Source organism: Mirounga angustirostris, unplaced genomic scaffold (assembly GCF_029215605.1).
Source record: "Mirounga angustirostris isolate CCGP_5_RB_7025 unplaced genomic scaffold, mMirAng1.0.hap1 SCAF_4, whole genome shotgun sequence".
NCBI lineage: Eukaryota > Metazoa > Chordata > Mammalia > Carnivora > Phocidae > Mirounga > Mirounga angustirostris.
The window spans coordinates 75,373,777-75,517,955 of record NW_026991712.1 but is presented as its reverse complement, the minus strand read 5'-3'; the positions used below and the strand labels follow the sequence as shown (position 1 = coordinate 75,517,955).

Here is a 144,179-nt window from a genome sequence, read left to right as displayed (position 1 = left end):
CAAAACAGAACCCCCATAAAACACACGTAAAACAAGTTATGTATCCACCAGTTGATGAAAATGTGACCAGAGACTGGAAAGAAGCTAACCCTGCATTTCCCTAGGAGCAATCGCAGTATTCCCTATAGAACACAACTGCTGTGAATAGTGAGAACAGCCGTGTGTGTGTGTGCACGTGTGTGTGGCATAATACACACACACAAAACTATCTTCAAGGAAAATAAATCTCATTAAGAAGGTAAAATAAAAAAATAAATAAAGACAATACAAATGGAAGCATTTGAGCGACAGTGTAAGGCGACCAACTAAAACTGACAGCCCATTGGAGAATGAGTTAATCTAGGGAACTAATTCTTGGTATCCAAGTAGAACTCTCTCCCAACAAAATGAAGCAATGACACCCACTGCTTGGCTGCTTTCTGCTTATTTTTAAGTACAAACAAAGCTGTCTTTAAAATAAGAATAAATAGGGGTGCCTGGATGGCTCAGTAGGTTAAACGGCTGCCTTCAGTTCAGGTCATGATCCCGGGGTCCTGGGATCTAGTCCCACATCGGGCTCCCTGCTCAGCGGGGAGCCTGCTTCTCCCTCTCTCCCTCCCCCAGCTCACGCTCTCTGTCTCAAATAAATAAATAAAATCTTTAAAGAAATTAAAATAAAATAAGAATAAACGTATCCATGCTAATTTTATATAAGGCTCTCCCTGCTTGAGTAACTTCCCGTTTTCCTCAGGTAGCAAAGACCATGTTTCTTTGATCTCTTCCTGCCACATAGGCAGTGCCATGAAAACTGCTACTTAATGTCATTTGTGCTGGTTTATATGTTCCCTGAAAGTGACAGATGGTTCTGTTTGTAATCTACATCTAATCTGTTTTTCTGCCAAGTTTCAGTTCTTGCTTTTCATATTTAGCAGTGGACCAAAGTGTTCAAATGGAGTGTTTAAAACCAAAGTTTGTAATTATCAGATGAGAAAGTGAAGTTGAAATGGTCATTCTCCGAGAAGACAGACTTGTATCAGTTTGACTTTTTCGCTCATTTAACATAATCTTGAATGCTCAAAACGACTTCAGAAATTCTGGCCACATGTCAGCCAAGGACTGGTTTCCCCCATGACCCAGAGAAAACGGAGTCCTTAGGCTACATATGATGATGCAGTAAGTCTATTAATTCACGGTTTCCAGGACGAGATCAGTGACCCATATGCTTTGTTCACGGGGGAAACTATAAATTGTTTATTCTTTTTCCTTTCCTTTTCTTCTTCCGTATCTGGTGCTCTTATAGTATTTCCCCAGAAGCACATCTCAGGTCCCTTTGCTTTGTTGTCTCTTCTTCTTTTCAAGCCCCTCCCCTTTCTCTCCCCTTCAGGTGCATTGATCAATCCAGGGCTTTAAGACTGGAAATTAATCCCAGGTTTCCTTCAGGTTTTCTCTGTGCCCCCAATTTCTCTACTCAGACTCCTCAGCTCTTTCTAGTCAACTCCCAAAGTCATTTTTCTAAGTGAGACTCCATCTCATCTCATCTTAGCTAGGATCACCTTGTCTTAGCTTTTACCAGGGCATTTGTGTCTTAGGTGGTATAAGAGAATTTAGAACAGCTTATCTAAGTTCGGTTATTGTTAAATGCCCTTGGCTTCAGTAGGCACGCTGAGAAGAGGAAGTTCATTGGCCACAGAACAATGAGCAGGTGGCCTTGGCAAGAACAACCTACGCAATTGTACATTTTCTTGATGGTTGGCTGCCATTATGTGAATTTAGTGTTACAACAGTAGACTGATCCAGTTACTCTAGAAAGCACCAAAAACTGTGAAAAGAGTCTGTAAGTGGGAAAAAGATACATCCGTAAAAATATAAGGAGTGAAAGCACTATATCCAGCTATCACATTTTACAAATAATTTGTCATTAACAACCCAGGTGACCCTTGAATAATGTGGGCATTATGGGCATTGACCCCATGCACAGTCAAAAACCCATGTATAATTTTGACTCCCTCAAAAATTAACTACTAATAGCCTACTGTTGACTGGAAGCCTTACAGATAGCATAAATAGTCAATAATTAACACATGTTTTATATGTTCTATGTATTATGTACTGTATTTTTACAATAAAGTAAGCTAGAGAAAAGAAAATGCAATTAGGAAAACCATAACAAAGAGAATATACATGTGTAGTATTCTACTGTATTTACTGAAAAAAATCCACATATACGTGGACTCATGCAGTTCAAACCCACGTTCAAGGGTTAGCTGTATCCCATGGTATGGATATACCACCATTTTTTTGTCCCTTTACCTATTAGTGGACATTTGGGTTGCTCCGTTTTAGAGCTACAGACATTTTGGGCTGGATAATTGCTTGTTGTGAGGGACTGTCCTGTGCACTCTAGGATATTCAGCAGAATTTCTGGTCTTTACTCATTGTATGCCAATAGCACCACTCGTTATGACCGCCAAAATGTCTCCAGAGTCACCAAATATCCCCTGGGAAGCAAAATCACTTCCTGTTGCGAATCACTGGGGAGCAAGCACTACTGTGAACATTCAAGTCGAAGGCTTTGAGTTGAACACATGCTTTGATTTCTCTTGGACAAATATAGGAGTGGAATGGCTTGGTCATGGAGAAGTACGTTTGCCTTTTTAGAAAATCTGTTAAATGGTTTTCAAAGTGGTTGGAAGTCCCCACTAGCAGGGTAAGAGAGTTCAAGTTCCTCATCATCCTTGCCAGCCCTTATGTGGTCAGTCTTTTGCACTCTACACATTCTAGTAGGAGTGAAGTGCTTTCTTTTGTGGTTTTTAATTAGCATTTCCTTAATGACTAACAGTATGGGACATCTTGAGGTGCTTATCTTCTCTGGTGGAGTCTCTCAGGGATTATTATCCTCCGCTGCCTGATGGCCAATGTCTTGAGAAGCCTCGTTTCATATGTTTTGTCCAGTTTTTCAGTTGTTTCTGGTTGGAGAATAGATCTGGTCGCGGAGACTCCATCTTGGCTGGACGCAGGATTCTTAACACCTGCCCTTACATGTGTTTCTGGCTGTTTCTCAACAGAAACAAAACCCCCACTGGCATCATTCTCTCTTTTTCTTCAATTTCAAATCTTTAGACCTTTGATTCTTTTGCTTCTGACTTTGAAAGTTAGTTTGCTTAAGGAAGAGCTTATGTTGTGTGTTTCCTTTTCTCATCCTTCTGTAGTACCCTTTGCTACCGCATCTTTACACATTTCCATGGTGCCTAAATGATGCTCAGAAATTTTTGTTTAGCAATCAGGATGCCTAAAAGGATGAAGACGACACATGGGATGGATGGACCATTTCATTTCAAGCAGCGTTTCAATTCTGGTGTCCTTAGAAGTTAACTGCCATAAAATGAAACAGTTGATAAAATGGGCTTTATCAAAATTACAAACTGTTCTTCTCCTAAAGAATAAAAGTTAGGAAAACAACAAGGCCAGTCACGAACTGACAGAAAATATTGGCAACACATGCAACTTGATAATAAGGATGGTCAAAAGATTTGAGAGCGCTTCACAAAAGGAGATGTAGGAATGGCCACAGAGCCCATAAAAAGAGTCTCATTGTCCCTCGTCACTAAGAAAATGAATACTAAAACTACAGTGATACCTTCCTCTAGAACGGCTGTTATTAAAAGGATGGACAACGCCACGTATCGGATACGATGAGGAGGAACTGGAATTCCCGTGCAGTGCTGGTGGGAACGCAAAACTGTATAGCCACTTTGGAAAATATAATGTACAATTTAATTGATATGAAATCCCAGAAATGGCAAAAAAACTTCAGTGACAGAAGGCAGAGCAGTATATGATGGTGGTGACACAACTGTATGCAATTGTCAAAATTCATCATACTTTGCACTAAAAAAGGTGGGATTTTGCTGGATGTAAATTATACCTCTGTAAAGCGTGGCAGGAAAAGTGAGCTGGTGATGTTTACCTTTGAAAAGATAAGTGGGAATGACTATTTTCCCTAGGAAACGGTGTAGCGGTGTAGCTTCTGACCTGCCACCTAATTTCACATTTTGGCTCCTTTGTGCCCTGTTGGTATGTTTTTTTCAAAAGTAGTTTCAAGAAAACAATATAAAATCTTTGAAGTACCTTCAATTTTTAAATGAAAACTTTATAATATAAATACCACATAAATCACTGCGAACATGCTATAAATCCAAACCAAACTTGCAAATACGTGACTAACAGTTTGTGCTGGGAAATGAAGATAGACTATCGACTGTGTTTATTTCACCACCTTTGCTTTAAAAATGTGTGCTGTTGCACCGTGATTTAGTTGCCCTGCAAACATACTGAAAGAAAGAACGCTATTAAAAACATGTACTTTCCTCATGGAGGAATATTAAAATCAAAGCCTAATTTGACAGCTTAAATGCTGTTGGTCCAGCAATAAGTAGTCAATAGTGACCTTTTTTCCCTTGGGTCTTTGAAACCTGAGATCCACTTTGATTCTTTGAGCCAAAATATCCAGGAATGGAAATATCACCAGACTCATGCTTTCAAAACACAGGCGGTGAGACCATGGAAGCATATAGAGAAGGAAGGGCCCTAAATTGTAAATCCCAGTGGGCAGAGGGTTTTCTGGAATAGAAATTCTGGAAAATCCCTTGTGTTTCTAATCTGCAGTGTGTTGTATTAAGCCGGGCTCACAGATCTGATATCCAGTAATGGTACCCGCCCCCCCCACACCCCCTCTACCCCCCCAACCCTGGTGGAAACAGGGGGCACGTGCCTGCATTTGAATGTCAGAACAGTCTCTAACTTTTCCCTCTTATGCTTCATTTGGCTTCGGGGTCTCCTATCTCCTGATTTGAGTTTAGAACACATTTACCTTTCTTTCCCTTTTTTTCAGTAGATATTTTCTTATTTATATATTCTCATAATTGATGTTTTCTTATTTCTATAATCCTCCCAAATCAGATATTTTCTTATTTATATAGTCCCATAAGCAATAATAAGGTATCTGGTAAGAGCCAGTTTTTTTAGACATAAGTATGGTGTCCATGTGTCCTGAAGCATTTGCTGGATTGTAGATATGGGGGCTCACACGGGATGGATTCTCTGGAACGCAGGGCTCGGAAGTTAGACTGGGTTGGAATACTGGCTCTGTTGTTGCTTCTGTTCTTACTAGGTACGTGACTTTGAGGCAGTGCATTAACCCTTCTGAGTCTCCTTATCTTTAAAATGGGATGAATACCTTGCAAGATTGTTGAGGGATTAAAGGAAATATTGTACCTGAAGCCCAAATATCCCTTAAATTTGCCACTAAATCTATAACATCCGAGTCTCTCACCTGCCACGTGAAAAGATCTCCACCCTGTCTTTCTCTAGGGTTGCTGGGACCCCGTTGCACGTGTACACTGAGCAGTGGACTGACTTTCTGCCCTCAGCTCTGCCTTCTGTCCTTGCCCGCCCTGCTTGTCTGGGTTGAGGCTGAGCTGGGCCGGATGCCAAGCCTGCGTAGCGTCTGGAGGGGTACCTGGAGCTTCTGCTCGGCCCACTCCACTTCTCTGCTGCTCGGTGGAGTCTCTGGAGGGAGAGTATCTTCAGCAAGTTACCAGGAAAAATGCGTGGTCCCTGGTTCTGAATCTGGCCCCAGGGTTCCCAGCCTTTCCTCCTCTGTGGCAATTAGACTCTCAGGGGCTCTGCCATTCCTGTCACTGTTCCCTCCTCTCCAGCTCCTTGTGCCCATGAGACTGACTGGTGAATGCCGCGATCCAACGTGTGGAAGGCATCTAGGTACGTGCGTTCCCACGGGCTTCCTGTAAAAATAGGGAGATGAAATAGACGTGTTCATTTATCTGTCATTCAACAAACACTGATCACTGCACCGAGAGCTGAGGAATCAGTGGTGGACGAGATAGATTTGGTAAACACCCTTGCAGAACTTGCAGTCGAGTGGCAATAGATGCAATTAATACATAATCAGCCAGGCAAATAAAATAATGTTCCACAACATCTACATGGATTGGTGGGTTTGGCAAGGGGCTTCCTACAGGAATGGTGAGGAGGGCTACCTGATGGAGTGGGGATGGAGAAATCCAGACAGACAGAACAGTATGTGTGCAGCTTGAGAGATGAGAGAAATCAATGTGTTTAAGGAAGTGGAAAAGGACTGGGGTGGGGGCAATGGAGGCAGGGCTATCCTCTCAGTCTATGCAGAAGGGAGAATCTCCAGTGCAGGAGTTGGGGGGGCGGGTGGGTAGGAAGAAAAGCTCAGGCAGTTTGCTGTGGGCTGGGGTCGAGGGTGGAGAGCCTTGGGAGTGGGGTGATGGAGCAAAGCACAGCCTCCATCAGAGCGTGACTGCTGGGGCTGGGTTTCTGCTGATCCCTTGATGGTGCTGGGACACGGAGCCCATCCTACAGAGCAAGTGAAGTTTTCTATTGTTGCTCAAATTCAGCAGTCTTTTGCTTTCCTCCCTCAAAGTGTGCTGGATGGAGATGTTTCCTACCTTCACTAGTTCTTCTGCTATAGTTCGTCTGCCCTCAGATTTCTCTGCTGTAAAGTTATAAGGAAAGCACGTACAAAAGAAATGAGGGGAACATTCTGACAACATGTTGCATTTCCTGTGTGTTTGCCAGGTTAACAGGGTGCTTTTGGATGTAGAAAGTTTGACCTCACATGACAGAAGAAGATGAGCAACTTTAAATGAGGAGATGATGCGATCTCCCCTCCTGGCTCTCTGGACTCAGGGGCAGATCACACACACAGGTCTGGTGGACAGATTCCAGTGACATCTTACCTGGTTTTGACCTCTAGGGTGATTGCTTTTCATTTTGAATCCCATCATCTTTAAAAACCAAGTGCCATTCTATTTTTAAAGAACATTTCAATTGTACAATAGAACATAAATATTTAAAGTGCATAAAACATCCATGTGCAGGTTGACAAGTAATGAATTAAACAACACCCATAAAAGTATCACCTGGGCTGAGATGTGGGATGTTGTCTGTTCCCTGAAACCCTCACACACTGGAGGTAAAGACTGCACTGTATGCTCCTTGCTCCTTGCTCTTCTTCTTATAATTTTTACTACTTACAGTTGTAGCCTGAAATATGGCAGTTTCATTTGCCCTTTTCTGCAATTTAAATAAAGGAAGTTATTGTGCATGTATTTATTTATGTCTTTGCTACTTTTGCTTATTCTGTGTTAGTAGGATTCATCCATGTGGTCAGCAGCTATGGCTGTTCATTTTGATTGCTCTATTCTAGTCTATTGTGTAGCACACCACAATTTGTTCATCTGCTCTAGAGCCGATGCTAATTAGTTTTTGCCAATTTTTCAAAAAACTTTCAAAATTTTCCAAGAATTTCTGGGTTTGATGATTAGAAACAGGCTGTGATGAACCCTTATCCGTGGCCCTGTGCCCATGTGCAAGTTTCTCCAGGCCGTACCTGTAGGAGTGTCATTGACAGATCACGCTGTGTGCATATCTCCTCTAGTACAGGATAACGCCAAACTTTTTTCCAAAGAGGTTTTACCAATTTACACTCTCACTAAATGAATAAATATTCACTGATCACCTCCTGTGTGATTTAGGTCTGGAGGGAAAAAAACAATGAACAGAACAAAGTCCCTGACCTCATTATATTTACATTCCAGTGGATAGTGACAAATAATAAATAAGAATATAATATTTCCAGTGGCTAAAACAGTGAAACATTAACCCATAGCAAGGGCTCAGAGGGTGAGAGTGGGGTGCTCCTTTAAACATGGGGACTGATCAAAGTCCTAGAGGAGAACACAGGCAGCGACCTCTTCGACCTCAGCCACACCAACTTCTTCCTAGACACATTGTCAAAGGCAAAGGAAGCAAGGGCAAAAATGAACTATCGGGACTTCATCAAGCTGAAAAGCTTTTGCACAGCAAAGGAAACAGTCAACAAAACCAAAAGACACCAACAGAATGGGAGAAGATATTTGCAAATGACATATCAGATAAAGGGCTAGTCTCCAAAGTCTATAAATAACTTATCAAACTCAACACCCAAAGAACAAATAATCCAATCAAGAAATAGGCAGAAGACATGAACAGATATTTTTCCAAAGAAGACATCCAAATGGCCAACAGACACATGAAAAAGTGCTCAACATCGCTCGGCATCAGGGAAATCCAAATCAAAACCTCAATGAGATACCACCTCACACCAGTCAGAATGGCTAAAATTAACAAGTCAGGAAACAACAGATGTTGGCAGGGATGCGGAGAAAGGGGAACCCTCCTACACTGTTGGTGGGAATGCAAGCTGGTGCAGCCACTCTGGAAAACAGTATGGAGGTTCCTCAAAAAGTTGAAAATAGAGCTACCCTACGACCCAGCAATTGCACTACTGGGTATTTACCCCAAAGATACAAATGTAGTGATCCGAAGGGGTACATGCACCCCAATGTTTGTAGCAGCAATGTCCACAATAGCCAAACTATGGAAAGAGCCAAGATGTCCATCAACAGATGAATGGATAAAGAAGATGTGGTATATATATACAATGGAATATTATGCAGCCATCAAAAGGAATGAGATCTTGCCATTTGCAACGACGTGGATAGAACTGGAGGGTATTATGCTGAGCGAAATAAGTCAAACAGAGAAAAACGTGTATCATATGATCTCACTGATATGAGGAATTCTTAATCTCAGGAAACAAACTGAGGGTTGCTGGAGTGGTGGGGGGTGGGAGGGATGGGGTGGCTAGGTGATAGACATTGGGGAGGGTATGTGCTATGGTGAGTGCTGTGAATTGTGTAAGACTGTTGAATCACAGACCTGTACCTCTGAAACAAATAATACATTATATGTTAAAAAAAAGAAGAAGAAGAAGAAGATAGTAGGAGGGGAAAAATGAAGAGGGGAAAATCGGAGGGGGAGACAAACCATGAGAGACTATGGACTCTGAGAAACAAACTGAAGGTTCTAGAGGGGAGGAGGGTGGTGGGATGTGTTAGCCTGGTGATGGGTATTAAAGAGGGCATGTACTGAATGGAGCACTGGGTGTTATATGCAAACAGTGAATCATGGAACACTACATCAAAAAAATAAATAAATAGGGATGCCTGGGTGGCTCAGTCAGTTAAGTGGCTGCCTTCGGCTCAGGTCATGATCCCAGGGTCCTCGGATTGAGCCCTGCATCAGGCTCCCTGCTGGGCAGGAAGCCTGCTTCTCCCTCTCCCACTCCCCCGCTTGTGTTCCCTCTCTCACTGTGTCTCTCTCTGTCAAATAAATAAAATCTAAAAAAAAAAAATTTTAAAAATAAATAGGAAAGAAAAATAAAATAAACTTGGGGACTGGGGTGGAACTTCTGCCTCTCCAAGGAGGTCAGGGTGAGAGACTTCAAGGATTGTGACCTTATGCTGGTTTTAATTTACATTTCCCTGATGACAAATGACATGGATATCTTTTCCTATATTTTCTTGGCTATTTGAATTTTCCCTTTTGTGAAGGGCCTGACAAGCCTTTTGTCCATTTTTGTATCATATTCTCTTATTATTGATTCATTAGGAGCATTTCACTCTTAATGGTATCTTTTTTTCTTTCCTTTTTTTTTTTTTAGAGAGATTGTGCCCGCAAGCTGGGAGGGCCAGAGAAAGAAACAGAATCGGAAGCGGGCTCCACATGCAGCATAAAGCCCGTCGCGGGTCTTGATCCCATGACCCTGAGATTATGACCTGAGCCGAAATCAAGAGGCTGCTTAACCGACTGAGCCACCCAAGTGCCCCTCTTAATGGTATCTTTTGATGAACAAAATTAAAACGAGATTTACCCATATTTTCTGCATGAAGCTGTACTAATTGTTGAGTTTCTTTCCTTTGACTTGGTTTCCTTTTTGTAATTCCAGCGCTGGATGTATCAGCTTGCCCAGTAGGAGGTCCATGCTTTAGATGTCCGAGTGTGGGCTTCCAGGAATGGGCCGAGGCCACGAAGCTTATATCCTGATTTTTCCTCATTTTTCCAGGGAAAATGCCCAGTGGTGCATTCTTGCTTCCTGAGTAGTCGTGTGAAGGTGTCACACGCTAACTACACGCGTCTCTGGCTTCTAAGCCGCAGTGGAGGTTGCCCTGGGTCTGGGAATACGCTTCTCTTGTGCTCCGTTGTTTGTCTTCCTAACTTTAGGAGACGCCCACCTACCCTGGAGTCTCAGTGTCCATCCCTGATTTGAATTAGGGCCTCCTCAATGATCTTCCTTTTGTGCACATTCTATGCCTTTTGTCACTGCCCTCATCACAATGCAGACAAGCGTTAGTATCTTAGAATTGGAGTGACTGTATTAGCACCCTGTCCTATGTTCTCCACGAGGATCCGGGCAGCTGACCAAACCTCAGGAGCTTGATGCCCAGCACAGTAGTTAGCCTACTGCGGACACCCAGTCAGAGCTTACTGATCTGGAAATTAACTCTGTAAAGCATTGTCAAGGTCATCAGTCTAATGAGTTCTGTTGGCTGACTGCATTTTGGACAGGTCATGATTAAAGTGAGAACTTTCCTCTTAATAACATTAACCCAGAGTATAATTTCTTTCCCAGCAGACAGGGGCTGGTAGGAACTTGAGGGTGGGTGGGAGAAACGAGGGACATTTGGAAATCTGCTAGGATAACCAGAGGCCCTCAAAGCCAGCTGTGGATACTGGATAAAAGGCCACAGTCAAATCCTCTGAGCAATCTCTGCCCCGTATCCCAGGAGGAACAGTGACTTCACAGTTTGGGGAGACTTGCAAAGCCTGGCAAGGGCTAAGAGTGAGTCCCTTGTGTGGTTTGGATGAATTTGAAGCAGTCACTGTGCAGGTTCTGTGCTGTTCATGCTGTTTATCTTTTAAAAATAGGGCAGTGGTTACACAGCTGAAGCCCTGAGCCTACCCAGCTCCCTGCAGGACTCTGCCCGCTCCCAGGCTTGACAGCACTTCCTTCCTGACCTCGAGTGGCTTCCTGCTCTGGCCTTATCGCACACACAACTTGACACTGCACTGGAATGCACTTCAGGTCCATACATGGAAATCTCTTGCTTTCCACACTTACCAACAACTGTCATCTACAAAACGCTTTCCTTATTTCCAGACTTACACTTTCTTTGCTCTGGGAGGGTAGGATTAACACAACTCCAAAAGACATGAAACAAACAAACAAACAAAAAATCAATCCCCATCTCCATCCCTCGTTGTCACCTGAAACGTTAATCTTTTGTTTTATGAGCCAAGGAAATAAAGTAAGGATGGCATACATGTGTATGTTGGCAACAGAGACGTGCCAGGAAGCTACGGTGTTTACAGGGGTTTTGGAAAATGGCTTCCCACCTGTAGCAAATCACACTTTATCCAATTTCCTTCATTTTATTATGTCTCTAACTTAAAGAAGGAGGGTGGGTAATTTGCTTGTGAATATTGTTAAATGAATAAATAAACTGTCAGTCCTGCCCTCTTTGGCTTCCCTTGCAAATGTTAAGTGTTTTTAGTAATTACCAAGGCTTTACTGTTTCTCATCATCTGAGATCTTCTTGATGTACTACTTTTTTTCCCCCATAAAATTTCAAGGTGGATATGAGATAATCCTCACACAGAAAAGTAAAGTTGGGAATGTCAAATCCACCAAAGATGAATGGGGCTCATAATATGTTTAAAGCTTAATTTTCTGAGCTATTTCATACTGACGAAGATAGTGCACCAGAAAGAATATCAGGGAAGGAGAACATCGACGGCTCTCTACTTTGCAATGCATTAAATAAAAGCTATTTTGAAAATCATTGAGAATTTGGTGTGGTGCTGATCTGGAAAATTCGAGGGGTTAATGGAGGAGAAAAGGAGCTGAAGGAGGTGTTTGGGAGTGTCCTGGCATTCTAAATTCAACTGCTTTTCATGAGCTCATCAGCCTTCTTAAGATACTATGATCTTTTACCCAGGCTGGGGGAATTTCCTCAGCTGTGATTAAAGAATGGGCTGGGCTGTGTCCTCAGAAGTCAGAGCCTTAATATTGGAAACATGAGCTCTCTTGGAGCCCTTCCTGATTTCGCTTCAGAGGAATTCCCCTCCAGGGGCAGCTCTTGAGATGGAAGGCAGGGGATGGAGATGTTGAGATTTACTTATTCTTTATTTTGAAAGCTGAAGTCTTTCTTCCCCCACTTTGGAAACTACTTAAGTAAGAACCAGGGAAGATAGTTGGAAGTCTCTTCTTTAGGATGGGTAAATGAGACAAGTGAAGAATACTCAGGTGCACAGCCATCCTGAGTTATTTCCAAGTGAACACCACGTCAGTCACGTGAGGAACACGAGGCAGCCTGGTGGACCCCGTGGGGTGGGCTGATGGGGGCTTAGGGCTTTCACTGCTTCCTCAGGAACAAGGCAGCTTTAATTAAGACACTCGGTGTGAACTACCCTGTGGTATGTCATGAAGGGAGGAACAGGGACTGACTTAGGATGAGAGTGTGAGGGGAGGCTTCTCTGTGGAGGTGGTATTTACCCTGGGGCTGGTGGAAGAAATGCTGCCCACCTGGCTAGGGAGGAGGGAAAGGCTGAGGGAAGAAGGCCTGCGGGTTCATAGGGCCCTGAAAGTGTGGCCAGGGTGGGAATGAGAGGGAGAGTTGGCCAGTTGCTGGGCCCAGATCATGCAAGGCCTCCTGGGTCATGGTAAGGGTTTTGGATTTTTTCTTTTGGGTGGGGGACGGGGGAGGGGCAGTGGGTGAGGGAGAGAGAGAATCTCAAGCAGACTCCGGGCTGAGCCGGCAGCCTGATGCGGTGCTCCATCTCATGACCCTGAGATCGTGACCTGAGCCAAAATCAAGAGTTGGACGCTTAACCGACTGAGCCACCCAGGCGCCCCAAGTTTTGGACTTTTTAAAACAGTAAAATATGCATACCATATAATTTACCATTTTAACCATGCTCAAGTATATAGTTCTTTGGCATTAAAGAACTATTCCTGTTGTTGTGCAACCATCTTTTTAAAACAGTAAAATATGCATACCATATAATTTACCATTTTAACCATGCTCAAGTATATAGTTCTTTGGCATTAAAGAACTATTCCTGTTGTTGTGCAACCATCATGAGCATCCATCTCCAGAACTTTTTTCATCTTTTTAAACTGAAACTCTAAACCCGTCAGATAACACCTCCCCATGTCCCCCTCCCCCAGCGCCTGGCAGCCACCATTCTACTTCCTGTTTCTATGATGTTGACTACTCTAGGTATAAATCATGTAAGCAGATTCTGACAGTATTTGTCCTTTTGTGACTGGCATATTTCACTCAGTGTAAGTTCTCAGGATTCATCCATGTTGTGGCATGTGTCAGAATCTCCTTCCTTTTTAAAGCTGAATCATAGGCCACCTGGGTGGCTTAGTTGGTTAAGCAACTGTCTTGGGCTTGGGTCATGATCCTGGAGTCCCAGGGTGGAGTCCCGCATTGGGCTCCCTGTTCAGCGGGGTGTCTGTTTCTCCCTCTGACCCTGCCACCTCTCATGCTCTCTCTCATTCTCTCTCTCTCAAATAAATAAATAAAATCTTTAGAAAAAAAATAAAGCTGAATCATATACTCCATTGTATGTATATGTTACACATTTTGTTCATTCATCTGTTGATGGACATTTGGCTTTCTTGAGTAATGCTGCCATGAATAGCATTACAGTGTAATGAGGTAAAACAGTGTACAGCAAGATATGAATATCTGAGTCCCTGCTTTCAATTCTTTTGGGTATGCCCCAGAAGTGAAATTGCTGGACCATGTGGTATTCTATTTTTAATTTTTTGAGAAACTGCAATTCTGTTGTCCTCAGCAGCTGTAGCATTTTATGCTCCTGCCAGCATGCAGAAGGATTTTAGTTGTTCTACATCCTTGCCAACACTTGTTATTTTGTTTTTGTTATTTTGGTGTTTTTTTTCTTTTGTTTTGTTTTGGTTTTAATAATAGTCATCATAATGGGTGTGAAGAAAAGCTTGGAATTCTTAAGTTAGAAGCCATTGGATGATTTCAACAAGGAAGTAACACAATCTTCTTTCTTTTTATTTTTTACAATTTTTTTTTCATTTCCTTAAGTAATCTCTACGTCCAATGTAGCACTCGAACTCATGACCCCGAGATGAAGTGTCGCATGCTCTTCTGACTGAGCCAGCCGAGCCCCCTTTTTTCTTCTTAAAATGATCCCTCTGGCAGCTTGATAGGGAAGGGATCAGAACAGAAGGAGAGAGCAACTGGGCAGTCATTAAGGTAATGTTTTGGTGTCCAGAAAGGGGTGATGGTAGCATGGACTAGGATACAGTTTTGAAGAAGAGAGATAAAGAGATTCAAGATATATTTTAGAAGTAGTATTTATTGGTCTTGCATGTAGGGGTGGCTGACAGAAAGAGAGAGAGAGAGGAAAATCAACAATGGCTGGAGGTTTCTAGAATAACGGACTGGACGGGTGGTGGTACTGTTTTGAGAGATGAGGAAGACTGGGTGTATTGGGGGGAAGAACACCAGGATTAGAAATCAAATGTCCATTAAATATTCAATGGAAACATCCAGAGACAGAAAATTGGATCGGTAACATGGAGATGGGGAAACCAATTCAGAAAGGTTAAGTAAGTCACTTAAAGTGACACAGCACAAAATGCAAGTGGTAGAGTCAAGATGCAAACCCGGTCTGACTAAAAAGCCTGGTCTTATCCATTCTGTGTCACCACCTTCCAGTCAGAGCAGATCAGTCTCCAGAAATTTCCACCAATGACCACATTTATCTACTTTGGAAAATCTCTAGTAATATAAGGGAGACACTACATCCAGTAATAAGTTTGAAGTTTAGAATGCAAATCTTGAAGAGCTTTTGAGACTAAATAAAACAACATATTTGAAATGTGATTTAAAAAACAGTTGCACAGAAAAACTCTCTTAGAAATCGTATTAACAGAGTGTAATCAATCCAGTTTCCTATTGCTAGAAAACAAAGAACATATTTGATCTCTCCCAAAGACGCTGGAGTCAAGGTTGGTGTTTTTGTTTTTTAAAGTTTATGTATTTTTCTTAGTAATCTCTACACCTAACATGAAACTCAAACTCACAACACCGAGATCAAGAGTTGCATGCTCTACCAAATGAACCAGCCAAGGGCCTCTCAAGGCTGGTGTTTTAACCATGCTACACAAGAGGCCAAGTCTCTAGTAATTTATCATGGACTTGACATAGAGATATTTGTGCAGACGAAACAATGCTAACATGATAATCATGAACGACCAGAAAGGAAGAGCCTAAAGGTTAAGAACAGAGGTTCTGAAATTAGACAGAGATGAGTTTGAACCCATTTGCTAGTGGTGTGTCCTTGGGCTGGTTCTGGAACCTCTCTTACCTTCAGCTTCATCATCTGTACAAGGAAAAACATGACACCTGGATCTGAGGGGCACTGTGGAGGGTTAGATTAGACAGTGCATGTTAGGGACTTAGTTAATAAAAACTTTTAAAATCTACAGTGACTGGTGAGCATACTCTTTACCTCTGGAGAAAGGTCGAACACCCTGAGAGAGGCTGCTTTAGTAATTTAGTTTGTGGGGTCTGGGAGTGGATGGGGATGACCACATTTGTAGTTAGGCAACAAAATGGTACTTCATTCCTAAATGTCCAGTTTTCTTGACAATTTAGTGACTTTAGGCGGGGAAAGAATTTATTTATATATTTATTTATTTATTTATTTATTTATTTATTTATTTGGCTCCACACCCAGCCTAGAGCCCAACACAGGGCCCGATCTCATGACCCTGAGATCAAGACCTGAGCTGAGATCGAGAGTCAGAGGCCTAATGGACTGAGCCACCCAGGCACCCCTGAAAATTTTATTTTTAAGTAATCTCTACAACCCAATGTGGTACTCAAACACAGCCCCGAGATCAAGAGTCTCACATTCCACCTACTGAGTTAGCCAGGTGCCTCATCACAATTTAGTGACTTTTATCCATTGATATTTTATAAGATTAAATACGTAACATTGTGAACAAATCAGGAAACCTCTCTAAATATGTATCTACATATACTACCCAATTCTGCAGCATCAGCTAATAACTTTATAGTTTTAAAGACCTAGAATTATTTTAGTAAGGACAGATGACATGTTTTCTAGAATCCTCCTTTTGGGGATTGGAGAAGTATAGAGCAAAAAAGCACTGGATTTGGCCCCAGGTAGACCTTGGGTTGAACCCTAGCTCTATTTCTTGGTTAGCTGTGTGACCCTAGGGAAATTATTTAACCTCTCTGCACCTTTCTTCATTTGTAAAATGGGAATGATACTCTCTCTCATGGCATGTTGTGAGCCATGTAAATTGTTTAGTTATAACTGAGTTCCTTTTAGGCTAATGATAAATGGTAGCTATTATTAATAGTAGGTATCTTTAAGTTTTTTTCTTTTCTCTTTTCTTCTTGTGCTATAGAAGACGCTTTTCTATCAGGTGAAAGGATACAGAAAAAAATCATTACTTAACACAGGCCATGAAAGTTTCCTTGGAATTTCTGAGAAACCAGGGACGTCCTTCTTGCTGTTGCGTCCACGTCCTAAAGTGACTCCATGGTGATCTATAACCATTCCGGAGAGAGGCTACAGGTGGAAACAAATGAAGAGTTCAGCTTGTTTCTTAATCACTCCTGTGGTTGCTTTCTTGGCTCTTCTCAGCTTTTTAAGGGGTTTGCTTTTGAAAGACTATCACAACCACAAGGTTCCCCTCTGCTCCTACTGAAATCACTCCATAGCATAGAGAGACTTTTCCTGAAGAAAAGCATAAATGTTCTTTTGCTCAACAGGTAGCAGCTTGACCTTTTCTGACTCTCTTCTCTAGGTCTCAGCTCAGTGCCTGATTTTTTGGATTACAGAACAGAGGACCATGAAGCAGGAGTTGTGGTGTGGGTACTGATGGAGAGCAGCGTGGCTGGAAGGGAAAGGTCAATGCTGCCTTTGAGGGCCAGCAGCTGGAGAGAGTAGGCACTGGTCTTCAAAGCAAATGGCAAATTTGAAGTCACCAAGGGTGACTGGGTGGTTAGAAGTGGGGACAGGGCTTGTGGAGGTTCTCAGATTGGTTAGGCATCATGGTGGTAATTTGCATGGCGGTGGGAGGGAGGTGAGCATGGCTGGAGGTGGCAGAGTGTGGGTGGGCACTCAGAGAATGCTGGGGAAGAGCAATTTGAGACTGACTCCATTGTAGAGCTGGAGAAGAAAAAGGCAGCAGGGACGGTAGCAGATGAGTGTCCCTAGAAGGTACAAATTCAACCAGAAAGGGCCCAGAAAAGGGGCCTAGGGTTACCATGTCCAAGAGATGCCAGCTCTGGAGGTACCAAGAAATTAGGGGTGGAGGGCAGGCCATGCACTTGGTAGCTCCCAGTACCTGGTGGCTCTGAAGTACCTGCTTCAGAAACTGATGGAGAGTTTCATCCTCGAGTTCAAGGAAACAGGACATTAAGTTGATGGATTGGAGTGGTGAAGAAAACCTTTAGGATAGCCTTTTGTTTCAGTCTTTACCAGCAAATTAAATTTGATGAAATAATTATTTTTTGGACAATTGCTTCAAATTTAGATACTCTTGAGCAGATTATATAAATATGGAATTTTTATAAACCGCAGAGATGTGAAAATACTGCTTATGCCAAAAAGGTGTCAAAACTGTAAAATGTTTGAGAGTTAAATTTCTTCATTATGCTTTAACTTGACCTCACACACCTGAACTAAAACAATTTTCGACTGTTTCCAACCAACTTTTTGAGGTTTTTTGTATTTTTTGCTTTAAAATGTATTTTAGTTATTTCAAAATAAATTTTTCAAATTTATTTACTGAGTTTGTAGTGCCTCTTAATTTTGCTGCATCTGGTGAGTGTTAACTTTTCTGTTTACTGATAACTGACCTTTTTTTTTTTTTAATAGCTTCTTATGGAGTTTATGGAGATGCCTAATGAAACTACCTTGGATGACATGGAATCAAATTCTATTAGTATCAGTTTACTCTTTGATAGAAAACTAAACTTTTGGGGTAGCAAATTAATACTTAATAATTATGTATATAGTGTATATTAAAAGTTAAAATTAATATAATGGTCTGAAAATTATTTTGTCATTGTTTATTTTCTGGTTCTTGGACTCTCAAGTCCAACTTTTTGCACTGAAAGAGCCAAATACTCTAATTCACTGGTTCTCAGGTTTTTAGATTTCATGAACTAGTAAAATTTTAAAAAACCAAAACATGCTGAGTTGTGGAGTGGGTTTGGGTAATGGGATGTAATGTGCACAAGTAGAAACAGGGTGGCTGACTTTATTTCGCCAAGTGAGAGCATTTTTTCCCCTCAAAGCTCATTTATTATCAGCAATCACAAAGAAAGATCATAATTATACAAAACTATGGGAATATGTAAAATATATATGTGTGTATATAAAAATCTGCTCATACATTATTCATGATACATGAGAAACCAGTAATAATGGAGTCTGACCTAGAGGACCAGGAAAGGAGTCTCCTTTCCACTGAATACGTTTTTACGCTCTTTGAAGTTTACACCCTGTGCATTTAAAAAGAGATAAAGGTAATTTTTAAAACTAGCTTTGTGAAAAATTTATTCCAGTGCCCTTGTTTTTCATTTTGCCTTGGATCAGTGAGAACTGTGTCCTGAGACTGGCCCTTAGCTGCAAATTGGCTTTGGAGAATCTCCATCCTAATGCATTATCCAATCACCTTTAAACAAGTAAGTTCCCAGGCAGGAGGGCAGGAGCTTTGATGTACCTTAGTCCCTCCCTTTGAGAAAATGATGCATTACAGAAATTATTAGCTCTTCAGAGATGAGTTGTTATTTCCAAGATTGAAGAAGAGATACACTATTTCAAAAGATTCACCTCTTTCCCTTTTCTCTCTCCTTGTTTATATTGACGGTAAGGTTCATATAAGGAAACCCAGCCTCACAGCATTTTCCTTTTGAGGGTGTTTGTAATGTTCGTGTGAGCCAGAATGCCCGAGTTTATTAATATGCACTACACATTGTGTTTATTTCTGTTTCATCCAGATTTTGCCAGATTATGGCCTGTCTGTGCCTGATAGTGGCTGTGTTTGTGTATGAGCACAGGGTCATCTGATAACGAATTGTCGCATCATGCGATTAAATGATGTTTAAAATGGGTGTAAGCCAGAAGAGTTTGACTCCCCGCGTACTTTCAGAAGGTCCAATCAACAAAAGAGAGTTCAAGGTATCTTGGAAGAGGTCACTGATGACAACCAACGTCTTGATCATTCTGGACTTGTTCCTTCCTGCAGAGACACAATTAAAATAATGTTGTACAGTAGAAATTTTTCCTTGTTGGAGGAAGGATATTTTTTTTTTCAGAGGTAAATCAATGTAAAATCGATCTTCTTTTCTAGAAGAGAAAAACTACTTGTTCTGGAAATTCCCTCCAGGAATTGTAGAAGAGTTGATGCTCTACTGCGTCCATCAGTTCCCGAATGCTGTTTATCATGACTTTCCAGGTCACGTCCAAGGCCACGTGGGCAGGCGGCGCTGCACTGTGGGGGCAGGGGTTCTGCCACATTCACTTTTGTATCCCTGGTATACAAACTCATGTATCCCTGGGTTTGGTGGCACTCAGTAAGTGCCTAGTAAGAGTGGCTGAATGTTGCAAATAAACCCAGTTACTAGGCAGGAATATTAGCTAAAAGGTAAACGTTGACTTGTAATACTTTTACTATATATACATTTTTGTACTGATATCTAATCCATCTCATTGATGAGTGCTATAATCAGCTATAAAGCTCACGGAGTCTGGAAAGTATGGGAAGAAAGTTTTGTCTGACAGCTAATGCTCAGGAACAATTGTCGCCCCACCCCCACTATTGCTTTGTGCTCCAGGGAAAATTCCAAAATTAGTGTTTCTTTATTATTTTTTGGCCTAGGGTTCTATACCTCCTTGGGCTACTTTGAAACTTAAGAAAATGTGTGAAAGAAATGAATTTGTGTTCTCTTCCGTGAAGTCTGGTACTTTTAGTAATCCGTTGCCCTATGAGATACAAGGCAACTCTGTTTCCTCTGTGCTCTGTTTTTTCTTCCTTTCTTTCAAAATAACCTGCCATCTTTCCAAAATAAACATGAAGGGGAAATACATTAGTGGGTATGTAATCACCCAGATATCTGTAGCTGCATGCCTCTAAAAAAATAGTAAAAATAAGATAGCCATCAGAAGTTTATTCTGGTTTTACAAGACTTGTTAGCGTTCTTGTCTTTTCTTTATAAGATGTTTGAAAAAAACATTTATATTCATGGGAAAAGGTTGCCAAAGTGAACATTAAATAGCTGTCTTCCTAGAACTTATAGTCTCATAATCTTAGATTTCTAAGATTATAATTTTGGGTGAACATCACCAAAAGAATTATTTCACAGATTTTTAACATTCTAGGATGACAATATCGTGTTCTATTTCTATTCAATATTTATAAAAACTCATTCTGATGATCTTATGCAATAACTGTGTAATCATATAATTATGTTGTATGTTTTAATCATAAAATTCATATTTTACATTCATTTTTAGATATCCTGAACTTAAAGGTACTTTTAGGATTCCTTTTAATCCTGAAGGGTCTATGACATTTTTTAGAAAACTGTCTTGCTTGAAAGACTTCTTCCCATCCAAAGAGTCTGGTGAATAATTTTAGTACTTTCAATTTATGTTTTGAAAAATACAGTGATCATGCTCCTTTTCCTCCTCCTTTCTCCCGTTCTGCTCCTTTTCTTCTTCTTCCTCTTCTTTCTCTTCATCATTTTCATTATCAACAAGTATTTATTTAGCATCTACTCTCAATATTGCGCAGTGGGAACTCAGTTTTCAGCGACTGCCTTAGGTCTTGATGCAAGAATCTGAAGTAAGTGTCAAAGCCTGACTCCATCTTTATCATCACTGTCAGGGCCAGGACCAGACCATTAGAAGTATAATACATATTTTTAAATAAAGATCCGGTTCTTCTGGAGTCTGTGATAATTTGTGGGGAGCTAAGCAAAACTATCCGTGTACAACCTACCAATCTAAGGAGAGAGGGTTTGCCAAACAATTTAACAGCATGGTAAGATAACAATGCTTACCCCTCTTAGGCAGGTCAATTGCTTTCGCCCAGACACATGCTTATGAGGCCTGAGGATGCTAATTACAAATCATTTTTATCTTGCCTCTAAAGTCACAAGGAAGCTGACTTGCAAGCAGACTTTAGTAACCATGGGAATCCTAAAGTTAAAAACCAAATTAAAAAAAAAAATTCTTCAGGATAACCTGGCTAGACCCCCAAATTTCAAATTACCCTGACAGTAACACAAGGTGTGTATAGACTCTCCCTTCCCTTTGAATGTTGATTTATTTCTAAATGCTACAAAGGGCCACTGTTTACTCCTCTGTGAGTTAGTCCTCTGGCCAAGACTGGTGGGAGAGCCCATGAGGGAAATCATAGTCAAGCTCCTCTGTGGGTGAGGAGGGTCAGTTCTGGGGCTGGAGGCCTTGAGAATGGGATGGTGTTAGCCAACATTCCTAGTGGCTTTCTATCTGAAATGGATGATCCTTCCCACTATGGGGCTAGGGCTTGACTGGGCTAGAGATGGGGTGGGAGGAACAGGTATCCTCTGCCCAGGAACCAGGAATTCCACATCATAGTCTTTTTTTATGAAGAAGGAAAGAAAAAAAGAAAGAAAGAAAAAGAAAGAAAGAAAGCACAGCAGCACCTGTTTCTGTGTACGTAACAGTGTGGACCCAGAATCTGGAAGGTTTCCTGTGGATGGATGACCAGTTGGCTTCCAACTCCCCACGCTGGGGTTCCTTGGCTGCTCCTCGAGCCATCAGACTCAATCCCTAGGAAACGAGCTCATCCACAATCATCACTGCTTTAGTCCATGGATTCTGGCTAACGCTCTTGGAGATAAGGAGGAAAAGTTCAATCAAAACACGTAGCCACACTTCCTCAGGGCAGAGCTATGGAACATTTCTGACTGTACCTTGGACTGGGCAAGCCAAAATGCCTAATTTTAATTAGAGTAGGAGCGATGGTATCAATGGAGCTAATTCTTTCCCCCTTAAATTGCCAAGTAGGGAACTTTCAGTGTTGGAATCAAAATCCCAGACTGAAGAGTCAGCCTGTCAGCATGAGCACTAGCTCTGAGACTTTGAGCTGGTTCCTAACTGTGTGGCTCAGTGTTGGGAGACCCATAAAAATGGGGATGAGAATAGTGATACTTCAAAAGGTTCTTAGGATGTCCTTTGCAGGGTCAAATGAGTTAATATCTGTAAAGTGCTTACAACAGTATTTGTAACTACATGGTATTTTTTTTTTTTAAGATTTTATTTATTTACTTGACAGAGAGAGAGATAGTGAGATCAGGAACATAAGCAGGGGGAGTGGGAGAGGAAGAAGCAGGCTTACCATGGAGCAGGGAGTCCCATGTGGGGCTCCATCCCAGGACCCTGGGATCACGACCTGCCTTCTGAGCCGAAGGCAGGTGCTTAACGACTGAGCCACCCAGGCGCTCCTACATGGTATTTTTTTTTTTAATTCTCACAGTAACCTTGTGAAATAACTAACCAATATTTTATGACAATATTTTATGACAGCTGGGAAAGAACTGATTTTTTCCTAGCCTTATTGAGGTATGATTGACAAGTAAATGTATATATTTAGATTGTACAGTGTGAGTTTTTTAGCCTGTACAATGTGATGGTTTAATACACATTTACATATGAAATGGTTACCACAGTCAAGTTAATTAACATACTCCTCACCTCACCTAGTATCATTTCATTTGTGTGTGTGGAGAAAACACTTAAGATCTACTCTTTTAATAAATTTCAGGATACAATACAGTATTAGTAACTCTAGTCACCATGTTGTACGTTAGCTTCCTAGAACTTATTTTCCTTATAAATGAAAGTTTGTACCCTTTGACCAACATCTGTGCATAACCCCTGACCCAAGAACCCCCACCCCCACCCCTTGGTAACCACTCTTCTAATCTGTTTCTCTGAGTTAAACATTTTTAGAGTCCACATACAAGTTCAACATTTGTAGATCATACAGTATTTGTCTTTCTGTGTCTGCCTTATTTCACTTAGTGTAATGCCCTCCAGGTTCATCCATGTTGTGGTAAATGGCAGGAGATCCTTCTTCTTTATGACTGAGTAATATTCCATTGTAGCTATTACAGCATTTTCTTTACCATCCATCCATTGACAGACATTTAGGTTTTTTCCATATTTTGATTATTGTCAATAATGCTGTGATGAACATGGGGGACATATAACTATTTGAGAATCTGATTTCATTTCCTTGGGATAAATATCCAGAATTGGGATTGCTGGATCAGAGGGTAGTTCTATTTTGAATTTTTTGGAGAACTTCCATGCCGTTTTCCGTAGTGGCTGCACCAATTTACATCCCCATCAACAGTGTACAAGGGTTCCTTCTGGAAGAGAACTATTTTTTTTTTAAGATTTTATTTATTTATTTGAGAGAGAGAGAGAATGAGAGAGAGAGAGAGCGCGCACATGAGAGGGGGGAGGGTCAGAGGGAGAAGCAGACTCCCTGCCGAGCAGGGAGCCCGATGTGGGACTCGTTCCCGGGACTCCAGGATCATGACCTGAGCCGAAGGCAGTCGCTTAACCAACTGAGCCACCCAGGCACCCCCTGGAAGAGAACTATTTTTGAAAATGAGCTAACATTTTCCAGGCACTGTGCTAAGATAATTACGGATTTATCTGATTAAATCTTTGTAACTCTTAAAGACTTATTTTGTATATTTCTTATTACCTCATCAAAAAAGTATTTGAGCAGCTTACATAAATTCATAACATAAAATGATAGAAAAAATAAAGAAAGAAGGGCCAAGAAAAAGAAGAGCCCAGTGTAGTAGGAGGAACATAGCAAAGATGCAATATCCTCTTAGTAGATGATGATTTGAAGGCTCTGAGAAGTTTAAGTGCATTCTCGCGGGTGTCTGGCTGGTGAGGAGTTGAGCTGGGATAGAAGTCCTGTCTCTCTGAGTTCTCATGCAGTTCCAAGGGGTTTTGCCAGTCTAGATGGGATTGAAAGAAAGGGAAAAAAGGGTGTGTTGGCAGAATGGACATGTAAAACTAGCAGAAAAGGTGGAAAAGAGTAGGGAAAGTAAGTGGTAGAGAAGAGAGAAGAGAAGGGAGGGATTATAGGTGAGACTCAAATTCACTTGGTTTGTAATAGGAGGGGCGCATGGGAGTGGGGTGGGTGGGGGCTTGAGTGAGGAAAGGGTTAGTGAATCTCCATGGAGTGAGTCAGGGGACTTTCTTTTTCTTAGAGAAGGTATCACCAGGATCCTAAATGAACCCCCGTACTCACAGAGTACTCTCTAGTACTGGACATTGAAATACTGTGCCTCTTTGAAAATATTATTTCAAAGTCAAGGGCTGACAAGATTATACCAAAAGCACAGATATACCCCACAGGAAGCATCCATTCCACTTCTGGAGAAGCAGGATTCTGGGTCTCAGATATTCATGCTCATCTACATTCAACAAACTTAGCCGGTACTTACATTTTGGGGAGTCGGAGCTTAGTACAGGCTAGAAAACCATTTCCCAAGAACTCCAATTCCATTTTAAAATAATCCAGCTTAGCTTGTTTTCTAGAACATTGCATCACACTAACAAGCAACAGCACGCTGCTTCTGTCACTCATTAGCTATGTCAACTTGGGCAAATCATTCGCTTTCTGAGCCCCTATTTCCTTACCTATAAAACTTGGATAAAATCTACTCCCACAGAATTGGGAAGTCAACCGATCATTGATGTGAGTAATGTGGTCATGACCCCAAAGTTGGGGCTCACTACATGTTCGTTCCCTTTGCAGAGAAGAATTTTGACTAATGGAGAGAGATCCTGTTGGTGGGTAGCTGGGTCCTTCTCCCTCTCCTCCCTTCCTCTTCCTCTCCCTGCCCTTCCTCCTTCTCCTCCTCGTAGCCCTCCAGCCTTCCCCTCCCCTCCCCTTCATCTTCCTCTTCTTTCCATAGCTAGATTCTGCAATTCAGGGAAGCTGGATGTTTGTTTTCGTGTAAATAAAAAGAGACAAATTGACCACTTCTGGACTTCTACTTGTGGGTCCAGAATTTGGCTTACAGAACACACAGACATTTCAGTTTTAATATTTAAAATCCTTCTTCAAAAAAATAATCACTCACACTGGTTCTTTGTCTCAATAGATGTGAGTGTTTCCAGTTTCTAGCTCCTTATTAGTTTTCAGTCATTGGTTGGTCCTGCTTGGGAAGCGATGGCCCATGTGGCTGAGAGGACTTGTGTCCTCGTGTGTAAACACACGCAGAGGGATGCCTGGTGCCTTCTCACACCCACCCCTGCCAGGCATGCTGAGCTCAGGACGGCTCTCCCCCGCTCACTGGGCGTCTGTGCACTTCCAGATCATAGCGCCTCAAATCACATGACCATTTATATGCCTCCTTGCTTGCCTCTCTTCCATGTGAAACCTTGAACCTTAAAAGGAGGGACCTTGTTCCATTCACGGTTTCATATGTAACACAAGAGCAGGCATCAAGCGGTTAGTAACTGAAGGGAAAGTGCGTGTGTGTGAGTCTGTGTGTGTGAATGTGTGTGTGTGTTAGGGATGTGGGTGCTGATAAGTCTACCTCTACTCTGTCTCCAGACGAGACTCTGGACTGGGGAGAACTGGGGTTATTCATCAGACATGTGTATACAGGAAGCACAGCCTTGGGGAATTGGGTGCAGGATGAGGAGGATAAACTATGGGGCCTCCGGTCTTCCCCAGGCTGGTTTCCCAAGTCCTTTCTCATAAAACTGTGCAGAAATGCCATTTTGAGAATGGAGCTCTTTTAAGGTGGAAGGAGCATCAGGCTACCAGACGGTTCTCCAGGGTCAACCTGGACACAGCAGCATCCTCTTCTTTGCCTGCTTGATGGAGTCTAAGGTTACTGTATTTTAACAGGTGCATACAATAAGGAATGCTTGGGGCTGGATGGGCCGGAAGCTCTCCTGCCCTGCAGTCAAGGCTACGCAGTGCTCTGCCCCTTTTCTGTTGGCTTCTCAGCACTGAGTCTGCGTGGCTGGCTAGCCTCTCAGAAGCAGGAGAAAGGAGGGCATCGGTGCCTGCACTGATGTTGCTCCTCCTGGGAACGGCTTTATCTCTGTCCTTTCTAGCACGTAGGCTTTGTAAATAGACCGGGGTCTTGACTTCCCTGCTTTGTTACTGTGCGCTATCGTCAGGACCTGGAGCCACTTGGTCTTTCTGTCAAAGATACTTGTTTATGTGTCGTCTAGAAAGCCCACCGCTGCCCGGAGGGAGGGCCAGCTTGCCCGGGGAGATGTATGTCTGGAGTGTAAGCCAGAGAGTATCTTGTCTCCTTTTTTGACTTGCTGGCCTGGTGGGAGCTCGATGTTATTAAAAAAAGTGAATATTTGTTTGCCAAATTTCCACAAACAGAGAGATGGCAAATTGCTTCCAGTCTTCCGGTACATTACCATGTTTCCCGTTCCTCTTGAATGATATTCTAAACTATGCTCTATAATTAGGCTTTAAATTAGGTGTTATTCACCTCAGACCAGATCCCTCTACCAGAAAAAAAAAGAAAAAGAATAGGAACTATCAGGCTGAACAGAAGTGTCCTCTGTAAAATAAGATACCCCCTTTTTTATTGTGGTAAAATGCACAATATAAAAATTCATCATTTCGACTATTTCAAAGTGGCACTTAGTAAACTCACGAGGTTGTGCCACAGTCATCACCATCCCGTTCTAGAACATTTTCACTATTCCACTTACTCTCTCCTTTTTTAAAAGCTAAGATTCTGTCTGTCTAAGAAGCAAACTAAAACAATTTCAATCAACTAGTGATTGAGGCAGTCAGTTCATAAATATCATTATTATGATATCTTCTTTATTGACCATCCACAAGGGATTGATCTGATTGAATTCCCTGCATGGACCTTTATGAAGAGATTTAGCAAAATAAACACTGTGTAGTTATAGATATGGATAGATATATAGATATTTTAAAAAATTATTAGAGAAATGTTTGCGGTACCTGGCTGGCTCATGGAGCATGTGACTCTTGATCTCGGGGTTGTGAGTTTGAGCCCCACATTGTGTGTAGAGATTACTTAAAAATAAAATCTTAAAAAGAAGTTACTAGAGAAATGTGTATGTGAACAAAATATATTTGTAATAATATAGTGAAAATATGTATAGATTTTATTGACTATATTAAAATTTTCCTTAGTTGTAGGGAAAGTAAAAAATTTGACATGTAGAATATTTTAAAGAAACCTAATTTTATTCCTTTTCTGTTCATGGACTATCTCTGCTAATAGAAAAGGGCAAGTAGAAATATATTTGATTGTTTTGCTTAATAAATGCAAAGATGTAGATATAGAGATAGATACAGATTTATAGGAATATATTTATTATTATTACCCAATAATAAGAAGACAGAGAACCACTAGTGATTATCACAGTGATGGCTTAACAGCAATATTTGTGTATGATGATTTTTTTTAGGAGCTCTCCTTGCTTATTAATTCCACTTTTAAGCAGGCTACACCTTTCCTTTGGTAACTTCAAAAACTTTTTCTAACAAATACTCTCACAGGAAACTCAAATTTCAATTTCAGTGAATCATGAAAAACTGCTAGAACTGATAAGCAAATTCAGTAAAGTCACAGGATAAAAAATCAATCTACAGAAATCTGTTGCATTTCAACACACCAATAATGAAGCAGCAGAAAGAGAAATTAAGCAGACAATCCCATTTGCAATTGTACCCAAAATAATGAGATACCTGAGAATAAACCTAACTAAAGAGGTGTACTCTGAAAACTATAAAACGCTGATGAAAGAAATTCAAGATGACACAAGGAAATGGAAAGACAATCCATGCTCATGGATTAGAAGGATAAATATTGTTAAAATGCTTATGCCACCCAAAGCAATCTACACATTTAATGTAACCCCTATCAAAATACCAACAGCATTTTTCACAGAACTAGAACAAAAACAATCCTAAAATTTGTATGGAACCACAAAAGACTCCAAATAGCCAGAGAAATCTTGAAAAAGAAAAGCAAAGCTGGAGACCTCATAATTTCAGACTTCAAGTTATATTACAAAGATGTAATCATCAAAACAGTATAGTACTGGCACAAAAATAGACACATAGGTCAAGAGAACAGAATAGAAAACTCAGGGGGCACCTGGATGGCTCAGTTGGTTGAGGGTCTTCCTTCGGTTCAGGTCATGATCACAGGGTTCCTGGTTGGAGCCCAGCGTCTGGGCTCCCTGCTCAGCGGGGAGTCTGCTTCTCCCTCTCCCTCTGCCCCTCCCCCTGGTTCGTGCTCTCTCCCTCCCCCTCTCTCTGTCAAATAAATAAATAAATAAATAAATAAATAAATAAATAAAATCTAAAAAAATAAAAATAGAAAACCCAGAAATGAACCCACAACTATATGATCAATTAATCGTTGACAAAGCAGGAAAGAAAATGGAAACAATAATCTCTTCAGCAAATGATGTTGGGAAAACTGGACAGCAACATGCAACAGAATGAAATGTGACCTAAAAGAGAACACAGGCAGTAACTTCTTTGATATCAGCTGTAGCAACATCTTTCTAGATAGGTCTCCTGAGGCAAAGGAAACAAAAGCAAAAATAAACTGTTGGGACTATATCAAAATAAAAAGCTTCTGCACAGTGGAGGAAACAATCAACAAAACCAAAAGGCAACCTACGAAATGGGAGAAGATATTTGCAAATGACAGATAGGATAAAGGGTTAGTATCCAAAATATATAAAGAACTGATACAATTCAATACCAAAAAACAAATAATCCAATTAAAAGATGGGCAGAAGACCTGAGCAGACATTTCTCCAGAGAAGACGTATAGATGGCCTACAGACACATGAAAAGATGTTCATCATCACTTACGATCAGGGAAATGAAATCAAAACTACAGTGAGACATCACCTCACACCTGTCAGAATGGCTGAAATCAACAACATAAGAAACAACAGATGTTGCCAAGGATGTGGAAAATGGGGAACCTTCGTTTGCACTGTTGGTGGGAATGCAAACTGGTGCAGTCTCTGTGGAAAATAGTATGGAGTTTCCTCAAAAAGTTAAAAATAGAATTATCCTAAGATCTGGCAATTGCACCACTGGGTATTTAACCAAAGAATACAAAAACAGTAATTCAAAGGCATACATGCACCTCTATGTGTATAGCAGCGTTGTTTACAATAGTGAAGAATTGGAAGCAGCCCTAGTGTCCATTGATTGGTGAATGGATAAAGAAGATGTGGTATGTAGGGGCACCTGGCTGGCTCAGTCGGTGGAGCATGTGACTCTTGATCTTGGGGTAATGAGTTCAAGCCCCACATTGGGGGGTAGATTGTACTTAAAATAAATAAATAAGAGTGAAATCTTGCCATTTGCAATATTATGGATGGAGCTAGAGAGTAGAATGCTAAGCAAAAGAAGTCAGAGAAAGACAAATATCGTATGATTTTACTCCAGTGTGGAATTTAAAAAACAAACCATACAAGCAAAGAATAAGAAGGAGAGAGAGAGAGAGAGCAAACCAAGAAACAGACTCTTAACTCTAGGAAAAAACTGATGGTTACCAGAGGGGAGGTGGGTAGGGGGATGGGTGAAATAGGTGATGGGGTTTAAGGAGGGCACTTGTTGTGATGAGCACCGGGTGATGTATGGAAGTGCTGGATCACTATACTGTACACCTGAAACTAATATAACACTGTATGTTAACTAACTGGAATTTAAATAAAAGCTTAAGAATAAAAATTTTTTAAAATTCAGTGAATCATAAACAGTTACAAGTTATTAGAGCCTCAAAGTGTCACTAATCAGCAAATATTCTACAACCATTCTCATTAACTAGTAGCTTGGTAGCAAGAAAATCTCATTTGGCAGACACTGCACTTATTTCCCTCTTTATGGGCTAGTTACAGAGTTCTAGTGTGACATGAGTCAGTATCTCTAACAAAGTGACATCGGAGAGGAATTTTGTGTACATTAAATTCTGTTTTCTGGAATATTAGACATCTAATGTTAGGTATACCTTCGTAAATTAACCTTGCCTCCTTTGATGATCAGCTTTTCCCAAAATTCATGGAACACTTGATCACTTTTCCATCTTCTCCCTCCATACTCTTCTGAGTGGTAGGATCTTTTCTTCAAATTCTCGATCTTATTTTTGGGACTCTAAATTCACCTCTTTTCTTTGTCATTTACATGGTCTGATGCAATTGAACTGGAGCCCCATATTTTGTCGGAGGGGACTGACTACATGCTATATATGAAGTATCTATAGATAGAGACATACATTTATTGATAATCAAAACAAATGAGAGAATTGCCCAATCTCGGTAATGGATGCAAGAGTGTTTCTTATGTTATTCTGTCTATATTTCTCTGTGTTTATTTCATTATTTTAAAAATATGAAAAAAATGCAACTGATCTCAGTTCATGAGTCAGAGGCTTTAGATTTTTAGAATTAGAATGAGTACTCCACTTCATTCATTCTTTTTTTTTTTTAAAGATTTTATTTATTTATTTGACACAGAGAGCGTACAAGCGGGGGGAGCAGCAGAGGGAGAGGGAGAAGCAGGCTCCCCGCTGAGCAAGGATCCTGCTGCAGGGCTCGATCCTAGAATCCTAGGATCATGACCTGAGCTGAAGGCAGACCCTTAACCAACCGAGCCACCCAGGTGCTCCTCAACTTCATTATTTCTGAAGTTGAAGTTTTATCTCTGTTCCTGTTCATAGTTTCCTGGCAGCAGTATCATACAAAATGGTTTTCCCACAGCTCACAATTAGGTGAGGTTTTATTTAAGTGTGTCAAACATACACGTTTTCTTGTTTCCTGTCATTCCTTCTTGGAGTTTATACTCATCCCTTAAAATTCATCTCATTGAGGAAGACTTTTCCCACCACCTGAACATGTCTTACCTTTGCTCTCCATTCTCATTTGGCTCCAATGATTCCTTGCTCTGCGATCTTAAGCCCCTTACTTAAACTTTCTTAGGTGTGCCCTGAGTATGAAATGGAGATAATAGTACAACCTAGCTCCTAAAAGTATGTTGAGGATTAAAGGCACTAATGTACGTAAAGGGCTTAGTACAATTTCTGCCGAATGGCCAGCACGCCCTAATGTTGGCTTTTGTTACTTTTTGTCTGCCTTAGAGTGTGGGCATTTATCAACTTATATGCTATTAAACTGGCCAAGTGTGGAGGCATTATATTACTCTATGAAGAAGCTCTTCAGGGGAGACCTACTAACTAAATTGGTACATGGTTTCCTGAACCAGATCACAATGAAAGTGAGGGTTGGTGTGATTAGCAGATAAAGTCTGTGATTATCAACTCTTCATACTAAAACAGCCCTGAAAATACAAAAGCAGGACTTGAGTGAGAAGAGACAGAACGCTCTATGACAAGTTGCTATGATTTTGGCAAATTTGTTGTTGTTTTTTTTTCCAACTGTGGCAAAATAAAATGTAGCATTTCAACCATGGTGAGCTGTACAGGTTAGTGGCAAGCACATTCATATTGCTGTGCACCCATCACCACCGTCCATCACCAGACCTGCTTCATCTGCCCAAGCTGAACCTCTTCTACCCCTTAAAAACGAACTCCCACTCCTCCCCTGAGCCTGGCAACCACTGTTTCACTTTCTGTCTCTCTGCTCTAGGTACCTTATCTAAGTGGAATCGTACCGTGTTTGTCCTTTTTTGACCACCTTATTTCACTTAGCGTAACGTCTTCACGGTCCATCCATGTAGTAGTCTGTGTCAGAATTTCATGCCTACCTAAGGCCGAATAACATTCCGTTGCATGTACATACCACAGTCTGCTTATCCACTGATCCATCAATGGATACTTGAGTTGCTTCTATCTTTGGGTTATTGTGAATAATGCTGCTATGAACACTGATGTACAAGTGTCTCTTCAAGACCCTGCTTTCAGTTCTTTAGGGAATATACCTAAGAGTGGATTTGCTGGATAATGTGATAGTGTTTAACTTTTTCAGAAATCACCTAATTGTTTTCCAAAGCAACTGCACCAGTTTATATTCCCACCAGCAGAGCACAAAGGGTCCAAATTCTCCACATCCTCATCAACCCTTTTGGCAAATCTTTTGACTTCTAAATGTGTGATAATTGTTAAAGAAACAATGGTAATCAGGAGGTTATGGTGGTTCTAAACTGAGCTTTTAATTGAATCACACTCACCTTGAATTCTTGAATTCTAGCTTTGCATCTGGCAGCTGTGTAAATTTAGGCAAGTGATGTGACTTATCTGGTTGTCAGTCTACTTAAGTACAAACCGAGGATCACAATACTTAGTTCATGGGGTTGTTATGGGGCCTACTAGAGGTAATCATTGTGGAGTACTAACATAGTGCTGCTTATGTAAAAGCTAACAAATGCAACTTTTGTTACTTTTTTTTTTTTTTAATAGGCTCTACACTGCATGGAGCCCAACATGGGGCTTGAATTCACAACCCTGAGATCAAGACCTGAGCTGAAATCAAGAGTCAGAGGCTTAACCAACTGAGCCACCCAGGCACCCCTGTTACTATTTTTGAAAGAGTTTTTCTTCTTAAGAAAATGTTGATTATTGAAGAATGCCACCTTCAAGTAGTACATATTTTATTTCCATTTTCGAAACGTTCCTTCATTCTACAACTATACCCATACACACAGGTATTTCAAAGATCTAGTTTTGATCTGATCTGGAAGATGAGAATTTGATATAAGATCAGAGTAGGTCCTGGAAACAAGCTACCTTGAAAGAAACTATTTGCCTTGTTTTGAATGGTGGGAAGATGGGGCAGAAGTAAGTTGGATGACAAGTGGAGTACCCAGCGAGAAGGTGGGGTCTAGTGGAGGAAGACCTGGAGCTCAGGAAACCTAAATTCTATGCTAAGTAACAGCACAGGCTGGCTGGGTCCTTGGGGTCCTTTAGTTTCCTGGACCTCAATTTAACCACCTTTAGAATAGCCTTGGAAACATTCATTCCTCTTTCAAGTATCGCTGCTTTTCAAGTACTCCAGGAAGTGGATGAACAAAACTAATAGTACTTTGTGGCTGCTGAATGTGGCCACAAAACTGGTCAAAAAGTACTAACCCATGCTCAGTTTTCAATACTGCTTTTCACAATGACAGTAGGACATCAGTAAGGACTTGTACTGCTGAGTTTCATGCTATTCTCATTAATGCTTGGCAATGTCAAAGGACCTTTAGAGAGATACTAAATATTCTTAAAGTTTTTGGCAAAAGGTAGCCCTTAGCTTTTTCTCCACTTACTCTTCCCCTCCTCTTTTCCCCCAAATTTTCAAAAAATCAGATATCACCAAAAAATTAGGGTCGGGTATAGCCAGCCCCAGGACTATATCTTCAGGAAAGTCCTTATCAGGAAATACTCCATGCTGGCCTGTGTCTTTCACTCTCTGGAGAGGGAAATTCTGTTATTGCCTCTGGAGTTTTGTTTAGGTTCTTACTGGCAGCCAAGTTGGACTATGGCTTTTGTGTTCCAGTCTGTGGGACTTTAATATCATTTTAGGAAGAGTGGTAGTGGAGAGGGGCTTAGCCATTGGTGATGCTGAAGCTAAACATGGGCATTTCACTTTTTTTTTTAAAGATTTTATTTATTTATTTGACAGAGAGAGAGAGATAGTGAGAGCAGGAACACAAGCAGGGGGAGTGGGAGAGGGAGAAGCAGGCTTCCCTCCTGAGCAGGGAGCCCGACATGGGGCTCCATCCCAGGACCCGGGGATCACGACCTGAGCCAAAGACAGATGCTTAACGACTGGACCACCCAGGCGCCCCTGGGGGACTTCACTTTGAGACAAAATATTTCATCCCGTTTCTTGAGGTAGGCCTGTATCATTATATATCCCTTCACTGGTGGAAGAAGTCAAGATGGTCTAAAGACAGAAAAGATGACACACTCTAGGGAAGCCAGATAGATGGGATATTGCTCAACAACAATGATTTGGAAGCCAAGACAAAAATTTATGATGATCCTGGAAAAGAACCTGGATTTGGATGGGAAGAAGTATTCATGGAGGCAAGACACAAGGGAATTGATCCAGGGAAAGACACCTTAAAATAAAGTCCAATGGAAATAAAACTAAAAAAAAATTTTTTTAAAAGATTTTATTTATTTATTTGAGAGAGAGAGAATGAGAGAGAGAGAGCATGAGAGGGAGGAGGGTCAGAGGGAGAAGCAGACTCCCTGCCGAGCAGGGAGCCCGATGCGGGACTCGATCCCGGGACTCCAGGATCATGACCTGAGCCGAAAGCAGTCGCTTAACCAACTGAGCCACCCAGGCGCCCCAAAACTAAAAAATTTTTAATAGTGAGAAGAGAACATTAATTTTCCCTTTCTTAGGATCATTGTTAGTTTTCTATTCCTTAAAATAATTAATAGAGAACAGACATCTCCACCTGGAGAATTAGAGGTAATAATAACCTGAATTATACCTCTAAGCAGTAACTCGGAAGGGCGCCTGGGTGCCTCAGTTGGTCAAGCATCTGACTCTTAATTTCGGCTCAGGTCATGATCTCAGGGTCATGGGATCGAACCTTGCGTTGGGCTCTGTGCTTGGCAGAGAGTCTACTTGAGATTCTCTTCCTCCCTCTCTCCCTCAGCCCCTCCTCCTGCTTGTGTGTGTGTGCGCTCTCTCTCTCAAATAAATAAATAAGTCTTTTTAAAAAGCAGTAAATTGGAAACCTGGCAAAAGAAATAAAAATTTCAATTTCCAGTGTAAATTCAGTCTCATTTTTGCTATTGTCCTTTGGTCTGGAACAAGCATGTGATGTTTTTCTTTAATGTAGGACTTGATCATTATTATATTTTATATAATACATATGAATATTTTTACATAAGTAAAACAAAACTTTCTTTTCTAACTTAGGTAATATTGTGGAAAATGGTTATGGTATACCAATAGAAATTTTCTTAAAACTTCTTCACATAGGCATTGGCATTCAGGAAAGAAACATATAATAACATCCCTACAATGTCTATTTTTCTTCTTGAATTTTGGAAGTGATATGTTTCAAAGAGACATTGTTTTCTCCATTTTCTCTTTCTACTTAGAACAATGAAAGTAGGAAATTAAAAAAGTTGGAGGAAGATCTTACTCTGGAAAAGTAGAGATTGAAACTGATTTACTAGACACAAAAGTCATTTTTTGTTTTTTTATTTTGTTTGTTTGTTTGTGTTTGTGCTTATTTGGTCTTTAAAGCAGAATTCCCAGATCCAAAAGTTACCTGAACTTGTTGAAAAAGATCAAGACACAGAATTTTTATGAAATTCCTGAAAGGTACTTGAAGCAAAGTCAACGCCCAGCCTTGATAACATGAAGCATGCCTCCCATAAGTTGAGGTCTCACTGACCCAATGGAAAATTACAGATTGATACTTCTTTTGTTGAACAACCTGTGATTTCATTAGTTTCATTGACAGTAATTTTGAGTGAAATTTATGAAGGCCACAAAAGTAGAGTTAGTGAACCGCATGAAATGTCAGCATGCCCACTTTGGACCCTGCCATCTATATTTCTCTCCCTCTACTCCCACCCATACTGTTTGCTTTGGCAGGTGGCTTTTCCTAACCTAATTTGTAATGCTTCAACATTTAACCATGACCTCGCTTGAAGTTATTTGTCAGTAATGAATTACAGACAGCCCTGGAAGGACTCTCTATTCCATTGAGCACCATGGATGTTTTACTGTGGACATTTTGTTTTCCATGTAGGCACCACACTCACACATACCACATACACACTCAGGCCACACACACACCCTCCTTGCACATACACATACACAGCCCGCATCCCTCCCCCCATACACACACAATGTCTCAGAGATGAGACCTTCAGAACCACTTTCTAAGTTTTACACCAGAGGGACTCTTTCACACCTCATGATCATACTGAACAATTGTTTTTTTGCTCATGGGTTATTTCCCTGTCTTTAGTAAAGCCGGGTCCTATCTCAGTGCTGGCCCGTTGGCATAGTGCCTCTTTCTGGCCCCAGTACTGGGTATGGGGGTAGGCTCATCAAAGCTAAGGAGACTCAACTTCTGTTGGGGCTATTGAGAGAAAGGCACACTCACTTTTTCAGCTGGGTTTGGAGTTGTGGGTCATAATCTTGGAATTGTTTCAAGGGGTCCTGGCACCATGGGGGGAGTGCCTTTTTGAGAACAGAGCCATTGCAGAGGGCAGCAAGCAGGGATGTGATGTGGAGTCCAGGCCTGGGTCCCCTGCCAGGTCCCCCTCCTGGCACTTCCCACCCATGACCACAAAGCTTCGTTTTTCCTTAAATCACTTCCAGTTGGATTTTTCTCACTTGCCATCTGAAAAGTCCTGACTAATAGATGATCTTTAGAGAAAATTAGTTTGTTATCTTTCTGAGATAGTTTGAGTACACAGTATTCCTCCAGGGCTGACATCTTAATTTGTGTATTTAAAGGGAAAACTGGGGCGCCTCGGTGGCTCAGTCGTTAAGTATCTGCCTCCAGTTCAGGTCATGATCCCAAGGTCCTGGGATCGAGCCCTGCCCGTGTCTGTGGGGCTCCCTGTTCAGTGGGGAGCCTGCTTCTCCCTCTCCCACTCCCCCTGCTTGTGTTCCCTTTCTTGCTGTGTCTCTCTGTCAAATGAATAAAATCTTTAAAAAAAAAAAAAAGGGAAAATACCTTTTTCCATCAGTAAAACTTGTATTTATGAAGCAAGTGGCTTAAACTTAAATTATAGAAATCATAAAAGTGTATTATGAGCTGTGATATTAATAATGAACAGAAATATTTTTGTTTTGATGAATATAATTTTTGGTTAGGCATTTTAGATATTATGTCTAGATTAGATAAGCAAATAGCCATTAATAAAAATATTAAAGGAAATACTTAAATATTTGGGTTTATTTTATTTTATTTATTTGACAGAGAGAGACACAGCAAGAGAGGGAACACAAGCAGGGGGGAGTGGGAGAGGGAGAAGCAGGCTTCCTGCAGAGCTGGGAGCCCGATGTGGGCCTCGATCCCAGGACTCTGGGATCCTGACCTGAGCTGAAGGCAGACGCTTAACGACTGAGCCACCCAGGAGCGCCAATACTTAAATATTTTAATTAGAAAGATGGCTTATTAAAGACAAGAGGAGACAAATGCTATCTAACTGTAAACTAAACAATCAAACCTATTAACATAACAATGGGATAGCCAAAATATGGAAAAAGTGAAATATTTCTGTATTTAATCTCTCAGAGAGTTTTAAAAACAAACAATAATTACAATAAAGTACTACTGAGTATTTCAATCAATATTATTAAATCTGTACTTTTAGTATTTTAGTACTCTGTGGGGTGTTATGTATAAATGTTTATTTTGGGGGCGTCTGGGTGGCTCAGTTAGTTGGGCATCTGCCTTTGGCTCGGGTCATGATCCTGGGGTCCCAGGATCAAGCACCGCGTTGGGCTCCCTGCTCAGCAGAGAGTCTGCTTCTCCCTCTGCCTCTCACCCTGATCCTGCTCTTTCTCTCTCAAATAAATAAATAGAATCTTTAAAAAATGTTTATTTTGAATGAGAAAAGAAGCACCACAAATTACAAATTTAAAAAAGGTTAGCAATGCATCAGAAAAAGATCACCAAATCCAAAAAAACCCCACATAGTTTATTAATTATGTCTATTAAGTTATATATTATTGTATGTAATATAAGCTGCCCCATAGCCAGATGTACAACGTGTAAGGCCACTCCAACAAAATCTGATGAAATGTGATGGAGGGGAGACAGTTCAAAATTAAAAAAAAAAAAAGGGCCAACTGAACACAGTAAGACCCTTCCCAAGGTCTTGGAAGGGGCCACTTTTGTGGAGATCCTAAAACTTGACTTCACTAACTTCAGCTAAATTCACCTCTGGGAAACACTGAAAATATTAGAATGAGTTGGGCTAAATCTCAGAGCTACCTTGCCGGTTAGAGAAATGAGGCATACTTCTTGGCTAAAGTTTGCTTCTAGAATCTCTAAGAGAAAGACCATTATGCTTCTAGTTTGCATAATACAATAATGTAAGTAATTTCCTGGTCATTTGACTTGAACTCAGGTCAGTCCTTGAGGCTGAAATAGTACTGATACCATTTTAGTTCCATTGGTTGCATGAGTTGAAATTGGGAGATTACCTTTCTCTTCAGCTGTTGTGAAAGCTGACCCCAATATTCCAGGTGTTCCTGGGAGCATCTGGCTTTCTAAAGCCTCTTTTTGATGACTGCATCTACTGGAGGAGATCAGTCAGCCAATGTAGGACTCTTGATCTGCAATTGGGTCCTTAGGAAGAGAATATAAAGTTCAGAAAAAAGCAAAACAAAGCTATTTTATTTCAGTATAGATGAAAGAAGCACGCACTCAGGTGCACTCAGGTTTACTTTTTTTTTTTTAATTAAATTTGTTTTTAAACAAATGCAAAAAATTGAAAAGGCATAAAATAGTCCCCTCAGGAATCCAAAACAATGTGACCCATTTGTCAGAGGAGGAAGTCCAGGCTCTGTGGCCAGTCTTAGGTTTCCAGAACAGGACAACCCTGTGGAGAATAGAAGGAAGTATTCTATTTGAGCTGAATCTCTGACGGATCTTCCGTGTATAACAAAACCATTCTAGAGGGAACCCCGTGTCCATGTCCTTGCAACCCATCCACATTTGGTGTGGGGTGCCAGCAAGGTCCTTGCAGGGAATCAGGGAAGAGTATCTGATGGAGAAGTAGTTGCAGGGTCCCACGGAGCCCTTGTGTGTAAGGGAGGGAAAGCATGAACTGGAGAGTACAATAACCCACCTCCTAGTGGTGGTGGGCAGTGTGGTGCTGGAGAGCCCCGGGAAAGCAGGCCAGGTGAAAATGAGCAGCTAGAGCACTTTTGACCATTTGAGCTTTGTCTTTGATTAGGACATTTGTTCATTACCTCCCTTTAAAGATAGATGTGTCCGAGATGAAATTTCCACGTCTCTTGTTGGAAAGAGTATAGCAGACACTTAAATGAAGAATATTCTCTTATTAGAGACCCCATTGCCAGGTTCAGGGAATATTTGAAGTGACTTTAAAATACTTTTCCAGGAAATATCCTAGGTTCTACCTGCATTGGTGGATGGTAAGCAGGAGGGTCTCCACAAACCTCTCTATGTACGGGGTGAGAGGTGAACTTCCATATTTGGGCAGCATGCCTCTAGAAGGACCTTCAGTGTTTCTCCATGGTTCTAGTGGAGTTCTGGGCTGAGAAATGTGAGTACATGTAAAGAGAAGTCCTCGGGGTATCAGCAGTGCCTGCAGATCAGCACTGGGAGAAAACACCTCAAAATTTATCTGTAAAATTAGAGGATCAAATTAGATATACTGTACTGCTTTATCAGCTCTATGATTCTAGTAAGTTGGTTGATCCAAGCCAGGGCCAGCATTAAGAGCCAAACCCAAACCTGTTCTTTGGGGATTTATTTCTTTCCCCCTCTCTTACATATTTGCCTTGCCCACTAGTCTGTGAGCTTTTGAGAAGGATTATGTCCCTTCGTCTTTGAAGCCCTTGAAACTTGCACAGTGCATGGTATAAAATACATGCTCAATGAGTGTTCTTTGAATTTCAATTAAAAAAAAAAAGAACTGTTGGCGCCTGGGTGGCTCAGTTGGTTAGGCGACTGCCTTCGGCTCAGGTCATGATCCTGGAGTCCCGGGATCGAGTCCCACGTCGGGCTCCCGGCTCAGCGGGGAGCCTGCTTCTCCCTCTGACCCTCCCCCCTCTCATGCTGTTTCTCTCTCTCTCTCTCTCTCTCTCTCAAATAAATAAATAAATAAAATCTTTAAAAAAAAAAAAAAAGAACTGTGATTGGTTGCATCTTCCAATGAATCATCAAACCCATATATTCAGTTACCTCTCCCTGAGATGCCCCCAACAATCGCAGTCCCACAGATCAGAGACCAAACTGCCACCACCTCTCTTGGGAGGTTGGCCTGGCTTATTGTCTGGCTTCGCTTTAGGGCTCTGAGTTGAGCTATTAGGATCATCTCAGACCCCATGCGTCCCTCCACATCCTTCATTGCGCCCTAGCTCACCATTCCAGGTTCTACCGACTCAGTCCCCAAAGTGCCTAGTAGTACAGCGCCTGACACAATAGGTCCTCAACAGCTGTTTTTTTAAAAAGATTTTATTTAGTTATTTGAGACACAGGGAGAGAGAGAGAAAGTGAGTGAGAGAGAGCACGAGCAGGGGGAGTGAAGAGGGAGAGGGAAAAGCAGACTCCCCGATAAGCAGGGAGCCCGATATGGGACTTGATCCCAGGACCCTGGGATCATGACCCGAGCCAAAGGCAGATGCTTAACGACTGAGCCACCCACGTGCCTCCTCAGCAACTATTAGTTGAATAAAAGAATGACATTATTTGGGGCATTTACAGAATCTCATATGCTAACCATCCTCAGAAGTGCAATGAATTGTCATCTGTTTGAGATGGTCTTAGTCTACAGCAGGAAGTAGAGAGAATGCATGATGTAATTCTGCATTTCTTTCCAATGCTCTGACCTGATTTTCCAGAAGAGCAGTCTTTTCACTAGGGTCCATGTTTCCCTTCAGATATATGAAGAGTGTCCAGGAGGTGCTTGGCTTGGATGGTCCCAAAGAGTCAATTTTCTACCCTCAACTTGAATATTTGCTCTGACCTAAAGGTGCTTGGTGTCTTTTCCAACCTCTGCTTTCATATGAATCCCCACCCCGTTGACAATGGAACACCATTCCACTGTGATACATTATCTTGAGGTACAGTAAGCTCCTAGGCATAAAAAAAAAAAAAGTTGAAGTATTGTCTTGTTTAACCAAGCTAACATCTTCACCTTTGCATTTCATGAAGGGATACATCCAACAAAATTGTACCTTCATATTTAATAATTATTTATCAAAATTGGGAAATGTATTGTTTTGCTCAATTATATCTTAGCAAAAATTGCATTGATTATTCCATCCAGGATAAATTTTTTGGCATTTATTTTTTTTTAAGATTTTATTTATTTGAGAGAGAGAATGCAAGCGAGCACAAGCAGTGGAAGGGGAGAGGGAGAGGAAGAAGCAGGTTCCCCGCTGAGCAAGGAGCCCCACGTGGGGCTTGATCCCAGGACCCCAAGATCATGACCTGAGCCAAAGGCAGCAGCTTAACTGCCTGAGCCATCCAGGCTCTCCCTGGATAAATTTTTTTGGCATTTAGAGTCATCAGGTCACAAGAAATATTAAATATATTAGGTCTTCATTTTGTGTGTAGTTTTTTTAGGGACATATGGTGGGTGATCAGTAAAATAAATTCTCAAGCATATAAATATGTTGCGTTAGGATAAAATTCTGAAAGGAATGTGGAGCAGAAATACAGCTTTTGAGGAGAAAATGGATTGATAGCATATTTCTGACTTTCTGAAAATCTTGCTCTAGTATTTTAAACAGATGATGGTAGTTAACAAATGACGATGGCACTGGACGCATTTGACTGTGAGACGTTTTAATTACAAATTTAGATATTTCCAATACACTGGAAGTCACGTTCTTTGCAACTATTTAAATTTAGGATAAAAGTTTTTGTATGGCAAGGCATCAATAGGCAAAGGTGGGAGGTAGTTTTTCAGAGTTATTGAGGGGAACGCGTGTTTTCAATCACTTCGTAGATGAAGCCATAATGTTCATTAAAGGAAACCTCCCTTGACATTCAGTTTAACATAAAACTGTAGAAGGTTAGCATTGAAGAACTGAAAATAGCAGTGACCCTGCACGTCATGTTGCCATAACATAGGTGCTATTTAGAGCCAGGAAAAGTGAAGCTCGCTTGCCATACAAAAGACCTCCCCAATTGTGTATTGCTTATTTCCTCACATTGTGGGCCTTCAGGATCTGCTGGCAAATGTGGGGGTGAGTCAGGGCCTAGATAAGGCATCTGGAAATCTCTCCGTGAGCCCGAAGAAGTAACGAGGCAGCCACCCATTTTATCATGGTTGCTGAGGGCGGAGCCAAGGGCATGGTCCTGCCGGCTCGCGTGGCGCCTCGGCGAAGGGCAGGGTGAGCTGTGCTCTGGTGCATGTGCGCAGTCTGACACCCAGGCCGTGTGCTGCAGGATGAGAGAACTCAGCCCCAGGAAGGAGAGTCCCCACAGAGGGAAAGAGCCAGGGAAGTGCCCAGCACTTAGGAAGCACCGGTAAATTCTTCTGTGTATGAATTCCTTCAAAGCAGCCTTAAAGATACATCCCTAAGGCTACAACCCGGACAACATCTTAATAGCCTGTTATTTCTAGGAGAATGGAGACGAAGTCCCTGCCAGAGATTCAAGTGGAATATTCACGGGCACCTTCAAATCCATGTGTCCCGACAAACTGTGCATCTCAGCTACCCTCCGGACCTGTCTTTTCTGCCCTCCTGTGTTTATTCAAGTCCAAAACGCAGAACCATCTTCTATCTCTCACTTTTTTCTGTCCTGTGTCTAATAGTTTATTTATTAAAAAACCCAGTAACTTCCCCTTCCTCCCCACTCCCTCTAGACCCTGGTAACCTCTATTCCACTTTCTGTTTTGTGAATTGAACTACTCCAGGCACCTCACATAAACCAGATTGTACAGTATTTGTCCTTTTGTGGGTCTGCCTGGTGTATTTCACTCAGCATCATGCCTTCCGGGTTCATCCATGTTGCAGCCTGTGTTTGAATTCCCTTCCTTTTTAAGGCTGAATAATTTTCTATTGTATGTATATGTCATATTTTTTATCCATTCATCTGTCAATGTCTAATAGTTTATTAATCTTATTAATTACTATTTTATTATCACCCCATTACTCTACTTGACACAGATTTCCTTAGTTTCATGGTTTGTCTTAACATTCTTCTCTTTCCAATCCATCCTGTGTACCATCTGAATAATTTACCTAAATTTCCTAATAATTGCTCCTCCTCCTCCATCTCCCTAATCCTTGCCCCTCAGGAACATGGGCCCCACATTCTTCTACCTCATCTCCCTGCTTTCCATGGTGGTCCCCAGAGTCACCCTACTTATCAGAACAGGAGACATTCTTTGGATGCGCACTGTATTTTGGGCACACAGAGCAGCAGAACGTCAGGAAAGGCTCCAAAGGACAGGGCCTCCCTAGAAAGCTGGAGCATGGTCTGAGAACTCTTTCCCCCCACCTGTCCCACACCCTCCTCATGACTGTGCCATGTACCCCTTGCTCTCTGGACTATTCTTCACCCCCCACTCTGTGAGCCTCCTTGTCTCCCAGGGGGATTCCCACCCCATGGGTGACTAGATCACACGAGGTCATGAGAGCAGATGGTGGAGGTAGAGAGCCTGTCCTCAGACCCTAGCTCTGCCACTCACCCAGCTTATGTCTTGGGACAAATAGCTCCCCTGGGGATTGTGCTTTCAGTTGCACAACTGTAAGTGGGACTAATATTTGCATAGAACTTATAAGAGGACCACACCGTATAGTTATTATTACAATATCACTTTTTTGATTATTCTCAACTGGATTGTAAACTTTAACTCATTTGCTAAGTTTCTGCTCTCTCTTAAATAGCTCTGAATGTCTAGCTATGTGCTAGGCACACAGAGTGCCCTGGAAATAAAAAGACATTGCCTCTGCTTTTCAGTAACTCATAGTATGCATTTCTGCTTCTTTCTAGAACCCTGTGGTGATGACATAGTGTATTATTCTTCCTTCCGTCTTTTTCTTTCCTCATCTCCTCCCTTCCTTTTCTTCCTTCCTTCCTTCCTTCCTTCCTCCCTCCCTCTCTCCCTTTCCTTTCCTTTCCTTTCCTTTCCTTTCCTTTCCTTTCCTTTCCTTTCCTTTCCTTTCCTTTCCTTTCCTTTCCTTTCCTTTCCTTTCCTCCCTCCCTCCCTCCCTCCCTTCCTTCCTTCCTTCCTTCCTTCCCCCTTCTTTCCTTCCAACAAATACATATCAGGTGCTTACCCTGAGCTGGCTACTGTCCCAAATGCTGGAGTCCCTGCCACAGACAGAGCAGTCACTCATTCATGAAGTGTCCTAACTAATGGAGAAGACAAATAATAAATGCGTAAGATAAAGAAGAAGTAATATGATTCGACAGAGCAATAAATACTCTAGAAAAATCAGTAAGTGTTATAGGAACGGTGTGTGCTGCTTGACATAGTTCTGTCGGGGTGGCCCCCTGAAGAGACATCACTTGAGCAACCCCAGAAGGAAGAGAACATATCAGCTATGCTCAGATCTATAGGAGGAGCAATGCAGACCTTTTACTTTTTTGAAATCAAATAAGAGCTAAGGAGATATTGTGTTGTCAGAATCACACCCTCAGAATCTTAATCTTGTACATATTAGAAGAGTGATTTTATTAAATTTCTAAGTTCAATAGGAAAATATTTCAAATTTGGTAAAACATGTCCCCTAAGAAATAAGAGACAAACTCACTTCTTTCATCTCTATCTGATACAACATATGTGTTGTAATTTTAAATATCTCATGGGGTGAGTTTTTATTGTTTCTTAAGGGCAATTGTTTGCATATTTCAAACATCCTTCTATTAGGAATTTAAATTGTATTTTTTTTTTCTATTTTAAGCTAACAAAGAGCCAGCGAGTGTATATTCAATATACGAAGTAATAAAAGGGAGCTGACCTGGGGGGACAAAAGATTGTGGTACAGATACCTTTTGAATTAATTTCTTAGATCTATTCAATTATGTTGGCCAATTTGAAAGGAATTCCTCTCCTCCCATAAAATTATTTATTTCAGGTATTTGTAGATTACTAATCTTAATCCTTTACTCATCTCCTGTCCCCTAATCCTTGTCAAAAGGAAAAAAAAAAAAAAAGAAGCATTGATTAGCAGAGCTAAACATCAAAGGAATGATCTTCCCCATAAATCAATCCCTCCATTCTCTTAATTGCTTTGTTGATTCTCCCAAACTTCCCATTTATCTATTGAACTACTCATTCCTAAAGCCTTAGGTTTGTTGTCAGAAATTCTAACCTTTTATGTTTTTCTGCTACAAGTTATTGTCCAACTAGTGATGCTTGGAAAATCAAGGACTGCCTCCCCCATGAACAGCACAGAGAGCATCAGATCTCAGAAACTTGACAACATCTCATTTGGATATGAAATTGACTAAAATTCTTTAAAGTTTTGCCTCTTTAGACTCTTTTGACTGAAATTCTTTAGAAAGTGCACTCATTTCCCAATGAATGCAAAGGGAAGCAGTTTGCCTTTGTTGTTTTTACTTTTTTAGAAATGAAATTAATGTGACAACAACCTCCTTCTCACCAGACCTGAGTATTGATTTCTGCTTCATTTTCTGGCCCCTTTTCTAAATTCTGAAGACACTACCAAAGGGGGATATTGATCAGCAAGCTGCCTGTCACTTCCTTGGGCACAAAGGACACAAGCCCTGTCACCTCCATGCCCCAAAATAGACCTAAAGGTAAAGGGTCAGAGATGAAAGGCTTCTGATTAGTTCTTCTTTGTAATCAGCCTCCTAGGAAGAACTGAGCCTCTGTTTACACCTGTCCTTGGAGTTTAAGATGGAAAACTTTTACTCCCAGGTCCATGCATGGATGTAGGTGAAGCAGAACTCTTATCTTCCCCAGTTTCTGATTGGGAGAGATGGATTGTTTGTGGTTAAGTCAGTTTGCTTTTTTAGGCAAAAAGCTTATGCTTCCTGGGCCTTTCAATTGTTGCCTACACTGCTAAGACATCATCTGTTACAGGAATCTTAATGTTTTTAGGCATTGACTAAAGAACACCCAAATTAATTTCCTCTGAGACAAAGAATGTGCAGACCCCGAGGGACTCCTTTTTCTCTCCTCAAGTTGCAGCAATGCCATGGATCTCACTGTTAAACCAGAGCAGAGAGGGTCAGGGAGTTTCACGATGCTAAGAGAAAGAATGCAAGAAAGAAGTCATCACTTACCCACGCTCACAGAACGGCTGACAAAATTCAGGAGGGCAACTCTGAACCATCACCTGGGAAAGGGAAGTTTTCCAAAACGGCCTTCACTTCCCTCATCACTCTCATTGTTAACTCAATGACTGGCCTTTGAACATGAACATGAAATTCTGGTAATCCTTTGTGACTATTTCATATATATTCTCTTTTCCAGTTTTAGATTATTGTCTTAAAGCAGGCATGCATTTCTCATTTGAACTATGCCCATATTCTCCTTTCCTCTTCTTGTCCCCCATCATGCCCTACTCATTTATATTCTCACAGATCCAGTCAGAGAAGTTATTTTCATGCGGATTTCCTAAGTTCTCTCTAGGTTTAGAACTATGAACATATGACTAGCCAACATGTCTGATAAACCACAAAGAAGGAAGAAATTGGCAGCGTTTCACTTAACCATAAAAGTGACCCTTCATGCTTCGTAGGCATGCACCTCTCTTTCTTTCTCCCTACTCCCCTTCTCTGCTCTCTTCCTTGTCCCTTTTCCTGTGAGGAGGGAGAAAGAGAAGCAGGTTTGTCTGGTCTTGGGACAGTAGCTTTTAGTTCTCTGCCCTTCTAGAACCTGCAAAGCTGTCTCCCAAATCAGCCCAGCTTCCTTATTGTCTCCGTGAGGAGTCTTCTCTTCTTGTCCTCCCTTGTTCTAAAGTGGAAGCCAGGGAAGAAGCCATACCTGCCCCAATGTTAGCAGGGCGATGCTCACTGCATTCTCTACTCCCCAGTTAGAACCCTGGTGTGCAGAAAATATGATTGGCAATTATCATGTCTACAATAGGAGAGTAGAATTCATTATAAACACAAGGCACCTCTTTTTGTCAAGGCTCAGATGTGGACTAAGGTGGCCCTCTCACAGCTTTGGTGGGAGTAAGAATCACAGATTTGCTGAGAAGCAAGTGCTCATTTGTTCAATTTCCCTAAAAATGTATTTCATGTCTACATTGAACTTTCCTGAATATTTTAATCATTAATAAAATGTAACTCGCTTTTTGAAAAGTCCATATAGAAAGACTAATTCTGTGGGTCCCAATTTTAGACTGTGACAGTCAAACTTAGCCTAACCCAGGAACAACGGAAGTCCACAGACACGTGATTCACAGAGGCAACGTTCCCTTCTCCTTACTCCTCCAGTGTCAATTTAACTCCGTCATGAAAGAAATAGGGTGGTTTTAAGGGGCCTATTGGCAAATGCTAATCTTAGAGTGATAAGCAAGAAATCTCAGTGCTATTTGTTCTAGAGTATTTTCCATCAACATCAAGCCCAGTTGGTAACTCGACTTGTGTCATAGAACAATTCACATAGATACTGGGATTAGTAGACCTTTGAAGACAGTGTCAATCAAGATATGGTCACTTTGTACCCTACTGCTCCTAAATTCTGCTGAAGGTTGGCTCCTCCTACCTGTCTGGCAATTCTAGATCACTAATTAACAACACTTGGGCAAGTGAACTCTGCTTGCCCAATGAGGGTATGATGAAATTTAAGTTCATTCCATGAAACCATGTCACCAACCAGTAAAAGACGCTGTCAGAATTAACCTCATATGGTTGGGTTAAATCAATACCGTATTTATTGTTTGCTCATTTAATTCTTGTTTGATCTTCACTATGGATGAGAATTGGGTGGTTCCTTACACAACCCAACGACTGGAAGCCCAGCAAGGAAGACCTCCTTGGGGACGCTGAAGCAGGAAATAGAGAACGAGGTTTTAGAAGACATTGAATGATCACTCCCCATGTACAAACTCCCTGTGAATGTTTATTTAATGATGAGATCTAACTGGATATATTTTTTAGGACTCTTTCATTAATTAACCAATGCATTAATTAATCAACTAGCCTCCTGGCTATTCGTCTAGTCCCTAAGCTGGTCCCTGCCTAGTAAGTGCATGTACTGTCCTCCTAGGCTGGATGCTCACTCTGGATCTTCCCACAGCTCATTCTTTCCACCAAAAGGACTTACTCTGACGGCAGTGCTTCCCAGAGCCCAGGTGCCTATAGAGTTTCCTTGCCTCCCCTCTGCTCACTTGGTGTTGCACACATCCTCAACTGAACTCAGAGTGTATCCCACTGTGGGTCTTGCAGACTTGCGTTTGTTTCTCCCTTTCTCTCTTACTCATAGCCACATCCCCAGCACCAGAGAAACACCTGGCTCCCAGTGGAGCTCCGTAATCATTCACTGAATGAATGTTCAAAGGACAAAGGTGTCACTTCTGCATCATGCTGATTATTCACCTGTGTTATGACTCGCTATCTAGCTGTGCTGGTAGTTTTTCAGAATCCATAGATAGGCTTCGTTGAAGTGTAGACTTTGCTGTTGTTGTTGTTAAATTTTTTGTGGCAAAATAATGCCAAACTTAGAGAAAATGTCTTAGTACAAAAAGAACTCTTGTATACCTTTTACCCCAATCTGTCAGAAGTCATTTACTATAAACTAACATTGGTAATATCCTGAAAAGCTTCATATGCCTGAAAGGGTGAGTAATCCTCTTCGATGCGCTGAAAGTTCAATCTGTCAATTGCATTTATATTTTGAGACTCTGTTTACCAAACTGAAAGGGATAGACGCACAGAAATCTAAGTAGTTAATCAAGGAAGCTGGACTGGTTTCTCTGTTCTTCAGTAGCAAAGTACCCCCATCCCCACCCCCCATCTTAGACATATAATTTTGGGGCAGTTTCCTAAACTTTGTGTTGTACACTCCTGGCATTTGCCAGCAGTCCTGTCCTGCTTCTTCCTTGGTGTGTTTGCTTCCTTATAACCCCGTGTGAGCCTCTCTTCTACCCTGGCTCCTTTCTCTTCTAGCAGAGTCATGAGATGGAGGTAACCAGCAGACAGAATAATGAGAAAGCAACTGGCACATTTATTTTATTATTATTTTTAAAGATTTTATTTTTAGGTAATCTCTACACCCAAAGTGGGGCTCGAACTCACAGCCCAGGGATCAAAAGTCGCATGCTCTATGGACTGAACCAGCCAGGCGCCCCGCAATGGACACAATTAATTTCTAAACCCTCTGGGGAAATTTGAAATGTCACTGCAGTGATCTTGAAGTTCAGCTGTGCCAGGAGGTGGAGAGCAACAGAGTGCAGTGAAGAGCTGACATCCAGGGCAGAGAACAGACCTCTGCTCTTGCTGCTTGGAAGGTTGCAGCCGTGGAGTCTGGAGGTCACGGCCATCGGTAGCTCCCTTCTCTGAAGCTAACAGATAGCGTGTCACCATTGCACATTGCCATTGTTGGTTTCGCACTATTGACCCAGGGGGACGAGCTGCCTCATCACCTCCCTTGTACAAAAACCGCCATTTGCTCTCTCCTGTGTGGGCAAATATTTACCAGCTCTGCAGACATCCAGGTGTATCAGCATGAAGGAGGCAAATGGCAGTGTGGCCAAGTCAGCCTGGGGTCAGACGCCAAGGGGCACAGGCGCTGGGCTTCTCCTTTGCTGCCGTGGTGGCAACAGGAGCAGAAAGGGAGAGAGGCTTGAACTCTTTGGGACTCGGGTCGTTGTTGAAATACTGTTGTCATTTGAACAATCAGTCTTGAAAATAATCGTGGTCTCAGGTACAGATCTGTAGACTCTGTGAATCTTCTCATTGTCAAGATCAAAGCCTAGGAAAGAAAAAAAGGGAAAAAGGGGGAGAAAAGAGAGAGAGAGGAGATGAAGAAGGTAGAGAGAAAGGGAAGAAAGGTCTTGCAGGGGGTGGCTGGCTGAATGAAAGATGTGTTTCCTTTTGCTAACTGACATTCCTGGGCCTCTGCAACATGGTTTGCTTTCCTGATCCAAACTAAAATCCAGGAATGGCGGGGTCCTGTGGAGAGAATCAAACACCTAGATGAAGTGAATTATTAGACCGATTTTCCAAGCATAAACATACCTTTCAGTAAGGGTCTAGGATCCAGATAAAGCCCAGAGCCTGAAAAGATGTGAGATCAGAAATTAGGAATACATACAGCATTGACTGAACCATGAATTATGGCAGTCCTTGATTTGTGATCCTCACAGTAATTGTGCAAGGGTGGTCCTTTGACCCCCACTGCGTAAGAGAGGCTATCTCAGAGGGGCTCAGGGATCTGCCCAAGTCCCCCCAACCAGTAAATGACATGGCCATCCATCCATTATTGTTCTGACTCCAGATCCTATGCTCTTCTCTCCACCGAATCTTTACCGCCACCCAAACCCAGAGAACAACAGATGCGGGCTGGAAACAAATCTAAAAGCAAACAGCACTAGGTGAGGGAGCGCAGGGCCGAAGCCGCCCCAGGTGGCAGGTGGCGAGTCGAAAGGCCCGGGCCGGGGCGAGGCGGCCGGGGCGGAGGTAGCCGGGGCGGCGGGCCCCGGGCTCCCACACAGCCTGCCCGCCCCCGCCTGCGAGCAGCTGGTGGCGCGCGCTTCCTCAGATTTCACATCCATTGTTCTGCCTTTATGACAGGGCCTCACTGTCTATCGTGGACGGAAATGAAATTGGTCTGGAATGGTTTCCTCTTCCCACAGTCTTCTTGGGTCCATACTGATAGATGACTTTTAAATGTAATGTCCTTACAGATATGAAAATGAAGCTGATCTAGCCACTTAAGAGCCAGAACCGGTTTTCGTTTTTGTTTTTCTTATTTTAACACCAGAGACAACGCAATTGCCTTTTCCAGTCCTCCAAGCTTGCCTTATTATAACGTGGTCTGCAAAAGTGACCCGATTTCCCTGGGCCACCTAACTGCATCAGGGGCAGACGCGTGGTGTCAGCGCTCTTGATGTCGTCGCTGGTCCCCAGGCCCCGCCTGCGGCCCAGGGATCAGTCTTTGCCAAGGAGGGTGAAGAGGGGCAGGAGCCGGTCTCCCCCCGCGCATGTGCTCGCCTTCTCCTGCGGTCTTCCCCGCCGTTTTCTAGAACCCACGGATCTTTCCCCTGCTACTTTCCACGTATCCTAGAAGGCCCATCTCCCGCGGTGTTTCGGGTTTTGATTAGGACTCAGACGGACACCACGCGCTGTTTCTTTTTGTTTTCTTACCTGCAGCCCCCTGGGTCTTTCCGGCCCTGGACGGAGCGCGTTGCTATTTGGCTTTTGTCACTGTCTTCCTCTGTCAGTGTGATTAGTAATTTCGGTGGCCCTAGAAATGTCTGTTTCTAATATTTTAGAAACTCTGTCCCTGAGATTTTTCTTCTCATCAAGTTCTTTCTGCTCCCAACGCGTATCCAAGCACGCGCTCCTGACACTCCTGCCGATAATGCTTATTTTCCTTCACACCACGAATACTGTTATCTAAATGGCTGTTATTTTCACTGTAGGAAAGTTTTTAGAGGCCCTGTCTTGTGCTAGCTAGCATGCATGACCTCATCTAATCTCAGACAACCCATGAGGTAGATGCTGTGATCCTCCCGCATTTTACAGATGGGGAAACCAGATCTGAGACGTGCCCAATAATTTACTCGCATCCCACAGCTGGTGGCGGGCCACACTGGGATCGGGGCTGAGCCTGTCCCGCTGAGGAGCGTGGGGGCTGCCGGGGAGCTTCCCCTTGGGGCCTGTGGGGCCTTTGGGAGTGCACCCACCGGAGTCGCCCAGAAGAGCCCTCCCATCCACACCAAGTACTTAAATTCCCACCTCGAGGACCACTGATTTCATGAACAAATTCCACCACGGTCTCCTTGGCTTCCATTACGAAATTAAATTCCTTTCCATTGGCAAAAATGCAATCGAGGAGCTGACCCATCTGAAATGATTACTTCACCTTCTATATTAAGAAGTTGGAAAAATTATTTGCCCGAAAGCTTCTCTTTGCTTCTTAAAAGGCCTATTCTTTGTCGCCCTGAAGTACCTTTTCATGACAAGAACATAGCAACCCCATGTCATATTTGGAACATTTGAATTGGAACAGAATTTTTACACTGTTTATCATCTGGTGAGGGTTCTAAGGGGAAAGTGTCAACATAAATTTGGAATTTCCTGACTCTTGCAGATTTGAGTTATAATCTTGACATGACTAGAAAGGAAATCTTAAAAAAATATTTTAGAGTGTTTTATTGTGGAAATGTCCCCAAACATTTTCATCCCATTTTCCCAGAGAAACCTGACAGTTTGGGGAGGGGGGAAGGGGGGGGTAGAGAACAAAACCCAGCGCCACATCCTTGAACTCTTTTGTGTATTTAGAACAATGTCCAGTTAAAATCAAACAATATTGCTGCTAAATACGTCTAAAATAGTCCTTGGTAAGTGCTCCTGCCTAATGGGAAGAGCTCTGTGGGAAGGGCCGTGTGTCTAAGTGATGAGGGCAGGGGCCTCTCTGAAGGCCGGGCCCAGGGCTGAGCACCGAGGCCGCTAGGCATAGCCAGATACGGTATCTTTCCAATAACCCTGTCATCAGCTCATTTACTGCCTGCGACTTTAAATCCCCATCTGAGTGCACAGTGAATACCATCACTGCACCCAAGTGGAAAACAACCCCCCCCCCCCCCCCCCCAGCAAGGACTGGGGGTGGGTAAGGCTCATAAAGGAGAAGTCATGAAGTCTGGCTTTCTGGCCAGATTTCCTCTGGAAGGTGAGGTGTGGCCGGCACTGTGTGTGTGGACCGCCCGGGAGGGGACACACACCCTGCCTTCAGACGGCAGGACCTCAACCTGGCCCGCAGCCAAGGAGCCAGACGCCAGGCCCGGGCTCTCAGCAGTGGGAGCGGTCGCTGTGCCTGGTTATACAATGGTATTATCTCAAGCCAACCACGGCTGCAGAAACTCGCAATGCTTCCTGTCCTTGCACCGCAGCACAAATTGTCCGATTTCCAACAGCTTTCGGACACACTCACTGGCACTCGGTCGCCAAGCTCAGTATATAAATGTCTAAAGCCACTTCTTCCTTGGGAATTGCCGACACTGCAGTGCCGTAATCCATTGTATTTTTATCCCCTCTGGAAGGACTTGCAGGATCATGAGTCACATGGGGAAAGGGATTAACTCTCCAAACATGTATGTAATGTAGGCAGACGCCTGGAACTTCTTATAGCAGGGGAAGTATAGGAGGAGAAAAGTCCTGAAAGTAATATTAACACCACGGACAACACAATTTATTCGTGGTGGCCCATCATCTCATTCTCCTTTACGTTTTTGAATCCCTGGGCTCTTCTTGGATGAGGACAGCGAGGGGACTGCAATAGAAGAGCAAAATCTGGGTGAATGCGATGGGAAGAACTTCCTTTTGATATCTAGTAATTACCTTCCACATATTTCGGCTGAATTTGCTCTGAGTGGTTATGGTACTCTCGAACACAGCCCTTGGATGAAATTATAAAAATTTAAAAAGCCATTAAACCCTGGTACTACCCATGTGTCGAAAAGGACCAGGAAAACTTTTCTTTTCTTTTCTTTTTCTAAATTTGTTTGGTCTTCTTGGCTTTGGAATACTGCAGTGAGGTTACTAAATATGTGACCAGGTCTTTCAAATGGCAACCTATGCCAGAAATTTGAGAACTTTTAGCAACCTGCTCCCAGAAATCAGGAGTTTAATACAACTGTTACCAGAAATGCTCTTAAACCTTCTGCTTCCAGGTCAGGAAGTTTTTGGCAGGTCGTGGACTTTGCTATGGGCTGGGCTACTTAAGGAGCGTTGGCCCACGCTGGCTTTTGGCGGGGGGTGGGGTGGGGGGGCAGTGCCCTCTGCTTTGTGCTTACTGATATCTCTGCTATTGCAGCGAAACCCTGTTGCAGTCGACCTGGACACCAATAGCTCCGAGTCATGTGCCAGAGAGATTTTCTTCCTCATTTATGCATGACGATCCTTCTCTCTGGTCCTTGCTTTTGTGGAAACGGGCAGGTTTTTTTGGCCAGGACTCAGCAGAGTTCTGGGTATGTTTAACAACCAACAATGAACAGTGCTGCTGGGAGGCATGCATCATGGTCTTTAATGAGATGCGCCTAGAAATGTAGAATTTTTTAAGCTATGAAATGTTTCAAGCATCTAGAAATATATAGGGAATCATACAATAAACGTTCATGTACTCACCAACCACCTTTGATGACATCTGAACATTTCGTGATACTGACTTCAGAGTTTATTTATATATTTTTAAAAAGATTTATTTATTTGAGAGGGAGAGAAAGAGCACGCGTGTGAAGGCACGGGGAGCAGGGTTGGGGGGCAGAGGGAAACAATGTCCAGCAGACTCCCTGCTCAGCATGGAGCCTAACTTGGGGCTCGATCTCACAACCCAGGAGATCGTGACCTGAGCTGGACCCAGGAGTCGGTCACTTAACCATCCGAGCCACCCAGGTGCTCCCACAGTTTTCTTTTAAAGAAAGAGTGAGGATCACTCGGTGTCCTCTCTGACCTCCTCCTCTCTCTGCACGGGGATGATTGTTGTCTGAACTCTGGTGTTTACCTTCCCCCTGCGTGCAGGATCGATTACTCACGGCTGCGTAAAGGCTGGTATCTCTTCTTGATGAGTCAGTATGAGTTTTTCAATGTTTTGGATACCCTTGCCTGCATGTTTGCAAACATATGTTTGTATGTACAATATGTACTATTGCTTTGCATATTTTAAAATTTGAATATACATGGTGTTATAATGCACCTAATCTTTTGGATAAGTTTTCTTGAGTTGTAGTTCACATACCATACAATTCATCTATTTCAAGTGTACAGTTGATTCATTTTTAATGTCTCCACAGAACTGCACCACAATTAGTTTTAGAACACTTTCTTTACCCACCTCCGAAAAACCCTGCACCAGTTAGCAGCCACACCTCTTTCTCCCCACCACCCCCCAACCTCCCAGACCAAGCAACCATCAATCTGCTTTCTAGCTCTATGGATTTGCCTATGGCAGTCATTTCATATAAATGGCATTATATAATATGCGACCTTTTGTTTCTGACTTCTTTCATTTAACATATCTTTATAATTCATCCATGTTGTATCAGGTATTGGTATGTCATTCCTTTCTCTTGTCTGCTATTCTGTTCTATGGATGTATCACTATTTATTTATTTATTTATTTATTTATTTATTTATTTATTTATCAATGGATATCTGGGTTGTTTCCACTTTTTGGCTATTATGAATAATGCTGCTAATGAACATTTCTGGGGGCACCTCGGTGGCTCAGTTGGTTAAGCATCTGCCTTCGGCTCAGGTCAGGATTCTGGAGTCCCAGGATTGAGCCCCGCATTGGGCTCCCTGCTCAGCAGGGAGTCTGTTTCTCCCTCTGCCCCCCCCCCCCCCCCGCTCATGTGTTTTCTCTCTCTCTCAAATAAATAAATCAAATCTTAAAAAAAAATAATGAACATTTCTGTACAAGTTTTTGTGTGAACACATTTCAGTTTGGGAGGTTGGTATGTACCTAGAGCAGAATTGCTGGGTCATATTGTAACTCTATACTCAGTCTTTTGAGGAGCTGCCAGACTATTTCCCAGAGAAGCTGCATCATTTGACATTCCCACCAGCAGTGTGTGAGGGTTTCAGTGACTCCATATCCTTGTCAACCCTTGTTATTGTCTGACTTTTTGATTAAGGCCATCCTAATGGGTAGTGTGAACTGGTTTTGATTTGCATTTTCCTAATGACTAAGAATGTTGACATTTAGCTATGACATCTTTTCATGTGCTTGTTGGCTATTTGTGTATCTTTTTTTGAGAAATATTTGTTCAGATCCTTTGCCCATTTTAAAAACTGAATTACTTGTCTTTTTATGATTTAAGTATAAGAATTCTTCATATATTTTAGATATAAGTCCTTTCTAAAATAAGTGATTTGCAAATATTTTCTCCCATCTGTGGGCTGAGTTTTCATGTTCTTGATGGTGTTTGGTGTTCCTTGTTGTACATAATCTTCTGAAACTTTTAAGTTAATAAACTTGGATAAAACAGAACTATCCAATTAGAAACAGGAAACACTAGCACATAAATTTTAACCAATTCCAACCTTTGTATGGTACTCAAAGTGGTCCGAGTATTGTGTACTAAGTCGTTGATTCATTCTCTTGTCAGTGGATATTTGGGGCCATTTCCAGCACTTTGCTATGACAAAAAATGCCACCTTGAATGTTTTTGTCTATGTCTCCTGAGGCATGTTTTTTAGTGTTTGTTGGGTAAATACCTAGAAGCATAGTACCTGGGGTCTGAATGCATGTCTTAAGGTTTATTAGATATTGTCAAATGTTTTTCTTTCTTATAAACAGTGTATTAAAGATCTCAATTTGATAACAGTTGGCATTGTTTGACATTTAAATTGTAGGTATTTAGGTGAGTATGAAATTGAATCTTGCCACTGTTTTAAAATGTGGTCTTGGGGCGCCTGGATGGCTCAGTCATTAAGTGTCTGCCTTCGGCTCAGGTCATGATCCCAGGGTCCTGGGATCGAGTCCCACATTGGGCTCCCTGCTCGGCGGGAAGCCTGCTTCTCCCTCTTCTACTCCCCCTGCTGTGTTCCCTCTCTCGCTGTGTCTCTCTCTGTCAAATAAATAAAATCTTTAAAAATAAAACAAAATAAAATAAAATAAAATGTGGTCTTTACTGACTGTCGAACTATGGTGGCCTGTGAGGGACAGAAAAGCTGCTGGTGCTGTTTTATTATTAACACAGAGTTAAGAAATCGTGGCAATAATATGCCTTTGTGTGTTGACAGCTCTGGAGACCCTCATATAAGTAGAACCATATGAAAACTAGAATGTTTGTATAATAAGCAGACTGTAGGTTTCCTCTGCATAGGCTGTGTTATATCACTGACTATGTAGACTAGACTATATTTAGTGTGGAGCATATTGTAAAACTGCAATATGAACTTTTGCTGTTGATTAGCATAGAGTTCTAGAATTTACTAGTATGAGTTGTTTGCAGATTCTTTAGCCCCTGGAAGCCCTGTAAGAGCAAAATAGATTCCACTCCCATTCCTAGTCCCCAGTCTTTGTTTAGTCTTGTTGCTAATAATTCCAATTCCTTCAGTAACCCAACTATATAATAAGTTATATTTAAGTATAACTCAATATAACATAATATTTATGCAAATAGGAAAATTTTCATGGCAAATAAAGGTTTGTTTTTTCCTTACTAGAATTTGATTCAAAAGGAGACGAGGAATGGGGTGTCTGGGGGGGCTCAGTCTGTTAAGCATCCGATTCTTGACTTCGGCTCAGGTCATGATATCAGTGTTGTGAAATCAAGTCCTGCATTGGGCTCTGAGCTCAGTGGGGAGTCTGCTTGGGATTCTCTCTCTCCCTCTGCCCCTCTCCCTGTGCACTCTCTCTCTCTCCAGAATAAATAAATAAATCTTTAAAAAAAAAAAAAAAGGAGATGAAGAAGAAGTTTCAATTTGAATTGTGAGGGCTCTAGAATTTCAGTAGTGTTTTCAGCTGAGTCCTTGTATGAATGTTGATCTGTAGATTTATTTTATTTATTTTTTTTAAAGATTTTTATTTATTTGTCAGAGAGAGAGCGAGCACAAGCAGGGGGAGCAGAGGGAGAGGGAGAAGCAGGCTCCCTGCTGGGCAAGGAGCCTGATGTGGGGCTCGATCCCAGGACCTTGGGATCATGACCTGAGCGGAAGGCAGATGCTTAATTGACTGAGCCACCCGGGCGTCCCTGATCTGTAGTTTTAATATGCATACGTAGAACCTACAGATTAAAATGAGCAAACAAAAAACTAATAATAAAGTGAAGAACTTTCTCATGGGAAAAGCTTCACAAATGTTTAAAACATGCTCTTTTAAAGTGTATTTTAACAGACAGGTTCTCTTATAGAGGTTTATGGTAGCACTGTGTTCAGCTTTTCAAATATATTCATTTTATCATTTACCCCTCACCAAAAACCTAAGAGGTAGACATTACCCCACTCATCCTGGCTTTAACTATTTGCTAGAATCTTCCACAGATAAACATAGTGATATTAGGTTAGGCTCTGAAAATGAACTAAACTTTGGATATTTCCCTCCAGCAAATTTTCAAAAGCCAAGACAGTTCAAGGGTTTAATTAAAGATAGTTGATCCTTTTAGCAGTACCATGGAGCAGTCTCCTTCAGAGTAAAAGGTAAAGTCAGGAAATCCTGAGATGTTCTGTCTAAATTCTACTTCACTGAAGTGGTGAAAGATTAAAGTTCAGCTTCAAAGTTATTTTTCACTGAAGATTGGGTAGACTCCAGTTTGTACCAGATTTTTTGGCCAGACTCTTTTATCTCTCTGGGTGGAGCTCAGGGCTCTCTACGTAGTTGGTGGAATCTTGCCCATAAAAGCTCCTCAAATGAGGGCTGTAGGGTGTGGAGGGGAGAGGTGCTGACCCCGTCTCCAGGCCAGTGATGGTCCTGTGGTTTCATAGGCTTTGCATCTAAATGAGTGAGGATGTGCTGTTGGCCAGACATGGAACCGTCATGCCATGCAGGAAAGGACAAAGATGTCCTCCTTCACGGGCCCCGCAGGTGTTCAACCTCTGCTGGTGTTATCTGCCTCTTACATAGCTATTATGAAATTTAGGAGACGTCTATTTAGCATTTTATCCTTATCATACATTAGCTTTTTGCTTCAGATAGAACCATCTCATGTCAATTATACCTCAATAATAAAAATTTAAGAAATAGTACTATTCAACAGGGCCAATGTGAAGATGTGTATAGTGCAGGAATAGTGCCTGGAAAAAAGGAAATGCTCAGTAAATGTTAGATAGGACTATGTTTATATTATTGTTAATATATCAGCACATCCGATAAAGCCAGAGGAAAATAATGTACACAAAATATTTTTGGCTAAACCTTTAAACTTTTTAGAGATCACTTAAGTACATTCAGTTAGAGAGATAAACAGTGTAGGTCTTCTCAATGCATGATCATTCAACTTAAAAATAAAGAGTAATTTTATATACCATATAAAAATGTAGCTTTCGTAGGTGGTTTGTAAGTCTGAATAGTTTTTATGGTTTCAGGACATCCATAGTGACACAGTAATAGTCTGTGGATTTATTTTAATATTAAAAATCAGAAAGCACATATGCTACTATGTCAGCATGGCAAATATTTTTAAACATCATAAAAATTAAGTTTAAGATAAAAGCCACAAAAATACTATTTTACCAAATGCGCACTACAAAGGGAGTCCATTTTTAAACAGTCTGGGTTTTTAATTTCCTGGCTATTTTTTGACATACAGTTAAGAAATGGCCAAGTCAACATTTAAGTAAATAGGGTTTTAAACAATGTACGATTAATTTTCCCTATTTTTTATCAACAAAGAGAATTCAGAGTAAACACACACACACACACACACACACAGTGCCCCCAAATTAAAACTGGTTTGGATAGTGCTGTTTCAGAACATGATTGTAGCAAATCTAAGTTTTATCTAAATAAATAATTCTCTATAATTAGTGTAATTGTTACATAATTATGAACCTTCACCAAAACTCACGTTGTTTAAGAGCAAGTGATCTTTCTTTTCAAGAAGCGGCTCATGAATGTTTTCTTAAGTAAATCATAATGATAAATCACCAGTAATATCTTAAATAAATATCTTCTAACATTTTCCCCTTGATTTCCATGCCCAAAGTGAACAATTTATTTTAAGAGAATTATTTCTGCTGACAAGGAAGTTAAAAAAAAATCATTCAGCTGAAGAAGGTTTCCTGATAATCACAGAATCTTTGAAAGCTTGGCCCTGGACACCATTAGATGACAGTCTAACCCCAGGGTCCCCTCACCGGGAGGAAACCCGGGTGAGCACTCAGTCTCCTCATTACTGGAGGGCATGCCTGCCAGCCAGACCATTTGGGAAGAGGGGAAATCTAAAGAGAAGCATAAATAGCCACCGACAAATTTCAGGAAATAGCAGTAAGGGAGTCACCAAGGTTGTCAAATCCCGGGTTTTTTGATTTGGGAGGTGAGATGAAAAAGCAGGAACTATCCTTAAGTCCTTCGTGAGATGGGAATATTTGCCAGTCAACTAATGGAAAAACACCATGCTTCAAAAGTTTCCAGAGAGTAACAATTAAAACTATGATTTGATTAGGTTAAAAAAATTTTATATGTAGGAAAGTATACAAATCATAAATATATAGCTTGATTAATTTTTCTCTCTCAAGAAAATTGTAATGAAGGTATACATGGCACAAAATTTACCATTTTAACCATCTTTAAGTCTACAGTTCAGTGGCCTTAAGTGCATTCACATTTTTGGGCAACCACCACCACTGTCCACTTCCAGAAGCTTTTCCTCTTCCCCAAATGAAACCCCATACCCATTCAACACTAACTTCCCTTTTCCCCTCCCCCTAGTCCTACACAGCCAACATTCTACTTTCTGTCTCTCTGAATTTGACTACTATAGGTATAAGTCATATACTATTTTTTTGTGCCTAGCTTATTTCATTGATCATGTCTTCAAGGTGCAGCTTGATGAATTTTATCAGATTGAACACACCTGCATAACCAGCGTGCTGCTCGAGAAACATGGCTTTGCAGAACCAAGGGAGCCCCCCCTGCCCCGTGCCCCCTTCTATTCAGTACCCACTACCCTTGTGTGATCGTGAGGGTGAACATGTCCTTGGTCAATGACAGGAGTGAGGCAGAAGAGGGAAACCAAGGTTTCTGCCTTTCTTCTCCCCATTAGGAGAAACTGCATATATAATCTGTTTTATACATTAGTCTTTAGCCTACCCACCAAGAAAAAGCTTGGAAACTATTGGTTTAGGAAATGTTCATATTTCACATCCAGATTGTCTGGAAAAGTGCCTTGAGTTTGCCCTTAGTCTACTAATGCCCACTTTTGTGACTCTGTTCAGGTAGCATCTCTTGCAGGAAGCCCTTTCTAATTGTTCTTGGTCCTTCCTGCCAAAATTTGGCATACCCTTATAATGGAATATTATGCTGCCTTTAAAAATTAAAAAAAACCCCAACTTACATCACATGCTGAAACATGGATGAACCTCAAGGACGGTATGCTAAGCAAAATAAGCCAGTCAGGGAAGGACATACACTGTATCATTCCACTCATATGAGGTATCCAAGTTGTTAAATGCCAAGAAACAAAGAGCAGAGTAGTGTTGGCCAGGGGCTGTGGGGAAGGGAAATGAGGAGTTGGTGTTTAATGGGTACAGAGTTTCAGTTTTCTAAGATGAGAAAGTTCTGGAGATTTGTTGCACAACAATATGAATATACTTAACACTACTGACCTGCAGACTTAAAAATAGTTGAGATGGTAACTTTCATGTTCTGTGCTTTTTTTTTGAATCAAATAAAAAAGGTTTTAAAAAATGTTGAGGTTTGGGGCGCCTGGCTGGCTCAGTGGGTAGAGCATATGACTTTTTTTTTTTTTTAAGATTTTATTTATTTATTACAGAGAGAGAGAGAGCATGAGAGGGGGTAGAGTCAGAGGGAGAAGCAGACTACCTGCAGGGAGTCCGATGTGGGAGTCGATCCCAGGACCCTGGGATCATGATCTGAGCTGAAGGCAGATGCTTAACTGACTGAGTCACCCAGGCACCCAGAGCATTTGACTCTTGACCTCAGGGTTCTGAGTCCAAGCCCCATGTTAGGTGTAGAGATTACTTAAAAATAAAATGTTAGGGGCACCTGGGCGGCTCAGTTGTTAAGCGACTGCCTTCGACTCAGGTCATGATCCCAGGGTACTGGGATCGAGCCCTGCATTGGGCTCCCTGCTCCACGGGGAGGCTGTTTCTCCCTCTCCCACTCCCCCTGCTTGTGTTCCCTCTCTCGCTGTGTTTCTCTCTGTCAAATAAATAAATAAAATCTTTAAAAATATATATATATTAAAAAAGTTCTTAAAAAAAATGTTGAGCTTTCTGGGGCGCCTGGGTGGCTCAGTTGTTAAGCGTCTGCCTTCGGTTCAGGTCATGATCGTAGGGTCCTGGGATCGAGACCCATGTCGGGCTCCCTGCTCAGGCGGGAAGCTTGCTTCTCCCTCTTCCACCTCCCCTGCTTGTGTTCCTGCTCTCGCTATCTCTCTCTGTCAAATAAATAAATAAAACTCAAAAAAAAAGTGTTGAGGTTTCTAATTCTTGATCTGTTCACCCTTGGAGAAGTCATTTAACTCCTCTCTTTGGGACTCTGACAAAATGAGTGAAGTGTCCCAGTATTAACCTGCCAAAAGAGTTTCTATAAATAAATGCCTAGGCAACTCTTAATTAGAAGTATCATTACACCATTATCAAAGAGTTAGTATGCATACTTTATTTTCTTATTTATCTGAAAGAAATCACTTACAAATCTCTCACACTTACATTTTCTGATCTCTATACAAAAAAACTCATAGTTTAATTAGACAAAAGTGTACAATAAACATGAACATTTACAAAGAAATAAACCAAGTTTTTTTTTCTCCTTTTAAAGCTAAAATAAGTAATAATAGATAAAAACATAATTTTCTTATTCCTAGTATGTCTGACTTGTATTTGGAGGCCATTCTCTGATTTGTGGGCATTTACTATACGTTCTTTTAGTCTAGGTTGCAAGAAAATCTTGAAACACAGAAGCCAGCAGTAGGTGGAGTCAGAAGTTCCCCTTCGCCAATCCCCCAAATGTCTGCAAGTAAGTTATTCTCTGATGGTGTCCTCACATCCAACAAAGTGAGCATCTTTCCTTTTGTTATATAAGAAACTATCCACAAAGCCTGGAAAGCCCCCAAATCCACCTTTTCTTTAACTTTGGATTGCAAATCAACAGAAAAGTTATCAAGTTGGATGGACAGGCAAAAATATTGAATAGACTACTCATAACTATATTTACAAACACAACAAAAATTTTAATAAGTCACAATTTGAATAATAGATAACTTTGTGTGGCCTAATCACAAAACATTTTTAAAATTTAATTAGAGTTATGGGTGATTTTTGCTTTCTCCTTCATATTTGTCAGATTTTTTTAAAGATTCTATTTAGTTATTTGTCAGAGAGAAAGAGAGAGAGTGAGAGAGCACAAGCAGGGGAGTGGCAGGCAGAGAGAGAAGCAGGCTCCCCTGCTGAGCAAGCCTGATGCGGGGCTCGAACCCAGGACCCCGGGATCATGACCTGAGCCGAAGGCAGATGCCCAACTGACTGAGCCAACCAGGCAGGCGTCCCTGTATATGTCAGATTTTTTAATAAATACGTACTCTTTTTATAATCACCTTACACTATTTGAGAGTACGCTATAAACAAATGAACCCACTACATTTTGCTCATGTTCAGGAAGCTAAAGTCAAGCCAGTGGAAACAGAGCAGTGAGCTGGGTGTGCATGGTTTTATTGGCACCTACTGTTTACTCTGTAGATACCCTGGGATGAGCATGTATTTTCTCAGATACAAGAGCAAAGGAATTGACCCAGATTCACGTGGCTTCCAGGAAATTAGCAAATGCTTTGGTGAGAGGCAGGTACCAGGGAGACAGAACAAAAATAGGAACCAAGCAGATTAGGATTCAAATCTGATTTTCACCATGGTCTAATGGAGGAGAATGACAACCAAGTAGATTAATGCAGTATGATCGTAGTTGTGACCTAGGTAAGCACAGAGTGGTGGGTTCCAGAAAGGCACCTCACCCAGCCTTGGGTTTGGGAAATGGGGATTACAGAAACTTTGCTGGAAGAGAACATGCCCAGCCTGTGCAGGGGGGCAAGGGAACAGCACGCGAGAGTCTCAGAGGTAAAGGGAGGGAGTAAGTTGAGGGAATGCAAGTCATCCAGGAAGGTGGGAGGTAAGAACAGGGAGTGGCTAAGTGGAAGCGCCTAAGGCAGGAGGATAATCATGGATACATGATCATGGAGTATCTACTGGAGTCAGCAGTTGGACTTCATCCTAAGGCTATCAATGGTCCTTGCAATGCGTTAAGCAGAGAGAGAACATGATCAAGATGACTTTTGGGAAGAGTATCCTGTGGTGAGGAGGGGTGAGGACTGGGAGGCACGTGCAGCAGAAGGGAAGTGTGTCAGAAGTCAGGTGGTCCTCAAGCAGTCAATCCTGATGGCCCAATGATCAGAGCTGGACATTCCCTGTTTGTGGGGCAGCCACAAGGGTGATGTGTAGCACCTGTCCCCAGTTGCTTTTTCAAGGTGGATGAGCTGCCACCACCCAACCTGGGGAGAAGCAGGTCCACAGGGGGAGATGTTGGGTCTGGTTTGGATGTGTTGGCTTTGATGTGTCTGTGTTGTCTGGCCATAGGACAGATGGTCTAGAGCCACTAAGAAGGCTCTGAGAGAGAAAACAAAAATGGTGAGGCATGAGCTGTGGGCAGGAAGGGAAACTCTGGTGGAGAATGAGATCACTCAGAAATAGGCCACTGAGCGAGAAGCTGGCCCAGGACTGCACTCTTAGGAGCAAGGAATGTCTGAGGAGTGGGCAGAGGTGGGGTCAGTGACTAAAGCTGACACTGAGAACTCTCATCCAAGAGGCAGGAGAACAAGGAGCCAGTGCGGTCAAGGTGGGCCACAGGCAAGGAGCTTCCTGCCATTCCTGTCCCTCTTGGGAAGACCAAGCAGGTAAGCCTGAGCAAGGCCAGGGACTGTGGGTGAGGGTGAGGGCTGTGGTCCAGGGGCCTGCTGGGTTCACTGCAGTGCACCTGCCTGTGCAGCCCAGTGTGGTCAGCCCAGCGGGAGAGCAGTTCACTGCTCTATGCCCACCTGAGGCTTGGCTGTGAGGCTGCGGAGCATTAAGCCCTGGGAGCGCTTAGACCAGGGTCTGCCAGGCTCGCCTCTTCAGGAAGCCTTGGCTGGTTATATTAGCAGCACACATGGTTCTGTTTTAGGAGAGTATTTTATGACATTGGGCCTGGAATGTAAACTCCTAATTCTATGTGGCTTTAAAAGTAATTACGATGTTTATATTCGTTTATGAAACTACATTAAAATTAAATAGGGAAATTCACAATCTATTTCTTTCTCAAACACTAGAATTTGGCTTTCGAGAGTAAGAAATATGTCTATTTCTTCAAATACCATAGAATTTTTTTACTCTGCTGTTCAGAAGTGAGAATCTAATCACCCCTTATTTGACCCACTGAAACAAGAAAACATCGTAATCAGGTTATATTAAAATTCAGGGATTCTGAACTGAATAACTAGATTTTCTTCTTTTAGTGATTATGTAATATCTTCTGTTATAAGCAAGATAACTACTAAACTTTAAAACAGGGCACAGATACAATCTTATTTCTAAATAACACGGCATAAAAGAACTACATTTTAAAGAACTGGTCCGTAGGCCACCAGAAGGGAGGGGGTGGGGGATGGGCAAAACAGGTGAAGGGAATGAAGAGATACGGACTTCCAGTAATAAAATAAATAAGTCACAGAGATGAAAAGTACCGCGTGGGGAATATAGTCAATAATATTGTAATAATGTTGTTTAGTGACAGATGGGGACTACTTCATCATGATGAGCACTGAGTAATGTATAGAATTGTCCAATCACTATGTTGTACACCTAAAACTAATACAATATGTCAACTATGCTTCCATAATAAATAAATTAAATAAAGAGATGAACTATCAAATAACTTGGGAAATAGCTTTATTATTAGAATGGAAACATCTTACATATTACCATTGTCACAACATCACCTCTAACAGGCCGACCCAGAGAGATGTGTGGGCTATAAAATAGGCTTTAAAAAAAGAAATGGGGGGCACCTGGGTGGCTCTTGGTTTCGGCTCAGGTCATGATCTCAGGGTCTGGAGACTGAGCCCCTCCACTGGCTCTGTGCTCAGCAGGGAGTCTGCTTCCCCTCTTCCTCTCCTTCTGCCCCTCCCACCTCACCCTTCCCTCCCTCGTGTGCTCTCTCTCAAATATATAAATCTTAAAAAAAAAAAAAGAAAGAAATGAAAAGGGTTAGAACCACTGCAATGACAGTGACGTATTTAATCCTAGTCAACCTTTCTAGCAGTGTGGGAGGCGCCTGGCAGTTTGGGCAGAGTTGGAGAAATTTGGCCTCCTCAATTCACCAGACTTTTCCCTCACTCTGGTGGCAAAAGGTAGTGTTTTTTTTCTTTTTTTCTGAATGAATTAATAACTAAGACCCATAGGCAGAACTAGATTCCTACACATGCAAATAGGAAGGAGAAACATACAGACATCTATGCAAGCCAAAGCACCAGCTCAGAGGCACAGCACATTGAGTTTCTGCATAAAAGCTGAACTAAGGAAAACATCAGGTTGATAATGAAGAAAGACAGGGAGGAACTGTGATAGAGGTGAGTCCATCCTCCCTGAGGAGATTTCACAGCGGAGAGACTGGTGTGCAGGGCAACAGAAGGAGGGCATTTAAAAAAATTTTTGATTTACTTATTTTTTAAAGTAGACTACATGCTGGGCATGGAGCCCAATGTGGGCCTCGAACTCCCCACCCCAAGATCAAGACCTGAGCTGAAATCAAGAGTTGGATGCCCAACCGACTGAGCCACACAGGCACCCCAGGAGGGCATTTTTTATTGAGCAGCTACGATGTCCTGTGTGGTGCTCAGTGCTTTACACCTACTATCCCGTGACATCCTTACAAGAGAACGAGTAGAGCTTTTCCACTGCTGTAGTCCTATGGCTGGTAAACAGACATCCACATACAACAAAACATGGCATTAAAATTATTTGCACAAGGTATCCTAAAACTGCTTTTCTTTGTCTCCGATTTTCAGCAGGACCTTGAAGTTTAGTGACTGAGACCCAGATGCTTAATCTGTCCAAACTGGTCCTATGCCTGACTCACTGGATGGCCTTCATGAAATCATTTTCCATTTGTTGAATGTATTTCCTTGCTCTTGAGACAAACTAAAAATACATATTGTCTTCACGGGGTATGGTAAGAACTAGCTGAGTAATTTTTACTAAGATGTTGCAACTGTTACGAGTATAGAGGGGAGAAAAAGATGTATTTCATCACACAGGAAATCTTTTTGGGAGTTGCCTGATCCTAAAGTGATACAATATAAAATAAAAAACTTTCTTCCACCTCTAACCTCTAACCTTCATTGGACTAGGAGATAAAAAGTGCCTTCAATCTGGTGCTCTTTGATGCTGGCCAAGAAACGGGGCAGTTGCAATCAGCCACTCAATCCTTCAAGACACAGCGTGCTCGGGAGAGAGTAGTCTGTTCTTATGTGCTGCCTTCATACACAGGGCGGGTCCCCATGGACCTGATCCAGCCGGGCCAGAGATCTCATCTCCCTGTGCTCCCGAAGCTTACTCTTTTCCAGGTGCTACATCCACCAGCAATTTTTCTTTGTGACTCCAAGTTTGGGTTGCATTCAAACCTAGTTTTATAAGTGGTGGGTTTTCTCATTTTAAACAGGAAAATTCTGCCCCATGTGCTTTATTTCTTTTATAATTTTATTCATCTCCCTTTCATCGGCGTGACCAATTCTTGTGCCTAAGAAGGTTTTGAGAGGCAACTCAGGATAGTGGAAAAAGCCTAACTGTGGAAGCCAGGAGATGAATCCTGATTTTGCTATTAACCCTCTTACAGCCTTGGATGCATTACTCACCTCTTTGAACTTCAGGGGTTTTTTTGACTGTACAATGGGGAGAATGATATTGACCTTGTAGAGTTGTAAGGATTAGAGATCTTTTATATATTTGTTTTATGAAACAAACATATATTGAGTACCAAGTCCCTTACCTGCAGATAGGACAAACACCCAGCTCTTATGCAGCCAACGCTTCAGTGGGGAGCTTTATTTAAAGTTACTGGGTCTAGAACTTATGTAAACAATCTGTAGACACGATGGGCACCTCCATATTGGGTGCCAATGAGTTCTTCCTTTATCCTCCAAATACAGAACAAAGGAACACTTTGGGGGTCATTTGGTCTCATATTGCTTCCATTTTCACTACTTATGCGGACAACAGTTACTGAGCAGATGGTTCCCATGCGCACAGACTTCCGCTAGCCCTAGGAACACTGAGGTGAACAGGATGTGGCCTTGGCCTCAGGGCTGACGGTCGGGGAGGAGACAGACAGGGAGGTACCCTTCAGTGTGCTGGGGACTGTGGGGGCCTTGGTGGGGAGCACTTCTGAGCGGGGTCTAGCAATTGAGTCCTGAAAGATGAAGGGAATTTTGTACAACAAGGCAAGGGGGTGGCATGGTCGGGAAGGTGGAGAAGTTGTTCGAGGCCAAGAGGACTGAGGCAAAGGCTTGGAGGGGACAGAGTCCTTGCCATCTTTGGGGCGGTATAAAATAATTCAGTATGGTGCGTGGAGGGGGTGGAAGAGAGACAAGAGGTGAGAATAAAAGCTGGGAAAGTGAGGAGGGCTCAGCCTGGCATGTGTGCTAAGAAGTTGAAACCTCTCCTGTGAGCCTGGAATGTACCGAGAAGAGGACAAACCGGAGCCTCAGTGACACTGGCCAGAGCCTGGACTAGGGCGCTGGTCACAAGGAGAGTCAGGCGGCGATGTCGGAGGAGGTGGGCAGCACAGTGGAGAGCGGCTGGGGTGAGGAGAGATGAGCAGGAGAGAAGGTGAGGGTGGGACCTGGGCGCCCCAGGGAGGATGGCGGCGCCACTTACCCGGGGAGGCAGGAAGTGCCATCCTTGACCACAAATGCCACCTGAAGCTCCTGCTAGCCTCACGGCCCTGGAAAATTACTGAACTACCTGTGTCTCGGATTCTTCATCTAAGAGCAAGGATGATAATAATAGAACCTCACAGAGTGGTGCTTTGTTATGTGGATTAGATAAAATGAGGCAGGTAAAGCACTCAGAACAGTGCCTGGAGCATTGCCAAGTCCTCAGCACATGTTAGCTGTTCTTAGGGGACACAGCAAGAGAGAGACAGAAGGCTGGAGGAGAAAGAAGGCTCAGGAGGAGCAGGAGGGCTCATTCTGCTTCAAACTCTAAAAGGCTGCCGCAAGACTTTACAAACCCCACTTGTGCCACCTCGTCAAAAGGAGGTGAACTCCACAGTGAAGTGGTTCCCCACTGTCTGCTAGCTCCGCCAAAGCCAGGGCAACTCCCTTCTGGACAGATTTATGAACTCTGGGCCACGTGGGGCAGTGGACCCCACCTTTGCTTCAGGGTTGCGGCAAGAGAAATGTAAATGAAAATGTTGAGGCCATCGATCCCTCTAGGTTGTTCAGTCTTCGTAAGATGCTGGGGACCAAGTGGGATCCTGGTGAGATTGGGAAGTGAATGCCCTTTGTTTTACCAAAACTGCTACCAACTTCTCTGATATTTTACTTTTTTCCTTTTTTGGCGGGGAGGGGCAGAGGGAGAAGTGGGGAGAGAATCCCAAGCAGACTCTGCGCTGAGCATGGAGCAGGACGTGGGGCTCGATCTCTTGACCCTGAGATCACATCCTGAGCAGAAATCAAGAGTCAGATGCCTTTTTAAAAAAATTATTTTATTTATTTATTAAATTTTTTATTTTAAAGATTTTATTTATTTATTTGACAGAGAGAAACACAGCAAGAGCAGGAACACAAGCAGGGGGAGTGGGAGAGGGATAGGCAGGCTTCCTGGTGAGCAGGGAGACCGATGCAGGGCTCAATCCCAGGACCCTGGGGATCATGACCTGAGCCGAAGGCAGACGCTTAACAACTGAGCCACCGAGGCGCCCCTCTGATGTTTTTCTAAAGATCTATTTCTCCTAAGTTTTTTCATGGCACCAATAAATAATACATTTTTAGTGGATTGTTTAAAAGTACATGCACCTTAAATGGTAAATTGATGACCAAAGTATTTCAAAGTCAGCCTGTACCTCCTCTCACTCACTAAACAATTGAGCTTTTCAAGTTAGAAAGATAGAGAGCTTTACTAAGGCTTGTCCTAGACACCACTGTTCATTAAAGACTTAAATCTGATTCTTCCTCTCCATCCTTAGGTCTGCTTTCACTCTGGACACATCTGACCCTGTGACCTCCTTGACCCAATGACCTTATTCTCTGCTGGGCCACGGCTTCCCCTTCTCACGGGGCAGAATGTGAAGTCCGAACCACATTATCTCTTGAAACTGCTCCACCTCCCAAATCATAAATCGGACATCCTCCTTGCTAGTCACAGACCTGTCACTGCAGCTTCTTGCACAAAGATTCCCAGCATAAGTGTCCTTCTGCTTGTGGATGACGTGCACACCTCCCACTTTTTCCCTATCCATGGGCCCCTCCTCTCTTAACGTTCCCCATATCCAAGTTGGATTCCGGGACCCATGATTCAACCACTTTCCGCCAAGCACGCACACCTCCTGAGGCCCCCTTTGGCTGCATATGCCTGGGGAATTCAATTCTGAATGAACTCGACCACACTCACTAGCTTGCCTTGCACCAGGCAGCTGAGCGCCGCTGGAGGGAAGTTCCCCAGCTGGGCAGACGGTGATTGCTGGACACCTCTGAGCACCAACCATATGGGTGCTCCCTTTCACTGGCAATCTCACTATGCTTCTCTTGAAAAACTTTTCAAAAATTTTCTATCTCCTTCAATCTCAACTACGTCCCATCTCTCCCTCATTGACATTGCTTCCTATTTTCATGAAGAAATAGAAATAACAGACAAGACCTTTCTTGACTGCGTGCCACCAAATGTACACCGCAGTGGGCATCTGACTTAGGTTTCCTCTCCTCTCGGTAAAACCGAGGGGCCATTTCCCCTCGAAGAAAGACTTTTCCATCCTGCTCTGGACCTGAAGATACTGAGCAGTGGTTTATGGTTGCAGAAATGTGCAGGTCCTTGGCCATATTGAAGTGAGATAAGAAGGGACCAGAGGTTGAAGAAAGCAACAGGACGGCTATAAGACAACTCTTTGAGAAATGTGATGATGAAGAGAGGCACTCATTTAAGGGTTCTCTCCCCAACCTGAACTGACCTCATCTTTCCCCCGGTCCTCTTTACACATTCCCTTCTGCCCTCGAATACACCAAGGCCTCTGCATCCGAACACTAGTAGCAACAGCTAGACAAGCAAGAAACAGAAACCACCCTTGTACTTTGTAGACCTCAGCTACTGGCCTATCCCTTGCTTTGCTTCGTAATTAAATGTATCCAGTGGTTGTCTAAAGCTGTCTTGTTGCGAATCTCACCCTTCAATATGGCTTATAGTAGGGTCACCAGTGATTACCAGCTTACTGAAACCCAAAACCACTTCTCAGTCTCCTGAGGTGTTTCCCTGAGGCGAGTCCTCAGGGCAGAATCTTGCAGGTTTGGGATGATCTAATCAGTTTAACAAATCAACTTCCCACTTACTGACTGCATGTTCTATGTGAGGCACTTGCTTAAATCATGGGACTTCATAAAGACACACAGGACAAGGCCTGTTCTCAAGGGCCTACAGGCGGGCAGCCATAAAGAAACACTGGTGATACACCAAACTATAAGCAGTGAGGCAGATGGGGCCCTGGGAGCACATAGGAAGAAGGAGGATTAGCGTTCTCTGCAGTGGGCAGGAAAGGCAATGCCTACACTGGAGTTTGAGAGGTGACTGGTGCCTGAAACATGGGGGAGCACATTTTGGGAGGTGGAAGCAGGTGAAGCATGGGGACCCTCTTGCAGCATTGACATGCTGGGAACCTTGTGTCATGTGGGACACCAAAAACCTGGGGTGGAAGTGATAATAGGGGAAAGGCAGACAGGGCTGGTTGGATGGTGACCTCTGACCAGCACTTTACAGGTGCTCACAGCAAGGACACTGGCCTCCAGCCAGTCTCCATCCCAGTGACATCAGAATTACTGTATTTAATCTAGGTATGGTCCTAGGGGTAGCAGGTGCTGAATAAATGAAGAATGATTGAATATTTCAGCTCAGGAAACTTGCCACCTTATCAGAGTTGTTTTAATGAAAAGCGCTACTGCATCTGAACTGCTTAGAACACAATTAGGCACAGAGTTTAAGAGGCAGTGGGGCATAATGTTTGGGCACCAGTCTACAAGACTAGGCGGCCAGGGTTTATGTCCCGGCTTCAGTATTGACCATGATATTAGCCATGGTCAATCTCCTTCTACTTAGCCTCTTTCTATCATCTGTGGGAATTCTGATAGTACCTGATTCACAAGATTACCCTGAGATTAAATGAGTTTATATGTGTAAAACACTTAACTCAATGCTTTGCAACAACTGACAATTGTTCATATTACCATTAATAGTAAACATGATGAACTATTATTTTTAATCATTGAAATTGTGATTCAATAATTATTGACCGTTATGATGACATTTTCCAAGAGTTCTGATTACTAAAACTATGCTCCCACCCCTTACCGCTGCATTCTTTTCCTGGCCTATCCATATCTTTTGCCGACTTGGCATTCATGTCATTTGTCAGGTGTGTCTATTAGCAGATGGAAGAGGCATGGGAAATTGTAGCCACCATCCACAGACCTAACCATCACGATGTTCCAAAGTCTAGATAGCCCTTCTTCCTTCTTGAAAGTATGATGGAATCATTCATGTATGAGCCAGTATAAAATTAATGTTCTAGAAGGCTAATGAAAGAAAGAAGTGCTCAAGGTGTGCACTCTGGAAGGTTCACATGACATTCTCCCCATTTTGTTTATTGTCATGTCAGCTTTCAGATTTACTGGTCAACTAGTCCAAAGAGCATGTGTTTTTATATTTTGCAAAACTGTATCAACCAGCAGTGTAAAACAACAGAAACCAGTTGCAACGCTTTCACTTTTAAAGAGTTTCCAAGCACCCTGCCCTTTTCCTAAAGGACTCTTTTCCCTTTTATGGATGAGCACCAGGCTCCAAGACAGTGTAAATAGAGCTTCCTGTTCCAGGGAAGTGCTGGCTCCTGCAGGAGCCCAGGGGTCCTTTGGGAAAAGTTGATAGGAACTATGAGCTGTATGTGACCTGAGGCCCAGGAGTCAGCTGAGCCAGCAGGGAGGGAAACACATTTAACAGCCCCTTTGTGCAGACTGAGGTCCCAGAAGCACTTCTGGGAAAGTAAGTCTGGTGCCATACACACAGTCCTTGTGAAGAATGGCAGGGAAGCTGGCTGAGCTGGAGAAGGACATTCCCAGATTAGACGCCCAAATCTCCGACCTGGCTGCTTTGAAGAACCAAGAGATGTCTGGAATTCCCACCATTCGAGGATCCTGTGCTTCATATGAGTGCAGATGTAAAAATCAGAAGAAAAAAAAAAAAACCACCTTGATTTTGCACAACTTTAGCTCAACAGTAAATTTTTTTCAGGGTGCTTAGTGTTTACACCCTAAGGACATGCAAGCTAAAATCTTTTAGCCTATACTTTTAAATGGTAATAAAGCATTATTTATATGTGGTTGAGTTGATGTATCATCATCTGATAATTTTGCTCTTTGACTTTTGTGTGCTCCACAGTCTCATCAATGGTGGAAAGAAAGTAAACCAAGAAAGAATAACTAATCCTTTTAGACCTACTCATAATGATATTATGACAACTGTAAGTATCATTTTGATGATAGCTAACATTTACTGAGTACTCGCTATGTGTTAAGCAATGAATTAAGCCAATAGTCTCCATCAGTAAACAAAATGGTTTGAGCATGAACTGACAAATTGTGTTTGCTAATTTAATATAAAGTTTACAAATATACCACCATACAATTATGTTAGGTACACCTATAAATCATAAACAAAAATACAAATTAAAGGAGTTACATGAATAAACAAATAGAAGTTCTTACATTTTTGTTTTGCATGAACGGTAGTTTGTCTCTGGGCACCCCAGTTTGGAGACAGCTCTGCAAATGCCATATAAACTATCATTATTTCCATCTTAAAGACGAGAGAACTGAGGGGTACAGAGGTGAAGTCCTTGCCCAAGGTCACAGGGGTATCACCGTGGGACAGGTTATTGGCTGCTCTGCCCTCTCTGTGTCCTCATGACCTCACTCATTTCTGTAGCTACTCTAGCTGCACTTGTGGGAGGCGGTACAATCATGTTAGTGTATTCAAATTTCTGCTCCTTCTTAATCTGATTATTAGATGCATGTACCTTAACAGCATCTCCAGATGTGTTCTAGTCTTATCATCTGAGATCTTTAAAGCAGATAGGGTCTAATATCTGACATTGTCCTTGGGTCAGACATAAACATTTCAGAATGAAATGAGATTTTTTCATCTGAAGCTTTCCTTATTAATCAAGAAATGAAGCCCGGATATTTGGCTTACTATGGTTAAGAGTAAGCATGGAACTAAAATTGGAATTAAGAAAAACGATTCCATTTGGAATAACCTCGAAAAAGAACAAAATGCTGGGGCAGCTGGCTGGCTCAGTCAGTAGAGCATGTGACTCCTGATCTTGGGGTTGTGAGTTCAGGCACCACATTTGGGGTAGAGTTTACTTATAAAGAAACTTAAGGGTCACCTGGGTGGCTCAGTTGGTTAACTGTCTGACTCTTGGTTTTGGCTTGGGTCACGATCTCAGGGTCCTGGGATTGATGAGACCTATGTGGGGCTCCACATTCAGTGGGGAATCTGCTTGGGATTCTCTCCCTCTGCCCCTCCTCTCTCTCTCTCTCTCAAATAAATAAACCTTTAAAACAAAAAGAAACTTAAAAAAAGAATAAAATATTCAGGAATAATGAAAGCAGTGCAAAACTTATATTCTGAAAACTACAAAACATTGTTGAGAGAAAAAAAATTTTTTTAAAAGATTTTGTTTATTTATTTGACAGAGAGAGAGAGACAGCGAGAGAGGGAACACAAGCAGGGGGTGTGGGAGAGGGAGAAGCAGGCCTCCTGTTGAGCAGAGAGCCCGATGTGGGACTCCATCCCAGGACCCTGGGATCATGACCTGAGCTGAAGGCAGACGCTTAACTGACTGAGCCACCCAGGTGCCCCTTGTTGAGAGAAATTTAAAAGCTCTAAATAAAATGAAAAATAACCCATGTTCATGGATTGGAAGACTTACTATTGTTAAAATAGCAATACTCCCCAAATTGCTCTACAGATTCAACTCAATTCTTTTTTTTTTAAAGATTTAATTTATTTATTTGAGAGAGAGAATGAGAGAGAGAGAGCACGCATGAGAGGGCGGAGGGTCAGAGGAAGAAGCAGACTCCCTGCCAAGCAGGGAGCCCGATGCGGCACTCGATCCCGGGACTCCAGGATCATGACCTGAGCTGAAGGCAGTCGCCCAACCAACTGAGCCACCCAGGCACCCTCAACTCAATTCTTATCAAGTCCCAGCTGGCTTTACTAGAAGAAATTTACAAGCAGATCCTAAAATTCAATGGAAATTCAGGAGATCAAGAATAGCCCAAACAATATTGGATAAGAAGAACAAAGTTGGAAGGTCATTCATACCTGCCAATTTCAAAACTTACTACAGGACAACAGTAATCAAGACAGTGTAGTACTGATATAAGGCTCGACATATATCAATGGAATCACATTGAGACTCTAGCAATATGCCCTCACATTTATAGTCAGTTGATTTTTGATGTGTGCCAGGACAATTCAGTAGGGGAAGTATAGTATTTTCAACAAATGGTGCTGGGACAACTGGATATCCACATGCCAAAGAATGAAATTGGACCCTTACCTCATGCCCTATAGAAAAATTAATGCAAGATTTATCAAAAACTTAAATGTAAGAGCTAAAACTATAAGCACTTAGAAGAAAACAGGTGTACATCTTTATGATCTTAGATTATGCAATAGTTCCTATATATGGCACCAAAAGCACAAGCAAAGAATAAAAAAAAAGATAAATTGGACTTTGTCAAAATTGAAAACTTTTGTAGCTTGAAGGATACTATCAGGAATGTAAAAAAAGCAACCCAAAGAAAATTTTTGCAAATCACATATCTAATAAGGGACTTGACTCTAGAATATTTAAAGAACTCTCACCCCTCAATAGAAAGACAATTTAATAACAAAACTCCCAAATAACAGAATTTTAAAAATGGGCAAAGGGTTTGAATAGATATTTCTTCAAAGAAGATACACAAAAGTCTGGTAAGCACATGAAAAGATGCTCAACATCACTGATCATTAGGGAAATGCAATTCAAAACTATGAGATACCAATTTATACTCATTAGGATGGCTATTGTAACAAACAAAACAAAACCAGGAAACAACTAATGTTGGGAAGGATGTGGAGAATTTGGAACCCTTGTGCACTGTTGGTAGGAATATAAAATGGTGCAGCCACTGTGGAAAATGGCATAGTGATTCTTCAAAAACTTAAAGAATTGCAACATGATCCAGCAATTCCACTTCTGGGCATGTTCCCAAAAGAATTGAAAGTAGGGACTCAAACAGATATTTGTACAAAGGTGTCCATTCCAGCATTATTCACAACAGTCAAAAGGTGGAAGCTACCCAAGTGTTCATCGACGGGTGAGTGGAGGAACCGAATGTGTTATATACATACGGTAGGATATTATTCAGTCTTAAAAAGAAAATCCTGACAGATGTTTCAACATGGACGAACCTTGAAGATATCATGCTAAGTGAAATAAGCCAGTCACAAAAAGACAAACACTGTCTTATTACTGTATTATACATTTACACAAAGTACCTATAGTACTTACGCAAAGTACCAACAGTACTCAAATTCATGAAGGCATTCAGTAGAATTGTGGTTTCCAGGAGCAGGAGGAAGGGGAGGATGAGAAGTTATTTTTTAATGGATACAGAGTTTCAGTTGGGGAAGATGAAAAAGTCCCGGAGATGGATAGTGGTGACAGTCCCACAACACTTTATTTATTTATTTATTTATTTTTTATTTGAGAGAGAGAGAGCATGAGCCAAAGGGGCATAAGGAGAGGGAGAGAGAATCCCAAGCAGTCTCAGCGCTGAGCACAGGGCCCCATGTGGGGCTCGATCCCATCACCCTGAGAGCACGACCTGAGCCAAAACCAAGAGCTGGATGCTCAACTGACTGAGCCAGCCAGGCGCCCTAGTCCTACAACACTTTAAATGTACTTAATGCCACAGAACTGTATACTAAAAATGGTTAAAATGGTAAATTTTATGTTACATATATTATACCACGGTAAAAGAATAAAGTAAAAAAAATTAAAAGATGGCCCAATTAAAATATGGATAAAGAATCTGAATAAAAACTCCTTTAAAGAAGATATACAAATGGCCAACAAGTACATAAAAAGATACTCAGTATCATTAGTCATGAGGGAAATGGCAATCAAAACCACAATGAGATACCATCATAGCTCTAATCCAGAGACAGATAATAGATGTTGACAAAAATGTGGAGAAATTGAAACCCTCACACACTAACGGTGGAAATGTAAAATGGTGCCACCATTTCAGATACAGTTTGGCAGTTCCTCAAATAGTTAAACACAGAGTTAACATATGATTCAGCAATTCTACTCCTAGGTATATACCCATGAAAAAAATGAACACATATGTCCACACAAAACGTGCACACCAATGTTCATAGTAGCATTGCAGTAGCCAGAAAGGGGAAACAACCCAAATGTCCACCAAATGATGAATGAATAAATAAAATGTGGTATACAAATAATGAAATATTATTCTGCAATAAAAAGAAATAAAATACTGATACATGTTAAAACATGGATGGAACTTTGAAAACATTACAGGTAAGGGAAAGAAGCCATTCACTAAGGACTACAAATTGTATGATTCCATTTACATGAAATACCCAGAACAAGCAAATCATACCTCAACAAACATATTTTTTAAAAAGACAGGGAAAGGGTAATAAAATCCTATACTGTTAATTTTATTTATACAAGAAAAAGTAGGAAATCTTTTTCCAATGGTCCACACTTAACCCCAAGGAGAAGAGGCTCAATTTTTTTGTTTGTATTTATGTGTGTGTGTGTGTGTGTGTGTTTGAGAGTAGAGTGAGATTAAGTAATTAGTTTTACTAAAGTATTCAATAAGTATTTACCACTTGGTACTTTAATCATCCCATAAATATATATTAAGTACCCTGTGCTTTTACTCTTCATTTTTTAACCATTTTATTGAAATATAATTCACATACTATACAATTAATTCACCCATTTAGAGTGTAAAATGTGGGACGCCTGGGTGGCTCAGTTGGTTAAGCGTCTGCCTTTGGCTCAAGTCATGATCCCAGGGTCCTGGGATCGAGTCCCACATTAGGCTCCCTGCTCCGCGGGGAGCCTGCTTCTCCCTCTGCCTCTGTCTCTCTCTCTCTCTGTCTCTCATGAATAAATAAATAAAATCTTTAAAAAAAAAAGATATAGAGTGTAAAATATAACGGTTGTGAGTATTTTCACACAGTTGTGTTCATCACCACAATCCTTTTTAGAACATTTTCATTAAACCCAAAGAAGCTCCTATGTTTGGGAATATGTATTTTACACACAGACACACACACACAAATCCATGTTATTTTTGTTACCTAGAATAGATTTGTTGGTTTTCAATGGATTAATAACTACTTTGAAAAGTTCTGTTTTAATTTTTGCCATGGTTACTACTAATAGATCTAATCCACATATACAAAAACTTTTGGTGATTCTCAATAACCATGGAGTGTAAAGTGTTCTGAACACCAAAGAACTTGGAAAATGCTCTTCTATATACCCATCATCCCTGACTTCCTCAAATCACACATCTCTCAACTTTCCAGCAATGTTGCTTTCCTCTTCTACTACTTTTCTAAAGCTTGCCTTGGTAAGATTATACACAAATTCTGCCTTTCAAAATCCAATTCAGCGTTTGTTTCTTATTTTATGTGACCACCCTTAAGCCTCTGACATTGTATACTCTCCCTTCCTAAAAATATTTCTCCCCTTGATGTTTGAGACACCAATCCTTTCATTATCTCTTTCTACCTTTTTGCCTTCCTACTCCCCTTTGCTTGCTCCTTGCCCTTATGGATTGGTGATTCTCAGGGTTCCAACCAAATTTATTTCTTCAATTGCTCTATGTAGTTCCCCAGGGGTGTCTCATTCAAATCTTTGGCTTCAGTTGTTGCCAATAAGTCAATGATGTCCAAAACTGCATTGCTTTCCTGAGCTTGTGGGTCCTATTTCCAAAAGAGTGTTAATGTCCCACGAGCATCTCAAAGTGAACATATCCAACCGAACCTCAAGAACTTCCCTTTCCCAAACTCACTCTTTTGTTTCGGTTAATAATATTATTATCTATTTATTTGAAACAAGTTCAGAGGGGTGCCTGGGGGGCTCAGTCGGTTAAGTGTCTGCCTTCGGCTCAGGTCATGATCCCAGGGTTCTGGGATTGAGCCCTGCATTGGGCTCTCTGCTCTTCGGGGAGTCTGCTTCTCCCTCTCCCTCTGCCCCGCCCCCCAGCTCGTGCTTGCTCTCTCTCGTTCTATCTCAAATAAATAAATAAAATCTTTTTAAAAAATTAAACAAGTTTAGAAATCCTTAAAACAATGATTCAAAACTTATAAAGTTATCGAGTCCCTCTCTTCCGACACCCACCCCGACATACACAATCCATACATCCACAAATTCAGTTCTAGCTCCAGAACAGCTCTCCTATCTGTTCCTTGCTTTTCCTCCCCTTATTCACATTCACACCATCCCTTTCCTGAACTACCTCGGGCCTTGCCTTTCAGAGTTATCTTTCCAACAGTGTCCAACACCTGTCCATTGCCACTTCCACTTTTTAAAAACCTCCCATGCTTTCTCCTCATCTACAGAATTTGATGCTCTTAACCAGGCTATGGCACATGAAGTCCTTCATTATTTGGCCCTACTGACCTTTTCAGCTGGGTCTCTTGCTACCCCCAACCTAGACCCTATTTCTTGGCCATGCTTTGTGGTGCCTCTATGCCTTTGCTTGGGCAGTGCGCTCTGTCCAGAGCGTCCATACCCTCTCTGTCAGCACAACTTATCCTGTGTATCTTTTTTCTTCATTGTTTTTTCCAGGTTTCTTCTTAAAGGTCATGTCCTCTCTGGGATCTTCCCTCTCTCTCAGCCCAAGGCACATTTGCTTACTTTATCTTGCAAACTCAGAAATCCATTTGAATCAGTGCTTATCGCATCTCGCTGTATTGTGGATATTTGTTTACATGTCTATTTCCCCATGAGACTGTGAGTGTGGGGCTGAGCCTCCTCCATGCCTAGCACCTGTTCCAGCTCACCAACAGGGGGCAACTCGATTAGCTGGGTGTGGGGGGTGCATCAACACAGTGCTCCCTTGTTTCCCCACTGAACCAACAGCAGAGAAATCTGTTCCTCTTCAAGATGGGAACATGGAATTGCTTCCTCCTCGAGAAAAAGAAGCACAAAATACATAAATCGGGTGATGCAGATGAAATGAAGTTTCCTTCTCACTGAGGGATCTAAGATTGTTCCTGTGCCTTTGTTTGCCTCCCCTCCTAGATTAGCAATGTGGAACAGGATTCCAAGGGAAAAAGATCCTGGGATGAAAGAACTCATGGGGCAAGAGAAGGAAAACCAGGTGAGGTAGTTGGCGGAAACGGTCCGAGAGGCGGATGAGGGAGATAGAGAAATAAAAAGGGAAAGCATTGTGGGAAAGAGTGTATAGAAAACAGTACCGAAGAATAGTCAATTTGCTGCCAATAAGGAGCTACGGGGAAAAAGAAATACAGGAATGAGAGGAAACCCTGACAGGATGTGGCTTCGCGATTCTTCTCAGAGCCCACGCTCATGCCGCCTTCTTTATATTGTTTCTCAAGTGTGTGTCCACCCTGACTCCAGATCCATGCAGGCTTTCTCTGAAAGGCACTTCTGGGTCAAAAGGCCAGAGCCCCCACAGTACAATAGGAAACTGTCTTTTCTGGATGTATGCGTCTTCCTAGGAACAAAACCAGCCGACACCCCAATTGTTCCATGAAATAGTTCCAATAATTCTGAGTTTGGTTTAAGGTACTGATGAGATGTCTCTAGGACCACAGTTGTTACATTTAATTTCTTCCATCTGAGGCATTTATATAGGATTCTAATAAGATCCTATGCCAAACTTTAGCACTCTTTGGTGTAAAACATCAGAAAAAACTCTTGTTCAAAAAACATGTAAGAGATCAAGGCTACTGTTGGTAATGGCTTTGGTTAAAGAGCAATACAGCTTTACATTTAATCATAGTTTTAAATTGTAGCAGAACATAAGGGTTGAGCTTACAAATCCCTCAGTTTTTTTTAAATGAAGGCTTTCTCCAGAATTGGAGCTTGAAGTTGTTTTGTAATAAGCTACCTAGTGAGTGAAATAGATCCAAAGGTTGAGGAAAGTGTTACGTGATAATGTTTTACAAATAAGATATGCCTTCTCCCTGGACCCACTAGTAATACTTGCCTGGTTTTGGAAGATAACACCACACTGAATCATTTTAAAGTCAGCAGAACATGCAAGAAACGAAATGTTTTGCAAAGACATGATTATAATCACCTTTGTGTTCAAAGTACTCTCCCACCGATTCTTCAGGCCTGTAGAGAAATCTGCAGGTCTATATCCTCATGTCAGAACCAGGAGTGTCCATTTCTGTTTTTAGTCTTCTTCCAATCCAAACTATTAACTAAGCATTTAGAAAGAAGTAGTTTCGTAGGTTCTAACACTCCAATAAAGTTTGATCAGTTTTGGCCAATGACTGCCCCTCAGAAGGAGAGGGATTTGTGGGCAGGAAATGGGACACTTCTGTCAAACTTAGTGTTTAGGTTATTAACCTTCCTTAACTGCCACCTGCTTTCTTTACACGTTGTCAAATCCCTCAAGCCTTGTGCTACGGGATTATAGAGAGTTTGAGCCTGAAGGGAGTGGAGAATTCTCGTGGCCGGCTCTTTACTGGATGCACCAGGAAATCAGAGCCCAGCAGGGGCAGCGACGCCTCCGTGATCACTCAGCTGGCCTGGAAAAGAGCCAGGGGTGGAGTGCAGGTTTCCCAGATGAAGCACACCCCCTGTCCCATCATGTCACCTGCTTCTCTGCCCATCGGAAAGACTTTGGCATCTCCCAAAGTCCTGGACATATTTTCAGATCCATGAGCCCATCCAGTTCAAGATAACTGGGGTTGGCTCCCCATGTTAGAACAGGCTATTCAACCATCTTTTGTGTACATTTACAAATGGTGAAAGAAGGAAGCACGTCGGTGCACAGAGAATAGACTGTATGACCCAGAAGCAGTCAAGAGCAAAGACTGGTCTCACACTGCTTGGCTTTCTCCTCCAGCCGCACCATATGCTAACTGCTGTGTGACCTGGAGCCTGTTGCTGGGTCTCTCTGGCCTCTGCCACAGCGTTTCTGTGAAGATTGAGGCACTTACAACGAACCATGGTTGCTAGCTGTTACAGAGAGTGCTAGCTGGAATTCCTTCTTATTTAGAAGAGCCCCAAACAATTTGCTGGCATTCATCTGCCAAGACATGTGGGCTTCTAGTAACCTACACACAATTAAGATCCCAGCCAGGTGACTCACAGCTGCTAAGTTGAGTTTTTCAGTGACTGTAAGAGATCCAGGCAGGAATAAAGCCAATGATAGTTTTAGGGCTGTAAATGAGCCAGCTCATCTAACCCACAGTGTCCATCAGGGGTAAGACACCACCGTTCTCTCAAAAGCTTGAGGTAGTAATTACCTCATTCCAGCCGGCATTCCACCTGGTCATTCGTTGAACGTGAGAAGGAGATTCCAATCTTCAAATCAGTTTGAGACAGAAGGGCCCCAAGGTCAAGAAGAAAAACTACCTAAATCACCCAAAGATCTCTCCTTTCTCTCCATCCCCACACCAACATTTCAGGTTTATTAGACAGTTTGTCTGTTGACGTTATTCATTTGAAACAAAACCTTGGGTGTGTGCCTTTTAGAGAACCATGAAGATCAACAAAGCTATACATAGAACAGAGTAATTTGCTTAGCAGCCAAGAGCTCCCCACAGACAGCACTTCCATGGATCTCACAGAAGACAGGAAGCGCTGTGCTTCCTTATTTTTCTAGCACCCTTGGCCTGCAAGTCAATACACATCCTCCGTACAGTTGACCATTCAAATAAATATTGACAAACCATACGGATTATGACAAGAACTTTGACTTGTAGAATTACAATATTAGTCATGGCGGAGCTCTTTTCTTTGAAATATCAGTATCCCGTGTATTTATTAGTTTAGTCTTAATTTTAGAGATAAATTAGAAATGGCTTATGAAAGGGGTGCCTGGCTGGCTCAGTCCGTGGAGCGCATGCCTCTTGATCTCAGGGTTGTGAGTTCGAGGCCCACGATGGGTGTAGAGATGACTTAAAAATAAAATCTTTTGAAAAATGGCGTATTGAAGAGTAATGCATATTTAAGTGAACAGTGAATTAGCAAAAGTCAAATGTCACTTATGCATACTCTGAAAAATGATGCATGCAACTGCGGCTTAATCCATTTGAACTTAAAAACAGATAGATTAGTGGGCATTCATGGAACACTAATGGCTTTCTCACATTTCCTTGATGATGTTATAATCACCTATGGAAATACAGAGAGCCATTTCCCATCTAGCCCAACACAAACATGTTGCCTCCTGTTTTGCGTTTCCTCACGGTGACAGGCAGCACTTCTCGGGTTTTCCGGAGAGTTTTCAGTCCTGAAGTAAACGTTGTTTTTTTATTTCTCCTTAGGCCGTGCTAAGGAGCACCTCATAAATCCCTGCCTGGCACCTCTTTGGAGATGGAGAACAGCAAAGGTTAATGGGAGCTCTGGGGTTAAATCAAGTGCTTTGGCTTTTTACAGCGCCCCCCACAAGAGGCTCCTTCCAGCGTGCTTCCCACAGCGGCCTGGCCTGCGTAGACTCTGCTCTCCTGCCAACCAGAGACCAGCTCTCCAATTTACTCTGCTATCTTTTCCCTCTTCTTTCTGTGGAAACTGAAAGGAGAAAGTAGGGTTGGCTTTCACTGAGCTCCAGGGGTGGCTCACTTTTCAGGGTCTTTGGTCAGAGGAGCCCTCTCACCCAGGGATGCTCAGAGGCCTATTGCTTGAGGAGAGACATCAGAGCCATTGCTGGTTCTTCCTGCAGAAAGCCAACACTTCCCGATATCACAAACCACATTCCTCACTGCAGTCACCCCATGGGCTGCACCTCAGCCCTGTGTGGCTGGTCCTGGTTCCCAGCCCCGTGGGAGAGAAGCCAGCTGTCAGTTATTTTTATACAGACGAGGCCAATTGAACAGGGAAAACACAGATTTCCAGACAACATTATGACTTACCTAGAAGTTAATTTATTCTGGGTCTCATCATCTCCTGAAGCATTTTGTCTCTGACTGAGTCTCAAGGTTTCATCATGAAAGCCTTCCCTGGTTCTTGGAGTAACTCGAGGGCAGGGGCAGGGTCTCCTGTGGGCACCCATCCTCTAGCTCCGTGGCTCCCTACCATTTGTGGACGTAGCCCTCGTCCCTTGTGACTCACAAGCTCCTTGAGAGTCAGGAATAGGTCTTCTTTACCATTCCATGTCTGCTTAGCAGGGCTCATCCCAAATGAAAGTGCAGCTGGAGCCACTCAAGCCTGGGTCCCACCCTGAGCTTCGTACCAGGGACTCTAGGCACCTACATATCCACTGCACTCGCAATGTGCAATGAAGGTGCCCTCCCCTCCTCCAGAGCTGTTTCTGCTCCTGGGCCCCTAGGCAGTGCTCGCTATTTCTTTAGTTGCCCAAGCTTTGCACCCGGGGTCACGCTCAACTCCCCCCTCCTCACTGAGAACCCCCACCCCACAGCTGCCACTTTTAACCACTTTCCTAAGTCCTGCCACCTTATTGTTCACATTCAAGTATTATTTTTTAAATATTTATTTATTTGAGGGAGAGAGAGAGAGAAAGTGGGTGAGAGGGGAGGGGGGAGGGAGAAAGAATCTTTAGCAGACTCCCCGGTGAGTGCGGAGCTGGACACGGGGCTCCATCTCATGACCCTGAGATCATGACCTGAGCGAAGCCAAGAGTTGGCAGCTTAACTGACTGAGCCACCCAGGCGCCCCTATCAAGTGTTCCTTACTTGTAGAGACAGGATCTTAATTTCAGCAACAATGTCACCCGAATTAACACAACTGCTTCCAAGTCAGTGTCTTTGTCCTCTGCTCTCCTCCAAACCTCCACTAGGGATCATCTCTCGCACAGTTCAGTGGCCCCGCTGCCCGCTGGAAGGACCTGAGTATTGTCATATGGTTTCAGGGGCCACTGCTATTTATCCCCTCTGTCACCCATTCCTCCAAGCTCTGCTCACTGTGCCTGACTTAAATTGGGGGAACTCTCCCCCCCAACACTGTCCCTCGTTTTGCTTTGATCCACCTCCTCTCATTAAGCCAGCTCCAGGGCTGAGAGACAAGCGAATATGGTCCCTCTGGCACAGTGATTGATTCAGGCTTGGCTGTTTGTCTCCATCAGCCCAGTGAAAAATCAAATCTTTGGAGCTACTGGTCAGGGCGAGCTCCTTCTGCTGGGTTTGTACCCCAGGGAATCTGAGCCTGGAGCTGCCGGTGGCCGTCTGCACTTGGCCTGTAGACTCGTCAACAGAGAAGAACCAACAGAGCACACTGAGCCACACAGACCTTGGACACGTGGGAGCGCTTGGATTCACACTTGCTCAAACCACTTACCCCCAGTCTTTTCAGTTACACAGGCCCTTTTTTGTTTAAATCCATCTGAGTTGATATTTTTCATTTTCACAAGAGACTTGGCTACCAGAGGTGGCCTTATAAGATCCTTGGTGATGGGCTTCTCTGTGTCTTTCGAGGATTCTCTAAAGCCCATGCTTTTTCTTACCTCCAGACTTGCATGAGTTACCTCCTTTTCTGGAATTTCCTTTCTTTTTCTTTACTTGAATAATTCCTATTCATTCTCCAAGAATCAGCTAAGACTTCACTATCCTGAGAGGCGTCTGCTCACTCCCCCAGGCTCCCTGAGCGTGAGCCTTTTGAAGCTCCTACCGTGCTATATTTTCATCACCTGCATACTTTGTGGAGACCCCCTCTTTCCCCTAAGCTGGGATCATGCCTTTTCATTGTTTTGTCTCCAGAATCATATATATACACTCACATGTACAGAAAATCAAAGCCTCAAAGGGAGATAAAAGAGAAATTATTATCTTGGTTTAATTTAAAATGTGATCACGTATATTAGAAAGATCATCCCCTTTGGTTAAATCATAGGGAATGAACTGGGCAAGGGCAGGATTGGAAGCATGGGGATCAGTTGCAGTCACTGGGTGAGAAACAAAGGCATTATGAGTCATGATAGTGTGAGTGGAGATGGAGAAGAAGTGATAGATGCAAGATATTTGAAAGATATAAAGATGGAAGGAATGTGGTTTAAAGAGAAGAAAGATGTCCACATGACTCAGAGTTTCTTGAGACAGAAAAACATACAGGAAGGAAGAGTTTTGGAATTATGGAAGTTAGTTTTCCTCTTTTGATTTTTTAAAAACTGAGGTATAATTTATATACTGTAATATTCAACCTTTAAAATATACAATTCATGGCTTTTAGTATATTCACAAGGTTTTCCAACCATCACCATGATCTAATTCCAGAACACTTTATCATCTATCCAAAAAACCCCAATCCCATTAGCAGGTCACGCTCTGTTGCCTCATGCCCAGCCTCTGGCAATGACTAACCTACTTTCTATCTCCATAGATTTGTCTATTTTTGATATTGCAAATAATATATGGTCTTTGTGTCTGACTTCTTTCATCTAGCATGTTTGCAAGGTTCATCCACATTGTGGCATCTATCAGTACTTCATGACTTTTTATAGCTGAATAATATTCCATGGTGTGGATAGACCACAGTTTGCTTAATCATTCATTAGCTAATGGACACTGAGTTGTTTCCATTTTTTTGGCTAGTGTGATTAGAGCTACTATGAACATTGGTATACAAATTTTTGTGTAGATATATATTTTCAGTTTTCTTGGGTATATGCCTACATAGAGTAGACTTGCTGGGTTATCTGGTAACTCTGTTTAACTTTTTTTTTTAAAAGACTTTATTTATTTAACAGAGACAGAGACAGCAAGAGAGGGAACACAAGCAGGGGGAGTGGGAGAGGGAGAAGCAGGCAGGGAGAGAAGCAGGTTACCCGCTGAGCAGAGAGCCCGATGTGGGGCTCGATCCCAGGACCCTGGGACGATGACCGGAGCCGAAGGCAGACGCTGAACGACTGAGTCACCCAGGCGTCCCTCTGTTTAACTTTCAGGAACTGCCAGACTGTTTTCCAAAGTGGCTGCTGTAAAATGAAGCCTCCAACTTCTCCATATCCTCACCAACACTTAGTATTGTCTTTCATTTTGATTATCGCCATCCTAGTAGTTGTGAACTGGTATCTGATTGTGGTTTTCATTTGTATCATACTAAGAACAAATGATATGGAGCTTATTTTCATGTGCTTTTTTGGCATTTTATATCTTCTTTGGAGAAATGTGTATTCAGGTCATATGCCCATTTTATTATTATTATTTTTAGATAGAGAACAAAATTTTATTCTAAAAATAGGTTTCAGTAACAACAGAATACCAAGATCTGGTAATTATAATAGAAGGAGGGAAAAGTTAACAGGAATTTGCTTTAATTTTTTTTCTAAAATATATGGAATTGTTGCCATAATATACTGCCAACCCTCATTTGTCAGTATTTGAATTATTCACTCTATGAATTATCCAAGAAAATTTTAAAATCATAGGTTGGTTCCTGCCTAGTATTTAGAAATACACATGAATTGCTTTTAACATAAAATAAATACATTCTCAGGGAATACAAACATATTTTCTTAAAGATTTTATTTATTCGAGAGAGAGAGAGAGAGAGAGCATGAGTGGGGGGAGAGGCAGAAGGAGAGGGAGAGGGACAAGAACACTCCCTGCTGAGCATGGAGCCCGGACGCAGTAGCAGGCTTGGATCTTAAGACCCTGAGATTATGACCCCAGCTGAAGTCAGACACTTAACTGACTGAGCCACCCAAGCGCCCCAGAATACAAACACATTTAAACCTACATATGCCTATTTTAAATGGAGTTGTCTTTTTGTTATTGAGTTGTAAGAGGTCTTTATTCTGAATTCTGACCCTTATCAGATATATGATTTGCAAATATTTTCTCCCATTCTGTAGATTGCCTTTTTACTTTCTTTATAGTGTCCTTTTAAGCACAGAAGTTTTTAATTTTCATGTAGTCCAATTCATCTATGTTTCTTTTGTGGCATATATTGGTGCCACATCTAAAAAACCATCGTATGATCTGAGATCATGAAGATTTAAGCCTATGTTTTATCTAAAAATTTTATAGATTTAACTCTTACATTTAGATTTTTGATCCATTTTGAGTTAATTTTTATATATGGTGTGAAGAAAAGGTTCAACTTCATTCTTTGGCAGGTGGGTATTCAGCATCATGTGTTGAAAAAAGTATTCTTTCCTTTATGGAATTGTCTTGGCATCTTGTCCAAAATCAACCAACCATAAATATATGGGTTCATTTCTGGATTCTCAAGTTTATTCTATTTATCCATACATCTATTTTCATGTCTGTACCATACAGTCTTATTTACTGTAGCTTTTTAGAAAGTTTTGAAATTGGGAAGTGTTGAGTCCTCCAACTGTGTTTATCTTTTTTTCAAGCTTGCTTTGGCTGTCTGGATCCTTTGAATATCCATATGAACTTTATTTCTTTATGTTTTTTTTATTTTTTAAATATTTTATTTATTTATTTATTTTTAAATCAGAGAGAGAGAGAGGGAGAGAGAGAGTGACCACAAGCAGGGGGAGTGGCAAGCAGAAGGACAAGCAGGCTCCCCACCAAGCAAGGAGCCCGATGTGGGACTCGATCCCAGGACCCTGGGATCATGACCTGAACCGAAGGCAGCCGCTTAACCAGCTGAGCCACCCAGGCATCCCTATCCATATGAATTTTAGAATCAACTTGTAAATTTGTGCAAATGAATCAGTTGGGATTTTGAAGTGAATTGTGTTGAATTTGTAGATGAATTTGGAGAGTATTGCCATCTTAGTAATATTAAACCTTTCACCCATGAACATGAGATATCTATTTATTTAATTGATTTCTCTCAATAATATTTTGTAGTTTTCAGTGTACTTGCACTTCTTTTTTTAAATTTATTCCTAAGTGTCTTGTTATCATTGATGATATTGGAAATGGAATAGTTTTTTTAATTTCCCTTTAGGATTATTCATAACTATTGTATAGAAATACAACTGAGTTTTTAAAAATTGACCTTGTATCCTGGGATCTTGTTGAACTCCTTTATTAGCACTAGTACTTTTTTTGTGTGCATTGGTTTCATTTTTTTTTTAAGATATTGTTTATTTATTTATTTGACAGAGAGAGACCCAGCGAGAGAGGGAACACAAGCGGGGGGAGGGGGAGAGGGAGAAGCAGGCTTCCTGCGGAGCAGGGAGCCTGATGCGGGGCTCGATCCCAGGATGCTGGGATCATGACCTGAGCCGAAGGCAGATGCTTAACGACTGAGCCACCCAGGCGCCCCTATTGGTTCCATTTTTGAAAAATGAACATGGAAGTGTCTAGCATGCTGTTGAACACAACAATTCAGGGCTCAGGAAAGAGTCTGGGTGGGTTGGGAGTTCTCAGCACTCATGGGAGTAGATGAGATAGAGCAGGGAAGAAGACTGTGACACGTCCTCAGGAAACACGACCAGGCAGGGAAAGAGGACTCTGAAAAGTAGCACACTAACTTTATGTTCATCTAACAATTAAGGATAACAATTTATGGGTCTTCTTTCCCCCAGAAATCTTCTTATATTTCTTCTGACTCTATTGAACTCAGATGAAGAGCCCTTTTAAGAACCTTTATCTCAACACTTTCTTTTTCCAATAATACATAAAAATATTTAGATAGGGGTCCCTGGGTGGCTGAGTTGGTTAAGCAACTGCCTTCAGCTCAGGTCATGATCCTGGAGTCCCAGGATCAAGTTCCACATTGGGTTCCCTGCTCAGCAGGGAGTCTGCTTCTCCCTCTGACCCTCCCCCCTCTCATGCTCTCTCTCTCTCATTCTCTGTCTCAAATAAATAAATATCTTAAAAAAATATATTTAGATAAGTATTGCCAAACATTTTGAAAACTGACTACTTTCTCATAATAGCATGCATTATCAGTGGCTACTATGACCGCTTCAGGCCAAATTTGGGGATTGAGGGCATGTAACTATTGATCTTTTAAAATACCTCTAACCAGATTTGGGTTTAAGGGAATGGGACACTGAAAATACCATCCTAGAATTGTTTCTGAGGCCACATTAAAACAGAAAAATTAACGTAATTAATGGCAGAAGTAGAAGAATTTGGAATTTTCTATCTCCATTTCCTCTTGATTTTTTTTTTTCATACTTGACATTCCTTCTACCCCCAGAAAGCAGGCTCACATCTGCTGTGTGTTTTGCTGTTATTGATATGGATGCTCCAAAGTCAACAGATGTTTTCTGATGTCAGAAGTCTTTCATGTTTCCTTTGGATGCATTCCAATGCTGGATAAAGATATGTTTGGCTGAAATGGCTTATCTCTTTCATAGGACCAACTGGCTAGAAGATGCCTGGGGCCCTGTTGCCAGGGAACTCTCCATCAGTTTGCCCATACAATTCATCAAACTTCCAGGTCTGAGTTTCAGAGAGTGTGTATTGTATGATGTGCACCGTGTCTACATGGAAACATTCTGATTCAAAACTTTGGTCTCTAGCAGTATCTAGGAATTGTTTTTGAAAGGAAGTAGATATAGTACATGGTAGCCTTTCCTCTTTGATTTCTTACTAAATTTTTGGTTAGGAGTTCCACTAAGAATTTGAAGTTTGATTATATATTGTTATGCTTAAACACATAGTTCAAAATATTTAAATAGTTTACATTAGAAAGCCGTGTTGGAGGTCAGCCAGTTTATGTATTTCTACCATGAGCCAGTCATATTGAAAGAAAGTTCTAGATCCATCAGAAAAGTAAATAAATAAAATACTCAAGTATATTAAGACCTGCATGTTCACTAAAATTGCTTCATGTGCTTAATTACCTATTTAAAAACTTATTTGGGGCACCTGGGTGGCTCAGTCAGTTAAACATCTGCCTTTGGCTCAATTCATGATCACGGGGTCCTGGGATCCCACCCACATGTTTCATACACTCTCTCTCTCAAATAAATAAATAAAATCTTTTAAAAAATAAATAAAAATAAGAAAACATTTTTCATTAGATGAAGCTTAATTTTTCTAAATTCTTAAGTTGTAGATTATATTATTTTCCTTCTCAAAGTCATTAAAGATCTTTCCAAAGTAGGAAAGGATTTTTGGTGTGTGGGTTTTTTTTTTTTTTAAGACTTTATCTATTTATTCGAGAGAAAGAGAGAGAGAGAGAGCATGAAGGGAGAGAGAGCAGGTGGGGAGGGGCGGAGGGAGAGGGAAAAGCAGACTCCCCACTGAGCAGGGAGCCTGACATGGGGCTCCATCCCAGCACCCTGGGATCATGATCTGAGCAGAAGACAGGCGCTTAACCGACTGAGCCACACAGGCACCCCTTGGTGTGTTGTTAAAATGCTGTAGGGTTATCTGGGTGGCCCAGTCAGTTAAGTGTCGGACTCTTGATCTCAGCTCAGGGTCGTGAGCTCAAGTCCCGAGTTGGGCTCCACACTGGACGTGGAGCATACTTAAAAAAAAAAAAAAAGGGTAAAATGGTCTATATATACAAAATTGATTTGGGGGATTTAAGCATTTTTCTCACAGTCTAAGAGGCCATCCCTTTTGCAGGCAAAGAACCCTAAACTCCCCTTTTTCACATCAGGAATTATTTTATGCAATTGCTCAATAACAATCATATTGGTTTTCCTTTCATAAATACAATTAAAGTCTGACACTATTATAATAAACATCAAAGAATGTTTCTAAAGGTCGAATTTCACCAATTCTGGCCGGGAGTTCTGAGGGAACAACAACAACAAACCCGGGCCTTTCTCCCAGGATATTTGAGGCAACCTGAGGTGAGTCCACACACGTGTGAATTATGGAGAACAAAACTAGGCTGGGTGGGACCATAACACACAGTGTGCAAAAATTAAATCAAAAGGCATTTATCAGGGCTAAGAGGGGATGTAATCTGTAGACTCATTGGAAGAAAAAGAAATGTTCTTGAGGCTTGGACAAGTTTCAGCAAGAGACAGGTCATATTTCCAGATTCTGATTCATTTCTGGCTGTGATCAGTACCTTGGTATAGGACAGTCCCTGTCTGGGCTGCTCTTAGAACAAATCAACAGAGAGCTAAACAGCCCCTGTGCTCAGTGCTCTTGGTGACCGGCCTCCCTCTCCACCCAGCCGGTCTTCCTAAGCCAGGGCATGTACGCCATGGTTCTGTAGACTCCCCTGCTCCCAGCTCGGCTGCCCTCACTAGCACCCAACATAATCATGTCTCTGCCGTGGGACAGGCCAGCTCCTCTCCTTTCCCCCAGAAACATCAGGACTGTGGCCTCGATCCACTGCCCCACCTCCCCTCATCCCCCATCCCGCGGCACCTACCACAAGAGCAGCTTGAAATGAGCCCTGTCATCTCTTAGATTTAGTGACCTCACTTAGTCCTTTAGTGACCTGCCCTGTCACCACCCATGCCAAAGTCTGGCAGTCTATACCTCTTAAATCTTTAAACATTCCTCAGATTGGCTTTGATTGTTCAGGAGAGGTCTGCTCTAACTAATCTCTTATCCAGCGGGCTGAATAGCGCAATTTGGCTGGGGTAGGCTGGGGATTATCTGATTGCTTATTTTAGAGAAAGTAGATCCCGCAGTAGTAGAGAAAACCTCTCCTTATGGGGAGGAAGTTGAGATGCTCAGACGCCATAGCCACCTCCACTTAAGGGCTTCTTGGATGAAAACCATAGCCGTCACCACTGAACACAGGAAATATGACAATAAGGCTGCCAGTGTCCCTTGAGTGCTACCCTGCTCCCTTCCAGGGGTACTTTCTAGCACATTTGCACCTTGGATCTCCATTCCGTGTTTTTAATGCACAGACAAGGCCCAGCAGGCACATTCCATGCTATCACTCCTCCAGGGACAGGAAGCCCTCCTCCCTTGCCCCACTTTACCCTCGGCACTGAGAACGCGACATACTCTTACCTCTGCAAATTCAGACATAGTCAGGCAAGGAGAGAAAGCAATCAGGATTTTCTGTCCATCCTCTGATGTGGGGCAGGCAATGGGGACACGTGGAAGCAGAGTGAATGGCTGTTCTTTAGGATTCAGCACCTTTTCTTCCTTTCTTCCTCTAAACTCTTTCATCCACCAAACTTATCAAATTTGGACCTCTACAACTCCCGACTTATATCGCCTCTCGAGAAATCAGGGAAGACTGCAGAGAGTCTGCTGAGAAACAGCTGGATTGAATTTCCCTGTATCACTGCTCTCCTGATGTACTTGCATGTTTTCAGAACATGCGTTTTTTCTTTTTCTTTTTTTGTCTTGCGGTGTAGTTATTTTTTTAAAATATATAGGAGCAGGTATTTAAATATATGTCCTCTTCCAGGTTATTTCATTTTAGTGAAATAACTAATAATACTCAATGGAAGGGAATCAATTAGCAATATCTTGCAACATAGCTGAAATATGCTTCTAAGCCCCAAGCGTTCTCAGCAATGGGGAGCCCACCCAAGCCATTGGAAGTGGAATAGAAGGAAGGAAGGCAAAAAGGGAGGAAGGAAGGAAAGAATGAAACTGTGGCCTTAGAGAGCCTCTTAGTGATACTTTAACCAGCGCCTGCTGCAGACCACCTCTCTGGGAGCGACTTTGATGTGGAGCTATTCATTCGAGAGGTTGCTGTGTTTACCTTTGTGAACTGCTCTCCCTCCAAAGGGTAGCTAAGGATACGACAGAATGACTGGAAGGTTTACTCTCTTTAGTTAGAGTTTAGTTTGAAGTCTGCCATGGTGAACATTAGGGTCAGTGCAGGTGCACAGAAGTGCCACCACTGGGGCGCCTTAAGCGTCTGCCTTGGGCTCGGGTCATGATCCCAGCGTCCTGGGATGGAGCCCTGCATCGGGCTCCCTGCTCGGCGGGAAGCCTGCTTTTCCCTCTCCCACTCCCCCTGCTCGTGTTCCCTCTCTCGCTGTGTCTCTCTCTGTCAAATAAATAAAATCTTAAAAAAAACCAAACCACTGCTGGTGAGCACCGCAGGGGCCTTGGGTCCAGGCGCTCTGCCTCCATCATCACAGTGAATGTCACCACAACCACATCAAGCGAGCACCACTGTTACCTGTTTTCAAGATGAGAGGCTCAGGGGCGCCTGCGTAGCTAGGTTGGTTGAGCATCTGGCTCTTGGTTTCAGCTCAGGTCATGATCTCAGGGCCTTGGAATCAAGCCCGGAGTTGAGCTCGGCACCCAGTAGGGAATCTGCTTAAAGATTCTCTCCTCTGCCCCTCCCACCATGTGCCTACTCTCATGCTCTCTCTCAAATAGATAAGTAAATCTTTAAAATAAATAAATACAGACAAGAGGCTAAGACTAATTTGCCCGATGTCGCACACAATAAACCGCAGGTCAAGATTTGAAATTAGACTTTTATTTTTTTATTATTTTTTTAAGAGATTTTATTTATTTACTTGAGAGAGAGTGAGAGCGCACAAGCAGGGGAGTGGCAGAGAGGGAGAAGGACCCTGGGATCATGAATGACCTGAGCCAAATGCAGATGCTTAACCAACTGAGCCACCTCAGTGCCCCTGAAATTAGACTTTTAAACATTATGGTACCTAAATGATACTTACGGCTCTCTCACTGGCCCCTTTCCCCCTGAGCTCATAATCCATTATTTGTTGAGACTGGAAAGCACAGGAACTGGGTTGCTTCTTACAGGATACTGTCTTGGTACAGGAATTATTGACAGGAATGGAAATTGCCCCCATCGCCCCCTACAATCCAGGTGCTGGCACTCTCTATCTTGACCCTCCATCCAGACTCTCCATCTTGACTAGAGTAATAAGACCCAATTCTCCCACATGAACCCTGCTTCCTCTGCTTCTCACTGTCTGTCCTTCCTGATGATTCAGATTCAGCTTACCCTTCAGGCTTTTTTAGTCACCCATATTCCTCTAATCCATTCCCTTTTTTGCTTAAATTAGCCAGATTTGATTGCTGTAGCTAGCACCCAAAAAACCTGCATCTTTGGAATTTATGCCCAGAGAAACCCTCTCTCTCTGCCCTCAGTTCAAGGAACACCTGCATGATAGCTGTGGTAAGGGCAATTGTATGCTGGTGTGAGGCCCACCTGAGCAGGATGGATCCTTCTGCTGGCCCACAGTCCCTCATCTGAGATCCTAAAATCAAAATACACAAACCAACCACTGAAAATCAAAATTATTTTGTGCCGAAATTTTAGTGTTTGCTTGCAGGGTGCTGTCCCAGACCTCTCTGGGTTATTAACTATTGTATGGCATATGCATTATATCCTCTTTCTACCAAGCTCCAAGACTTTGAAAAAGGAATTAAAAAATCCTGTAATTTCTTCATGAAGAACAAAAAGCCCAAGTAATCCTCCTAATCACTACCTATCTTAAACACCACAACATTCACCAACAAAAAATTAGGTAGCACACTTTATTCTAATTAATGGATACATTTTGGGCACAGATTTTAGTAACATACTCCCTCCTAGCCATTTCCACAGTGAAGTTTCTGATTCAGGTACTAGAAACGCTAGCTAACCACACCTGTTATGTACATGAAATACAATTTGCATAGAAATGATCAAAAAACATTGCAATTTTAAGAAATGTCAACTATTTAATATGGGACTATTTTTAAAATGTATTATAAACCAGCCGTATTTTAAAATGGAAATGTTTAAAAAATACAAAGCATCATGTAAATTGTATTTGAAGACCTATGGGAATATGATTTGAACCAGCAGAAAAGCATTACTAACAGGGCTCCCTACCTCACTGCCCCACCCAGTTTCTTTTATCCTTAATGTTTAAAGTAGTATTGCTTGGTGCCATTGTATATAAACACAAATCCAGCCTGAGCACTGAAACTGAAAGTGAGTGTCAGTGATTGGTTATAAGGTGGTTATCTTCATTATATATATATATGAAATATATAGACATACACACACACACACACATGTATGTATTTTAACCAATCAAAAGCAGAAACTATTATAGTGCATAGAAAATCCATAGATCTCCAAGAATGCCTGAAGTTTCCTAAGGCTTATGAACCCTACTTTGAAAAACACTAGATAAACATGTGAATTTATTCAGCGTACCAAAAGCTCTCCTACCTTCAAGTAGTTTCCTGGGGTATGATAAAAATGTAAGTATATTTGATGCTCAATGTAGTCCTGCCCAGAAGGACAATAGTTTCTTATAAATGATAAATAAATGAACAAACCTAACTTGCTAAAGGTGAGTGGAAGTAGATTAAAAATGAGCCAATACAATTTTAAGTGAACCAAGAAAATCTCAGTGTAACTTTGATTGGAATTTAATTCATTTGAAATTTTCAATGTTTAGCTTTTATCACTGGAAGGAAAAAAATTGTGAAGAAGCTTCATGTATTGCATTACCTGAACTATTAGAAAATATTTTGCTGATTCTATCCATGTATTTTCCATGTAGTGGTAGTCAACATAATGGATATTTTCTACTATAGGATGCTGTGCCTGAGAATATTCCAAATGGTGTGTGTGGGGAGTGGGGTGGGGTGTTGGGGGGGTGGGACATCTACATTGGTAGTGAGTTGTACTTCAGGAAAGACAAAATAAATGCAGGATTCTTTACCCTAACCAAGGATGCTGAGATGTAGATAAAGAAAGCTTGCTCTCTTTCAGAAAAGTCAGGAAAAGGTTAAAAAAAAAAAAAAAAAAGGCTGGACTGGTCTAGAACTAAGGCGAGGTCCTAGAACTAAAAATGTTCAGCATTTAGTTCAGGACCCTGGGACAATTCTCATAGTATTGCAAGTTTATCCAAAGCCAAGACTTTTACAAAAAGAGTTGAACATACTCTAGGGATGGGTTGTAGAGTACAGGGTTGTTTGCTTTGTGGCTTTATCTTCCATATTAGACTTCTGTTCTGTAGGTTAGATTAAATGACAGCATGGGGCTTACTTGTTTGAAACAAAGTACAAGCCCTAAATGGTCTAAGGCATCACAAATAAAAATGCAGTTGATCCAAAACACTCTGCCCAATATATACATTGCTGTAATGTGTAGCATTTTAATGTAAAAAGTCAGTTTTTAAACTATTTCTGGGGTGCCTGGGTGGCTCAGTCGGTTAAGGGACTGCCTTTGGCTCACGTCATGATCCCGGAGTCCCAGGATCGGGTCCCGCATCGGGCTCCCTGCTCGGCAGGGAGTCTGCTTCTCCCTCTGACCCTCCCCCTTCTCGTGCTCTCTTTCTCTCACTCTCTCTCTCTCAAATAAATAAAAAAATCTTTAAAAAATAAACTATTTCTGTTTTTCAATATTAATGTAACAACAATTAATAGGATGTGTGTGTTTATATAGGCATAAACATATATATAACATTTAATCCAGTGATCAAATTAATAAGTGTTGTAATAATATAGGAAATAACATACAAACGATTGAATTCCGTCCTGCTCTCATTTGTTTGGTTCTGTAACTATCTAACCTGGAGTCAAATGTAAATGTAGAGCTCTCTCTGCTGTTACTACATTAATTTTCTTTTAAGTCTTCAAGAAATAAAGACAAACACCTCCAAAGTTTTCCTGACTCTTTCCTGGTAGATTCCAGAAGGTTTGATTACATCCTTGGTCTGAAGTGCTATCTGAATAGCAGTAAGAAGGACTTTTCTTATTGGATATTGGGGCGACTCAAATCTGTAAACATGTCCTTGTTGGTATCAGTTTCCTTGAAAGCTGCTTTCACTTATTGTCAATCTGAGTGTGAGTAGGAGGAAAAAAGTCCATTTTCTCCCAAAGATTTTAGGTCACCTCTAGACACAGTGTCTCTTTCCCAGTGGGAGACTTTATAGTTCTGTATATTATGGTCAATGTTAAAAGGAATGAAATCCTGACTAAATGTCTAGCGCCACCTATTGGTAGCCGAGTATACATTGATTCTTGGTGACTGACATTCCCGCTCAAGCGGAAGTAGAAATGATTTTGATGATTTTTTTCCTAATTTATAATGCCGATATGCGTACTTTATGATAACAGTTCTATTTAAATATTTATGATGATGATGATAATAATAAGTGAGTTCTTTTAAGTTATGGTTTGTATGATTCAGTTTCACAATTCCCTTAAAGCAGCACCGGTAGTGGTGCAGTTAAATTTTCAATAGTAAAAGGAAAAAAGTAGAAAGATCTAGAGTATGAGGAAGAAACAATAACGTGACATCTTCATATTTTGTTTTTTTATACCTGTCCTGAAATGCTATCGTCACGCACAATACAAAGTGCCCTGATTATGCCCTGTATCTTTTAAAACAGCCTTTGGATATTTTTCCCCCCTGACACGTAAGAGTTTGAATAATAAAGTTATTTAAATACAATTACTTATCTGTGCTGAGAATAAATGGGCCACAAATTGTGCCAAGACAACTGGATTTCCACATGAGAAGAATAAAGATGGACTCTACTTCACACCATGAACAGCAATAATTAACTAAGAAATGGATCAAACACCTAAACAAAATGTGGTACATACATACAATACAATAGTATTCAGCCTTAAAAAGGAAGGTAATTCTGACACATGTTACAACATGGATCAACCTTGAGAGCATTATGCTAAGTGAAATAAGCTTCACTTAGGAGGTAGTCATATAAAATCCATAAAAGGAAACATAGGCGTAGATCTTCATGATCTTGGATTAGGCAAAATTTTTTATTTGTGACACCAAAAGCACAAGCAACCAAAAAAATACACAAAATAGACATCACAATTAACAACTTGTGTGCTTCCAAGGACTCCATCAAGAGAGTGAAAAGACAACCGGGGAGAAACATTTGCAAATCATATATCTGATAAGGGACTTGTAGCTAGACAATAAAAAGAATTCTTGCAACTCCATAATAAAAAGACAGCCCAATTTCAAAATGGGCTTAAGAGTCGGAATAGACATTTCTCCAAGGCAGATATGCAAATCACCAGTAAGCACAGGAAAAGATCCTCAATAGCATCAGTCATGAGAGAAATGCAAATCAAAACCATAATAAGATACTAGTTCATACTCACTAAGATGGCCCTAATCACAAAAGACTGCTAATAACATGTATTGGTGAGGATTTGGAGGAATTGGAACTCTCATATATTGCTGGTAAGATTTTAAAATGGTGCAGCCACTTTGGAAAACAGTTTGGCAGTTCCTCAAATGGTTAAACATAAAGTTACTATATAGGCTAGCAATTCCATTCCGAGAGAACTGAAAATATGAGTCTGCACAAAAACTTGCTTACAAATGTTCATAGCAGCATTATTCATAATAGCCCCAAAGCAGAAACAATCCATGTGTTTATCAACTGATGAGTGGGTAAATAAAATGTAGCACACCCATACAACGTCATATTAATCGACCAGAGAAATAAATGAAGTATTGATACATGCTCCAACATGGATGGGCCTTAAAAACACCTTGCTAAGCAAGAGAAACCAGCCACAAAAGACCACAGAGTATATGGTTCCATTTATATGAAATATCCCAAGCAGGCAAAACCATAGAGACAGAAATTGGGTTAGTGATTTCCTAGGGCTACAGAGGTCTGAGAGAAAATGAGGGGAGACTGCTAAAAGTTTCTTTTTGGGGGGACAAAAACATTTTAAAATTGATTGTGGTTATGGTTGCAGAGATCTGTGAAGATACTAAAAGCTGCGGAATTGTATATTTTAAAAGGTATGTAAGGAATCATATGATATATAAAACATTTCAAAAACTGCTGTTTTTTTAAAAAAAGTGAATGGATTGGTCAATACGAAATTCACCATTATTAATCTGTGAGACTGATTAAAATGAAAGTTTGGAATGGGTAAAGCTCGGAAGAGAAATGCCAAACACCCTTAATGGTATTAAGGCATACAAAATGATTAGTTTGTATTTAGTAAATGTGAGGTTATTATAGTGCTTTATAGTTTGAATGTTTGTTACAGTAATTTCCACTAAAATCGAAAATAGAGACATTGTTCTTATAATTCTTTATCTCCATTCATTCTTTACAACAAATAACAAGAACCAGCGCTTAAATCTAGAAGTTGTCCCCCAGCTATGACAACAGCCCCTCTTCCTGAGATTGTCTTTTATATATGTTAATTTCCTAAGTGCACAAGGTTATTTTCATTCAGAATGTTAAAGTGACCCCTAGGTAAACTCATTTAAAACGTCTTGATTTTCACAGCCTTTTCTTCCTTCAAAGCTTAAGGAACTCCCTAAGGCAAGGCTTCACCAAGCCAGGTCTTAAGAACCATCTAGGTGAGAATTTCCTCTGCTGCTTGGCAAAAATGCAGATTCTTGGAAGTTACCTCAAACCTACCATACCCCAGGGTGATTTTTATGCATACTAGAATGTGTAGGTTTAGAAATATTTTACTTCCCAACTTCATCAGAGAGGTAGGAGTTTTGAAATCTCATTGCCCTATGGAGAATTACAGAATCCTAGAATGTGAAAAGTAAGAGGCACTCAAGAGTCATCTTGTGTAACCCTCTCATTTTATGGAGGAAGAAACAAGATGATTAGCCCAAAGCCATACAGCTAGTTAGGGGCATAGCCAAGACAAGATGGAGCTCGGGTGTTCTGATGCCCAGAACTGTGTCCTACCTCAGCTGGGGCAGAACCAGGTTGATTGGGCACCTCTCTGGCGCACACACCACATCCATACATGATTAGCTAGAATCCTGACTCTTAGTTCTACATATAAGTAGGTAATCCCGAGAAGAGAATGAATAGCACAAGAAAGGGGCCACAGTAAAGATGAGCTCTGCCAGAGTTCTTCTAGATTCACCAACATAAATTTAAAGTTGAATATGTAGTCTCTGAAAAGCATTTCATGCTGTCTCTTAAAATACTATGTAGGTATATGTAAATAAGAAAGCTTACTTCTGTATTTGTAGAGACAACGATTTCTCCTTTTCTTCTTGGGCACTTGTGACTCCCCATTAAGAATTTTCTAAATGTTGAGGTTCCTCAACAAAGCCATTTCATAAGATAATTTCCTCTCCTTCCCTCCCTCTTCTCTCTCTCCCTCTCTGTCTTTCCCTCTCCTCTCTCTTTCTCCTTCCTTCTCTGGTCCTGGAAACTGGCCAGCAAGATTATTTATGGCTCTTAGTTCACATCACACCTTAATAATAAACAGGAGCCGTTTTCCTTTGTTTTCACATTTCAACAGCACAGTAGTTACAATCTGGCTTCCATCCGAAAGCTCTCTCCAGGTCTAACGTGCTGTGCCGAGTATATACATGATTAACCAGTACAATACGTGCGGCAAAGAAACCAGGTAAGAGATTTATTGATTCTGGCTGAAACAAATTGAAAAGTAACCTTGAACACTTTGTGAAGTCCATAATGAGTTCCACAAATCAACTCTGGAGCCAGTTTAGCGTGTCCATTTAGTTGAGGCAAAGAGTCCGTGTTTGATCTAACTTAATAAAGTAATTCCAGTGTAAAAAGTAGGTCAAAATGGTGACATTCTAAAATTGCAGGTTTTTCCCTAAGAGAAATGCATTTATTTCAAATAGAATTAATGGTTTTTGATAAAAGATGACATTTTGTTAGCTATTTGGGGGGTACCTTCTACTAATGTGGATCTACTTTGTTTGTGATCGATTTGTGGAATGAATACGTGTCCCCAAGTAAAGCTGACTACAAGTAAAACTCAATGACTTGGCCCTTCTAGAAAATTTCTCTGCCTCTGATGAGTCAGAATTCAAATTGAGACTGTAAACTAGAACATACAATTATTGAGTGTAGTTGATATTACAGAACAGAATTTTGCTTTACTGATGTTCACCTCATTTGAGTTAAATGTTATCTGACACTATTAAGAGGTTATATCTTCTGAAATTAACTATAAGGTTAAAATATCTAAGTCATCAGAACAGTATAGAGAATAGTAATTATTAAACCCTCCTGCACCAGTTAACTATGTGGAATCGGAAACGGAGAGACTGCATGTGTCTGAGCACATATGAATAATATAGGATGGTAGAGACACAATTTCTAACTCAAATTTTTCATTGTTCATGTTTTTGTTGGTTTGTTTGTTTTGTTTGGGAACCATAAAAGGAATATATTTTTCCTTGGATCTTAAATTTTATTCAAAATGTTTTTCAGTTTAGGTTAGGAATTATCTTATTCTATAGCAGTAGAGAATTCCATTTTTATAGGAAGATCATGAGTTGGTTAAAGTGGGTACTGGTAAATCACCCATTTAGCTATCAGGAAGTCTGATTCTTTTATAAGCCTGCAACCTCCCTTTTTTCCTGGCCAAAAATAAAAATGAATAAATTCCCCCAAAGTGTGGGGTGATAAGAGAACCAAAAATGAGTAAAAGTTCTTCATTCTGACTGCAATACACTACTTGTTTTGGCAGAAAACCCCCCCAAGAGATTTCAAAACTGAATAGTAAGCCCTTGGTTTATTGCATACTAGAAGAACGCTCACTATCTGTTCTAATAAATGTTTCCAAACAGAAAACTTAACTACAATCAATTTTAGAAAAATATTTCTCTTTGAGGCTGGAAGGACAAATAAGATGTTTAAACAGAAGCTGGTAAAATCGTTTGCTAACCTTCAGGGTGGTAGGATGAGGCCGACCTGACCCACAGCTGTGATGCCATGCTTTGCAACGAAACGGCAGTGGTCTTGCCGCTGGCTAGAACTCTCTAGCAATTTCCACATCAAGGCATGTTGCCACTCATGCTTAAATTTGAAATCATTCTGGTTAGTATACAGCTCAGTTTGGAGAGAAATAACTATTTGGTCATTTTGAGTGCTCAGAAAACTAAAAAAAGCATTTTTTGCACAGAACATGGTCATGTACCTTTTAAATCCATTTGTAAAATTATTTATCTTCTTATGTAAGAAGATGACATATTGATCATGGATGAAAATTTTCTCCTACACAAATATTTTCAAGTTCATGCAATCTCCAACTTTAGTTAATATCACTGAACATTAAGCTAATTTTTTCTGGAATATTTTTATCAAGTCCCAAATGAACAAGTGAGAGAATACCTGGTAAAAATACACAACTTACACATATTAGGGAAATGGAAAAGGGTTGTATGTTAAAATTTTCTTCCCATTGGGGCACAAGGGTGATTCAGTCGGTTAAGCCTCTGACTTTGGCTCAGGTAATGATCTCAGGGTCCTAGGATCAAGCCCTGAGCTTGGCTCTGCTCATCAGCAAGGAGTCTGCTTCTCCCTCTCCTTCTGCCCCTCCCCCTGCTCGTGTTCTCTCTCTCTCTCAAATTAAAAAAAATTCCTATCTTACTATTACTCAAGTGTCATTTTAAAATAATTTTTTAAAGTGCCATTTTTAAATTGATTAACTTAAGGTAAACTTGTCTTTTTTTTTTTTTTAACGTTCATCAATATTCTAGCCATATAATTTAACTGCCATTTAATCTGAGAAAGAGAGGGTGAAAACTCATTTTACCCATTCCTGGTAGGAAGGTGGAAAGAGAGAAAACACCTCATTTAAGATTCTGAGGTAGATTTGTATAATGCTTTAAGCAAAAGCTCTTTCATAAGTATCTCTGAATTCAAGTTGAAAATAAGACAAAATAATAAACCAAGTTTAAAATCAAACCTGTCAGATGTTAAAATTATCCTATGACTAATCCTAAATCAATCAGTTTATGTGCTAGAACATTTTCCTATTAATACTGTGGGAGAGAAAATAATTCATTTACTGCTAATGTGGAAATGTGCCTGTTGGGGGGAGGGGGAAGACGGAAGGAATATCCTGATTGGTGTTACCTGAAGTGATTATTATCTTCCACCCAGTTTTCAATTTCAAACAAAACTTTTAATATCTGTGTCTTTTCCAGATTGTCTCTAATTTCTAATTTTTTAAATAACAGCTTTATTGTGGCATGATTGACATACTATATCATTCACCCATGTAACAGGTAGCAGTCTGTGGTTATTAGTAAATTCAGAGCTGTGCAGTCATCACCTCAATCAAGTGTATAACATTTCCATCACCCCACAAAGAAACCCTATACCTTCTAGACATCACCCCCATACTCCCAGTTCCTCCATACCCCCCAGCCCTAAGCAACTGATTCATCTATTTTCTGTCTATGGATTTGCCTATTTTGTACATTTCATGTAAATGGAGTCATGCAATATGTGCTCCTTTATGATTGGCTTCTTTCACTCAGTATAACGTGTTTTCAAGGTGTAATGTCTAACTACAAAAAGAAAACTCTTTCATTTGGGAATAATTTCAAACTCATAGAAGAGTTACTAAAATAGAGCTTGTACAGAAATCCATTTATCCCATATCTAGATTCATCTCTTGTTAATCAAATGTCTAAAGAGTTTCAATGTCCTTGTTACTGCAGGAATACATTAAAAAAAATCGTGTCACATCTATGTATGAATGCTCTGTGATTGCTTATAAATAATTTGGATTGCCATTTTGAACCTTCTTAATATTACTTGAAATTCCAGGGTTAGTTCAGTTCAGTGGTAGATATGTATTTGATACAAGCCAATTGATTCTTTCTACATGTGCCCAGAAATACATGAAAGCTTAAGCCTCTAGCAACTGAAATGAACTGAACGCACAAGAAAAAGGATTTAAGAAAGCTGAAAAGATACCAACTTCTTTTGCACCATTCTTATCAAATTGCAATTATAATTAATTAGTATTTATTAGGCACCTTACTTTGTGTCCCGAAGTGGTATAAGGAAGTAAAAATGGCATAAAGAGGAATATGACTGCTGGCCAGTTTTAACAAAAATAACCAACTACAATATACTGTGGCCTGCACTCTGTCAGCATAATTTTGAATAGCAGGGTGCCTGGTGGGCTCCTTGGAAGAACATGCGACTTTTAATCTCGAAGTTGTGAGTTTGAGCCCCAGGTTGGGTGTAGAGATTACTTAAATAAATAAATTTTTGAAAAATAGCTATGGAAGATATAAATAATTCTTTCTAGGAGGAAGACTCTATGAGAATCACAGAAGGGGATGTCCCTGAAGAAAACTTCGAGTCATAATTTGGCAAAAGGCTTCAAAGATGGCCAGGCTACCTCTGTTTTATGGAAAATATGATAAGATGAAGAGGATTGTCCCCTCTGAAGTTTTATTATTTTACAAATAATCAGGGCCTAAGAACCTAAGGTATCTTTTTTGCTTGTTTGTTTTTCAGGAATAATAGTACTCAAGGTACCATATATTTAAGCTAACATGTGTTGTGGTTTTCCTCTTTGTTGGAACAATTCTACTGCATATCATTAACACTTCATTACTTTTAATATGTAAGCAGCATTCCTCCTCAGGAAGAGGACCATGGGGTGTTTATAACACAGATTCCCCCAGCCCTGGCGGGAGTCTGGGAGACGCTGCTTGGAGCATGCTACCCTTGCAGTCCAAGATGGTAAGCTAAATTTAGGATACTGTGTTACCATATTAGTCTATGGATAGAAAGTATCACTGCAAAAATACTAAATGAAAAGCATGTTGACCTCAATCTTCAAACCAGGCAGGAGTGCTCACAGTAATCTAAGGCAGCTGAAGTCCTTCCAGCTCTGGGAGAATAACACACAGGCTAACAAGAAGGTGGTAGAATTGGCCTCTTTACACATGGGAAGCCATGTTAAGGGTGTGGAACAGTAAAAAAGCCTAAACTGTGGGATCAAAGGATCCAATCCTTCCTAGATTTGTGACTCTGGGTGAGTCATTTTATCTCTTTGAACTTCATTTTCCTTTTGTGGGGGGAAAAAAAAAAAAGGAAGCAGTTAGACTATCTAACGGGTAGGGTTATTTTGAAGATTAATTTGAAGTATGTAAATAAAAATACTTTGCAAAGTGCTGTATAAATATTATTATATTTTGCAAAACAACAAAGCACTTTTCCACATTCATATGCTTTAAAAGCAATTACCCCCCTTTAAAAAAAATGAACCAACATACCAGAACGGAGGTGGGTGGGGGATGGGTGAAATAGGTGATGCGGATTAAGGAAGGCACTTGTGATAAGCACCAGGTGTTGTACGGAATTGCTGAATCACTGTGTTATACACTGGACACTAATATTACACTATATGTTAATTAACTGGAGTTATATAACTTTAAAAAATGAACCAACATACCATTTTTAAGTGTATTATGCAAGTCCATTATATCTGAAAATAAATCTACAAAAGAAATCATTTTTATCCTTTGTGAATTACTCTATGGTGTGGCAATTTTGATAGTGTCACAGTTTTAGATCTTTTCCTTATAGACAGGTCTTGCTCTAAAAAGCCTTGAAGACATTTGCTGATGCCTGGCTTAGAGAAAACCTACCGAAACATGAAATAGTAAAATAAGATAGTTTGAGGATTATTTTAATAAGATCATTTGAATTCAAGAAAGCTATTTATAAAGAATTTTAAAATGGAGGGAATATGACTAGATAATTTAAGCATCTTTGGGACTACTGGTATTTGCAACTTAGGATGGAAAGAATTTTGGATAAATAGTTCAAATGCAATTTTCCATCAGATAACAATTTCAAACCCTCTGAACAAAGGCCTTAGTATGGTAATAATATGAAGTGATACAACAAACAAACAAACTATGTTATAAATGGAGGGCTTTGCAGCAGCCAGAGTTCCAAATGAACTACATAGTTAGAAGTTAGGATGAGTGGGGGATGGTGTGGAGAGTTTGCCCAAAAAGCCTGATCTTTTTAAAAAATTTTTTTTATTTACTTATTTATTTTAGAGAGAGAGAATGCATAAATAGGGGGAGGGGCAGAGGGAGAGAGAGAAGGGGGGAAGCAGACTCCCCACTGACCATGGAGCCCGACTTGGGGCTCAATCCCAGAACCCATGAGATTAAGACCTGAGCTGAAATCAGGAGATGGATGCCTAACTGAGCCCCCCAGACACCCTAAGTTTGATCTTATTAGAAAGACACATGACATCTCACAAGTCATGCGGCTATTACATGCCATCTACAAGAGGGGCACACTTAGGAACCTGTGAGGTTATAGCTCTAAATGCTTTAGGTAAAGGACTACATCCTTTAGTTTTGGCTTCTGGTACCAGATTCTCCAGAATGACTATTAGAAAACTTCACATCAGTTTCTTCATTGGTAAAACAGAAAAAAAATTATATGTGTATTTATTATATTTGTAAAATAATTTATATATTTTATATAATTATATAAATATAAAAATTTATATTAAAATATAAAAACTTATATAATATAAATATAACATATTTATATATACATGTATATATAAATACTTACATATATAAATATATAATAATTTATATAGATGATGTGTAGGACTAGCTATGGTTAATAACACAGGTTTAAATTTGGCAGCTGGAGAAAATTCAAGTCTGTGACTCAGAAGCAGGCGATTAGAAGGTTAGGTTAACCGAAAAGGCCCAACTGCCCCTTTCCTCTTTGCTAGAGTTTGCTTTCCAGGCCTTTCACTCCTACACCCACAAGAAATCAGAGAAGCTGAATGCGTTCACGTGCAAACAGCCGTGTTGTTCAACAGTAAACAGTGTCAGGAATGGGTGGTTGATTTGGTGCTTATTAGTGATACAAGTTTTTATCTAATTTCACTTTTATAATCAGTTTGATAGCTCCTTTAAAAACAAAATTAAAGAAGGACTAGGAACACAAAATTGCAAGAAAGAATAAAAGGGTTGCTGTTTTAAGGCCCCGGGGCTTTCGGGAGAGGCTCTTAGGAGGTCTGCACCCTTTCCTACCTGGCCTGAAGGGCCCGCAGAGATCTGCAAGTAAGCAGGACGGGAACTTTGGTAGCAGTTTGAGAGTTACCGAAGTTAGAAGACAGGGACAAAGGACAAAAAATGTAAGCGTGTAACTTGCATGTCTTTGTTATTTCGTTTTTCCAGTGATTTATTTTATTGTATTTTGAAAGGATCAGTGTGGGGCAGATTGGGAATAAAGGAAAAACCTGATCCTTCTCCACAGATGGTTTGAGAAGCTGTGCTTTAAAGAACATTTCATTTTTTTAAAGATTTTATTTATTTATTCGAGAGAGAGAGTGCAAGAGCGAAGTCAGTCAGAGAAAGACATGTATCATATGATCTCACTGATATGAGGAATTCTTAATCTCAGGAAACAAACAGGGTTGCTGGAGTGGTGGGGGGTGGGAGGGATGGGGTGGCTGGAAGAACATTTCATTTTGATCCGCATTTCAACTACGGAGGACTCATTTTCTCCTTAGAAATAGTGCCCTGGGCATAGAGAGAGGGGGCAGGGAAGGGGTTCCTGTCCTCAGATCTCCCAGTTGTTTGCTATGGGCGTAGGGGCCTTTCTTAGTCAACCTGCAGGTGGCTTGGTAGAGATTCCTTCTTCCCAGCTCCTGGCTCCAGGTGATAGCTGTGGTCTCATCCCCTCAGCAAACACCTTCAAAGAGTTAGCTGTAGATATGAAGTGGGCAGGAAGATTGGCTTTCTCCAAACACAGGGAGATTGGGTTTGGGTGGGGGGCGGGGGTAGGTGAAAATCATATTCTTAATCACAAACAAACACAATTAACTGGCAACTGGATTAAGATACCTAATCAGGCAAAATTATTTAGAGGCTCTTATAACCATCACCCTTCTTTTGAAAGTTCTTAGTTACTTTGTGAGATAATACTCTGTTAATGAAATACATGTCCATAGGGAACATTCCTCTTAAAGTGACATAAGGAGGATTCAGTAAAAGCAATAAAGGCTCTAAGGGGGAAGAGTGTTTTAAAGAAATGACAAGACGTGAAAATGCATAGTAAGGAGACTAACCAGCCGTCCAAAGTGTCCCCAGTTTTGGTCCAACTGAGGGTATAGGGAAATCCTCTAGTGAATTCCATCTTAGGCAATCTTTCATTCACTCAACGAATCTTATTGAGTTTCCATAATGTGCCAATCACCGACTGTCCTGGGCACAGCGGAGCCAGCAATTCACAACACAGATAACATCTCAGGGAGCTAGCATTTTAATGGGGAAAGGGATAGATGGTAGACAAATAAATATAAAATACGATGACTGCCAATAATAAAATTATAAAGCAGGTGAGAGAACAGAGTGTGACAAGTTTGAGGGGGAGGTGGCGGACATTGGCTATTTTAGGTAGAATGGTCTCAGAGCAGGTGTCATGAAATGAGGGAGCTTGCCATAGGAAAATACTGGGGACCTTGGTTGCATGCAAAGGGAAGAGAACGTAGGCTCTGAGGAGGAAGAAACGTGGCTGATTTTAGGAACATCGAGAGGCCGGTTGGCTGGAGTATAGCGATGGAGGCAGAGAGTAGTGAGAGGTGGGAGTAAATAGGTAAGGGCTAGTTTAGGTGGGATCACATAGGGTACCATAATGGGTAGAATGCCTACATAGGGTTGAACTGGAATTAGTTATTATATGTGATGCTTGAGCACTGGAAATGTTCACTGTTAAAATGTACCCAAATCAAATTCAAGCAAAGAGTGTTGAAAAGAATTTACATTACTCATCTTTACAAATATGCTATTATTATATAATCATATATAATTATATATAATATAATTAGCAAAATCAAATTAGCATAAGCCCTTCAACTATTAAAGACTTAAACTGCTCAAGAATTGAAACTTCAATTAGAACAACTGTCCTAAAACTCAGTTGCTATATTAGATATATTTTGGAAGTCTCACTACATGCAATGACCAAACCAGTTAATACATACACATATGATTAATATCAAATCATTCATGCCCATGGTCTTTGCTTAACTAGAGGCTGCCCCTTCCAGCTCTGGGATGCTTGATCATCACGTTTTCTGAAGAAATAGCCCAGTAAGACTTTCCTCCTTTAGTTTTGGAAAGGGAGAAAAGATTTGCCAAGCAGAGAAGAGTGTGTTATGTGCCCTGGGCTGTCGGTTGCATTTGAACTTGTACCAGCTCACTGTGGGTTGCAAAGTGCCAGCAGGGCAAGTCCTGAGCTATGGTGAGAGAAAGCAGCCATGGAAGATGCAGGTTAGGGAGAGGCTGAGACTGATCTGGAGGCTCCGTGGCTGGTCTTCATTTTAATATAGTTCCACTGAACTTCCTCTCTCATGCTGAAGATGGAAATGACTCATGGGAATTCAATCATGCATAGAAGCCGTGTAAATGAGATTGGTCAACCTCTGCACTTTGGGCAAGTCATGAAATCTGCCCTGTTATGCATTATTTTCTTCATTTAAGATCATAAAGAGTAATGCCTGTGGGGGTGTGGCTGACAGAGGGGAGAGGCAATATATTTATGAAGTATTTCCTCAAAGCAGCCACAAATTCTATGAACACTTCTGGAAAAATATTATTTAATGCTTATTCCTCTTTCTTCCTTCCTGGTTTTTTTTAAAAGATTTATTTACTTATTTTAGAAAGAGAGAGAGAAGGCGCTCGTGCATGCCTGGGAGCAGGGGGAGGGTCACAGGGAGAGGGAGAAAGAGAGAATCTCAAGCCAACTCCTTACTGAGAGCAGAGCCCATCATGGGGCTTCATCCCACGACCCCGGAGATCATGACCTGGGCCAAAATCAAGAATTTGATGCCTAACTGCCTGAGCCACCCAGACGCCCCACTTCCTTATAAGTTTTAGTAAAAGAAATGCTACTAGGTGAAGCCAATCTGTAGTTTTGCTTTAGCTTTGAATGAAAGCCCAAGGAATATATATATATTTTAAATCTTATCTTTAAGTAATCTCTACACTCAATGTGGAGCTCGAATTTAGAATCCCAAGATGGAGAGTCCCATGCTTTCTAGACTGAGCCGGCCAGACACCCATATTTTTTTGGTTTTAAAGGTACAATCCTGTAGTTCCAAAATTATGGGTGACTTCATTCAAAACAAGCAAAAATAATGCCTTGTAATTTTGTTTTTAATTTATTCCTTAAGAATTTGCCAGCAAGTAAAGATAGTAAAGAAAACTGATATTATAGTTTATGGTCACATTTTATACTTGTTATGAATAATTTTAAAATAAAAAATTTTTAAAGATTTTATTTATTTGAGAGAGAGAGAGCACAAGTGGGAGGAGAGGCAGAAGGAGAAGGAGAAGCAGGCTCCCCAGTGAGCAGGGATCCTGACACAGGATCTATCCCAGGACCCCGGGATCATGACCTGAGCTGAAGGCAGATGCTTAACTGACTGAGCCACCCAGGCGCCCCTAAAATAAATTTAAACAAGTAATTATTTATTTCCCTTGCTTCTAAACATGGAAAAGTGGAGCTCTACTGGAGATGTGCACAGAGGTATTTATGTGCTTGGAAGCCAAGAAAAGAGGGGCCAAGAGCAGGCAGGTGGAGCAGTAGGAAGACTGATTACAGTGAGCAAATATGCAGATATATCGAGGGTAATGGGAACCAAGGAAAAGGGATTTTCAAATATGGGAAGAGTGGGCTAGCAAGAACTCTGAGATGTTGGATTGGAATTGGAGGTACCTTCAATTAACTTATGGTTTTAATAGATTTTAGAGGTAGGTAAAGACACAGTTGTAGATATATGCGCATGCGTACATGCACACATGTATGCATGTTTCCTAGCTCTGTCTGCTGAATGTATGTAGAAGCAATGATATCCCAGTATCAGTGAGAACCCAGATCCTGGTTTCTAAATCCCATCCTCCACTGAAAGATGCTCTTGACTCCTTGGAGAAATGACTAAATCAGGACTGAGGCAGGAGAAGTTCAAGATGATCTTGGAATATCCTGTTATGCCAGAAAGTAAGGAAATGGTCAAAGATTGATAAGGACATAACAAAAGGCTACAGGAGCCAGCTTGAAATGTGCCCAGATCTTTGACACCAAATCTTTGCTGGCCAAATCTTCAACAACTTGAACACCCAAACAAATAATATTAGTTCAGGATGGCTAACCATTGAATAAAGAAGGAATCCATGAGTCCATCCTGATATAAATAAATAAACAAATAAATGGAAAAAAGGAAAAACTTCCATATACTAGAAGGAATAAATATAGAAGGAACGATGGGGATAGAAAACCACCATTTGTCATCCGTCTAAATGGATGCTAAGGCAGGTAGGTGGAGGTTTGATGAAGAGTAGGATATTAGTATAATGGCAGAATTCCCCCTACAAAAAATAATTATCAGTTGCATAGGGGAAAATGATGATGTGTAGGTGGAGGAACTGGGCAGATATTAATGTCATCAGGTGATCAAGGCTAACTCACCAGTGATGATATGGGCTGACATCTAGCCTCCTTTGTCATGCCCCAAGAAGAGCATGTTACCATTTCGGTAGTTTTCTTGCCAAGAATGCATGAACCCATATCAGACAGACTTAGTTGTGGAACATCTTTTGAATGAAAGCCTGGCCTCCTTCAAAATTATAAAGGTTATAAGAGACAGGAAAGACTTAGGAATTGAGGAACTGTTTCAGATGGAAGTCTGAAGAGATATGGTAACTAAATGCGATGTGTGATCCTGGATTGAATGTCGGACCAGAAAAAAGAGAGAGAGTTTGTTGGAGCAGTTTGCAAAATTTGAATTGGGCATGGGGCTTAGAGTGTAGTAATGTTAGATGTATGGTAGTAATGTTAATTTCCTGATTTGTTTGGTTATTTGGTCGTTATATGGGAAAATGTCCCATGGAGTATTTAGAATGAGTGAGAAATCATGTCACAGCTTGCTCTCGACTGGTTCAGAAAAAGGCTAATGACATACATACATACATACATGTCTATGTTTTAATATATAAGATCTAAAATAATACATTGATGTATTACATATTTATACAGTATCTATAATGTATGGTAAATTTTAATATGTTAATGATAACTAATATATGTATTATATATTTATACTGTTCTACACATTGACACCTTTTTGGAGAGGGAAAGTGAGATAAAGTAAATGTGGCGAACTGTTTTTATTTATTTAGATAGAGATGGAGCAAAAGAGATAAAATATTACCAAAGTGTCTCAGTGAAGATGACGCAGTTCTTTATAATATTCTTGCAATTTCTAAGTTTGAAGTTGTTTCAAAATAAATGATTTTTAAAAAATACCTGCATGTTTATATAGCTGTATAAGTGTATATATATGTGTGTGTGTGTGTATATATATATACAGCTGTGTAAGTAACAAATGCTTTCATATATTAGTGTAATATGTGATATTTCCTGTGTAAAACATTTCCATGTTTCCAAATTCTCACTAGGGTAATTGTATGGAACTTGGAAAAAAGCAGGTATGGGTTATACAGTCCCTTTCTGTCCTAGGATTCTGTAAATGTCAGGTGAGTTCCAGGGAAATGTTATGTAAGAAGGAAGTGTCAAAAGGAAAGAGTTGTCTATTTGTCTCCAAATTCCAGTTTTATTTTTATTTTTTTTAAAGATTTTATTTATTTGACAGAGAGAGACACAGTGAGAGCAGGAACACAAGCAGTGGGAGTGGGAGAGGGAGAAGCAGGCTTCCCACAGAGCAGGGAGCCCGATGCGGGGCTGGAGCCCGATGCGGGGCTCGATCCCAGGACCCCGGGATCATGACCTGAGCCGAAGGCAGACGCTTAACAACTGAGCCACCCAGGCGCCCCATCCAAATTCCAGTTTTAAATTAACCACTGAAATAATCTTAGCTTTCCTAAAATAATGGCTATCCAGTAAATCCATAGTCTTAGTTCATAAGAATAGCATCTGCTTTGTCCTGGATCAAAGGTGAGACCTTCTGCATAGTAATTAGTTTAAAAACAAGACAAAACAAAACCTTTTGCTCTAAAAACAGCAGTATTCCATTATAGCCCAAAGTAGTCAGTCTTCTCCACAATCCCTTGTTCCATTATACTCAATTTGCTATATATATATATATATATATATATATATATACATTTGTACAAAGAATCTTCTCTAAATGCATATATACCCAGACATTCATGGACACACACACACACACGCACACACACACACTAACATAGTTCCATTTAGCACTTTTACTTTGTAAAAATCTTTGTGACTTTCGTTCTTATCTTTATCTGGAAAAACTGGGAAGACTTGAGGTATTATCCTCTTCTTTTTTTGAGAAAGCTGAGCATGAGGAATTTAACAGACTCACAGTTTACCTAGTGGCAAGTTATTGAACAACCACAACTAGACTTTAGAATCTTTTAATTATACTACACTGAAAGATCCAGGCAAGGTTGGTGGGTTACACTTCCTTTAAATATATGTATACCAGGCGTAGTTATCAAAATTGAACTTTGTCTCTGTGACTCTAGGAGAAGAATCTAGACCTACCCAGGTAAGTACTGGTTGCAAGGTGTCTCTTAGCATTTCAGAGATGTTCTAATGGAATACTGAATGTCTTATGATTCTATGTACTTTTTTCCTTGCCAGTCTTAACACAATTTTAGAAAGTTGACATGCATAAAACAAAGATATTTTTTACCACCAAAGTTAAAATGTTCATATTCACATGTAATTGGAAAATGCACAATAGTTTATAGAACTCTCTAAAAGCTTCTGCCAATGTAACAGACAATTTTGATGAAAACAGGATGTTAGTTATTACTAGTTATAATAATGCTACAATATTATGAAATGTCCTTAATTTTTTTCTTGAAAACATTTCTTTAGTTGTTACAATGCATTTACCTTCAGTACTATGGTAGCTCTTTAAAATGTATCCAACGTGTCTTCACATGCTGGCAGTTTTATTACTATTATTTTATTATTAAATACCTGTGTAGCACTTACCATGTGCTAGATCCTATTCTAAGCAGTTTATGAACAATCAACTCATTTCATCCTCATAAAGCTCTGAGGTTATTACTATAATTAACTTCCACTTTACACAGGAGGCTTACAGGATAAGTAATATGTCTAAGGATACATAGTTGATAAACAGTAGAATGTGAATTCAATTCCAAGCAGTTCAACTCCCAAATTTGTACTCATAACCAATGTACCAGGATGCACTAAGCCTCAGACTTACGGGTGCTAGAGAATTATTTGTTGATTAAAGAAATAAATTATTCTCTTGTCTTTTAGACTGGTTTGGAAACATTAAGCAAATTACCCAATGGCTCTGTGCCTTAATTTTCCACTTCATAAAATAGAATTGATATTTGTCATCCATTACTCTCCCAAACAGCAGTAAGAATGGAAAGAATTTACTTTACCTAGCTGCTGAGCATATGTAGTTATGCCTTAAAGACTTGGTCAGCAGTAGGTCTAGAGACTAATAGCATAAACCTTAAACATGTGACAAGACCCCAAGAGTTTCATGTTATTCACTGAGTCTCTTTCTGTTTGAACTAATGGATGTACAGGGGCAGAGCTTTGAAGACCTCAACTTCCTTGTATTTTAACTTTATTCCCATGTAACTTTGAGCTGTTTTCATTTTTCCAGTGGAATTAGAATGTGTTCACAACACACAAATTTAATACTCAAATATTGCTCATTCAATAATATTCAAAATAAATGAGATGTCCGCCAGGGCTTAGATTATGTGATCTAATAAAAATACCTAACTGTAGATCTTCCAAATGAAAATGCTTTCTTGTTATAGCCCTGCATCCCTGATATTAAGGAAATGATCACGACCTGGTTAGGGACTGCACCGGAAGCTTCTGTGCAAGAATCCTAATCCATTTCTACCTGTCCACTGTCATTAGTTAGTCCCTACAAACACCATCAGGCCCTTCATGGGTTGTAGACATGACATGGGAAATTCAGACCAAGACCCACCACTGAGAACAAGGGCAAACAGGCAGTCCAAGCATCATGTCATGTGACCTTGAGCAAGTCCCCTATCATTGTTCCATCTCAATCTCCTTGTCTGAAAAATGGGGATTATAACAAAGGCTTCACACCTCTAAGGCCGCCATGAGAATCAGGTGAGTGAATGTATGTGAAACTGCTTTCTCTACGATTATGAAGAAATAAATACTCAAGGTTTTGGCTGTGCAAAATGCCCCAAGATAGAAACTTGCTTATGCCTTATATCCACATGCAAATATGTACATTCTTGGGCTGGACTTCCATGCTGAATGGGTTCAGAAAAGCAACAGGACTGGAGTTCATCCTCAGAAGAAGTGAGATTTCAGGTGCTCTGTGATGGAGACCCAGCTGATGAAGGAGAGGGTGAGAGAGAATAGTCCAGGCCTTAAAAAGTACTGACAATGTTTTTGGCAAGGTCAAAGAAATGGGAGAAGAAAATTCAGGCCACAGAGGTCTACGAAAGACTGACTGCCAAGGAAACCAGCAAGGAGTCCTGATGTTTTTTATCCTGCTTAGAAACTTTGGAAGCCAACTCAGGTGCCTATTTCAAAATCTGATACGCTTCTGGCTGAGGTTGCACAGAAGAGTACAGAATGAGTGCTGTCAGGAGTGCCCTGTCCTATGACCTATTAACTTTGATCACTCTCATGATCACAGAACACACACCTCACCCTCACCAACCACCTGCCCAAACCCAGCCCTGCTGACTAGGGAAACTTGGCAAGTCAGAGTTTTCCTGGTGGAAAGGAAACTTCTTACCTCTACTAGAAAAAAAAAAAAAAATCTCAAGAGTACTTGGCCTACTGATGTTGGCATCCCCTTTACAAGCCAGGAACAAATGATCACAGGAGAACAGGCCTAGAGCACCCCGCTGGAAGTGAATAAATCAGAGAGGAAGACTAATGGTACTGCATTGTGCATTCCTCCAAGGCAAGGGCCGTGACTGCTTGCCTTTGGGTGGGAGTCCAAGTGTTCTGCTCACCGTGGGCTTGGGGCTGATAAGACGGGTCAGTTGAAGATACAGCTTTACAAGGAAAGCCCTGGCCTCTTCTAGGGTGTGAGGAGGGTGGAAGCAGGAGGTTAGCAGAAGCGATGCATAGAAGCCATGCCGCTATTGAAATTCCCTTTCAAGTCGCAAGGCAACTATGAAGGGGACAGCAGGACAGTGTGCTCATGGAAAATGGAGAAGGAGCTGGGCTGCCTTCTCCTTCACCCCAAAGGCCACCTGCCCTCCAACCCCCGGGAGCCTGAGGTTCTCTCTGCCAGAGAGTAAAGGGAAGGAGCCCACACTTCTACCAGGACCACAGCTGGGGCTGGGGGTGGGGGGGATCTAAGAAACACCCCCGCGGACGAGTTTCTGAGCAGGGAAGTGGACCGGGAACAGCGCATTTCCTGCTTCGCCGGTGCAAACCCCAGGCGGAGCCAAGCGGGAACAGGGTTACGACCGAGGAGTCGCCAGCTGCCAGGGCGCGGTTCGCGGGCGGCCTCGAGGGGTCCGCGTATTGGGGAGAGATTCAGACGGACCGAGTTCGACAGGGCGTGAAAGCAAAACACACGCCTCCCATCCTCGTGCAGAACAGGTGCCCCAAAGCCCCTCTCGCTGTCGCTCTTTTTGGGCTCCCGCACAACCGACGGGTTAGGGCCGAGAGCAAGGTGCCAGGTCCGTGGGGCTCCGACTCTGGGGAGGGACGGGTAAGGGCGGCGGAGCGGGTGGCCCAGTCTTCCGGGCCACTCCGTCCTCCCCACCTCTCCCATCCCACCCGCGACCTTCGACCTCGCATCCCGGACCCACGGGGGACTGGCCCAGGGACAGGGAGGAGAGGCGCAAGGTATCGAGACGCGCGGCGCCGCCGCCCGGTCGGCGCCGGGGCGAGCGATGCGAATCGGCGGCGTCCGGCTGCTCGGCCCTACCTGGGAGGTGCGGAGCCTCGCCCGCGCTCCGCCGCCGTTCGCCGCCTCCCGCGGGGCTCCCGGAGGCCGCCGCCGGCGCGCGATTTATAAATGCAAAGGCCTTATTGTTGTGCTTTGTTCCAAGGACAGCATTGTCTATTCATCCGCGGGCCTCCTCGGCGTTTTCCCTGGGTTTGCGGCGCGCACTCCCCTCCCCGCCCCCAAGGACTTGCTCTCCAGAGCCAACCCGGATCTGTCTGGGTGCCCACGGCCTTCCCTAACGTGAAAGTCCTTCGTCCGGCTCCCGCTTCCCGAGCATCGAAAACACAAAAGCCTGCAGGAAATCACCCAGTCTTTGCCTGCTCACTCGGGCCCCGGGAAAAGCGCGTCTCCGACTCCCCGGGTCTGAGCCACAGCTCGTCACCTACCCGGGTTAATTTCTGCGCCCACGGGCCAAAGGCCCCAAGTGGCAGCGGGCACAGCTTCTTGCTGCGCTAGTCGCTTCCTCGCCAGCCTTTCGAGCCTCGAGTCTGGCCTGGGGACCGTGAGTGCAATTAGTAGCCAGGAACCCAGAGATCCTGGACTGTGCGGTGCAAATGCACCCGGCCGCCTACCCGAGCGGGTGTACGAGGCTCTGACTCGCGAAACTAGTTTGTCGTCCCCCACCCCACCCCCGCCCGAATCCCCCGCGTAAATCTCTCGTGTTGAGAAAAGCAAGGCTTGCAGGAAACCACTCCGGATGTTTGCTGCTTTTCATGTGGCATTTGTGGCTGGCTCTGATAACGTCTAGAGCTCGACTTCAACACCGCGTTTAGTAAAGAGACCGAAATAGAAGGGTCCACACACACCACGGACTGGTCTGCGGCGCCGCAGCCCCCAACACCCTCCCCCCAAAATACATGACATGTGAATGATCAGAAGAAATTAGATCTAGGTAATGGTAGGTAAAAGGGACTAGTCTTAAGAAGGCACCGTAATTCCCAACTGGCAAATATAAGTAAACTCCTCCTTTATAACTGCCAGGGAAGGCGTTCTAAGAAGTGGGGGAGGGACGCAAAGTCTGAAGCTCCCGCTCCATCCTGTGGATGCTGTGCTCTCACCTGAGTTCTCAGTAATCTTACCCAACAAAAATTAGTAGTCTGTCTCCAAGAACACGTGCAAATAATAATGGCGGTCCTCCAGGTTGTTTCCCCCATCAGGTTCTCTCTGCACCTCTCCCTGGAATGGTGTGGGCCAGGAAGAAAACGAGGACGAAGAAAGTGTACAAGGGTAAACCCATGCATATACATTTTTTTTTGATTCACACTTGGATTGAATTTTCTGTACCCTATGTTATTTTTTTACAGAACTAATCAAATAGATTAATATAGGCAGATAAAATGGATTCTGGAACGGGCAGTGTTTTTGTTTGGTTTTCAATCTCTAATCTAACGAAACTCCTGTTCATGAAAACTTTTTCACTAATACAAAATCTGCTTCGAGATCTTTGCAAAGATATTGATTATTATCCAGAAAAATTAGAGAAGCTCGCCAAGAAAACAAGGAGCAAGGCGCTATGGGGTGAACTTTTTCTCTCCTATAGTTTCCTTATTTATATAACCATTTGCAAAGCAATTATGCTTAATTTTCAAGCCCATATTTATTTCAGAAAAAATAAAGCTTTAAAGGAAAGGTACACAGTTAAATTTGTTTAAGATCAGCTCCTTCAAAACCACCCATTAAAAATAACACTTGTCTATGATTTTCTTAAGCAGATTAAAATTTTTTTCTGGGTTGAACCTCAGAGACCCAGGAACTAGAACCACTTAATTTATCCTGTGTATGAAGACTGGCTTCTAACAGTGAGGGAGGGCAGCCGAAGCTTCACAGATTCTCACAGAGTCAAAGTAAATTTGGCTTAAAACCCGTGTGAAGGAGGGTTTTTTTTTTTTTTTTTGGTGGGGGGTAATAGCAATGTCAGAGAAACTGTAGGCCAGAGGTTTCCTAAGGTGTTGTGTTTCTTTGTTTTTATGAATGCCACCAATAAGCAGACTTGATAGAATACTTTGTTACTCTAATTTCACAAAAATGCTGCAGCATTTACCTCCCAAATCCCGGATGTTAGCCTTAGCTTGTCATCACACCTTCACAGTAAACAAAGAAAATCTGTTCTGGACAGTGATGTATTAATTTCTTTGCAAAGTTACGGAATTATGCAGAAATGGCTGTGTTAATCGCCTTAGAAAACACAAATATACAAATACACAAGTACAACAGCTTGGTTTAGTGATTAGGAGCTCAAAATCAGGGCAGAGTACTGGAGATGAATTCTACTCCTCAGTGCTGTGACCTCAGGAAAGTTCCTTAACCTCACTGTGTCTCAGGTTCCTATCCTGTAATATGTAACAGTGTCTACCTCACAGAATTATAAGGATAAACTAGCTTACTAAATTTGAGGGCTGTGCCATGTAAGTGCAATATGAGGGCTTGTTTAAAAAATCCCACTGAAAAGGTTTCAGATTTAAACACAAGTCGAATACACTCAGATTTTCATTTCAGTCTAAAGAAACGTATAGAATCCCATAAGAGCTACAGTTACTTTGCTGAGCAACCGGATAGCTCTTTCCTCCATTAGATGGGCTTTAAGATAAATATTGCTGCTAGTGTTACCACATTTTAGAAATCAAAACTAAGTCTTGCCTCTTTTACTGAACATGTATGAGAAACCTTTTATGTTTATCATACATTTCATGCACAAATTTTCAAGGGTTTCTTCATTGTTATGAATAAAGGTTTTAAATTCTTCAGGATGACGGAATATTGGCTACAGGATGTCATTCCGTATTTAATCTTGTTTTAGAAATTAGAATTTACCTCGGACACAGCATTTTGAATGTAGTACCACAAGCAAGTTGAGTTCTTGGGGAGAGAATGCATTTTTAATTTATTAGCAACAGTATCTATTGCATTCAATAAAACACACTTCAAGAAGACACCCGTGGGGTTCCCTGAAGATAGGTCGCCTCCCCACACTGAAATCCTTAGCTCCCATAATAAAGTGTATGCTCAAATGTTAACTGACTCTTTCCACTTAATATAAAAATCTTTCTGAATACGGTATATAGATACATAGATTTATTCTTTTTAAATAGCTGCATAGTAACCCAAATTATAGAAGTGTCATATTTAAGGGGGAAAAAAAGAGTATGCTTAGTGTGTTCATCTGAACTATCGTGGCCAAGTACTTCTATCCAGCGGTACAGTCAGCATTCCAGAAGGTTTCTCAGGAGTCCCCCTTGCCGGGTCGGAGGGAACGTGCAGCCAGAGCCCGGCTTCAGCCAGTTTTTCCGGGGGCAGGTGTAGCCTTGGGCGCGGGGCCGGGGGAGGGGAAAGGGCGGGCGTGGGGTTGAAGTGAGACTTGGGACTCGGGCGGCTGGCTGGGCGTGGGCCTAAAGACGCTCGCCCGGCCCGCCCCCACCACTCCATTGGCCACATCAGTGCAGAAAAGGGCCCGCGGCCCGGGGCGCCCGCAGTGTCACTGGGCCGGCGGGGACGCTGGTTGCGCGGTGGGCTAGGACTGGCCAGGAACGTCGGCAGCGGGGTCAGGCCCGGGAGACTTCGGCAGCCCACGGGGCATCTCCGTCCCTCGCTCCCACCCCCTCCCCCGGGTCGGGGGAGGCGGTGTGTCGGCGGAGGGTTGTGGGGCGCGGGGCAGGGCTGGAGCGCCATGAGCAGCCCGGATGCGGGGTACGCCAGTGACGACCAGAGCCAGACCCGCAGCGCGCTGCCCGCGGTGATGGCCGGGCTGGGCCCCTGCCCCTGGGCCGAGTCGCTGAGCCCCCTCGGGGACATGAAGGTGAAGGGCGAGGCGGCGGCGAGCAGCGGGGCGCCGGCGGGGGCGGCGGGCCGAGCCAAGGGCGAGTCTCGCATCCGGCGGCCGATGAACGCCTTCATGGTGTGGGCTAAGGACGAACGCAAGCGTCTGGCGCAGCAGAACCCGGACCTGCACAACGCCGAGTTGAGCAAGATGTTGGGTGAGTCCGAGCTCCCGACCCAGGGCGGTGCGAATCGCGGAGCCGCTTCCTTGAGTCCAAGAGGGGTGCGTGCCTTGCGCTCGAGGCCAGTGGTGTGGTGCCTCCAGGGTCCTTCCCTGTGGCCCTCGGTTCCCCTTCCGCATGCCCTCTCCCGACTCTCCAAATGGTCTGGGTCGTCGGTGCCCGGGTAACCCGGGTGACCGGGGCCGCGGCTACAACGGCTTTGGGGAGGCGGCTTCACCGCCGGTCTGGGCCACCTCGAGGGTATCCCGGGAGCCAGGCGGGTTTGGTCCTGCCCGTTCCCCTACTCCTTCCCCGAGTAGGGGACGTTTTCAATTCCTGAAAGGCCGGGAATGGGTGAGCTGGGAAGCCGCTTCCTGGAGGCTAAAAGAAGGGAGGGTTGCCCTTAGAGGACCCAAGATGTCCTGTCTTCCCCAAGTGTCTGGACTCCGCTCGGCCTCTGGAGTCGCAGCCTTTCACTCTTTAACTTGACCTCTTCCCTCCCTCTAGTTGCTCAATTAAAAGTCGGAGGGGAGAGGTAGGGCCAGGGGGGCCCTGGGGCCCGGGAGCGGGAGCTCGGAAAGTAAGCCCGGCGCCCCTCTCCACCTTCCTACGCCCATGCAGGCAAGTCGTGGAAAGCGCTGACCCTGGCGGAGAAGCGGCCCTTCGTGGAGGAGGCCGAGCGGCTGCGCGTGCAGCACATGCAGGACCACCCCAACTACAAGTACCGGCCGCGGAGGCGCAAGCAGGTGAAGCGACTGAAGCGGGTGGAGGGCGGCTTCCTGCACGGCCTCGCCGAGCCGCCGGCCGCCACGCTGGGCCCCGAGGGCGGCCGCGTGGCCATGGACGGCCTGGGCCTGCCCTTCCCCGAGCAGGGCTTCCCGACCGGCCCGCCGCTGCTGCCCCCGCACATGGGCGGCCACTACCGCGACTGCCAGGGCCTGGGCGCGCCCCCGCTCGACGGCTACCCGCTGCCCACGCCGGACACGTCCCCGCTGGACGGCGTGGAGCCGGATCCCGCCTTCTTCGCCGCGCCGCTGCCCGGGGACTGTCCGGCGGCCGGCCCCTACAGCTATCCGCAGGCCTCGGACTACGCGGGGCCCCCGGAGCCGCCAGTCGGCCCCATGCACTCCCGGCTCAGCCTGGAGCAGGCGGGCCCTGCAGTCCCGGGCCACGTGGCGCCCTCCAGCGCCCTGCAGCTGTACTACAACGCGATTAGCTCGCCGGCGGCGGGCGGCGGGCGCGGCTTCTCTCTGCCGCCGCCGCAGCACCCACCCGGCCCGGGGCAGCCGTCGCCCCCTCCCGAGGCCCTGCCCTGCCGGGACGGCGCGGACCCGAACCAGCCCGCCGAGCTCCTCGGGGAGGTGGACCGCACGGAATTTGAACAGTATCTACACTTTGTGTGCAAGCCCGAGATGGGTCTCCCTTACCAGGGACATGACTCCGGTGTGAATCTCCCAGACAGCCACGGGGCCATTTCCTCGGTGGTGTCCGACGCCAGCTCTGCGGTATATTACTGCAACTATCCTGACGTTTGACAGGCCCCCATCCGATCCCGCCTGCCGGCCAGAAGCACAGTGTTACACACTTCCCGGAGGGGCTAAGGAAATCCTCAGCCTCATGTGGTTTCGTTTTGTTTTTAAGTTGCCTAGGCATATAATTTATGGTAATTTATTTTGTCTGCCACTTGAACAGTTGGGGGGAGAAAGATGTGAGGTTGTGTTTTAAGATTTGTTCAGATACTGGTTTCCCACAGTTGTGTTGTCAAAACCCCATTTCCCAGTTCAAGCTTACCAGTTTTGAATGTGTCCCAGAATAACTTGCTCCATTTTCTGAAAATTTATTGATCAAAAACAATTCTGTCCTGGGTGTGTTTTCTCGATCTTTAAAAAAATAAAATCTGGAATCCTACTTTTTCACTCTACTAGTGCCTCTGTTACAAAAGCCAGTTTTTAAGATGCATGTTAAGTATTGGTAGCATTGGAATCATTTTAATGATATTTAATACGTAGCTGCAGATTTCTCATTCTTTTATATTGGTAGAACTAAATAATTCAAGGATAAAACCTAAAAATGAACGTTAGGATATCTAAGGTTTTGTTTTTTGCTAGGTACAAAAACCTCGTGGAATGAGCCTATGTTATACATTTCAGTGATCTTAGTTTCTAAAAAGTAATGGTTAATCTTAACACTCTTAAGTATTTTCAATTTTAGTATATCCCTCCCACCGGAGGAGAACATCCAAGGCATTTGGGTTTCCTAGTTTGAATCTTGAGAGCGGTCTAAAGAGGTGTTTGGATTTTCCTTTGTCTCCATTTCATCAAGAGTCTGTACACTCCCTCTCAACACTGAGTTTGCCAGTCCTCACATGTCTACACCTTGGGAAATAGTGTTGTTGCAGGGTTAAAAATCATTTGAAGGAGTCACAGGAATGAATCAAAAGAAAATGTGCATTGTGACCTTAACTTTGAATGAAACTCAGCATCTGTAATTTTAATAGGATGCTCTCCTATAGACTGCATACCTGGTGCATTGCATTTTCTGAAACGAGCAGTTCTTAAGCTCTGGAGAGTCCCAGTGATGATTTGTAGCTAGTGTTCTTTAGAAGTGCAACTAAAGCTACAGCCCTAGGGTAACACAGAATATTCTACCCTTGTAGGGAAGAAAGGGAGTCACAGGCCTGTAAAAGTGAGGGGTTAACCCCTGCTGTGTGCTGTGGCCCTATCCATCAGATTTTGCAGATTGAGACATAATGGATACAGATGACTTGTAACGGGCATTTCCAGTGCCAGGTGTTTGGGTCAAGGTCATTCTGTACCAAGTTTGAGCCTGATCAAGCCTGTGAGTTGAGGAGGGTTTTTCCCCCTTTTGCAAGTGAGGAAAGGAGGTACCAGAGCCGTCACCTGCCACATACATGGTGAAAGCTTGGTGTTAAAAGTTCTTAACACTTTTTTTAAAAGATTTTATTTTTAAGTGCGCGCCTGGGTGGCTCAGTTGGTTAAGCGACTGCCTTCGGCTCAGGTCATGATCCTGGAGTCCCGGGATCGAGTCCCATATCGGGCTCCCTGTTCAGTGGGGGGTCTGCTTCTCCCTCTGACCCTCTTCCCTCTCATGCTGTCTCTCATTCTCTCAAATAAATAAATAAAATCTTTAAAAAAAAATTAAAAAAAGATTTTTAAGTAATCTCTACACACAATGTGGGGCTCGAACCTGCAACCCCAAGATCAAGAGCTCCATGCTCCACTGACTGAGCCAGCCAGGCACCCCTACAAGTTCTTAAAACATATTTAATCACTGTTTTCCTTCGTGCCAGGGTATATTTGTGGGCACTGGAAGAACTGGCATGCTGGTGGTGAGAAACTATATAATTCTCTGTATTGATAAATGCTATAGAGAAAAGGGAGGGGTAGGAGAATAGCTTAAAGCATTTATCTTGAAGAGGGATATCTGAGCTGAAATGCTTGGCTGGATTCTCTGGGGAAATGGCAAGGCGTGTTTTTCAGAGAGGGTCCCTGGATGCTAGGAATGTTTGGGACAGAAAGTTTCAGTAAGGAAAGATAAGTCTATTTTGTTAGGCATAACCGAGGTTACATTTAAAATTTGAAATTCTGAAGTTCACTCCTGGCTTTATATCTACCACCTAATCCAGTTTACTTGTCTCTACTACTCTACCCTTTCCACATTCTTTATTCCTCTGTCCCTAGACAGGTTCTGCTTCCAGTCTGAGTTCCTTCCCCAGGATGTCCCGAGTTCCTAGCAGATAAAGTGAGCAGAGGGGCCTCACTTGCTCAGGTTCAAGGCCATGTCTCCGGTTGAGATCACACTAGGCATTTGGCACATACATGGCGCAAGAAGACGAAGTTGTACCCTTGGCTGCTATATCTTACAAAATAAAAAGATAAATAGGGAAAAGAGGAAAGGGGAAAAGTAGAGTGCTAGGTGGGGTTGGGGGCAGAGAATCAAAAGTCCTGTTAAGTTACATTCTTAACTATTCACCAGGTACAGGTGGAAAATAGTAAGAGCTAAAAAATTTTAGGCAATTCCAGGGCCTTTAACCCCAACAAAGGAGAATTAGTGCTCACAGTACCTCTTGGTACAGGCATCCAGCCCATTCCTTCTCTTTCCTCAGGCAGACTCCGATGAAGTGGTCTCAGGTGGCAGCTAGTGACTGCTTTTTGTTTTACTGTAGAAACAAATACATAAGACACATTGCTTTTCCCCTACTGGAGAAGTCAGGAGGTAAAAATGCAAGGCTGCGCCCCTGAAATTATAAACACTCTTAGAGGTCTTGCTCATTTGAATTCACCTTAGATGATGGTCTGAGGAAAGCCAGAAAGCCTCTCCCCAAGAGTGCACACGTGCACGCACGCACACAATATTTTAGACATAATTTTAGGCAATTCATGACCCCTGGCAACTCATCCAAGGGGTGTGGGAATCTGAAACCCTCAGATTTAGAAGCTGTGATGGTGAAGCTTTGTTGGAAAGCTTGGCATCGCAGCATCGAAGCAACAAGCAGTTTCCCTGTATTGGAAAACACAGAGGGACATGTCAAGAACCCTCCCATTTTACTGAGTTCTCCCTTCCTGAGACATGTGAATCAAGAAACATGGGGAGTGGTACGTCCCTTTCTCAAAGTATAAAGGAAACTCCTGATGCGCTGTCAAGATGAACGTATGGTTTTCGCCTTTGTGCAGTTGGGGTGGCAGGAGTGAGTCCTCAGGGTTGGCCCCCATGGACCGTATCTTGGGCATTTATATCCTTGTATAAATTCCTTGGGTTATCCGGGTTGGACTTGCTACTCTAACCCAAGAGAATGGACCAGAAGTGATGCAGTGTCAGCTGGGGGACAAACCATTAAGATGGCCTAGCAGGTTATTTCTTGTACTCCTGGGAGCTCTGAGCTACTGAGCAATTACCAGGGTGATGAGACCACTTTTGGAGAGACCGCAGGGAGAGGAGAGGCCCTGTGACTCCCTGCAAAGGTAGAGAGCTCACCCTTACTGACAGCTGACTCCATCTCCCAGCCACCATCCACTTGTAAATCAAGAGCGGCTAGAATAATAAATATCCATATGAGCTCAGCCAATGCACAGGTGGCAAAGATTTTTGTTTATTTAGAATTTTTTTAAAAGATTTAAAAAAATGGTTTTTATGAGCTACTGAGTTTTGGGGGAGCTTTGTTACACAGCAACAGGTTATTGAAACAGATGTTATCCTTAAATAACCCTTCCTTATTTTTAACTATAGGGATGTGGGCACTGGTGGAAAAACCAAGAAAAGAGCACTGGGGCCTGTCAGAGACACCAATATAGATTTATTTATTTTTTTAAAGATTTTATTTTTTATTTATTTGAGAACGAGAGAGAGAGAGAGAGAGAGAGAGAGAGAGAATGAGCCAAGGGGAGGGGCAGAGGGAGAAGCAGACTCCCCACTGAGCAGGGAGCCCAATGACAGCCGGTCTTGATCCTGGATCCCAGGACCGCGAGATCATTACCTAAGCGGAATTCAGATGCTTAACCAACTGAGCCACCGAGGCACCCACCAATATAGTTTTAAAGTGAAGGACAGAATGTAAAACTTGGACAACTCTGTGTTATCCCCAAATGCATACAGCCCTCTCTCCTCAGCCAACTCAATGAAGTGACCACAGGTGCCAGCTAGTAACTGGTTTGTAAAGAAAAATTTGTCTCCGTTTTTTACTACTTAATTTTGGAAGCAAATACATAAAGGATACATTGCTTGCCTCCAACACTCACCCTCCACCCTGGCCCCTGAGTACTTTAGAAGTGTGTCAGGAGGTTGGAATAGACTGGGATATCCTGACTTGATGACAGAAGAGTCTACATACCTTTGAGAGACCCAGATAGAAAGTAGGAGGATATTTTCTTTCTTAAAGACACTGACTGCATCTCTATTAAAGCTACCACAGTGGGTGTGATAAATTACAAATAAACTTGTTACTTATACAAGCAGCTAATAGATGATATCACAATGAAACTATATCTTTCACTTATTATTCTTATCTCTGAGGATTATTGTACCTTTCATTTGAATCACACCGCAAAAGACATTGGCTTGTTCTTTACCAGCTGGCTGATATCAGGAAAAGCACATAGACCCAACAGGAATTCAGAACAGATGGACTGGGGTGCTATGAACCAAAATATATCATCTCTAACATTTTAGTAAAAGGTGAAAGATTTATGCGATCTGAAGAGAAACCAGAGTATGATCTCTAACATTTTAAAATGTCCCATTTCATTTTGTTTTTAATACTCAGAGTTGTGCCTGTCATATAATAGATGTTCAATATTCCCGTCCTCCCCCCGATTCCCCTTTGTTTTGACAATACTGGACAGGGAGAGAGATTTTACACCTGTTATTTCAGCATAAATTTATTCTTCCTGCTTACAAGGTGCTTCCTTCTGAGTCCAGAATACTCATCTGAAGAAAAGTTGTATTGATGTCCCTACCCATCCCCATCTGGAGTAGGATGAGGGATGTTTGATTCTTGTTCCTCCACATGATGAGCCTGTGGCAGACAAAGCATTTCTTCGGGGCCTCTGGCCTGGGAACCAGCTGTGTCTCTTTAATTTTCCACTATAACACTCACCCCTCTCTTCCTTCTAATGAGAAAGTTGTGTGCTTGCTTCTAAATTATTAGGCACCTTTATGTGACTCAACAGTTCAATTTGCACTGTCCCCCTTGCACAAACACAAAAACCTTGACCACTGGCTTTATTCAAGATTCTGGATATTAAAAATTCTTAAGGCAGTATAAAACAGTATTTAAATAGTATAATAGTATTTCTTAGCACAGTATAAAATTGCTTAATATACAGCAAATGCTAAATAAGTTGTTGCTATGATAACAATGATGTTCTTTAATATAACTTTCTCTACAGCTCAGGTCCAAACAAAATTTGGCTTAATAATAATAAAAAAAACCCCAACAACTTTTAAACATCTTATTCTTGCTAAAGATGTTTTAGCTTGGAGAGTCTTGTTTCCACTTTAACCAAAGTCTTAAAAACTTTGCCAAAGTTGAACTCATAATAAATAGTCCCCAAACTGATGTTGCTCAAAAAGGCAGATGAGCACAAATATCAGTAGATATGTTGTGGACCCAGCCTTTTCCAGGGTCATGGTCAATGCTCACTTTGCCAGGAATCAGTGCCCTCCCTTAAACCTGATCTCTTGTTAGGCAAGGAAAAGAATTGTGGCAAGCTTGCAGTAGGCTGAGCAGTTTTCTGGTCTGCCTGATTCTTCTGGCTACCAGGAGAGCTCCTGGGGCAAAGACTGTCCGTCTTCACTTTGCATCACCTGACCAGGCACCTCAGAAGTACTCAGAAAATTGCCGGAGTACATGTTTGTTAGTTTGTACCTTAATTTTCCACTGGGGATTCATGAAGAATTTAGGAGTTCCTGCTTTGCCTCTCTCCTATAGTCACCAGTGGCTAAACTCCTTTCTCCTGAAAAATGTGTTTGAACATCAAATTTAAGAACACAAAAGAATAAGATATTGGAGCAAAGAGTAGAGAAGGGCAGTGTTCTAAAAGAAGGCGATGCCTTTTGAGTCAGAAGGTCATCTGCTTCAGTAACTTAGCTCTGTGAGTTTGGAGAAGTCACTAATTTTTTTCTGCACTCCAGTCTGCTCAACTGAAAAAAAAATAGGAATGATGATAATAGCCCTGTTTTCCTCACTGGATTATTGTAGGGACCAAATGAGATTGTGCTAAAAGGATTGCTTTAGTGTCACAGAAAATGCTCTCTCCTCTCTCTGCCCTTCTTTAACTTTGGATTTTGTGTATCTCTATCTATCCCAGCAGAGTTGAAGAATTTAATTTCATTATTCCTTTGGAAAAGAGAAGACAACAGGAACTCGCCTCCCCTGGTGCTTTGATTAGTGGATTGAGAATTTTACAGCCTTTTAAGACTGTCCATATTAGCTGGAAACACAGATCATCTATGTTTTACTCTGAACTATGGACAGCTCAACCTATTTGATTATAAAATGAGAATAGGAATAATTGTCACCTTGATTCATATAAATCCCAATTTAAAATGAAAATCTCAAGGTCTTTATCAAGGGACGGGTAATTGGGACCCACGGAATGCAATATCAAGTCTGCTAACATTCATCATTCAGGCCAGCCTTCTTCCAACCAATCATAGTTTGTCAAGTCCTGAATCATATTTGCATGTATTTTCTTTTTTAGGACTGAACAAAGTTGGAATTCTTGAGGGTGAATAAGCAGACTGGTATGGGGAAGGACAGCAAATCAAGAAATAAATTCTCACTTCCGGCAGTTCCAAGTAGCCCTGAAACTTGATACTCAGGTTTGTGAATCACTCAGTCCTCAGAAGTTCTTTCCTCAGGGCTATGGTAGAGGGGATGAAGAGAAGAAAATTCTGACATCCTTGACATGAATGAACAATTTTGTAGCTGTTCCCTATGTAGTGGATTCTTCTGTTTATTTTAATAAATCCATTTGGACGTTTGAAAACATTAGTAGGGCTTGCAGATGCACACACACAGACCAAAAATATTAAACTGAAAAAGGCTTAGTGAGATTATAAGAGAGAGAAATAAGAAAAAAAAACTACAAGTTTGTAGTTTCAGTAAAGAGATTGTGGGTGTAGAAAGTGTAGTTTTTATTTATTCATTTAAAAATAATTTAAAAATTTTAATGATGCACTTGCTTACAAAAAGAGCAACATTATAGATGGGCTAATAACATAAACAGAGTTGTAGAAAGATTCCATCCTTCCCTAGCCCCAGTTCCACAGTCAACCAATCCTTTTGGGGGAGGGAGGTTCTACTAAGCGTTATCTACAGACGTTAATAACTCTTCCTCTGGAGGTTAATCAATTAATACGCCTGCTCAGCTCATTCGGTGCTTATCAGTTTTAGACACTAACTTCCTACTCTAATAGCTAAGCATTTCCTCTATCCACCGATCGTAATTATACCCTTATTTCCATTTCTTCTATTGATTGCCATTGCCTTTTAAATACTAGGATTACACACTCTCACAAAGGCGGGGAATTCTTTACTCCCCACTGTGAAAGGTGAGGATATTGACGCTCCCTCACAGCTATACTCCTCTCTTCTGCAAAAGTGGGCATTGGTAAAGATTCTTTTCTTTTTCTTTTTTTGGTGGGGAGAGAGATGGAATGCTGATGCACGGGTTATATGGAAAGCTATCCATTTTTATGGCATTTCAATGAATCCAGACAAAAGGCACTGCTTACCACCCTGGTTGTAATTTTAAATTCACACACTTCTTACACCCACTGAGAAAGAGAAGAGTATCCCTGAAGCTTTACGCGAACAAAAACTACAATCATATAGAGGGGCATCTCTTAACTCCGAGGTCGGTTTCCACCCCCACCCCCATCCCTACCCCTCCGCCTCTTGTCCTTCTGGGTCCCGGGGAGGCTGCGGCGCTCCCCTCCTGCGCGGGCGTCTCCGAGCAGAAGAGGCACTGGAAGCCCAGGGGCCGCGCTGCGCTCGCCGGGAATCGGCACTCTGGCTGCCATTAATTCAGGGGAACATTTTAGCAAGGCTCTGCAGTGATTTTAACTTAGAAGGTAAAAGATCTTAGGTTTGGTGCTTTAAAAAAAAAAAAAAAAAAAAAAAGCCGGGAGTGTGGGTCAAGGAGAGCACCGCCAGCGAGGCCACCCTGGTAACAAGGACAGAAAGACTGCGACGTCGTGCGCTTTGCCTCGGGGCGTTTTGAGCCCTTAGCTTTGTGGCCTTGTGCCCGCCCAGCGCGGGTATACTCGGCCTAAAACAAATCCGATTCGAAGGTTGGAACAAGGGCTTCCCTTTTGTACTGGTTCAGGAGCCTGCCTGCCGCGAGGAGACTTCAGAAGGTCACCTGGACGTGACATCCGGGACTGACTTTCCTCTGACTAGGGGAGGGGATTGGGGTCTCGGCGTGCTATTTTCTGCTTAGTGTAAAATTAAACCCAATATCCGCGGGCTGCGCTTTACCCGGCGAGTGGCTGCGCGTTGCGATGCTCGGCGCCTGAGTTCGCCGCCGCACGTGTGGAGCTGGGCGGCCGGAGCAGCGGTTCTCTATGTGTCACATCAGTGCAGAGAGGGCCCGCGGCCCCGGGCGCCCGCAGTGTCACTGGGCCGGCAAGGGACGCTAGCTGCGCGGTGGGCTGGGACTGTCCAGGAACGGCGGCGGGCCCAGCAGACTGGAGCAGCCCGCGGGGCCTCTCCCACCCTCGCTCCCACCCCCTCCCTCCGGTCGGGGGAGGCGGCTTGTCAGGCTAAGGGTTGTGGGGGCAGCGGTGGCGACCAGAGCCAGACCCGCAGCGCGCTGTTCGCGGGGATGGCCAGTTTGGGTACCTGTCCCTGGGCCGAGTCGCTGAGCCCCCTCGGGGACAGGAAGGCGAAGGGCGAGGCGGCGGTGAGCAGCGGGGCGCCGGCGGGGGCGGCGGGCCGAGCCTAGGGCCAGGCTCGCTTCCGGCGTCTTCAAGGTGTGGCCAAGGCTGAGCGCCGTGGGCTTGCGCTGGGCCGGACCCCCGCAGGCCGAGGAGCTGCGCCGGACGCCAGGGAAGACGGAGAGCAGGGGCGCAGGCATGGATAACCGAGAAGGACGTAGGACGAGTGGGCTTCTGCAGGGGGGGGCTCCGGGAAAATCCGCGTGGGTGCGCCAGTGGCTTTACCTTTGTTCGTGTAGGTAGTTTTTCGTCTGGGGAAACAATTGGCCGGCAGGTGCACAATTATCTTGGGGGCGGGAGACGAAATTAAACAGAGGGTCAAGAGCAAACTCTACCATCTTCAGGTGTAAATGATAACACGAAATTTTGCGCTTTTGGGAAAGGTTTTAAAGGTATCATCTAATCAGGCAAGGCTCCTTAGAAAAGAAAACTCGAATGCTCTTGTAAGAGAGCCGATTCCTTCCTTCTTCATTTCTCAGGTAAGAAATTGAGAGATTTATACAGATAAAACTGCTTGTCATTAATTGGAGCTGGAAATGCATTCAACAGCACTTTTCGGAAAAATGTGCAAAGCTTTAGAATTTCAAGCGAGGCAAACTGCACTCTGGAGCTCTTTTTTTTTTTTTTTTCTTTGATGCTGAAATTTGTGTTAGAAAAGCCGGGACGGTGGCCTTTAGTTGTGAGGAGTTCCAGCTCATTCCGCTTTCAGTCTTTTGAAGTTGAGGGAGGGGTTTGTTTGTTTTTTTTAACAGAAGGAATAAAATGGCCAGACTTTATTATCATCTTACCAATGTAAAATAATTGTCTTCTGCGTAAATAGCTTTTATTAAAAATTTTAATCTCCCATTTTAAAATAAAAATTTAAGTACCACACCAAGGGAAAACTATTATTCCTGTCCCAGTCCGAACTTCAGAGCTAGTGACTGCTTACAAAACCTGATTTCCCTTGGGCACGTTTTCTCGGCATCTACAATCCTAAAGACATGTAGGATTTTTCTCCTTCCCCCTCCCCCACTAATGGGATCACATTTTTCCTACTATTCTGCAGCTTGCCTTTTCAGTTAACTGTATATATTTAGCGTTCCTGTATTCCTAGAAGATAAACCTCTATTTCCCTGGTGGGTGGTTCTCTGCACTCTTCAGTGGGGTCGGCCCCACTTGTCCTATCTCCAGGCCAATGTAAGTTTGTATGTTGACTTAATCCTTTCATGCACAGTTAAGAGTCATCAGACTCCATTTCACACTTGCAAAATCTGTGTGCACGTGAACGGAGAATACTTGCACTTCAAATATAGGGGATTCAGTGGGGGCGCACGTTTCACTCAAAAGGAAAGGGGAAGAAAATGCACGCCTCAAATGCCATCTTTTACGTAAAAGAGCAGTTCTTTCCGTGTCCCATCTCAGCCAAATTGTCCATAAATTCCGCGGGCGGTACTCATTTCTGGAGACTGTCCTTAAGTTGCCTACCTTATTGGGGCAGGTGTTGGCTCTTCCAGGAAGCTTTGTCCTTCAAGGACCCTAACATCGCAAGACTGAGACTGCGTCCCAGCACGCTGATTTGGTCGAAGTGGTGAAATCTGCCCCAGTAATCGTTGGTTGACGGACTTCCTGGTGTTCATGTTCTGGCATAATGGTTGATATTAACCTCCACTATCACACTCTTGTGGTTTGGATGAAAAAGCCCGTGGCGCGCCGCTTTTTGGGCTTCCCTCGGGTTGGAGAGATGTCCGCCCTCTGAGAGCTGGGAAGCAGCTCTATCCCCATCGAGGCGGGCTTGGGCGGGAGGAGCGGCCTTCCTGGAGGAGGCGGCGCGGCGCTGGGCCTTTGTAGGACCCGCCCGGTAACCGGAACTAGCTCTCCCCACGCGCCCGACCCCCGACTCCTAAACTCAGGCGGCCGCGTGGCCATGGGCTTGTCCTTCCCGGAGCGGGGCTTCCCCGCGGGCCCGCCGCTGCGGCTACTAGCGCGACTACCAGGGACTGGGCGCGCCCCCAGCCGACGGCTGCCCACGCCGGACACGTCCCCGCTGGACCTCATGGAGCCGGATCCTGCCTTCTTTGCCGTGCCGCTGCCCCGGGACTGTCCGGCGGCCCCTACACCCTTCCGACTTCGCGGGGCCCTGGGAGCCACCCGCAGTCCACAGGCACCCCCGCTCGGCCCCGAACCCCAGGGCCCGCCAGGGTCGGGCCTCCGGGCGCCCCCCAGCGCCCTGCAAGCGTACTACAGGGTGATGCGCTCTCCGGCATCTCTCCTCCCCAGGCTCTGCCCTGACGGGAGGGCGCGAACCCGAGCCAGCCCTCGGACCGGAACCCGCCCTCCGGTTCGCGCCACTGTCTCCTGCTGGACAGCTCGGGTGCGGGCCCGGGCCTGAATCCTCGCCTCTGTCCTCTGAGTTCCGTTGCCAGTTTATGGTGTATTGCTACAACTGTCACAAAATAGAAACTTTCCTGTCTTTCTCAGAATGAACATTTTAGTAAGAACAGCGTTTAACATTTTTTTAAAAAAATATTTTATTTATTTAGGGGCGCCTGGGTGGCTCAGTCGTTAGGCGTCTGCCTTCGGCTCAGGTCATGATCCCGGAGTCCTGGGATCAAGCCCTGCGTCGGGCTCCTTACTCAGCGGGAAGCCTGCTTCTCCCTCTCACAAGCAGAGGGAGAGAGAAGCAGGCTTCCCGCTGAGCAGGGAGCCCCCTGGGGGTCTCGATTCCAGGACCCCGGGATCATGACCTGAGCCGAAGGCAGACGTTTAATGACTGAGCCACCCAGGCGCCCCTAACATCGTTAACATCTCAACGGATGCGCAAAAATGTGCTCTGCTTAAACATATATAAAATCCATCTTTTCCCATTTTCTATATATGTACTTATTTTCACATTAACGTTTGATTTAAAGAAACAATAAGGCTTTTACAATTAAGTTTTTGTTTTATAAAATAATATATTTTTAAAAGATTTTACTTATTCACTTGACAGAGAGAGAGATAGAGCGCACAAGTAGGCAGAGCACAAGAGGGAGAAGCAGGTTCCTGGCTGAGCAGAGGGGCTCGATTTCAGGACCCTGGGATCACGACCTGAGCCAAGGGAGATGCTTAACTACCCGGCCACTCAGGCGCCCCTAAAAAAATTTTTTTTTAAATATTTATTTGACAGAGTGAGAGAGACAGCTAGAGAGGGAACACAAACAGGGGGAGTGGGAGAGGGAAAAGCAGGCTCCTGGCTGAGTAGGACCCTGGGATCATGACCCCCGCCCAAGGCAGACGCTTAACGACTGAGCCACCCAGGCACCCCTAAAAATTTTTTTATAAAGTGGGAAAAAAATGAGCAGTAGTAGAAAGCACTTTTTTCCTTCTAAAGTTATCTCCTTCCAGCTAGTTCTAAACATGTAATTAACATGTATTGCATATCTCCTACATTTCAAATCAATGTTTCTAAAGTTTTTGGCTATTAACATCTTTGTAAATTTGGAAATAAAGCTCTAAAAATATTCTGCGTATATGGAGATTTTATATTCTTTTGCAAAATTAAATAAGATGTGTCTGTGTCAGGGTCCCACAGGAAACAGCTGGTGTACTTAAAATGGGTGAATGAAGAAAGATCAAGGAACAGAGAGTCTGTATAAGGGAATCTGTAGTGGGACTGGAAGCATCCTAAATTTTGTTGTAGCTCAGAGCATAGTCCAGTCATAACTGGGAATGGGGAGAGGCAGTCACTGGAACCCAGGATAAAGGTAGCTTTAAGGGTCCTGCCAGCCACGCCTGTGGCCTTGGGAAGAGGAATGAAGTCACTGTCAATGTGACCAGAAAATAGTCCCTGGGGAAAAAAAAAATCCTGTTCCTGTCCTGTTTCTGACTTTCTGATAGTGCCTTCCATTGGCCAAAGCTGACCACAAAACTAGAGGACAAGGGTGCCTGTTGATGATGCCACAGAGAGGGGTGTGGAGAGCCCATCTACTGGGGTAGAGAAAGTCCAGGCTTTTCTATAAATGGTCCCATAGAAGGGAGTTCCCCACAGCCCTTCAGACTCGATTGAATAAAATTGATCATGATACTTTTTGTGTGACAGGTAAAAGGTGGTAGGAAGGGATGTTAGCTGCTGTTATTCTCAGCCTCAGAAATTTTGCTCATGATGGGGAGAAAGCCTGGAGGTCACTGACTGGAGAATAGGCATGATGCCACTGTGGGACGAGGTAGATCAGAGAGGGACAGGAGAGAACATGGATTCCAGGTGATGGTATCTAAGTCCCTGTAAATTAAGGCTCCTGGAGGTGGGGGAGGGTGCATACCTCTGAACTCTTCAGTTTTGTGAACAAATGCAAGTCATTTACTGCTTAAACCACTTGGAGGGGCGCCTGGGTGACTCAGTCAGTTAAGCGTCTGCCTTGGGCTCAGGTCATGATCCCAGGGTCCTGGGCTCCTTGCTCAGTGGGGAGTCTGCTTCTCCCTCTCTGGCTCCCCCTGCTTGTGTTTGCTCTCTCTCTTTGTCAAATAAATAAATAAAATCTTAAAAAAAAATAAACCACTTGGAGTTGGTTTTCTTCTCACTCAAAACACAAGAATTCATAACAGATAACCAGGGACAGAGCAGGCTGTGATTGCTGATTCCTTTGGTTGTCACAGGGAAATGTCAAATGTGGGGTATTTGCTTGGACCAGCAGCATTTACATTGCCTGAGAGATTGTTAGAAATGCCGAATTTCAGGCACTTTTACATCAGATTCTGGTCTAGCACAGTGTTTCTCAAACTTGAATGTGCATGCAAATCATCTGGGGATCTTGCTAAAATGCCAATTCTGATTGAGTAGGGCCAAGATTCTATATTTCTACCAAATTCCTGAACAAGGCAGACCCCAGATCCCTTATCCATACTGACTTCTTAGAGACTGTTCTTGAGCAAAAAAAAAGCCAAGTTCAGGAACAAACGCCATAAAGCTATTTCAGAAGGGCCACTAGACTGGACAGTTTTGGGTCATTTTTGCCCGATGGCCATGTCTGCCCTACTCTTTATCCCCGCACAGCCTGCCCTTCCAACTCTCTGAGGTTATCTTGCTTTTCTCCAAGGTCCTGTAAATGTTCAGATTAGAAGCACAGGTGTGATAGCACTGGGACATTATGCTGCTCGTTGAGAGAAGGAACCAGGGAGATGAACAGTGAGTATGTGTCCCTCCAAATCGGACGGACTTGAGCTGGCACAGCCTGTGTTGGTGCTGGGAGAAGCCCACTGCTCCACCCAATGGGTACCTCCACTGATCTCACCCAACTTCTAATTGTTTAATGTTTCATGAATTTATTTCTTTTTTTAAAAGATTTTATTATTTATTTATTAGAGAGAGAGAGCGAGCACAAGCAGGGGGATCAGCAGGCAGAGGGAGAAGCAGGCTCCCTGAGGAGCAAGGAGCCCAATACGGGACTCGATCCCAGGACCCTGGAATCATGACCCGAGCCAAAGGCAGATGCTTAACCAACTGAGCCATCCAGGCGTCCCATGAATTTATTTCTTGTTTGCTTGTCTCTCTTATGAGATCACAGTCAGGCATGTCCTGTAACACAGCAGAATAGAATTAGATATCTGCTAGGTCTTCTGAGTCTCGCTATCTCCCATAAAGCAGTGATTCTCGAAGCAAGCTGTGGACTACAATCGATCTTTATTTTTTATTTTTAAAAATTTATTTATTTGTCAGAGAGAGAGAAAGAAGAGAGAGCACAAGCAGGGGAAATGGCAGGCAGTGGGAGAAGCAGGCTCCCCACTGAGCAAGGATCCCTATGCGGGACTCAATCCCAGGATCCTGGGATCATGACCTGAGCCAAAGGCAGACGCTTACCCGACTGAGCTACCCAGGCATCCCTGTAATCTGTCTTTAAAAACAAAGGTCTGGTCTCTTCCTAAGAGATTCTGACTTCATTGGTTTGGCCTGTACTCAGGGCATTTCAAAATTGAAAATCTCTTGAAGTGATTCTAATTGCAGCCATTAAATAGAGGAACATATTGGTATCACAGAGCTATCTGAGAAGTCAGTTGCTTATGTATTTATTTCATCAAATGTTTATTAAACGTCTATTATATGCCAGACACTGTATTATTTTCCCTGTTCTTGAGCAGCTGGTGGTTTTACATGTAGGGACAGGCATGTAGATAAATAATCATTGATGTGTGGTCAGTGTAATAAAGTTCAGTACAAAAAATGTTCTGGCAGAAAGCAGAGTGATGGATTCTTTGTGAAAAGACATGGGATAAAAGTAATAATGGCCAATATTTATTGAGCACTAACTATGGATCAAGAAGTCCTCAGAGAAGTGCTGATACTTACCTGAGGCCTTGAAGGAGGAGAGAGCCAAGTGGGGAAGGTGGGTGGGCAATGGGGGTGTATTTCTGGGTCAAGGTTGAGGGAGGTGGGGGTGAGAAGATGAGGAAACTAAAGGAGATTACTTCTGTTTTCTTTGTAGAATTAGAGTGAGTGATAACCCAAGAAGGTGGTGGTGGGGTGGGAGTGGGAGAGGTGGAGCCTGGGACTTGAGAAGAGGAGTTCCATCCTGAAGGTCTTTGGTGCATTGTAGAAGGTTCTTAGTGCACTCTGGAAGGCCCTTGGGGCACTGTGGAAGGTTCTCCATGCACTCTGGAAGGCCCTTGGTGCCCTCTGGAAGGCCCTTGGTACAGTCTGAAAGGCCCGGTGTTGGGAGGGAGTGGATTTCATAGAGTGATTCCCATCTTCAGGGTTGCATGGTCAGCAGCTCCAATGTAGAAACAGAGAGATAGGACTGTAGGATTCTTTCAAAGCTGGAGTTTTAAGAGCAGTGGAAAGATAGACAACAGGGCCATGGAGCATTGGTGAGATTTTGGCTCAGGAGTTTAATGGAGATGGGTATGGAGGAAATCAGTTCTGGATTGTGTTAGGTTTGGAAAAAAGGGAGGGAGAAACCAGAATAACAGGGAATGCACCAGAGGGAGATTTCAGAGATGATTTGGGTTAGGGGGCTGATAATGTGCAAGGTGTGGCCACTGAAGGGGTCGAAGGTGAAGGTCACTAGAGTTGTGCAGCCAGGGAAGTGGGATGTGTTCAGCAGTGGGTATTGAACACCACCCCCCCATCTCCATGGGAGGAGAGGAGGGTAGGAAGACTAGAATCTTCTCTGTGCATATTTCATGAGACACCCCACCAGTGTGAGTGGATTTAATCCAGTCATTCAGGATATAAAGGAGGGGGAGTTAGACCAGAAGGCAAAGGTCAGGCCATTGAAATGCAAAATGGAGCAATAGTGAAACAGGAAAATCTCACTCAGACTGGAAAATACAGAGGAAGAAGTGGCAGAAATTCCTAGTGATAGAAGGAAGTTATGTACATCTTTCTGGAAACCAGGAGATTGTTTTCAGTTTAGGGTAAAAGACCTGGAGTTCAAAAATTTTACTGGTGGTGACAGCAGCTCAAGGCCAAGCAAGATGGCAACTCTTGTCAACTTTGTAATCAATGGTGGAGTTTACAGATAAGTGTTACTAGCAATACTGGGCTTCTGAGAATTTCCAGTTTGAATTAATGGCTCTTGATCACCAGGTGCTACTTAAATCTTTTTTTAAAAAAGATTTTATTTATTTATTTATTTATTTATTTATTTATTTATTTATTTATTTATATTTTATTTTATTTTTAAAGATTTTATTTATTTATTTGACAGAGAGAGATAGCGAAAGAGGGAACACAAGCAGGGGGAGCTGGAGAGGGAGAAGCAGACTCCCCGCTGAGCAGGGAGCCCGATGTGGGGCTCCATCCCTGAATGCTTGGATCATGACGTGAGCTGAAGGCAGACACTTAATGACTGAGCCACCCAGGTGCCCCTAAAGTCATTCTTAAAAAAAATTTTACCCCCTTCAATCACCTCAATATTGATACCCTGAGGCAAAGCCCTAGTTACACGGCATTAGTTATGGTTCTGCACAGCCTGGAAGGGTGCCTGACTTCCCACACTTGACCTTTCCTTCCCCCAGATCCTAGGGAGCTCCTTTTATCCTAATGTTGAGCAATACTGACTAGACTTCTTATCCAACAGTCACCAGGACAACACCATTTGTCAAGAGGGGTACTAGATAGTATAATGTATCTGGTGTATAACTGGAACTCCACAAGATGGCTGGCTTCCTCAGAATTTCCCTTGAGGGAAGGAAAGCTGTGTATGGACATAAAGACATGGGTGCTGGAGTCCTCCCAGAACTCTCCTTTCCCAGAGAAGTTTATCTCCAAAAATACAGCTATGGAGACTGTGAGATGCACCCCCTATGGAGAGAGACAGAGCCTCCCAAAGACCTTCAGAGACAGACGCCATGTTCCACCAACCCAAGGACGCCTGAGCACCTATAACCCCCTGCAGCCAGGTGATTGTGTGGAGGCAGGAGTCCGCTCTCACTTAGGAGTTCATTACCAACGGGTGAGACGTCCATGTTTGCAACGGAAGGGAGGCCTTCCTCTTCCCAAGTGGGGCCTACGTCCTGTTCCACTGACACCACTCGGAAGAATCAAAAAAGGAGAAGATTGAATTCCTGGCTTTCCCCCAGCAGTCTCCTGGGCTGTACCACTGGGCCTGTTGTGGACCAGTAGACCCTAAGACTATGTAGGGGGGCCAGGCTCTTTTCCCAGTGAGAGAGTCTCTAGGCCTAGCTATATATAGTGAGGTTCCGCAGGCTCTCTCTCATTACTCATTTAGTTTGGCCCGGGTTTAAAGCATGAACAATCTCTTCCAGGCACTCCCTGTTCTCACTTCCCTCTGACCAGAGGGCCCCTCCTCTCGTCTGACCCGTGGGGGTCAACATCCTTTCTAGCTGATCCGCCCCACTTCCTCCCTCAGGCTGAGCTCGAGGCTGTTTTTTAGCTTCAGGGGTTCCTGGAGAAGTGTTTCCTCTGCCCCCTTGCAATATCACATCAAACGTACTGGACTCGGTCTTGCGTTATTGGAGATTTGAAAGCAGGAAGATCAGTGTGAACTGTGGGAAGAAACATTCCAGGAGAAGTGGGACTTGAAAAATCCATCTGTGAAGGTGGGCAATAGGGAAGCGCCGAAAGTAGTGAAAGAGACAGAAGTTCTTCGTGCTCTGGACACAGTGGAGAGACCAGACACAGGGTTTTGGAGAGGGTTTCTGAGGGCCTCCCAGGAAGGCTAACATAAATGGCATACTGTGGTGGGCAGGCCAAGGGCCCCACAGGCAGATAGACACGGTTGTGTGTTGCAGAGAGACCATTAGCTCATTTACTGGCCCTGTGACTTTGCCAGGCACTCAGAAAGTCTGTTTCTTCATCTACAAAATGTGGGTAATAATAGCTACCTGCAGATTCTTTGCAAGGATTGGAAGTATTTTTACAGCACCTAACTGAATGATGCTATGAGGAAGAAATCTAAGTTACTTTGACCTGGTCTTTCCATGGGTGGGCCCGAAGGGGAGAGCTTCTGCCCCACCAACCCAGGTGTGTACCTAACAGTGCAGCCTGAGCCTGGAGAGTAACCACTTTACTGGCCAGTCTTAATTCATTGGGACATAAACACAAAACAGTTTTGTGTGGCTTTAACTATGCGCTCTTAAATCTCCCTATCTTGCCCTTTAATGAACTCTTGAGAAGAGTTTATTACTGTCTAGTTACTTTTAGTTGTTAAAATGTAACTCATCTGAATTATTTTGAAAACTAAGAATGTAAAAAGTCAATTCACTGTAAAGCCTCGATCTTAGTTCAAAGCTTATGCCTTCCATTCTCCTCCCTGAAGGCTTAAGCAGAGACCCTATCTACTAGTCCTGGAGGAGGGATACTGCCTGTCTTATAGATAGCCCCTCTCCCCTCCCTTTTTAAGGCCAGCTCCCGCTGTGTGGGGGGGGGCAGGGGGGGCTGGTGGTGGTGGTGGTGGAGGTGTGGAGGAAGGACAGGGAAAGAGACAGATGTCTTTATTTACCTGGCCATTGTTGAGCTCTCCGGTGTTTCTCTGAAAAACATTTACTGCCTTCAAAGGCACTATGTGCCAGGGTCTGGCTCTCCCATGGGCCACATGTAAGTGCCTTAGAGCCTCCACACTGCCTCCTTCCTTGGATGGGGGATGAGCAGTGGCTGGACTCATCCATATCTGCTTTTCCTTTCAATCCTTGCCCTGGGCTGTGATCACACAGGCTCTGGGCTCAAGTGCCTGTACCTCAGCTCAGCTTTCTTTGCAACACACCTGCAAGATGGTGGAGACCTGGCCACTTTGCATGGTGTCCACTTGGCCCCAGGGAAGGTCATCCATCCATAGGGGTGGTGAGAGTATCCTGGGCTGCCCTGGCTGCCCTCTCGCTGCCCTCCCACTTCCCCTGGAATTCCCTTTCTCTCTGTCTAGGTGGAATCATCAGAGCTGATTCCAAGCCAGATGTCAAACCAGGGCCCAGAATTCAGTGCTCCTTTATTGCATCCCTGTTAACCTCTGTTTTTTTAAAAAATTTTTTACAATGTATTTCACTTAAAATGATTTATTATTTAATATGTAAGACATTCAAAATTACAGAATATAATAGTATACATCAGATAACAGATACTTGTTCACCACCACTCATAAGAGACAAAGCAAGACAGCAGGTCCCATTGCATGAGTACTTCTCAGGCCTGCATTGGGTAACCATGGGCATCCCTTTCTCCAGTTTAAAAATAATTGGAATTCAAATTGGAATTCTAGTGCATTTGTAGCTCACTTTTGGAAAAATTTGTATTTTTATGATGCATTTCTAGCCAGTATTGCCTAAATTGATCTACAGATTTAGTGCAATCACTATCAGAATTCCAACTGTCTTTTTTGCAGAAGTGAACAAGTTGATCCTAAAATTCACGTGGACATGCCAGCATTCCTGAAAAAGAATAACAAAGTTGGAGGAATTACATTTCCTGACTTTCAAAACTCGCTACAAGGCTATAATCTGGTACTGGCATAAAGATAGACCTATAGACCAATAGAATAGAAGTGTAAGGGCTAAAACTCTAAAACTCGTTGAGGGAAGTATAGGAATAAATGTGTATGGCCTTAAAGTAGGCAATGTTTTCTTAGATATGACATGAAAAGTACAAAGGAACAAAGAAAAATTGATAAATTGGACTTTATCAAAATTAAAAACTTTTGTGCATCAAAAGACACCATCCAGAAAGTGAAACAAACCACCTGGGACAAAATATTTGCAAATCGTATATCTGATATGGGTCTAGGGTCTAGAATATATACAGAATACTTACAACTCAGCAATAAACAGACAACCCAGTTTCAAAATGGGCAAAAGATTTGGAGAGCTATATTTGAATATCTGAATAAACATTTTTTTTGGTACTGTCTTTGATTTTGGTATGAATAATACTTTCATAAAATGAATTGGAAAGTCTTCCCTTCTCTTCTGCTTCCTGGAAAACCTTGTATAGAATTGGTGTTAATTCTTTAATTGATTGAGAGAATTTTCTAGTGAAACCATCTGTGCAAAGAAAGGTCTTTTTCTTCTTCTTCTTCTTCTTCTTCTTTCTTCTTCTTCTTCTTCTTCTTCTTCTTCTTCTTCTTCTTCTTCTTCTTCTTCTTCTTCTTCTTCTTCTTCTTCTTCTTCTTCTTTCTTCTTCTTCTTTCTTCTTCTTTCTTCTTCTTTCTTCTTCTTCTTCTTCTTCTTCTTCTTCTTCTTCTTCTTCTTCTTCTTCTTCTTCTTCTTCTTCTTCTTCTTCTTCTTCTTCTTCTTCTTCTTCTTCTTCTTCTTCAAGATTTTATTTATTCATTTGTTAGAGAGACAGAGAGAGAGCACAAGCAGGGGTAGGGCAGGCAGAGGGAGAAGCTGGCTCCCTGCTGAGCAAAGAGCTCAATGTGGGACTGGATCCTAGGACCCTGATCATGACCTGAGCCCAAGGCAGATGCTTAACCGACTGAACCACCCAGGCGTCCCAGGCAAGTTCTTTTTTGAGGGAAGTTTTTAGTTATAAATTCAGTTTCTTCAACAGTTAGTATTCAAATAGGTCTATTCAAATCATCTATTTCAGGGCTATTCAAATCATGTATTTCATATTGGGTGGTAGTATGTGTTTTTCAAGGAAGTGGTCCATTTTAAGTTACCAAATTTATGTGTATGAAGTTGTTCATGGTATTCCCTTATTATCCTTTAATTTTTTTTTAAATTTTTAAGTAATCTCTACACCCAACATGGGATGGGGCTCGAACTTA

The 144,179-nt window shown here is 42.5% G+C and overlaps 1 protein-coding gene and 1 long non-coding RNA gene across 2 annotated transcripts; one reads left to right on the top strand and one right to left on the bottom strand.

Annotated features, from left to right (window-relative positions):
• Positions 1-48,849: 48,849 nt before the first annotated feature.
• On the bottom strand, positions 48,850-118,186 carry LOC129046430 (uncharacterized). The gene is made up of 2 exons (XR_008507703.2): positions 117,554-118,186; positions 48,850-49,801 (listed from the first exon to the last, which is right to left on the bottom strand). It is a non-coding gene; the product is annotated as an uncharacterized LOC129046430 (long non-coding RNA).
• A 2,843-nt stretch (positions 118,187-121,029) lies between these two features.
• SOX17 (SRY-box transcription factor 17) lies at positions 121,030-123,456 on the top strand. Its single transcript, XM_045896548.3, has 2 exons — positions 121,030-121,545; positions 122,170-123,456. Exons 1-2 carry the CDS (start codon positions 121,239-121,241, stop codon positions 123,081-123,083), a joined length of 1,221 nt encoding a protein of 406 aa, XP_045752504.1. The 5' UTR covers positions 121,030-121,238; the 3' UTR covers positions 123,084-123,456.
• The last annotated feature ends 20,723 nt before the right edge of the window (positions 123,457-144,179 follow it).

Bases quoted from the DNA above. Each gene is read 5' to 3' on its own strand.
- SOX17 (XM_045896548.3), top strand. From the start codon at position 121,239: ATGAGCAGCCCGGATGCGGGGTACGCCAGTGACGACCAGAGCCAGACC. The intron at 121,546-122,169 runs GTGAGTCCGAGC...ACGCCCATGCAG, and splicing joins CGAGTTGAGCAAGATGTTGG to GCAAGTCGTGGAAAGCGCTG.